The sequence below is a fragment of the Mesoplodon densirostris genome, chromosome 3 (assembly GCF_025265405.1).
Source record: "Mesoplodon densirostris isolate mMesDen1 chromosome 3, mMesDen1 primary haplotype, whole genome shotgun sequence".
NCBI classification, from domain to species: domain Eukaryota; kingdom Metazoa; phylum Chordata; class Mammalia; order Artiodactyla; family Ziphiidae; genus Mesoplodon; species Mesoplodon densirostris.
The window spans coordinates 136,794,786-136,919,536 of record NC_082663.1 but is presented as its reverse complement, the minus strand read 5'-3'; the positions used below and the strand labels follow the sequence as shown (position 1 = coordinate 136,919,536).

At 46.0% G+C, this 124,751-nt stretch overlaps 2 protein-coding genes across 3 annotated transcripts; one reads left to right on the top strand and one right to left on the bottom strand.

The window, feature by feature from the left end:
* Positions 1 to 15,065: 15,065 nt before the first annotated feature.
* Positions 15,066 to 108,891, top strand: ADAM19 (ADAM metallopeptidase domain 19). 2 transcript variants are annotated; one of them, XM_060093722.1, is made up of 23 exons: positions 15,066 to 15,278; positions 18,156 to 18,241; positions 22,939 to 23,009; positions 50,100 to 50,178; positions 55,336 to 55,412; positions 64,163 to 64,355; positions 65,024 to 65,089; positions 69,788 to 69,859; positions 73,278 to 73,444; positions 75,381 to 75,465; positions 76,152 to 76,291; positions 78,373 to 78,550; positions 82,207 to 82,296; positions 84,694 to 84,889; positions 86,190 to 86,298; positions 87,513 to 87,717; positions 88,470 to 88,547; positions 88,661 to 88,769; positions 89,805 to 89,949; positions 91,015 to 91,087; positions 91,376 to 91,600; positions 104,342 to 104,494; positions 105,297 to 108,891. In XM_060093722.1, the coding sequence occupies exons 1-22, from the start codon at positions 15,212 to 15,214 to the stop codon at positions 104,459 to 104,461; spliced, it is 2,631 nt and encodes an 876-aa protein (XP_059949705.1). In that variant the 5' UTR covers positions 15,066 to 15,211; the 3' UTR covers positions 104,462 to 104,494; positions 105,297 to 108,891. The 2 variants fall into 2 exon arrangements, with proteins under 2 accessions (XP_059949705.1, XP_059949704.1); XM_060093721.1 differs by having other exon boundaries at positions 91,003 to 91,087.
* A 545-nt stretch (positions 108,892 to 109,436) lies between these two features.
* On the bottom strand, positions 109,437 to 124,204 carry NIPAL4 (NIPA like domain containing 4). Its single transcript, XM_060093723.1, has 6 exons — positions 123,896 to 124,204; positions 120,533 to 120,772; positions 116,778 to 116,834; positions 115,509 to 115,599; positions 113,111 to 113,271; positions 109,437 to 111,912 (listed from the first exon to the last, which is right to left on the bottom strand). The coding sequence occupies exons 1-6, from the start codon at positions 123,930 to 123,932 to the stop codon at positions 111,284 to 111,286; spliced, it is 1,215 nt and encodes a 404-aa protein (XP_059949706.1). The 5' UTR covers positions 123,933 to 124,204; the 3' UTR covers positions 109,437 to 111,283.
* Between the last annotated feature and the right edge of the window lie 547 nt (positions 124,205 to 124,751).

Genomic DNA, 124,751 nt, shown 5'->3' with positions numbered 1-124,751 from the left:
TATTATATTAAGAATTTCTTTTCACCAAAAGTGAGTGAAAAGGCACTTCATAAAGTGGAAGCAGATATCTGCATACATATATCCGAACAAGGGCTTATAGCCAAGATGTTTAAAGAACTCCTGCAAACCAATAAGAAAAAGACAGACTACTCAGTAGAAAAATGGGGAATAGACGAGTAGACTTTTCAGAAAAGAGGATGTCCAGTGGCCAATAATCATATGAAGAAGTTTCAACCTTGTTAATCATTAGGGAAATGAAAATTGGAACCACAATTCAATACCACTACCAGATGGCTACAGTTTTTCAAAAGGGGAACTATCAAGTGTTATCAAGGATTTGAAGAAGCCCAAACTCTCTTACAAAATTGGTGGGGGTGTCCATTGGTGGAATCATTTTGCTAAACTGTTTAGCAGTATCTGCTAGAGTGGATCATATACTCTGACCCAACATTCTATGGCCCAGCAATGTCTCTCCTAAGCATATACCCCAGATAAATGCAGACATATATTAACCAAAATAATGTTCACAACAGTATTGTTTATAATAGTCTCAGTCTAGGAACTATCCATATGTCTATAAATTGCAGAATAGATAAATAATTTGTGGGACATTCCAGTAATGGAATATTATACAGAATGAGCAATCTATAACTACATGAACAATATAGTAGAATCTGACAAATACAATGTTAAGCAAAAGAAGCCAGGGCACCCCAACGACCCCAACCCCGCCACCCAACTGCAAATCACACACTGTGTGATTCCATTTATATAAAGTATAAACAGAGGCAAAATTAATCTATACTGTTAGAAGTCAGGCTAACATTTACCCTTGGTGGGAAGGGGATTTGTAACTAGAAGGGGGCAAAAGGGGGCTTCTGGAGTTCTGGTCTCATATTCTCTTTCTTGATTTGCATACGAATTATATAGGTGTATCTAGGTTGTGAAAATAGTTGAATTGTATATTTATGATATGTGCACTTAACAGATGTATGTATGTTGTACTTCAACAAAAAGTTGAAAAAATAAGTAATTCTGTAATGAACATCCTTGTAGCTATATCTTTTCAGACATTCCTGGTTTTTTTCCTTTTTTTTTTCTTTTTTTTTTTTTTTGTGGTACACGGGCCTCTCACTGTTGTGGTCTCTGCCGTTGCGGAGCACAGGCTCCGGACGCGCAGGCTCAGCGGCCATGGCTCACGGGCCCAGCCGCCCCCAGGCATGTGGGATCTTCCTGGACCGGGGCACGAACCCGTGTCCCCTGCATCGGCAGGTGGACTCTCAACCACTGCGCCACCAGGGAAGCCCGTTTTTTCTTTTGACTAAATTCCTAGAATTGAATGGTTTGAACATTTTTACGTCTTTCAACGTATCTTGCCAACTTGTCAGGGACTGCTTTTTTTTTTTTTTTTTTTTTGCGGTACTCGGGCCTCTCACTGTTGTGGCCTCTCTAGTTGCGGAGCACCGGCTCCGGATGCACAGGCTCAGCGGCCATGGCTCACGGGCCCAGCCACTCCGCGGCATGTGGGATCCTCCCGGACCGGGGCACGAACCCGTGTCCCCTGCATCGGCAGGCAGACTCTCAACCACTGCGCCACCAGGGAAGCCCAGGGACTGTTTTCATTTCCCTTTGTCTCCCAGTGCCTAGCACCATGTCCCTGCCTACTAGGTGTTTGTTGAATAGATGAACAGATGAACAGATGAAGACCTTCCTTCAGTCCTTGAATGAATCAAGCTCTTTGAAGCCTAAAAGCAGTTCCTGTTTGCTCTGCCCAGAAGTCTTTTCCCTCTGTTCTTCTTATTGCTGACTCTCAGCTTAAAATACACTCAACTGAGAGCCTTTCCCAACCATGCTGTCTAAGTAGTCCTCCTTTCTTATTCTCTTTCTTAGCTCCTTTTATTTACAAATCCCAATGTGTAACTATTATATTTTATTTATTTGTGTAGTTGCTTGCTTATTGCCATTCTCCCACTGGACTCTAAGTACCACGAAGATAGGAATGACATGTGTCTTGTCCACTATTGTAATCCCAGCACCTTGTACAGTGCCTAGGATGGAGAAGGCCTTTATGTTAGTGAGACATTTTCAGCCACAAAGGACAGACTCCTAACTCAGACAAGCTTAAGCAAAACAGAAAATTTTGGCTCAGTAATTGAGAAGTTCCGGGGGTAGGTTCACTTCAGACACGGTTGCATCCACAGGTTCAAATAATATTAGTAACCCCCCCCCACCGCACCCCTCTGTTTTTCTATCTTTTGCCACTATTTGGCTTAATTTTCAGACAGATTCTTTCCTGACGTGGTAGTAAAAGGACCACCCACAGCTCCAAATTTACTTTGCTCACCATCTCGGAAGAAAAGAAAGCAACTTTTTGGTAGGGTTGTCAAGAGTCTTGGGGAGGACGCTCATTGGTCCACCTTAGGATCACATACCCATCAGTGAGCCAAACACAGTGGATCTGGGGATGGAGTTGTACATACCCAGGTCTCGGTTCCTTGACCATCTCTGAGAGTGTTAACATTAAGTGTGGGGTGGCTGCAGGATCAGCCACATGATTTGCAGGTCCTTCTGCAAAATGAAATTGCAGTTTCCTTGGTCCAAAAATTATTAAGAACTTCAAGATAGCAACAGCAAGGTATTAAGCCAAGTATGGGGACCTTTTGAGACAGGGGTCCTGTGCAGACTGCCTGGGTCATACTTCTGTGAAGCCAGCCCTGGGTGTCTGAATTAATCAGAGAGGATTAACCAGCTATGCTCATGCCCCTCCTCAGAAGTGGGCCTTATGTCTCTACCATCTTTTACAGGAATAGCAAAATCAAATGCCTATAAAATAAATGAGTGATGTGGGCTAGGGGTGGTGGTGACCATGGGAGAATGTAGGTTGACTATTGCCCAACCTTCTAACTTTTCAAGAGAAGCCAGGATCAAGACTTCAAAAAAAAAAAAAAAAAAGCAAACTCCTGATTTTTTTTTTGTGGTTACAAAAAGTTTATTATCTTGTACACCCATACAAGTAATATGTACTCATTTATACCAAATTAACAGCATGAACGTATTGGTGGGTGACATGTGATCACAAACAGGCACTGGGCAAAGTGCCTTATATACATTTTCTCGTGTATACTCACTGCACGTATTGATGGATGAGGAAACCAAGGCACAAAGAGATTGAATAACTTACCTAAGTTTGTACAACTTGGAGCTGAGGTTTGAACTCAAGTCTGACACCAGAGCCTACGCTCTGAACTTCTACCCCATTTCGGCTGCCAGCCATTGCATGCCAGCCAATCTGAACTCCTGCAGTTCCCTGATTGGTCCAGAGCATGGCAGTTAGTGGGAACTCAGTAAAGGTTGGTTGCGTAAATTTTGTTTTAATGAGTGATTCACACCACTATGTTTTTATAAGTACTGCTTTCTCTTCCTGAAACATTCTTCACTCACAACTATTTTGTCTACCTGGAAAATATCTACTGATTCTTCAAGATTTATCTTAGTCATTACATAACATCATGAAAAGACTTTATGGAACAGTCCGCTTCCCGCATCTAGTGGACAGTCTTAATCATTTCCTCCACATTTTAAAATATCTTTTTTATGGCACACTTCTTTATGTATCAACAACTTTTTTAATATAAAGAAATTTGTTCTGAAATAGAATAAAGTTTCAGGGGTACAACATAGTGTCACAATTTTAAAGGTTATACTCCATTTATAGTTATTATAAAATATTGGCTATATTCCCTGTGCTGTACAATATAGCCTTGTAGCTTACTTATTTTATACATGGTAGTTTGTACCTCTTAATCCCCTACTCCTATCTTGTCCCTCCCCTGCTTTCCTCTCCCCACTGGTAACCACTAATTTGTTCTCTATATCTGTGAGTCTGTTTCTGTTTTCTTATATTCACTAGTTTGTTTTATTTTTTAGATTCCATATATAAGTGTTAATATACAGTATTTGTCTTTCTCTGTCTGACATATTTTACTGAGCATAATACCCTCAAGTCCATCTATGTTGTTACAAATGGCAAAATTTCAGTCTTTTTCTGGACGAGTAGTATTCCATTGTACATATATATATATCACATCTTCTTTACCCATTCGTCTGTTGATGGACACTTAGGTTGTTTCCATATCTTGACTATTGTAAATAGTGCTGCTATGAACATTGGGGTGCATATATCTTTTAGAATAAATATTTTTGTTTTCTTTGGGTATATACCCAAGAGTGGAATTGCTGGATCATGTGGTAGTTCTATTTTTAGTTTTTTGAGGAACCTCCATACTGTTTTCCACAGTGGCTTCACCAATTTACATTCCCATCAACAGGATACAATGGTTCCCTTTTCTTCACATCCTCACCAACACTTGTTATTTGTGTTCTTTTTCATGATAGCTATTCTGACCAGTGAGAGGTGACAGCTTATTGTGGTTTTGACTTGCATTTCTCTGATGATTAATGATGTTGAGCATCTTTTCATGTGCCTTTTGGCCATCTATATGTCCTCTTTGGGACAATGTCTATTCAGGTCTTCTGCCCATTTTTAAATCAGGTTGTATTTTTGATGTGGTGTTATATAAGCTGTTTATATATTTTGGATATAAGCCCCTTATCAGTCATGTCATTTGCAAATATTTTCTCCCATTCAGTAGGTTGTCCTTTCATCTGTTGATGGTTTCCTTTCCCATGCAAAAGTTTTTAAGTTTAATTAGCTCCCATTTGTTTAGTTTTGCTTTTATTTCTTTTGCCTTAGGAGACAGATCCAAAAAAATATTGCTATGATTTATGTCAAAGAGTGTTCTGCCTATTTTTAATATTCTGATTTTTTTTAATGTTGATAAAAATTATCCAAAAATTGGAAATGAGGGAAGAGGACTACTACAGTTTCTTTCAATGACATTCAAAAGCAGTGGTTCTCAAAATGTGCTCCTGTTAACAGCATCAGCATCACCTGAGAACAAAACATCAGAGCATATATACATATGTGTGTGTGTGTGTGTGTGTGTGTGTGTGTGTGAAATGAATGAAAGCAATGATACAGGGGAGGAATTAGGATTATTTTGTTATTATAATGTATTCACACTACCTGTGAAGTGGTGGAGTGTTATTTGAAAGTAAACTTGGATTAGCTGTAAATGTGTGTTGCGAACTCTAGGGGGACCACTAAGAAAAGTAAAAAAAAAGTGTAACTGATGCTAAGAAAAGAGAGAAAATGGAATCATATATGGTGTTCAAGTAAAACCACAAAAGGCAGAAAAGAGTGGAAGACAAAAACAAAAGTCAAAAAAAACCCCCCAAAAAACAAAAGCAATGAACAAAGGCAACAAATAGAAAACAGTAGCAAATATGATAGATATTAATCCAACTATATCAATAACTACTTTGAATGTCAATGGTCTAAATGTACGAATTTAAAAAAAGAGATCATCAGAGTGGATCAAAAAACAAGACCAATTACATGTGTACAAGAAACCCTATACGTATATACATATATATATATATGTATGTATATATGTGTGTGTGTGTGTGTGTGTATATATATATATATATATATATATATATATATAAATTAAATGGATGGAGGAAAATATACCATTCTAACACTGTCCAAAAGAAATCAGGAGGGGCTTCCCTGGTGGCGCAGTGGTTGAGAGTCCGCCTGCCGATGGAGGGGACACGGGTTCGTGCCCCAGTCTGGGAAGATCCCACATGCCGTGGAGCGGCTGGGCCCGTGGGCCATGGCCGCTGAGCCTGCGCATCCGGAGCCTGTGCTCCGCAACGGGAGAGGCCACAGCAGTGAGAGGCCCGCGTACTGCAAAAAAAAAAAAAAAAAAAGAAAAAGAAAGAAATCAGGATGAGCTATATTAATTTTAGATGGAGAAGACATCAAAGCAAGGAAATTTCTCAGGGATGAAGAAGGGGGGAGGTTGTGCACGTGTGGGGAAGTGTAAGGAATTCTCTCTACCTTCTGTTAAATTTTGTGGAAAACCTAAATCTGCTCTAAAATAAATACAGTTTGTTAAATAAAAAATATATTTCTTTTAGGGTCTAGTGAGAGCCAACAAGTATCAATGCCTCTTTCCTGGCTATGGGGGCACTACCCTGATGGAAGTGCTCCTGAGGATGGCCTGGATTCAGCCCAATTCCAAAGTGACAAGCAGGTGATGAGGAAAAAAAGGCAGTTTGGCCAGGAATCTGAAGCTAGGATGTCCTACAAATTTGGGCATGGTAGATCCCACAGTCACCTCAGGCAACTTCACCTCTTCACTCAGTTTGCTCATCTGTAATAATACCAGAGTAGCATAGTGGATACGGACCACTATGGCTTCAGTGGCTCTGAAGTTCCCCACATTTCAGTTTGAATTCAGGCTTTGTCTCCAACTTAGCAGCTGCATGATCGTGCTTAAGTTACCCTTCCACCACCACTTCCAGACTCAGCTGCATCATCTATAAAGTGGGAATATCAGTAGTACCTACCATAGAGGGTTATCCTGAGGATAAAATGAATAATGCACTGGGCACATTGTAAGCCTTGTGCAGTCAATTACAACTATTATTTATTAGGTTGAACCATATTACACTGACAAAGTTTGACTCTTTACGACCTATAAAATCAATAATTTCATATGGTTTGACCTAGTATATCTTATGGGACTGTTATGAAAACTACATGAGATAATATAGGTGCTGTGCTTAATTAAGCAACATTTGAGGTGCTTAATACACAGTGGTGATGATGATGATGATGATGATTATCCACAATCCTGGAGACATTACCTGGTGTTGGGAAATCAAGAGACCCAAGTCACACATCAAGAAACTTGATCTCTGTCTGTAACTAGCCCTTTAATTTACTTGTCAGTTCTACCTCCTTCACTCTTTCCCCCACCTCCTCCTGCCCTAATTGTTATAGTGGAGATTTTATCTTAGAAATCTTTGTATTGATAGATTCTAGCAAAGGCCAGGCATATAATAAATGCTGTTGGTTGAATGAGTGATTCCAAGAGCTTTATGGGTTTCCCATGGGTTAGGGAGATTTGCTTTTTCTGTGGGGAAAAACTCAAAATTAAAGACTAAAATCTTGAATATAACCAAGAGACTTGGGTAAAAGATCCTCTTTAGACTTTAATTCCTTCTGTCAGAATGGATCCAGTAACACTAACCTGCTACCTCAAGGAGTATTTGAAGAGCAAGGACACTGTTGGGGAGCTACACATCTATTAGAATGGCTAAAATTAAAAGACTGACGGTATTGTGGCCAGGATGCAGAGCAGCTGGAACTCTGATACATTGCTGGTGGGAAAGCAAAATCATACAGCCACTTTGGAAAATACTTTTTGCAGTTTCTTATGAAGTTAAACATATATTTAACCACAAGACCTAGCAAGTCCATTCTGAATTATTTACCCTAGAGAAATGAAAACTTACATTCACATGAAACTTGAATATTTATAGTGACTTCATTCATAACCGTCAAAAACTGGAACCATCTAAATGCCCTTCAGCTGGTGAATGGGTAAACAACTAGGGTATAATCACACAATGGAATGCTACTGAACAATAAAAAGGAAGAAGTATCGGGAGTTCCCTGGTGGTCCAGTGGTTAGGACTCAGCACTTTCACTGCTGTGGACACGGGTGTAATCCCTGGTCAGGGAACTAAGATCTCACAAGCTGCACGGCCAAAAAAAGGGAAAGAAGTATTGATACATGCAGCATCATGGCTGAGTCTTAAATGCATTATGCTGAATGAAAGAAGCCAGACTCCAAAGGCTACATTCTGTATGGTTTCATTTATATGACATTCTAGAAAAGGCAGCACTATAGGGACATAAAACAGATAAGTGATTGCCAGAGGTTAGAAGTGACAGGAGACAGGAGGGTGATCTTGATTGTGGAAGTGGTTATTAGATTATATGCATTTGTCAAAACTAATAGCAATGTGTACTAAAAAAAAAATGGAGAATGTTAATGTATGTAAATTATACTCGAATAAACCGAACTTTAAAAAAAAAGAGCTAGTTGCTGGGAAAATGATTTACAAAGGAAAGCTATCACAGGGCCAACACTATTTTCACAGGAAGGGCCCATGAATACAATTCTCCCATGAGCGACTTGGAAGTCTGTGCTGAGCCAGAATGAAAGAATTATTATTAGTTATTTAATTTATAATTAATTTAATTAAACATTTATTGTGCCTTCTAAATACAGGGGGTGGATGAGAGAAGAAAAAGGTCTAGCTCCTGTTCACGAGGGGCTCACAATGTCGTGAATGTGGGGTAAGAAAAAGACAGTTACAATATAATGTGATCATTATCTTTGATAATAATTAAGGAATCAGTATATAATTAGACTTCACACATTACACAACTAAAAGCACAAGTTAAGCATTATGAATATGGTCCCCACCCCCATACTTATTAGCAGTAGAATGAGAATTATTACAATTAGCATGTGTTAACTGCTTACTAAGTGAGAGGTATTATTCTAAGCATCCATTTAAGCCTCACAAAAACTCTATGATCTAGGAATTATCATTATTAGGATCTTTTATAGATGAGGCAACAAAGTCACAGAAAAGTTTATTTGCCTGTTGTCACACAGCTGGTAAAGGACAGAAAAGGGATTTAAACCTGGCAGGGTGGCCACCTCCTAACCATGATATTATACTGTAGCTAGAAGGAACAGTGACCTCAGTCACCTGGACTCCTGAAATTTGGAACTGGTTGCTCTAACTCTGCCTCAGTTTCCCTAACATCAGAGGAGAGAATCAAGTTTGTGTAGAGAGGTTAAGTATGCAAAACTCTCTGCATAAGACACCAGGATAAACCATTATTCCTTTTGTGTTTCTTTCCTGTGTTTACCATTTGTCCACCCACCCCCATTACTAAAGTAACACATAAGTAGAGAAGTATTGTAGAAAATGGAAGGGGCAAAACAAACAAACAAACAAAAAATGATGAAGAAAAACCAAAAAAACCAAACCAAACAAAAAACCTTCATCCATCCATAGTCTCACCATTCAGAGGTAACTGCCATTAACATTTTGGCACATTTCCTTCTAGTTTTTTTTTTTAGTCTTTTATTTAATAGCTGAGATCATACTTACATTTGTAATTTTGGACACTGATTTTTTTCACTTAACATCAGAGCATAAACTCTTTGCAAACATTATTTTAAATAAATGGCCACATAATAATCCATATATGAATATTCTATAATTTATTAACTGTTCCTTCACAGTTGGACATTTATGTTGTTTCCAATTTTTCACTATTATAAATAACACCACTATGAACATTATAGTCCATAAATCTTTGTGTGCATTGCAGATTATTATTATTTTTTTAAAAAATTTATTTATTTATGGCTGCGTTGGGTCCTCATCGCTGTGCGAGGGCCCTCTCCAGCTGTGGCAAGCGGGGGCCACTCCTTGTCGCAGTGGCCTCTCCTGCAGCAGAGCACAGGCTCTAGGCATGCGGGCTTCAGTAGTTGTGGGTCACGGGCTCCAGAGCACAGGCTTAGTAGTTGTAGCGCACGGGCTTAGTTGCTCCACTGCATGTGGGATCCTCCTGGACCAGGGCGTGAACCCGAGTCCCCTACACTGGCAGGTGGATTCCCAACCACTGCGCCACTAGGGAAGCCCTACAGATTATTTTTTTAGGCTAGTTTCCCAGAAATGTAATTAGTAGGTTAAATGTCATGAATATTTTAAAGATTATGTAGAGACGTAGTATTCTTTATAAATAACAAATACATTCTTTACAAATAAATGGAAAGTCTTTTGGGGGTCAAAAGTTGTGTATATGTTTGTTTCTGTGTATAAGTGTGGAAGGGCATGGATGAGAGACAGAATTGGGAATCATTTTTTGGTCAATGCAGAAACCACTGGACTTTTTCTCTTGTGAGCTACTTCGCAATTTTCAGGGGCACATGCTGATTAAATATTGTTCAGCTGAGTGCCAGCAATTGGGAGCAAATTTCAGATATGGAGCTTGGATGCCTTTTGCAAGTAGATTGTCCATAGAATGAATTAGACTTGATACTTCAATATTTTTTAACTGGCACAGCACTTTCACCACCATTATCTCAACAGCTTCTCACAGCTCCTGAGTGAGATGGATTGGGGTAGCCATTACCATTCCCAGGCCATTGGGTCAGAAACTCAGGCCTAGAAAGGAGAAGTGACTTACCCAAAGTCACAGAGCTGGTTGGAGAGAGCTGGGACTAGAATTCTAGTCTCATGGCTCTAGGGCTAGAGCCCCTGTTCTGGACTAAATTATGTCTCCCCTCCCACCCCAATTCATATGTTGAAGCCCTAATCCCCCATGTGACTGTATTTGAAGATAGGGCCTATAAAGAGGTAATAAAGATTAAATGAGGTTATAACGGTGGGGCCCTGATCTGATAGGATTAGGGTCCTTATAAGAAGAGGAAGACCAGGGTTTTCTCTCTGCATGCTCACACAGAGAAGAGGCCATGTGAGGACACAGCAAAAAGGCAGCTGTTTAGGAGCCAGGAAAAAAGGCCGCACCAGAAAACAACCCTGTCAACACCTAGATCTTGGACTTCCATCCTCCAGAACTGAGGAAATACATTTCTGTTGTGTAAACCACCCAGTCTGTGGTGTTCAGTTATGCAAAGCCCTAGAAGACTAATACAGATTTTGGTGCCAAGAGGTGGCGTCCTGCTGTAACAAATGCCTAAAAATGTAGAAGTGGCTTTGGGACTGGGTAACAGGTAGAAGCTGGATAAGCTTTTTTTAACATCTTTATTGGAATATAATTGCTTTACAATGGTGTGTTAGTTTCTGCTTTATAACAAAGTGAATCAGCTATACATATACATATATCCCCATATCCCCACCCTCTTGCGTCTCTCTCCCACCCTCCCTATCCCACCCCTCTAGGTGGACACAAAGCACCGAGCTGATCTCCTTGTGCTATGCGGCTGCTTCCCACTAGTTATCTATTTTACATTTGATAGTGTATATATGTCCATGCCACTCTCTCACTTCATCCCAGCTTACCCTTCCCCCTCCCCGTGTCCTCAAGTCCATTCTCTATGTCTGCATCTTTATTCCTGTCCTGCCCCTAGGTTCTTCAGAACCTTTTTTTTTTTTTTCCGGTACGCGGGCCTCTCACTGTTGTGGGCTCTCCCGTTGTGGAGCACAGGTTCCGGACTCACAGGCTCAGCGGCCATGGCTCACGGGCCCAGCCGCTCCGCGGCATGTGGGATCTTCCTGGACCGGGGTACGAACCTGTGTCCCCTGCATCGGCAGGCGGACCCTCAACAACTGTGCCACCAGGGAAGCCCAGAACCATTTTTTTTTTTAGATTCCATATATATGTGTTAGCATATGGTATTTGTTTTTCTCTTTCTAACTTACTTCACTCTGTATGACAGACTCTAGGTCCATCCACCTCACTACAAATAACTCAATTTCGTTTCTTTTTATGGCTGAATAATATTCCATTGTATATATGTGCCACATCTTCTTTATCCATTCATCTGTCGATGGACACTTAGGTTGCTTCCATGTCCTGGCTATTGTAAATAGTGAAGCTGGATAAGCTTTGAGGTCCATGCTACCAACAACCTAGATTGCCTTGAAGAGACTATTGGTAGAAATATGATGTTGAAGGCAATTCTGGTGAGGGTTCAGGAAAAAAGAGAAGCACTCTAAAGAAAGCAGCTATCATTTTTGAGAAGACACATATCGTGAAGACAATGTTGGTAGAGCTGTGAATATTAAAGGTGATTCTGGTGAGGTCTCAGATGAAAAGGTAGAACATGTTACTGGAAACTAGAAGAAAGGTGATCCTTGTTATAAATTGACAAAGAACCTGGTTGAATTGTGTCCTAGTGTTTTGTGGAAAGTAGAAATTCCAAGTTTTGAACTTGGATATTTGGATGAGGAGATTCCTGAGCAAAATGCTAAAGGTGTGACCTGGTTTCTCCTTGTTGCTTATAGTAAAATACAAAAGGAGAGAGATACATTGAAGGAATTCTAAGCAAAAATGAACAAGAGCTTGAAGATTTGGAAACTTCTCAGCCCATCTACATTGCAAAAAATGAAAGCACATGTTCTAGAGAGGATGCTGAGGGTGTGGCTGGACAATCACTTGATAACGAGATGACTCAAACGGTTAATCAGCCATCTCTGCAGCTGCCAGAAAAAGAGATGGGATTATGCTAGCAGAGACACTGCCAGTTTGGACCAAGGAGAACAGAGATAAGACAAAATAAAGGAAGGCTTTTGAACTGGGATTCTATAGGACAGGACAATAGAGCTATTTGGCTGTGAATGTGCTTTATCCTTTAAGAAAAGGGAAGAACACCGTGAAGGTGATTCAGAGATCAGCAGGGCTGCCATTCCCACTATATGCATAGAGCATACAGGCCCAGAGGGCAAGGCTATTTCTTTCTTGGTTTCAGAGGGTAGGACCCCCTCTTGGTTTCAGGGAGCCAGGCTTCCCCTGCCCAGTGCCTTGGGAGCAGGACTGCAGCAAGAAGCCACAGGGTGGGGCTGCTGCCCAAAGCAGAGGGGGCAGTGCCACTGCCTAGGGCTGTGGGGATGACAGTACTGCCCCAGGGGGCTGGGAAGGCAGAACATCCAGCCAGAGGATTATTCTAGAGCTTGAAGATCTAATGGAATTTGGACCAGGTTTTGGACTTGCATGGGAAGTCACCCCTTTCTTCTTTCGGATTTCTCCTTTTTGGAATGAGAATGTCCCCCTAAACCTGTATTTTGGAAGCATATAACTTGTCTGCTTTCACAGGTTCACAAATGGAGAGGAATTTTGTCTTAGAATGAATCATACCTTGAATCTCACCCATATCTGATTTAGATGATATTTAGATGAGACTTTGGGCTTGGAATTGATGCTGGCATGGGTTAAGTCTTTGAGGGCTGTTGGGATGGGGTAATTGCACGCATCAACTAAAAACTGGCACTTGCCATCTGCCTCTACAAGAATGAAGTAAGTCACTAGCCACTGCGGTCGCTGACCTTCAACACCCGCTGAAAGGAGTTCAGGGTGGAGATCAGGAATGAGGCACTCCGTGCTCTGGGAAAAACTGGCAGAACGGGCCTTTAGATAGTTAGATATCTTCAGGAGAAGATTTTATGAGCCCAAATTCTTGCACCTTCTCCCGTCTAGAAAAGCACTAAAATCATTAACGGTGACATCTGCTCCTCCTTTGGCAGCAGCAAGCCTCTGCCAAAATGTGTGCTTGATGCGTGTACCCCCTTCACTAAAGTCATCTATAATTCTGACCTTCCCCCTTACTTCTTTGGAGCAGCTCCTCGAAACTACCTGAGATGCTGTTTCCCAGTCTATAGTCCTCATTTTGCCCGAAATAAACTTACCTCACAACTCTCGCATTGTGCATTTTTTTCAGTTGACACATGTGAGAAGGACATGAATTTTGGGGACCACAGGATAGAACGTTATGGACTGAACTGTGCCCCCTCATTCATATGTTGAACCCCTAACCCCCAGTGTGACCATATTTGGAGATCGAGCCTATAAAGAGGTAATAATTAAATGAGATCATACGAGTGGGGCTCTGTCTGATGGAATTAGTGTCCTTAAGAAGAGGAAGACAGCAGAGGTTGCTTTCTTCACACAAGCAGAGAAGAAGCCATGTGAGGCCACAGCAAGAATGCCTTCTACAAGCCAGGAAGAGAGGCCTTGTATGAAACCAACCAAGCAAACACCTTAATCTCAGAACTGTGAAAAAATAACTCTCTGTTGTTTAAGCCATCCAGTCTGTGATTTTTGTTATGACAGCTTGAACAGAATAATACAGCCTCTAAATACATCAATGGCAGGAGCAGTGTCTTTTAGGTATGCCCAGTGGTTTCAACAGACATACCTACTAATCTTCAGGAGTGCCTTTTCCTCCCCCAAACACAGCATCTTGTTTAACTGTACAAACCTGGGTTTGAAGAAGGAGACTCAGTGAAAGGAATAGATGACAAGAGGTCTGAGGCTTTAGAAACAGGCTTTGCCAAAACTTGTTAAGGGATCTTAGGCAAGGCAGTTTTCTCTGATTATCAGTTTCAGCTGTAAGAGGCTCTGGAGTTATTCAGATGTGGACTTGAATCCAGGCTCTGACTTTAGCTGTGTGACCTTGGGCAAATTACTTAGCATCTCAGGTTTGGTTTTCTATCTCTAAACCAGGATACTATTAGTACTTACCCCAGGGGATCATTGGGCTAATGAAAAGAGATGATGTATAGAGAGTCCCCGGCACATATTAAAGGACAATAAAAGGTAGTTCTTTTCCTAGATTAATTAATGAAATAAGTTGACATATGTAAAGTGCTGAAGACAGTGTCTGGCACTTAGGAAGCACTCTATCAGTCTTAGTTATTATTTTCTTCTAGCAAACAGTAAACCCTCAGTAAGGGACAGTCATTATTATTATTTTCAAGTCTCATCTCCCTCCGTTCCCTCCAAAGCCCTAAATCCTAACCATCCCTAATTCCAGTTTTCCCGCAGTACAGCCCATGGACTTTCCCGCCCTAGTCCGTTTGTCTAGGGTTTTCTGCCTGATGCTCCATTTCGCCTCCTCCTGAGCTCAGACGTCTTCTCCTCTGGGAATCATCTCTTCACCACCCCGTTCCTCCCAGTCAGAAGGAAAGGATCCCTGATTTGTGTCCTGCTAAGAAAACAATTCCATATAGCACTTAGTTCTCTGTGCCAGGTTAACTCTTTCAGAACCTGCGTCCAAGCGTGGCGGCCTCTAGAGGACTGTGCTGGGTGAGTAGCCTCTGAGTGTCACCCAAGGCGTCTAGCCCAGTGCGGGACAGAGGAAACGGGCCGCTGTACCCAGAGGGGTCCAGTTTAATTCCTACAAACCCAAGACCCCGACCCTCTTCAGGCCGCGCCCATCGTGAATCCCTTCCCTTCTTCCGGCTCGGACTCGCCCTCCCCTGATCGCCAGCACCTGAGCACCGCCGAACACCGCCCCTCCTCCCCCGCCCCCACCTCGCCCGGCTCCCAGGGGTCGCGCTGGCTCCTCCCCCGGCTCCTCCCGCCCCTCCTCCGCGGAGCTGGGGGCGGAGCGTCCCGGCCAATGGCTGGGAGCAAGGCTGGGAGCTGCTGGGCGACCGTGGGTTCCAGAAGCGCCGCGGCCTGGTTAGGGTGCTGGCATGGCCGCGTGCTGGTGAACGCAGAGTGCGCGAGGGGCCAGCTGCCACCATGTCCCGGGGCGTGGGCTTTGCCCAGCTCTGCCTGCTGGCGCTCGCCCTGCCGGGATGGACCAGAAGTAAGTAGCGGGGCGGGGGACGGGGGGCTTTGGAGGTGGGTGGGTTGGAGGACCTGGGGAGCTGGGAGTCGCCCCCCGGAACTCCCCGGGGCAGCGCCCCCGCCGGCCCCCAGGCCGGGAGCCCCGGCTTTGTTCCCACGTTGTGCGCCTGGGGAGGTGGTGGAGATGCGGGAGACCCGGAGCAGGCAGAAAACAGTCGGTCCCTCCCTGGCTTGCCTCCCTCTCTCTCCTTTTCCTCTGTTTTTCTGCTTTAGGCTTTTCTTTCCGCTGCTTTCCTAGTCTCTCCTCTTTTCTCCAGTCTTTGTGTGTGTGCCTATAAATATATTTTGATAAAACTGGAGCCATACCATAGGTACAGTTTTGTGTCTTGCATATGCCACTTCACATTATGAGCATTTGCCACATCGTTACATTCTCCAAAAACATGGTTTCAATGACTATAAATTCCTTCAAGAAATCGCAGAAGTATAATTTTCAAAAAGTTAAAAACATGACTCTCATACAAATATAGGATGAAATGTTGGCAAAGTGATTTGATTCATTAATGAGGCAGTGAATAGAATGGTAAAGCTAGTTCAAAGCATTAGAGGAACAGGAGTGATACAAGCATTGGAGAAAGAATGTTGAAATCCCGTGCTGGGACAGATACAAAAGTGGTCAATGCTCCATGGGGCCAAACAACCATAATTCTTAGTTATCTTTCTGCTATACTGAAGTCATTTGCATCTCTACCAGACTGAAAGCTACAGTTAACAGATAACTTCACAGAGTATAGCCTTTAATTAATAGGAAACAAAAAAGTCAAACAAAGGTACATTCCTCTAGATAATCCACTAATATGTGGGAAGGCCCGTTAAACAATGCTCCAAATGTGACATTGAAAGGACATCCTGCTTGCTCTTTTTGCCTTATTTCCAAGGTTTGAACAATTTTTCTTAAGATGTACTATGTTCCTCTGTTATTGAGCCTTGCTTTCAATAATTTTTGCAATCATAAAGATCATTTCATTCCTTTGAATGTTCCATTGAATAGCATAATTCCTTTTTGTTGCAGAGAATCTAGATTGATCAGAGCCACTAGATCAGGAACTATGCCTGATTCCCCAGTGAATATCAAGCACCTAGCATAGTATTTGGCATATAGTTAAGCGCTCAGAAAATACGTAATGAGTAAATGAATGAGTTGCTTCTCATTTTTACTAATATGATGAAACTAATGCTACTCTAATGAGGTTATTTTTTTTTTTTTTTTTTTTTTTCGGTATGCGGGCCTCTCACTGCTGTGGCCTCCCCCGTTGCGGAGCACAGGCTCCGGACGCGCAGGCTCCGGACGCGCAGGCTCAGCGGCCATGGCTCACGGGCCCAGCCGCTCCGCGGCATATGGGATCCTCCCAGACCGGGGCACGAACCCGTATCCCCTGCATCGGCAGGTGGACTCTCAACCACTTGCGCCACCAGGGAGGCCCCTGAGGTTATTTTTTAGGATCTATTTTGATTGAGAATACATCATATCAGTAATCTCAAAGGAAAGTTAATCACTCATAATTGGGCCAGTCTAACAGAGCAACTATGGCCATCTTCTGTGTCACTCATTGTATTCTATTGATTGTGGTTGGTTTAGAAAGAATAAATTTTGGAGTCCTCACTTCAACCCCAGGAGTCCTGTGGATTTGGCCTATTCTTACGGAGACTAATTTGCCTAGGTCTTGAGCAATTACCACTTTATTAAGATTGCCTGCGACCAATGTTTGAGGTCTGCCCTGCCTGGAACAAGTCTCCCCAACAGATTTCAGTTCACCTTTCTTGCAAAATAGGAATCCTCCTACCTAGCTCTCAGGGTTGTCTTGAGTACAGAGAACTGGGTGGTGAGAATCATTTGGAAAGTAGGAAGTGATATGAAAAAGCAAACTTGCCCTTAGGAAGCTCAGGTTAAGGCGATGATGCTTTGTGGATTGGGAAGCACTTTCACAGTAACTCTCCCAGTAATGCTGTGAGATGGGCAGGTGGGTATCATTGTCTTCATTTCACAGATGAGAAAACTGAAACTCGATGGGAATAATACCCAGGGGCTTGCCCTCCAGATATACCCAGAATCCAAACACTTCATTCCTCTTTACTGATGTCATTCTAGTCTGAGCCACCAGCCACTCTCACTAGGGCTCCTGCAAGTCTCCAGCCTTGCCTTCCTGCTTCTACTTGCACTCCTGCCTCCCTCCCCCACCTCCACCCTCTCCATCTCCACCCAGCGGCAGAAAGATCTTTTAAAAACCAAATACAGATCATATTGCTCTGTGTCTAAACCCTCCAGTGCCTTCCAAGTCTATTTATAATAAAATCCAGACACTTTCCATGCCCTCTGTGATATCAGACCCATGGCTGTCTTGCTGACCATATCTACCAATTTCCCCTCTCATTTGCTACGTTCTAGCTACCTCTAACTTCTTCTTGTTCCTTAAACAGGCCAAGGCCATTTCTGCTCTTGCTGATCTTTCTTCCTGGGACACCCTTCCCCTAGATCTTTGCATCTTCTTTCTGGTCCCTCAGGTCTCAATTAAATGCCATCCTTGCTGATCATCCTCTCTAAAATAGGTACCTCCTCTTCAGGTTCTCTTTATTTCATGACCCTCTTGTACCACTGGAGAATATTTGTGTTGTCCGCTTCCCATCTCTAGAAGATAAACTTTGTGAAGTATACACAGACCAACCACTATATTATCAGCACCTAGCAGAGTGCCTGACCCATAGTGAGTGCCAGGAGCCTGGAATCCAGCAGGTCTCCTGACAACCCAATATGGGTCTTTCCAGTTGGCAGTGCATGCTTGGCTTAGCTAGGGTGCAGAGGTCTGGGATTCCAATGGTGTGCTTCCTGTGTTGGCAGGAGGAAGTGGGGAAGGCAGCCCCCAACCACAGCATGAACTATTAATACCTCAGTGGAAGACTGCAGAAAGCCCCTTGAGGGAAAAGGTAAGACAAAGAATCTCATTTTCACAGGCAGAAGCTGACAACTCCATTTTGTGAGGCTTCAGGTCACCTACTCAACTTTCCTGGAAGCCCAGTTATCACCACTAGTTCCGTTTCTGGCCCACTCTATCTGCTCTGTGTTCCAGTTTTGGAAATCTCAGATGGGACTTTCCTTCATTGTGTGACAACCTACTAGAAACACTTCTAAATGCAAGTAGTTGAGGAAATGAAAATCCATGTTAATGCTGACATAAGCTAAGTGCAAATATGTGTCACAAAAATCACCGACTCTCAGCTGGGATTGATTAAATTTTGTCATTAGTTATTGCTCTGCAGAATATGTGTTTAACTTTATTTATTTATTTATTTATTTGCCACACTGTGAGGCATGCGGGATCTTAGTTCCCCGACCAGGGATCGAACCCGTGCCCTCTGCATTGGGAGCATGGAGTCTTAACTGCTGGACCACCAGGGATGTCCCTGCTTCACTTTATTGATGAGATAATATACTTGGAGAGAAAAATGATAACCCAAACTGTTTTAAAAATAAGAGGCAGGGTAGGGACCTTGTACTGAGGAATCTGTCTTCAAATCCAATAATCTTAAAATTCAGTAAGCTCCTTGGGCCATGACACCAGCAGAATGCACAGGCTTTATAAAGGGGATTGGGAATAAGACAGAAAACATTATCCTGTCCTTGCAGGAAGGATCTGTGCATCTAGGATAGTCTTTGGTTCTGGTTCTTATAGCTCAAGTGAGACAAGAAAGAACTAGAAAGGAAGATGTGATTGCTGCATGTCATTAACCAGCTACTGGACCTTTCACTTTCTCAACTCAGTTTCCATTTATAAAATAAGGCTTAGAGGGGATAGGAAGGAAGAGGGCTGGAGAGGAGGGGTAGTTAGTAAGAGCCCTTTGGGTTCAAATGGTCAGTGATTTATTGGGCAACATATAAGAGCCAGATTATGGTAGCAGAGAGAGGAGAGAGCTGTGTCAGGAAAGATTTCAGACTTGTGGTCCTTGAGTCTGGAAAGGTAAATGGAGAGTAGAAATGCCCAGAATCCATGAAGTTATGCCTAGAGTAATACAGACGTGTCCCAAAATGCTCCAATTTGGATTTAATAAGGGAATTTACAGCAAAAACATTAGGACAAATGAAAGCAAATAATATTTTATCCTAAAGACAGTAAATGCATGGAGTTCATTTCATCAAAAAGTAGGAGAGACTGAAAATAACTTCAGGAAAAGTCTAGACAAATTAATGGATGGCCATCCTAGAGAAGGTTATTTTTAAAAATTAAGATCTTGGATATTCCAACCTATCCATTATTATCCGAGGAATGGATCTGATACTTTTATAGACGCCTCTCTGTTCCCTCCAGATGTGGGATGCTGGGCATCCTCAGGAAGGGTCTGAGAAACAAAGTGGAGCTCAGATCCTGTCTTTGTTCCCAGCCATTGTCTGCCCAGAATCTGGGTCATTGTATTTTGTAGGAATAGTTAGCACCGTGCCTGGCACCATAAATATTTGTTGAAGAACAAATGAATGAATGTCAGAGAGGGAGAGGTAGGTCTCACTCAGGCATCTTATTCTCATTTTGTAATTACTTCATTCATCAAACGTTAGTTGAACACTATATGCTAAATTTTGTACTATGTCTTAAGGGGGGTACAGATATATAGGACAGATTTCCAATACCCTGTGGAGCTGAAGATCTGTTTAATCTAGCTCAAAAGAGAAAGGCATTTTAACCCTGCCCTGGGGAAGTATAAACAGTGGGTCAGCTCCTGCACTTCCTAGGAGAGGTGATGTTGCCCCTTCCTAGCACAGAGCGGAGTTGCAAGACAAAAACTGAGTGAATCTGGACAGGGAAGCTACATAAACCCTTACAGTGCTATTTCATTGTTCTGCTTGAAATGTCCTCTGGAAACATCATATTTTAAATATCAGTGTCTGAGCATCTTCCAGACAAGAGAAATATTTTTGGATTAGCCACTTAAAAATAAATATTCATACTCATGTTGCAGCTTGTGTCTCTTTGGGGGAGAAGTGACAGTGCTTTGATCTGTGTCAACTTTCATTTTTTTGTGTGGACTCTTGGCCGCCTACCTCTTAGATAAGGGATTGATGCAGCTCTGTTGCTGTGTGCTTTTCCTCAAATGCCCACTTGGGACTGTGTCTCTGATGCTTAATGTGATTGGGCAGGGCCCTTGCTCCAGACCTCCCAGAGTGAAGTGGCAAAGGACCAGCGACCAGAAACAGGTACTGGTAGAGCTGAATCAGAAGTAGGCATCAGAAACAGAGAAGTGAATTTCTTTTTTTTTTTTTTTTTTTCCAGAGAATTGAATTTCTTAGTGAAAGTTATTGGGTAAACATCCCCCTAGCTTCCTCTCCCCATGTTTTTGAAATGTCCCTTGTTAAGAGAAGTGAGTAGGATAAATGAGCAAAAAATAGCAAAGGACAGAATTGTATAAGCATCCTAGACCACAATGTTCAGATCTCATCAGAGCCCTCAGTGGCACAAAAGTTTCAGGGATGCCCAGGACCCTAATGGGAACTGGGGTTTGAAGCTGATAAGAAGAGAAACGTGCTTGGAAGAGGCAGGCCCCCAACCAGAGGTGGCAAAGCAGGTGACCCACTTTCTCATACATGCCAAAACTAAGCTTTGGGGTCAACCTTAAAAGGGGTAGAATCTTGGGCTTCCCTGGTGGGCAGTAGTTAAGAATCCGCCTGCCAGTGCAGCAGACACGGGTTCAAGCCCTGGTCCGAAGATCCCACATGCTGTGGAGCAACTAAGCCTGTGCGCCACAACTACGAAGCCTGCGCTCTAGAGTCTGCGAGCCACAACTACTGAGCCCTCATGCCACAGCTACTGAAGCCCGCGTGCCTAGAGCTCCCCAACAAGAGAAGCCATCGCAATGAGAAGCTCGTGCCCTGCAACGAAGAATAGCCCCCACTCACCGCAACTAGAGAAAGCCCGTGTGCAGCAACGGAGACCCAACGCAGTCCGGAAAAAAAAAAATATATATATATATATATATATATATATATATATATATAAAGCCATTATAAAAACATGGAAAAATGCACACAAGAAAATAGAATTAACTCATGTTCTCACTGCTGAGAAGTAACTATGGTAACCTTTTGGTTTTTTTCCTCTCTACTTTAGTCCCTTTACAAAAGTGTGAATGAATAAAACATACAGTGTTATGTTTTAAACCTTTGTGCTTAATCATTATCATGTGTACTTTCTTGATAATTTAAAAATTATTGAAAGTCATCATTTTTAGTGACTGTGTAATGTTTTGTCATGTGAATGGATTATCAGTTATTTAACCATTCTCCTAGTTTTGGACATTTAGGTTCTATTTCATTAGTCATTATTGTAAGTAATGAGCATCCTTGTGTATAAACCATTGCCTGTGTTTCCATTTGTTCCCTTCAGATAGAATCTTCTATTTCTGAGTTAGAGGGCCTAAACATTTTTAAACTCTTGGTCCATACTGACAGATTATTTTCCGGTGAGCCAGTATTGATTGAAATTCTCACTGATAGGGTGTGAGAGTGCCCATTCTATAGTATACTCCACTGCATTGTGATTTATGGTTTTAAAAAAATCTTTGTCCCTTTGGTTTTTTTAAAGATATCTTAAAAAAATCTTTTTGGGCGAGGGAAAGTTACCAGTGATGCTGAACATGTGTTTTATGCTTATTGGCCGTTTGTATGATACTTTAAATGGTCTATTCTGGGTGTGTAGCTACTTTGGCCCTCAGCAAATTTTCTCCTATGTGTAAAATGTATCTTTCAGACCTTTAAAACCTTAGTAGGAGGTTCTTCTAGTTGTCTCCTCTGAGATGATTGAGGGGTATCCAAACTGAGAGCCAATATAAAATAAAATACGAGACCATGATGAAGAGGCTTTCCCTGGTATTTTAGATAACAGCCAACATGTAACGGGCTTCCTGTATGCCAAGCACTGTAATAAATTCTTTTTTTTTTTATTTTTTTTATCTTTTTGCGGTACGCGGGCCTCTCACTGTCGTGGCCTCTCCCGCTGCGGAGCACAGGCTCCGGACGCGCAGGCCCAGCGGCCATGGCTCACGGGCCCAGCCGCTCCGCGGCATATGGGATCCTCCCAGACCAGGGCACGAACCCGTATCCCCTGCATCGGCAGGCGGACTCTCAACCACTGCGCCACCAGGGAGGCCCTGTAATAAATTCTTTACATTTACCATGTCACTTAGTCTTTACAAGATCCCCATAAATTTGACTATTACTTCTCTATTTCATAAATGAGGAAACTGAGTTGTAGGGAGGTTCGGTAATGTGCCCAAGTCACAACTATAGTGTCGGAGTCAGCGCTTGAAGGCAGATCTAACTCCACTCAAAATTTGTCTTCCAAGATCGTGTTTTTCAGGGTTTGCCTTTACCAGGCCAGCATGCAGGCACTTAAAACCACATTTCGGCTTGGAGTTTTCTCTCCTTTGTCTTTGAGGAGAATGCAGATGGGGGAGGGGAATTGGGTCCTTCTGGGAGTGAAGATATTTCATGTTTGGGCTGGAAATGAGATTGAGCCTTTTTTGTGGATCCACTTCCTGTGGATCCAGGTCAGAGCCCTGAGCTAGATCCTGCGCCCCTTCCTGGGAGCCTCGTCCCCTGCTTTTAGGAACTGACATTCTTTTGTTGTTGCTTTTAGCATCCACTCAAAGCTGAGCTCAGGGTGATGGCTGAGGGGCGAGAACTGATCCTGGACCTGGAGAAGAATGAGTAAGTGGACTTCTTCTTTGTCTAAAATGAAACAACCCACTTGCATGTCAGTGCCGGACGCAGGTGCTGCTGTTTTGGAAGGAAGCAGTTAGCGAAGTGACCCAAGCTCTCAAGCTAGGGTTCCTTTGTGGGGAGCATCTTTTTTTTGTGTGTGTGTGGTACACGGGCCTCTCACTGTTGTGGCCTCTCCCATTGCGGAGCACAGGCTCCGGACGCGCAGGCTCAGCGGCCATGGCTCACGGGCCCAGCCGCTCCGCGGCATGTGGGATCTTCCCAGACCGGGGCACGAACCCATGTCCCCTGCATCGGCAGGTGGACTCTCAACCACTGCGCCACCAGGGAAGCCCTGTGGGGAGCATCCTACAGAGCCAGCATTTCCACAGTCTCTTGACTTGCTGTGAAATTAGTGGACTGTTTAACGTCTTCCTTGAATTTCCTCAGGCTGTATTTCTGGGGCCTCTTAGAATTCACTGCACGTGAGTGTGTGTGTGTGTGTGTGTGTGTGTGTGTGTGTGCGCGCGCGCGTATGTGTGAGACACGAAGGGAGGGATGGGCTGGAGGACTGGAGGACTTTGGCAGCTGTCTTACTAGCTCCAGCACAGCGCACAGCAGGAAGTGAAGGAGATTAGAGGAAAACAGCAGAAAGGAGAGAGGCAAGGTGGAGTGTTATGGGATTCGATGCTCACACCCTGGCTGGTCTGTCTATTCTGGGTCAGCTGCATCTGAGCTCCTGCCAACAAGGGCATGGTCAGCAGTCTCCTGGCTTCATTGGGCTCATTCCTCCATCCTCCTAACCTCACTCCTCTTGGGTGGCTGCCTGGCTCAGAAATATTTCCACATTGATTTGCCATCAAGTGCAGCTGTATCTTGATTCACGTTATCGAGCAGGTGAATAGACATAAGGCACGGCTGTGTCTTTTGCCCATTCTTTGGCAATTCCCAATCTGCTTTGGCCACTGGAGAGCTCTCCTTACTTGGCCGGGGTCCTCTGAGGGCTTCTGATATTTCCCCACCAACAGTCCCACTTACATTCTGCCACACAGACCTTGCAGATAAGGCTGCATGGCTCTCAGAACTGCCTGTCTCCTCTTGGCAGCCTCCGGAGTCCCTTGGAAGCAGATGAGTAATCACACGCATCGCTGCCAAGAAAGCGATGGATGGGGACCTTCCCATATCCAGGAGGATGGGAATGACTGCTAAGCTTGGGTGGAAAGCAAGAATATAAATTATTCCAAATTTGGGCTTTTTGGACACTCGCAGAGGAGGATGAGTGGTGTCGGAAGTGCAGTAAAAGTATGACTTAAGCAGCCTGTGCAGTAATGGGCTTCATCCGAGTCTTTCCTCGGCCTCCAGAATGTGGTGGCCTTCGGGAAGCCAGAAAGATGGGCATCTCAATCGTTTTTGCTACTTTCCTCCTACCTTACTCCTGGAGCAAAACCAGCCCAAGAATATGTTCCTTTTGTCCCATTTCCCTGGAATAGACCCAGCTGGCTGTGTCTGCAGAGGGTGCAGGCCCAGAAATCTGCCTGGGATTTCTCCTTGCATTGTCTTCCTTTGGTCTTGCAGGAGAGACCCCCAGAGGGTCTGTTCTTAGTCTCTCTCAGGGGCCTTCTTCAGTTTCTCATGGCTCTAACCCTCTAGCTCTAGTCTCTTGTTCCCTATTGCCACCTCCGTCTAATCTGTCCTATTCTGCCTCCAGCTGGGGCATTTGACCCCTCAGCTTCCTCTGGGCTGCCTAGGTGATGGGGTTAGTGTCATGGGCAAATCCTTTGGAGTTGGACTGGCCAAGGAGGGATCCCAGGACTCTTCCTTCCTTTGTATTTTGGAGTCTTTGCAAGAGGTCATAGGAAGTTAGAGTGTGAAGATGCCATAGAAAACACTGAGTTCAGCAGTCTTATGCATGGAAGCAGAAACTTCAACTCAGGGAAGGATAGGCACTTGTCTAAGGCCACACAGCAAGTAAATGAGAGAGGTGAAATGAGGATCATTTGTGTTCTTGGATCTGGAGTCACAGAAACGCAGTTTCAACTTACTAGCTGAGTAACCTGGGGCATATTGCTGCGTCTTTTAGAATCTCAGTGTCCCCACTTATAAAATGAGACTGGTAACACCAGCCTCATATGGGTGGTTGTGAGGGCTGAGTACAGTGATGTACACAAAGTGCTTACAGAGAACACAGAAAATAGTCGACTACTATTGTGATTTTTTATGGTCCCACACTGAGGTTCCAGAGGAGAGCCCGGAGATGTGGTTCTGTTGTCTGCTGCCTGGAGCTCTTTTGTTTCCCAGTGATCAGCAGTGGCCTGGATGTGATTCCTGGCGTCCTTGAATTGGCAGCAGGCAGGAGACTTGACAAAAATGGAAGCAGCAGAGCCAAGCAATATGACCTCACCAGGTATCCCTGGGGATGGCTTCCTGCTATTTTCGTCTAAATTGGGCTTTTTGTTTTTGAACATGTGTTAGCAAGCGGAACTCCAATTGCACATGACTTCCTAGTGTGTTTACTTCCCAAAGCCCTCTCATTCATGGTGCGTGCAAGTCTGGATTCAAAACAGCTTGCGGGGGGGGGGGGGTGCTGCTTTTCTGATTTTTCACATTTTATAAAAATTATAAAGTTTTTATAATCCCATGATATTTGAGGGGGAAACTAGGCCCTGTGCTAAGTGATCCTCAGGCTCTGGTTCTCAACTTCCTCAGTTGATTCATTTATCTTTTCCATCTTGGATGCATCTGTAGCATTCCAGGCACCAGTGCAGGTACTGCAGATATAGTTGTGAATAAAACAGTTCTGCCTTCCTGGATCTTATATTTCAGTGGAGGGGAACAATAAATACACAAGTGAATGTGTAGTGTGTCCAGTGACAACTGCTGTGGCAGAAGCAAAAGGAACATAAGGGCTCTGAAGAGCGGAGGTTCAGGAGGGAGGTGCTGTTTGGGAATGGTGGCCAGAGCAGGCCTTGGTGGTGAATTGATATTTGAGTCCAGACCTGAAGGAGGTGAGGAAGTGAGCCACGTGGACAGCGGGGAGATGACAGTTCCAAGGAGCAAGACCAGCCAAGTTCAAAGGTCCTAATAGGTTATGAAGGTTTCCATTCCCTCCCCCTCCCCCCACCTACGTCTCCTCATATATTGGATTCTCAGGCCTCCCAGGAGCTGTGGACAAGGGCTTCTGGGACTCTGAGGGGAGGGAGAGGACATTTCTAATTTCTTTTTCATCATCCTGAGGTGTCTGGCCTTCTCTTGTCTAATCAAAGCCCATGTGCTAATGCATGGCCCAAAATAGCAGTGAGCAGGCCTTTAATGGAATTCACACACGGAGAGATAGCCAAGAATAGTGAAGATGGAGGAACATGGGGGTTAGGCCAGGAGAGAGGGGCACAGCAAATGGGCCTTCAGCTCAGGCAGCAGACATCCCAAGGTGCCTTAGTTCCATAGCACAGCAGCTGGCAGCCTTTTTCTGCTGTGAAGCAAGTCGGGATAAATGGATGACATTCCCATGGGGGACACACACTTTTCTCTATTGAGTGCAGGTGGAATAGAGTGACATCGTAGGGCTAACCTCAATGTGTCTTTCATGTTGGAGGGTCCTGGTTCAGATCCTGACACGCCACTTACCGTACGTCCTCTTCAAGCCTCAGTTTCCCTATCTGGGGTATAATAAGAGTCCCACACCTTAGAGCCGCTGGGAGGATGAAATGATGGTGCCTGTCAAGGGGTCAGCATAGTGCCTGGCTTATACTCCATACCCAGTAAATGGCAGCCACTATTTTTTTCTAGCTTGTGCTTTTCTAAATTGCAAAAGCAGTACATGTTCATTGTAAAACATGTAGCAGTACCAAAATATAAAGAGTGAAAGAATGAAAGTCTCCCAGCCACAAGGAGAGTCCACTGTGAACAGTTGGTGAGCCTACCATGGACCTTTTCTCTGCGTGTGAGAGCGTGCACGTAAATACTCATCGACACAATCACACAGAAGCACACCAGGCTGCTATTTCTGTGCTGAAGGAGGAGCAGAAATGAGATTATACTCTACATATCGCTCCACACTTGTTTTTATAGACTCACCTGTATGTGATGAAGGTAGTACTCTGCTCTGATATGTTCCCTAGTCTTACATTTACTCACACTTACCCATCATTTGCCACTGTTGGTACATAGCTGTTGTTAGGAGAACCTGACTTGTGATTAGGGCTGTGTGGTACAGTGGAGAGAGTACTGAGCTCAGAGACAGACAGTGTGGAATTGGTCAACAAGCCAGTTGGCCCTCCTGGGCCTCAACTTTCTCATCTGTTGAATGAGGGTTTTGTCCCAGGTGGGTTCTAAGAGCCTTTCCTGTGCTACCTATTGAAAGGATACTACATACGTGGAAAGTGGAAAAGAGGTCCCTGCCTCAGGGCATTTACTCTCCAGTTCTGTAGACATTCCTGGAAATAGGGGGCATTGGGATAAAGGCAAATACCCACAAAACCACAGACCTTGAAGTTGAGGATGAACTGCTTCCTCAGGACCCACCGTTTAGGCAACATAAGCATGAGAAGGGAAATTACAGGGAAGAAATTATAGGCTGCTATTTCCACAACCCACAATTTTGAGGTATAAATCCATAATATTTTTTTTGCCACGTAATTTCCCCCAGGCTCTGAGGACTGCCTCATCAATCCAGAAACCATATTGGACGACAGTTTGTTTGCTGAAATCAAATGGAATCTTCCTTAGCTGTAGGCATCTGGGGAGTTGGTCGCCTCCAGGGAGATGTAGGCCCTGGCTCTCTCCCTTCTCCACTTTCTCCCAAGAGGAGGGCACACTGAACTGTTGAACCTGCTTGCAGGATGCTCACTGGCTCAATTACTACATTACAAGGTCACCTTCAAAAGCAAATGAGCAGCTCAGCCAGTGGGCACTGTGCCCAGAGGATCTTTGGCCATCTATACACTTCTCTCTGCTGGTCTCTGAAGCACATTCTGCAATGCTCATCTCTTCAGTAGACTTCCTTCCTTGAGTCCAAATGATGCCAGATTTAGGTTTTGGCTTGGGAAAAGGAGAGATGTCCTTTGGTCTCACCCCATTCATTGTGCTCCAGCTCAGCGAAAGAGAAATCCTGTTTGTATAAGGCTAGCTAATAAGAATGGATATTTGTTTTCTTTTGTGTGCATATCTACCTCCAGACCTCATGGGGAATAGTAATGGTCAAGGCAGAATTTAGGCATTTGGAGATTTACTGATTATTGTACCTACCACTACTTCCGACTTTCATCTCACTTCATATCTCTAACTTCCTATCAGTCCCTCAGAGATATCTTAGGGATGGAGACTGCTTTTGTTGTCTTGGAAATCAAGCAACAAAATTAACAAAATTAATTGTCCTGGAAAATTAACATTCATTGCTAATGGAATGATCTAGCTCCTGGGCTTTTTCCCCTTCATCCCTATTTGAGTTGTATAATACTGGAGGACCCAAGAAGGGGAGAAATAGGCAGAAGAGGAGTTTTTTCAGCAATAGACGGGGTAGGTTAGTTACCACTGCTTGCAGCTGCACCTCTCTTCCAAGGAGGCCCGGTGGAAATGCGTAGCTGATCTGGAGCAAAACTCTGCTTATCACCCAGGCTGTGGAGTTCTCCCCGGCTTCCTCCTGGGTGAGGAATAGACTTTAACATCTTATCTAGGATAAAGGACAGCTCTCTTAGACCCTCTCTTGTCAGGAGCTTCATTTGTTGTTGGCAGAATTCAATTTCCTGGATCAAAGAGAAGCTTAAGAAAGGCTTAGACATATCCCAGCGCTCTTGGTGAGCCATGCTTCACTGAAGTGCATTTAAATGAGTCACAGACATATGGATTACATTTCACTTAAAATACACATGGCTTAAGAAATTAGAGGATATCGTTCTTTAACCAAGTATTTGGCAGACCTAAAGTATTCAGAATGTTTTTTCCAAACTCTGCACACAGCTGGGCTCCCCATTCCCCGCAGCTGATGTTGTATAACCCGAGGAGACCGGTGCCGAGGAAACGGTTGGATGGATGGGTGGGGACATGAGAATTTGAAGAGAGCTCCCTGTGAGTGTCTGAAATTTTCTTCAAACATTTTTTTGAAGTATCAGGAACTGGAATTAACCCTGCTGCGTTGACTCTGAGGCAGCGAATGCCTACGTGGATTTAAATTCTAAGTGCTGGGCTAGGCACCTTGCCCCAGAGAGACCTCATGGTCCTGTTTGAAATGCAGTTTCCAATTGTAGCTTTGTAGATGGAGATTGATTTCGGGTTATAATTCCCATATTGTCCAGAACCCCTGGAGTTGCAGACCAAATGGATTGCCAGCCAATCTGATGTGATTTTGTACAAGCCAAACTCTTAACCGCACCCCTGCATAAGCAGGGTCTCCAGTATTTCTAAATCATTGGAAACATGATATTGCTTTCTTAGGGTAGACTGTGTAAACTCAGTCTCAGTAACTAGAAGTGGTGATCTGAAGGGACGCAGCTGTACAGTAGCCGGAAGAGAGTATGAAGTAGCATCCACAATTGAAATAACCTAGATGTGTTGACTCTTAAGGCTGTGAGCACATAAGCCTGAAATGCCTAATCCATAGGGTAGAACATGCTCGGGCTTTGGTGCCAGAGAGACCCAGATTCAGTTCCAGGCACTGACACTTTCTGGTTAGGTGGCCTTCAGCAAGTCACTTGCCTCCTGAATGTTGTTTATTCATTTGTGTTCACGATAACGCTCACTCCTTAGTGAGCATTTACTGAGAACCAGTCACTGTGCAGAGGCACTTCACATGCCATCTTATTTAATCCGCATGGCAACTCTTTTTAGAAGATATTATTATTATTATTATTCATATTTTATAAATGGGGAGACTCAAGTGTGAGGAATTTGAGTAATTTACTCAGTGTCAGGCAGATCCAGGAGTCACACTCATGTCTGTCTGTTTCTTACTATACTCTATGTCCTGCATAGAAAATAGAAAATAACTTCATTGCAGGATGAGGTAGGCTGAAAAATGTTCCCCACCCTCCCAGAGACCCACATTCTAATTCCTGGAACCTGAGACTATGCTGTCTTATGTGGCAAAAAAGAATCTTTCTAAGTGTGACTATATTAAGGATTTTGAGAAGGGGAGATAATTCTGGATTTTCTGGGTGGGCTGTAAATTCAATCACAAGTATATCCGTAAGAGGAGGGCAGAGGGAGATTTGCTCACAGACAGAAGAGGAGAAGGCAGTGTGACCACAGAGATGGGAGTGATGTAGCCACAAGCCAAGGAATACAGGCAGCCACGGGAAGCTGGGAGAGGCCAGGAATGGAATCTCTCAGACTGAGTGCAGCCTTGCTAACACCTTGACTTCGCTCTCTTGATCTCCAGAACCGTGAAAGAATAGCTTTCTGTTGTTTTGAGCCACCTAGTTTGTGGTAATTTGTTACACATCAGGCACAGGAAAAAAATGAACCGGTTTGTGAGCCTTAGCAATAATGTATTTAAACAATATATTTATTTATTTACTTATTTGGTTGGGCTGGGTCTTAGTTGTGGCAGGTGGGCCCCTTAGTTGTAGCTCACCAGCTCCTTAGTTGAGGCACGGGGGCTTCTTAGTTGTGGCATGTGAACTCTTAGTTGTGGCATGCATGTGGGATCTAGTTTCCTGACCAGGGATCGAACCTAGGCTCCCTGCATTGGGAGCGCGGAGTCTTAACCACTGCACCACCAGGGAAGTCCCAGCGATAATGTATTACTCTGTGCGTAGTATCACTCGTGGCACATAAATAAGCTGGTTTTCAATACATGCTAAGTTTCATTAATGCAGAGTCAAGAACGGATGTTTTCTAAAGTGTCTTGGTGATGCAAAGCATTGCATGTGGCCCCTGTGACTGTCTTCAAGTAAGAGTGGCAAGAGAAAAACATACTGAGACATAGCATGTGTGGTTACCATTTATCAGCATTTCCTAAGTTCCAGCTCATGTTGTCTGATGCACAGTCTGCCTTCAGGCAGCTTCTGGCTGAGGAATGATGGTCAGATAGGAATAATGATATCGTCAACGGTAGTAATAGCTACAACATAGGAGATGCCTATGTAGCAGGCTCTGTTGTGAAATCTCTAATTGAATCATCACAGCAACCCTGTGAGGTGTAGGTACCTGTGTTAGTCCTGTTTGGCAGATGGGGACCCTGAGGCATGGAGCAGTGTGACTTGTTCAGGGACATCTGGGTGGGAAGGGCACTGCAAGCCCGGGGTCTTAGCTGTGGCCTCCTACTGCCTCTTGGATGCCCTGTCCTTACTTGGTATGCTCTTTGATGAACACTGGTGTTACTTCTCTGTTATTCTACCCTCCTTCTTCTCTTTCCTCCTGCCTTCCCTAGGCCTAGGTTAGAATTTGGATTTCAGTGGACTGTAGTGCTGCAATCCAGGCACATAGGAGTCAGGCTGGCTCCTTGCACCTACTGGAGGTGTAAGCTTTGGCAAGTTGCTTACCTATGCAAGTCTCAGTTTCCTCATCCACATGAAGGGGCTAATAATAGTGGCCACCTCATCAGGTGTCATGTGATATTCAATAACACAGTTCTCTTAAAGGACTTACACTGTGCCTGGTGCACCGTGAGAGCCCAATAAATAGTTGCTATTATTTGTATTTTGCAGGATGGGAAAAACATTTAAGAATGAAGTAAGAGGGAATTCCCCTGAGCTGGTTTCCAAATGTAATTAGGAAGATGACCTTAAAACCCATTGCCCCTGGGAGGAAACTCACTTCTGCTCCCCTGCTGTGCCCAGTTTGACCTAACTGTATCTCGAGAATACAGCTGTGCAGGGTTCTCCAGTCGGCCAAACTGTACCTCTTGTCTCTGCCTGCAGAATCAGTGCCCGGGCACTCCCTTGGCAAGGTTCTGAGCTATCTGATAAGGGGGTCGGGATTTGTTCACCAGTTCCGGCTCTATCTCCTTCCAGGGACCTGCAGCCAGGGCTGCCTGTGTAGCCAGGAAGGATGTCCATGGTTTTCTTTTGTCTCAAGCTTATTTCTCCTGGCGGCCCTTCAGCAGGAGCACAGGGTAAAATGAATGGGAGGAAGCTGTCAGCTGCCCTGTTGGCCTTAGATGGACCCTTGTCAGAGCGAAGGGAAGCTGTGTACTTGGAGGAAGTCGGGAGTTGATTCTTGAGTTTGAGGAACCCTTGACCATCAGGCTGTTTACCTTAAGATAACAACGATAGCTAGCATCCAGTGAGTGAACATTTACCCTGAACATACTGTTTCATATGGATTTTTTTTAACCCTGTATAAATTTCCATGTAAGTTTATCCAAATGGGGTTATACTATATCCTAAGTTTTATTACCTATTTTTTTTTTCATTTGGAAATATAACATGGGCAATCATCAATTATTTTTAAAAATTTACAGAAGAACTTTTTGGAGTGTTTGAAACTTTGATAATAAAATTCTAGCAAAAAATTACATAAGTAATAGTTTTAAAATAAATGAGATCATACTTTATGTACCATTCTATAATTTGCTTTTTTATTATTTCTCTTCAATATCTTTCCACATTAGCATATTTATAGACCTATTTCATTCTTCTTAATGATGACATAGGATTCCGCTGAATGGATGAACCAGAATTTAAAAATTTGCCTATTAATAGACAGTTTTCCAATTTCTTGCTATTATAAATAATGCTGCAGTAATAGGTTTATACATAATCTTTGAGTACATTTGCAAGTATTTCTGTAGGATTAATACCTAGCAATAGAGTTGCAAGGTCATATAGCATATATGTCTAAAATGTTTTAAATTTTGACAAATCGTACCTCCCATTCCACAGATTCCTTCCCAAAGGCTGTACCATTTTACGTTCATACAGCACAGTATGGGAGTATATTATGGATACATTTCCATGTAAATTTTTGAGATCATATGGCTATATGATGGTACATTGTATGCATATGCCATAATTAACTTTTAGAACTTCGTATAATGAAAAATTATCAAATGCACATAGAAGTAGAGAGAATGATATAATGAATCCCTTATACCCATCACTCAGATTCAGTAATAATCAAGATGCCATGATCAATTTAATCACCCCATATTGATGGGCATTCAAACTATTTTTTTCTTTTCTTTTTTTTTTTCATTTTTACAAATAGTGCTGGAGTGGACACCTTCATGTTCTTTGAGAGGTACTTCTAGAGAATCACCTCCTAGATATGAATCACTGGGTCACAGGGAATTTACACAGAACAGGTAGATAAAGGCACTTTGCCTCTGGCTTCTCTGTAAATTAAATCCACCACCTGTGTTGAGAGAATGTTTCACACACTCTCACCAATGGGTTGGTTATTGAGCTTGGGCAGAATCTTTAAACCCAACTCTCCCGCTTTTTTTTTTTTTAACAGCTTTCCTGAGATGTAACTTACATACCATACAGTTGATCCATTTTTATAAGTATGCCATTCAATGTTTTTTAGTATATTTACAGAGTTGTGCAACCATCATCATATTCTAATTTTTGAACATTTTCATCACCCCAAAAAGAAGCCATTAGCAATGTTATGGGTTGAATATGTCCCCCCCAAATTCATATGTCAAAGTCCTAACCCCTTGTATTGATACCTCAGAGTGTCCTTATTTGGAGATAGTCATTGAGGATGTAGTTAGTTGGGATGAGGTCATCCTGGAGTAGGATTGCACCTAATCCAATATGACTGATGTCCTTATAAATAGGGGAAATTTGGACACAGACACGCACAGAGGGAGAATGCCATGTGAAGATTAGAGTTATGTGGCCACAAGCCAAGGAAATGCCAGAAGCTAGGAGAGAGGCCTGGAACAGATCCTTCCCTAGTACCTTCAGAGGGAGCATGGCCCTGCCAACACCTTAACCTTAGGCTTAACTTTTAGAACTGTGAGACAATAAATTCCTGTTTTTTAAACCTCTCAGTTTGTGGCACTTTGTTAAGGCAGCCTTAGCAAACTAATATGACTGGTTACCCCCAACGCTCCCCCAACGCCATCAGCTCTAGGCAACCATTAATCTGCTATCTGCCACTATAGATTTGCTTATTCTGGGTATTTCATATAAATGGGATTATACAATATTGGTTTTTTGTGACTGGTTTCTTTCACTGTGTAATGTTTTTGAGTTTTATCCAAGTTGTATAGCATGCATCTGTACCTCATTACTTTTTATTGCTTTATAGTATTCCATTGTATAGATGTACCACATTGTGTTTATCCATTCATCAGCTGATGGATCTCCTGCCTTATAAACCAGAGCTAACTTGACTCCACTCTACAAGTTTGATTTCAGCAGATTTTTTAAAAAATTGAAGTATAGTTGATGTACAGTGTTGTATTAATTACTGCTGTACAGCAAAGTGATTCAGTTATACATATATGCATTCTTTTTTTAATATTCCTTCCCATTATGGTTTATTATAGGATATTGAATATAGTTCTCTGTGCTATACAGTAGGACCTTGTTGTTTATCCATTCTATATATAAAAGCTTACATCTGCTAACCCCAACCTCCCACTCCATCCCTCCCCCAACCCCCCTCCCCTTGGCAGCCACCAGTCTGTTCTCTTTGTCTGTGATTCTGTTTCTGTTTCATAGATAGGTTCATTTGTGTCATATTTTAGATTCCACATATAAGTGGTATGATATGGTATTTGTCTTTCTCTTTCTGACTTACTTCACTTAGTATGATAATCTCTAGTTGCACCCATGTTGCTGCAAATGCATTATTTTGTTCTTTTTTATGGCTGAGTAGTATTCCATTGTGTGTGTGTGTGTGTGTGTGTGTGTGTGTGTGTGTGTGTATGCCACATCTTTTTTTATGTTATAAACATTTACTAACATACATAGTTCTTTTTAAATTTTTTTTTAATTAAAAATTTTTTTTACAGTAGGCCCTTGTTGGCTATCTATTTTAAAAATAGCAGTGTATACCACATCTTCTTTATCCATTCATCTATCAGTGGACATTTAGGTTGTTTCCATGTCTTGGCTATTGTGAATAGCGCTACTATGAACATAGGGATGCATGTATCTTTCTGAATTATGGTTTTGTCTGGATGTATGCCCAGGAATGGGATTGCTGGATCATAGGATAATTCTATTTTTAGTTTTCTGAAGAACCTCCATACTGTTTTCCACAGTGGCTGCACCAACTTATATTCCTACCAACAGTGTAGGAGGATTCCCTTTTTTCCACATTCTCTCCAGCATTTGTTATTTGTAGACTTTTCAATGATGGCCATTCTGACTGGTGTGAGGTGATACTTCCTTGTAGTTTTGATTTGCATTTCTCTAATAATTAGTGATGTTGAGCATCTTTTCATGTGCCTGTTGGCCATCTGTATGTCTTCTTAGGAGAAATGTCTGTTTAGGTCTTCTGCGCATTTTTGGATAGGGTTGTTTGTTTTTTTTGTTGTTGCGTTGTATGAGCTGTTTGTATATTTTGGAAATTAAGCCCTTGTCAGTTGCATCATTTGCAAATATTTTCTCCCATTTTGAAGGTTGTCTTTTCATTTTGTTTATGGTTTCCTTTGCTGTGCAAAAGCTTGTAAGTTTGATTAGGTCCCATTTGTTTATTTTTGCTTTTAATTTCTATTGCCTTGGGAGACTGACCTTAAGAAAACATTGGTACAATTTATGTCAGAGAATGTTTTGCCTATGTTCTCTTGTAGGAGTTTATAGTGTCAGGTCTTATGTTTAAGTCTTTAAGCCATTTTGAGTTTATTTTTGTGTATGGTGAGAGGGTGTATTATAACTTCACTGGTTTACATGTGGCTGTCCAAGTTTCCCAACACCACTTGCTGAAGAGACCGTCTTTTTCCCATTGTATATTCTTGCCTCCTTTGTCGAAGATTAATTAACCGTAGGTGTGTGGGTTTATTTCTGGGCTGTCTATTCTGTTCCATTGATCCATATGTCTGTTTTGTGCCAACACCATGCTATTTTGATTACTGTAGCTTTGTAGTATTGATTTCAGCAAATATTGATTGAGCACCTGTGTGTAAAGTCCTATGCTTGGTGCTGTAGGGAGCAGATGCAGACCATAGCCTTGCCCTCTGGCCGTTTACTCTCTATGGGAGAGAAAATGCTCAAACAGCATAATCCAAGGTTGGTTACAAATTTACTTAATACCGTTAAAAGTAAAGTGCTGAGGGGGCGGTAAGGAAGGGGGAATTTCTCACTGGGGGTTAGAGAAAACTTCCCTCAGGAGGGTACCTTGGAGCTCTGTCTTGTGGGAGCAAGGAGGGGAGGCTTCGGATGAGGGAGGGAGGAGAGATGAGTGGAAGAATGAGAAAGGAATTCAGACTGAGAAATTAATATATAAATATTTGGTCTGGATCTAGGGGAACCAAAACTGGAGTGCTAATAAGCTCTTAGGAATTCAGTATTCCAGCTAGCCAAATCATTATAATTCAGAAGAGTGGTATGTGGCAGTGGGAAAGCGGTTTCTCTCCCTTCCACAGCTGGGCTACCTGAGGATTTGAGTGGCTTAGAGTTCAAATTTTTTTGTTTTCTTATTTTTGACTTTGAGTTGGGCTTTCTCTTGCCTCTGGTAAAACCATATTGTCAGAGAGGTAGTTGGGGTATTTTTAGGAAAGAGGCTTGAGGTGCAATTTAAAGCTGAGCTGTGTTTTCTGCACCTCGGATGAGAAGAAGTTCTTCCCCAACCCCTCGCCATCGAAGGGAAATTTGGGCTGAGCCCAGTGGGTGGAGGTGTACCTGGCGGATGGAGCCATGGACTGCAAGGGGCTGAGCCCAAGGCAAAGGTGGCTTCTTCATAACTTGGGGAGTTGGGGGAGTCTCCTGACCAGACCTCTGTTTTCATCTTCAAGGATGTGCCTAGGCTCTTCATCCAGACTCCCTGGAAGCTGGATTTCTACTCTCCAACCTTTGTGCTTAGGACATGGAGCATGATTATCCCCAGGGAAGAGTCTATAGGAGGAGGCCAGTTCTGAGGCCTCTGGACTGGTTCTGTCCTGAGAATGAAGACAAGTTTACATTTTGCCCAGGAGATATTCTGATTTTAAGAATGTAACCTTTACTCTTTCTCTATTTAGAACTCAGTGACATACACAGACCTTTGGTTGATACCTTGGATGCTAAATGAATAGGCTTTTGGGCACCCTGGAGCAAGTTGCAGGTCTTGCTCAAACTCAACTGGGAGTAGGTATTGGGTCACAGAATCCATGGTTTTTCTGACGAGTCTCCAGTGTATTGAGTCTCCAGGGCTTGAGCTCTGGGTTACTCATTGGGAATTCTTACTTTTTTTTTTTTTTTTTTTTTTTACTTTTTTTTGCAGTACGCGGGCCTCTCACTGTTGTGGCCTCTCCCGTTGCAGAGCACAGGCTCCGGACGCGCAGGCTCAGCGGCCGTGGCTCACGGGCCCAGCCGCTCCGCGGCATGTGGGATCCTCCCGGACCGGGGCACGAACCCGTGTCCCCTGCCTCGGCAAGCAGACTGTCAACCACTGTGCCACCAGGGAAGCCCACTCATTGGGAATTCTTAACTTCCTTTCTCTCTTACCTTCTCTTCCTTCATTTAACAAATATTGTGCGTGCCAGCTTGGTGGCTGGCATTGGGCTAGGTCCTGGGTATTCCTGGAAGAGTAACGGCAAGCAAACACAGTTTGACATCATGGGGCTTAGAGCTTAGTGGAGGAGAGAGATAATCCAACCATTACTGAGCAGTGTGGGACAGGCTATGTTGGGGGAAGTAGAGGGTACCGTGGGAGCACGGGGAAGGGCAACCTACCCTGGATTGAGGGCCTGCGAAGGCTTCTAGGAGGAAGCGAAGTAAAAGGAAGTAGGGTGGTGGTAGAGTTGTGGCTTATACAAGGGGGATGGGTTCCACGCAGGGCAAGTAGCAGGAATAAAGGCTCTAAGGCCTTTGTTGATGATGAAAAGTTGTTCTTTGTGGTTAGAGCAGAGAGCAAGAGGGAGGAAGGAAACGGTGAGAGAAGAGGTTGTCCAGGTAGGCAGGGGCGAGTCCTTGAAGGGCCTTATAGGCTCCTTCAAAGGATTGGGTGTGTATCTTGAGGGCAATGGGGGGCCGATGAAGAAATTTTAAAAGGCAGGTAGTGACAGCATCCAAAGTGCATGTGAGAAAAATTACTTAGACTACAGTGTGTAGGATGGATTGGAAAGGGCAAGACTGGTGATAGTAATAAGACCCATTCTAAAGCTTTATTTTAATCTGAGGGGGAAATTATGGTGATCTCATATAGGGAAGTGGTTACAGATATGGAGACACTTATCTGTCCCCCCTTCAAGAAGGGGACAGATTCCAGAGATACTTATAGGGTGGAATCATGGAGACTCGGAGATGGGTTGGATATGAGCTGAGGAAGGGGGTGGATTCAAAGGCCAATCTGAGGTTCCTGGCTTGAGTAAGTAGCAGGACAGTGGTACAAGTCCCCGTGTTTGTCCTTAGTTTGTGGTGGGACCTCAGATAAGCCACTTCTCAGATCTTTAGTTTTCTCAGTAGTTGAAGGTAATAATCTCCAGTCATCAACTCTGGTGGTGGGGAATCAAAATCTATGTGAAAAGTAGCATCCTATACTCTTTCCGTGGCCCTAAAAGTCCTGGCAGAAGCGGTCTGTCCTTACCCTGGTTATCTCTGTAATTTTCACCCTTACATAGACTTCCCCCCTTATCTACAATTCTGAGCACTTGACTGATCTTCCAGGAACTGGTGAGGCCTCGCTGGGGGTCTTCCTTCGGGTTCTCAAACCAGCTTTTGTTGAAAACAATGATATCATTGAGTGGGTGGAGCTGGGCCAGGCTTTCCTGAGCCAGTTTAAGGAGAAATGGGTCTTTATGACTTCTGTACTTATGGCTCCCTTCCAGTCCCCTCCATGGCTCCCATGTGCCCCACTGCCCCCTTTTCCTCCTTCTTTCACCCCCGAGGTTACGGGTTTGCAGGAAACTGGCGGCCCCCACGTTTTCTCCTCTTGCATCAGTCTCCCTTGAGAGAGGTCCAGATGGGCCAAAGGGGCTATAATGACTGCATTATATCAGGCTTGGTTTCTTTTTCCGAGGCCGCCCCCCCCGCCCCCCTTCCCAGGAAAGGAAGGACAAGTCATGGAAAGGGATTCCTTTGGAGGAAGACTGGAGTGCTAGAGAAAGAGGAGATCTAAGTGTTGGGAAAGATGTCAGACCCCTTGTATTCTAGAAGCTCTTTATCTCTTATCGATGCTGGCTTTGGGGCTTGGGTAAGAATGCGAAGGTTAAACTGGCCTTTCAGTTATGTGGTGATAGGAATATGGCTGTGGAAAAGGAGATCAGCAGTGTTGAGGATACTGAGTTCCTGATCCCTAGGCGGCCCTTTCTCTCTGTGCTCAACATACACGTGCGCGCGCACATGCACACACTCACGCACACATGCACGCACGCACGCACCCCTCCTCCGAAGCTGTGTAGGCAGCTTGTTAGGGGAAATTGGAAGTTGATTGCAGCTGTGGTTTGCAGCAGTTCTAGGAAGGAAGGAAGATAGGTTGTAATATAGAGACTTGGTTTCTAGGGACTGAATAGTAATATCTACCTTCTGTGTGGCCTGTTAGTGTTTGCAAAGTACTTTCACAGATGACTTTGGAAAGGGGGAAATAATTTTCTGTCTTCCTTTCTAAGTTCTCGGCTGGGTACCCTGTAACAAAAGACAGATTAACAAGAGAGAAACAAACAGAAGTTTATTAACATGTATACATGGGAGATACCCAGAGAAAAATGAGTGACACAGAATTGAGGCTTCTGTAGCATCTTCAACAAAGAACAATAAGTTTGTAGAGAAATGGTAGGAAAAAGGAAAGAGGTTTTAGGTTTCTAAAGGCCATAAACAGTGGGAAGGTATATATTTGGGAAATAATAGATAAAGGCTAGTTTTTAAAGTTTGTTGTGTGGATTCCTCTGGTGCCGTCTCCAGGCTGACGGGGTCTAAAGTTGTCTCTGGTGATTAACTTTTGTCCTTCCTGGTAGAGAGAGGAGGAGGGACACCTTTGAGAATTGATGACCCGCTTTTAGGCAAATAGGAGGAGGGCAAGGAGCTTTTCTTGTATCTGCTTCTTCTCAGTTGCCTTCAGCTCAAAATGATCCTTATGCTAAAGTGGCATGTCTGGGGTGGCATAAGCTGCCACCCTTCAGCCTCCTCTAATCTTCATGAGCGAGGTGCCCCGTGGAGGGCAGGAAAGCTGTGCTTGCCTCCTTTACATCGCCCAGCACAGCGCCTGGCACATGATTGGCCTCAATAAATACTTGTGGAATGGGTGTTCCGAAGAGGCACTGCAGCTTGGCCAAGAATCCAGAGCAAATACGTGATGAATTCAAGCCAGGAGGAACTTGGTCTTCCTGAGGCTGTGTGCCCTGCAGTTTGTACCATATTATGCTGCTTAATAAGCATTCATTGATGAGTTTGCACGAGCATCCTTCCTCTCTGCCTTTTGGGAGTGTCTGGATGGCCCAACTCTTGGGTTATCTACTGCTGATGCTGACGTTTAGGTAGCTTTAGTTCATTTAGACTGACGAGTTTAGAAGCAAAATATAATTCTGTGATGTTGGTAAGTTGCTTTTGCTCTTTTTCAAATTTTTCATCCATGAGAATGGAATGGGGATAAGCACTGAACAGAGAGGGTGACATATAAAGATTTTTTGTTGCAGTAGACTCTGCCATTTATTCACCAATCCCCCTCCCCTCCAATAAAACTTTATGGGGAAGCGTATGAGGCAACACACAGAGTTAGGGAAAAGCTGAAGAGCTAGGGCTTGAAAAGGACAGGGTCTAGGAATTCATAGAGAGTCTCTTTGAAACCAAGCAGGACCCTGTGGGGCTCCCGGGCACGGAGGCCTTTTTGTTCCCCATTTCTTGTAGGCAAGGCTCCAGCCCTCATGACCTTCCCTGAGTTCCAAAAGGCAGATTCCAACAGCTGCTAATCAAGGGAGGAGCAGCCAAGAAACCACCTGAGGCAAGATTAAAGGGACCCGAGAAGCTCATCAAGATTAGGAGACCTGAGACTGGGATTAAGGGAGTGCAGGCCCCTGTGTACACCCTAATCTTGTCAGCGACCCCACCCTTGAACCACTGTTATAAAACTCCTCATCAAATCCAGGTTGGGGACTTCTCTGGTGGCGCAGTGGTCAACAATCAGCCTGCCGATGCAGAGGACATGGGTTCAAGCCCTGCTCTGGGAAGATCCCACATGCCGCGGAGCAACTAAGCCTGTGTGCCACAACTACTGAGCCTGCGCTCTAGCGCCCGCGAGCCACAACTACTGAGCCTGTGCTCTAGCGCCCGCGAGCCACAACTACTGAGCCCACGTGCCTAGAGCCCATGCTCCGCAACAAGAGAAGCCACCGCAATGAGAAGCCTGCGCACCACATGGAAGAGTAGCCCCCCACTAGCTGCAACTAGAGAAAGCCCGTGCGAAGCAACGAAGACCCAAAGCAACAACAACAAAAAAAAAAAAAAAAAAAAAAATCCATCCGGATTGGGATACGTGGTTTTCAAGTGTAGGAGCCCGCTGTGGTCCCCTTGGCCTGGCACAGCAATAACACTATTCTTTCTACTTCACCCGAAACTCTGTCTCTGAGGTTCGATTCAGCATCGGTGTGCAGAGGATGAGATTTCAACATCATCTTCAGGTGCCACCAATGGTTGTGTCTCAGCTCCAGCCATTTTTACCGGTGTCACTCATCTAGAAATTCAGTGAAATGAGACCTGATTGTCCTGACTTGTTATGACTGACTCCAGGTGGCCCCAGTCAGCATGCAGCAAGAGGGGAACATTTCTCTAAATGTAAATTTGGCACTGTTTTCCCAAGAAAGTAGCAGGGCTGCTGGGCAGTATAGGACAACATATGTCCACTATGTTCTAGGAGGACTTTTCCAAGTTCTAACCTTCTTGACTTGTGCATTCACTGTGATTTGTGCTTTAGGATGCTAAGAAACATTGGTCAAGGTTTATCAGAGTTACTGGGATATTTAATCAGAGCCTAAAAGGGACCAAGAACCCACATTTAGGGCAGGTTGGTTTGTGGTCTTTGCTTTTTTTTTGTTTGCTTTTATTCATGGGATAGCCCACCTACTCCCCTTTTTCTAAGCATATTTTCATAAGTCCTGTGATCTTAGAGATTTCTTTTCTTCACTTTTCCTGTGTCTTATCCCCAAAGTTTATCTGTACAACTGAACCATTGCCTCTTCCCTTCACGTTAATCTGATAACTGTGGTGATTTACCAGAAACTTGTTGCTATCGAAACTGGTTTGGTTGCTTGTGGTAACTGGTTTCCACTTCTTTATTTTTCTCAGAAGTAGTAAACATAGTACCCCATTTCCCTGAACTGTTCTTATCCAATTCCAATAAGTGCCGGTAATGGGTACTTTACAGGATCCTGCAAAAGAAACCCATAAACTCTTCTTGGGTGAGCCATTTTGAGGGCCTCTCGGGTCCCTGACAGTTAAGCATCCTGATCCCAAGAGGTCAGCCCTATTTGCACAGAGAGGTTACTCCATCTTCGTGGAGGCAGCCAAGAGCGAGGCCTGAAGAGGATTAAATAAAGACCCTGCTGGCCAAAGGAGTAAACAGAGCTCATCCAAACATCCTTTGGTCGACAACACAAAAGCAAAACACAGGACCAGGACCTGGTCGGAAGGGTGCCAGGTCTTGTGGGGACTGGGAGAAGATGTCATGGGATGCGTTTGGTGAAAAGAGTGTTGATTTAATGCATTGTTTGGACACTTCCTTAATAGAAGGTTAAAGACAACATGCTTCGGCTTTATGCCAGGCTTGTGGGTGGCACCATCTTTCTTTGTGGCATTGCTTCTGGAGCTGGGCCTCTAGGAGCGATGATGCGTGCTCAAGTGAGTCCTTGGAGTAGGAGGAGATCTACTCTTTACATCAGGAGCAACCTTTAAAGTTCCCCCTTCCTTAAACTTTCTGTTCCCTCAAAAAGGAATGCCTCTGCCTGTGGGCCCCTTATTTGGCTTTAGGGCCATGCATGCCTTTGGCATGTTGGTTTGTTTCCATTCCTTTGGAGTCAGAGGTGGAGTGAGCACTGCTTTGGAAATCTTGGTTCTGAGACAGCTTGAGCTGTCTCTTCTCCCCTTTTCTTTCTTGCTCTTTGAAAACAAAAGACAACAAAACACTACTTACTGAATTTGTTATTTTGTCCCAAATATGGGCAAGCACTAGCCATTACATTAGAATATCATTCTCTGCTTTTCAAAAGCTCTTCCCAATGTCTGCATGTCCTGGGCATCACCATTTCCAGTTGATGGAAAGGGACACTGAGGCTGAGTAGCTTGTGATGTGTATAGTATCACCTTGCTAGTTAAAAAATATGAATATTAAAATTTCTGAATATACCCAAAAGGAGAGAGACTAGTATTATGAACTCTCAGAAGCCCATTATCTTGGTTAACAATTACCAAGTTTTACCACATGTGCACATAGATAGTCCCGGAGAAAATGTTAACAATGATATTTGTAGAAAGAAATACTTTATACTTTGCAAAGATTTCTTTCACATTTGTTTATTTTATTTAGCAAATATTCATAGTCAGACACTCTCCTAACATTGTATAGTAACCCTATGAAGTAGATTCTATTATTTCCCCCATTTTATAGATGAGAAAACTGAGGCACAGAGAGGCTAACCGATTTGCCCAAGTTCACAGAACTCATAAACGTCATAGCTAGTATTTGAATGTATTTTCTCATTTGATCCTCTCAGTGGGGCTGTGAGATCATAATTATCACCCTGTTCATTTTCAGTCTAGGAAAAAGACAGAATTTATGTGGCTCAACTGAAAACAGTTCTCATACAAATACAGATAGTGAGCTTTTGTCAAAGTTTTGTTTAATTAATGGAGGAACCAACAAAATGATAAAACTGGTTTAAAAATTGGATAGATAAGGGAAACGTATTTTTTCAATAGTGAAGAAGGAATGCTGAGATAACATTGCTAAATTACATACAAAACTGGTTAATATTCTATGGGCAATAAAATCATAACCTTGAGAGTTATCTTTTCTGCTAGATTGAAATCATTTGTATCTCTATTCTATCTTATTAGGTTTTTACAAGTTAACATCTAATTTTACAGGGTTTTACAAGAGCTGCCCTAATTAATTGTAAATAGTCTTTCAAAGCTACATTTCCCCCTATGGAGTCCAAAGAACCTCAGACCTCCCAGAGCCTGTGATTTGACAGTGCTTTTGTATGACATTGAAAGGCATTATGGTGATCTTTTGTCTCATTTCCAGGGTTTGAAATGACAGTCATCTAGAGAGTAGTGCAGCTGGTGCTCAAACCAAACCTTTCTGAGCCCGGGACTTTCCCTCTAGGCTGTGCTGATATTATCTTTAGATTTTGAGAGAGTGCTTAGGAGGCTAGAAATAAGAAAAAGAATTAAAAATGTTAAAATTGATACAATGGAGAATTCCTAGAGACTGAAAAAGTATCACCTGGAAAAACTATTAAAAATATAGATTTCTGAGTCCTTCTCTAGAGAATGTAATTCTCAGTGGGGCTGGGATGGGGCCTGGGATTTTATATTTTTTAACAGCATTTCCGGGTGTTGTATTACTGGGCTGAGTCTCGTTATGGCGGCATTGTAAGTATAAGTGATAAATGAAAGAGCCTTATGTTATCACCCGCATGGATGGACAGGGTGAGGGTGAGGCTCCTCCAGAGAAGATAAGAGGGACCAGCAAGGCTGTACCTCCCAAGCATCACCAGTGTATAAATGCCCCCAATACTCCTGAAAGAGCTAGATATGGAGCAAGACCTGGGAGAAGGAGGTGTCAGTAAAAATAGCCACTGGGATGAGCAGAGTGCTGTTTGTTTATGCTGAGCATATCTGGGTAGGGTTGTTTTTCAAGGTAGTTTGGAAATTATCACTTTGTCTTCACTGATTTGCTTATCTGAAGCAGCAGGATGGGGGGATTGGACTCGGGAAGACGTTTTGCAAATTTTAGTCCCGCTGCTTCTTTCTCCCTAGAGAGGGTTTTAGAGAAGCTTAGAGAAGCATTTGAAATTAGTCTGACAGTACATAGTCCTTAAAGGGACGGTTCTGGGTTCGAAGGCTGAGAACCTTAGGAAAGGTGGGTCAGGGCTGTTGGAGCTGCAGTATGTTTTGGGGGGTCTGGATGCATGTACAGTTACCAGGCCACCATGGGCAATTCTGTTGTCCCTCCCTGGAGAGTCACCTTATGTTTTATGTCCAATATTTGGGGGACAGCTTATTTTCCCAGTTGGGATTCAGAAGATACAAAGATTCAGAAGATTGCTCGAGGACTTTGGGGTCTGGGCAACCTGAGTTTCACCCAAAGTGAGCACTGCAGTGCTGGCTGCTATTAGCATTGGGATGATGTGTGATCTCTGCTTGCCTGTGGGCTTGTGAGCCTTGAGGGCACGGGTGGGAGGCACTTCTTCAGAAATTGCATTTCCATCAAAGCCAGAAAAAGGAGGGGGCAGGGTGGGAAATCTTGGACAGTCCTTCTCTCTTCCTGGATGCACATCACTCGCCACTCGTTTCCTGAAAATCCTAGCACACTCCAGTGGTGAGAGACAGCTTCCTGCAGATCTGCTGAGCCAGCCCCTTGTCAGAGAGGAGATGAGAACAAGATGTGGTTGGAGAAGGGGTGGCTGGGCTGAGCTGGGCTGCTCAGTGGCCCTGCAGCCCTGTCTCTGAGGGGATAGTGTCTTTGGTGCCGAGAGCAGCGCCAAGGCACCACCAGGGACTGGAGGCATAGATGGGCCTAGCTTGGGGTGACGGGGAGCGTGTGAAAGCAGTGTCTTATGAATCGGTACAATTGCACAGATAGTGGTGATGGAACATAACCCTTCCTTTTGCTTTTAGAAGGAAGGATGACCCTCCTGGTCAACATCCGCAACCGCATTTGGGGAAAGGGTTGTTATTAAAAAAACAAACAAAAAAAACCCCCAAAACGACCCCTGACGTCCTTACATGTCTATCCTCTTTATCTTGCCCTGTGCTTTGCTTACCCCTACGGCTCTTCTCTGCATGTATTCACATCTAAGACCCAGGAGCCTCCTTTTTGTAGCATCATATGTTCTCAAGGCTGCTGTTATCACTGTCAAATTGTGCTTTGGACTACTGCTGGTAGTGCTTTAGTTTTATGCTTCTACCTTCTAATAGAGACAGAGAAGAGAACTGCTTAAAAAGTATGCTCTGGGGCTTCCCTGGTGGCGCAGTTGTTGAGAGTCCGCCTGCCATGTCCGCAGGGGACACGGGTTCGTGCCCCGGTCCGGGAAGATCCCACATGTCGCGGAGCGGCTGGGCCCGTGAGCCATGGCCGCTGAGCCTGCGTGTCCGGAGCCTGTGCTCCGCAACGGGAGAGGCCACAACAGTGAGAGGCCCGCGTACCACAGAAAAAAAAAAAAAAAAGTATGGTCTGGTCCAACAGACTTGGCTTTGAAACCCGGCTCTGACACTGTGCCGTGACAGCTTGGACAAGTTACAGTTCCGAGGTTGCAGTGTCCTCATAGGCATGTTGTGAGGTGAAATGCTTTCTCACTTAAAGGCATGTGAACTATTTTGATTGCAACTTTTCAGGGTTTCTTAAGCTCAGAATGATCCAGGGTGTGGTGGAGGTAGAAGGGGGATGGAGGCTTGGGTAGTGAGACACGTGGATATTTTTGAAGTTTGCCTGCTTTAAAAGTATGTTGAGAACTTGTGGTCTAGGGTGGTGGTTCTGCCCGAGAATCACTCAGAGAGTTATTACAACAACAGATGGTTGGGCTCCAACCACAGAGTTTCTGTGTGCAAGGACGTTTGCAGTGGGGCCTGGCAATCTGCATATATATATATATATATATATATATATTTTTTTTTTTACAATTTCCATTTTTAACTAGTTCCTAGGTAATGCTAATGCTGCTGGTCCTGAAAAGGGCAGTTAGGTGGAAGAGGGAGCAGACTGTTTCTTGTGGATTCAGCAGACAAGAATGAGGCCAGTGGGTGCCGGTTACAGAGAGGGGTAGCTTTTGGTTCAGTGTAAGAACTTTCTCTAACTATTATATGTGGTCAGAAATGGGGTGGGTGGTCTCAGGAGCTCCCTGTCACTGGAGATGTCCAGTGCCGAATGGCCATCTGGCAGATTCCTACACAAGGTAGAAGATCCGTTTGTTCGTTCATCTATTCATTCATCCACTTTTTCAAAGAATAAACCTGCCTGGTATTAGGAGCCGGGGAGAAGCACTGAACAAGGCAGCCGTGCTCCCTGCTCTTAGGGAGTCCACAGTCTAGTGAGTTTGGCTTAATGATTCCTGAGGTCCCTCTCAGCACTGAGGCTCTGAGAGTCCTATGATGACAGTGGCAGAACCTCAGAATAAGAAGGTGCAGAAAGATGCTTACCCTGCTGAGGATGTGGGGCCAAGAACCGACAAGAATGTGGACTCCTCTGAGGTTCAATCTGGATTGCTCTCTTTGGAGCATCTTGGTGTCACTGGATGAATATTTTCCCCCCTAAGACTCAGAAGAGGCTGAGGGTGTATTTTCCAGGAGTGCATTACTGTGGGAAAACTCACGTCTCCCTACCGTCATCCAGGATGGACTATTAAATTCTGAACTCCTGACTCGCCATCCATTATGCAGTCTGTGAAAGCAGACCAAGGAAATGGGCTGCAGGAATGAGCTCATTGTTTTTTCACCTCTCTCAAGTGATATACTGGGGAGTTAATGGCTGGGGGGAATTGAAAGGAAATAGGTAAATTCCATCAGTTTTTCTGGGTTCTTCCCATCATAATCCCTGTTGAAAGCAATAATGATAATCACTAACCTTTACTGAGCCCCACTCTGAGCCAGGACTGGTTTTAAGCTCTTTTCATGCATTAGGTTATTTTACTCAGATGACAACCCTGTCAAGTAGAAGGGATTTTGCAGAAGAGGAAACAAAGGTTTGGAGAGGTAGAACAACTCGCTCATGGCCATAGAGACAGTAAATGTCAGAACTGGCACTGAAACTTAGTCTCTCAGACTCCAGACCATGTTCTAAGCTCCTAGTATGCTCAACGACTCACTCATTCATTCATTCAGAAATTAACACATTCTTTCACTGAGTACGTGTTAAACACCAGTATGTACTGGTGAGCAAAACAGCTTGGCCTCTGTCCTCCTGGGGTTTACAGTTTATCTCGCCCAGACAAATGGGTGACTCTTCCCTTCGATCCTTGACTGGTTAGATGCTAAGGAGAAAGAGAAAGGGAGACAGAATCTGGCAAGTTAGCTACTGACCCAAACTTTCCATGTGAATTGGAGTTTCTCTACACAAGCTGGGTTTTCTGTTTTGCTTTGTTTTTACATCTCCCTGTTGGGTTTCTTTTCTTCTTGTCCAAGACAGCACGTTGAAGGGCTTGACATAGTGCAAGGGACAACCCTTGTGGCATTTGCCTTCTGACTGCACTCTGTGGGTGGAGGGGAATCTGAGAGTCTGGAGTCCCGGAACTTAGAGCTGGAAGTGACTCCGAGAGACTCTGGAGATCCTCTTCAATGGCCCTCTCTTGTGGGAAATATCACCTCTTACAAAACCAGGGTGGTCCCTGCAGGTCCCTTTGGCTTTCTATGCTGGCCTCAGCTTGTATCTTCTCATTTAAAAAGCAGTTTCAAATTAGATTTTCCGTTTTCAGAATAAATACATGATAATTATTCTTTAAGATCAACCAGTTTTTCAGAAATATTATACAACTTACATTGTGAACATGTTCTGTAATTCCCTGAGATAACCACCATTAATGATGGGTATGCCCTCCTCCACCTGTTGTCGATGCATGCACTAGTGTGTACTGCTGTTACTTTTTCATTAAAAGGGATTTAAAAAGTACATATTCCTGAAATTTATTGTCTTTATATAACTCCATTTTAGACATCTTTCTACATTAGTAGATATAGATCCACTTAATTCTTTTTTTGTTAGACTCCAATTTTTAATGGTGCCTTCCATTACAAACTTTGCCCTCTGACCTCGACTTTCTTTAGATTCATTCTGCTTTTAATGTGGCTGAGCTAGTTGAAGCATCCATTTGGCTCTTTTGTCTTTTAACTTTCAGGGAAATTCTAAAAGCCTTATTTGAGGTCACCTTGCCTTTGGTGAAGGATTCTTTTTTTTTCTTTCCCTTTTTTTTTTTTTCTTTTTTGCGGTACGCGGGCCTCTCACTGCTGTGGCCTCTCCTGTTGCGGAGCACAGGCTCTGGACGCGCAGGTCCAGCGGCCATGGCTCACGGGCCCAGCCGCTCCGTGGCATGTGGGATCTTCCCGGACCGGGGCACGAACCCGCGTCCCCTGCATCGGCAGGCGGACTCTGAACCACTGCGCCACCAGGGAAGCCCTGGTGAGGGATTCTTAACCTCAGCTGCAAGAGGTCTGTGGCAAGAGAGAAACCAATATCCAATTTTAGGAAAGAAAAAACAATATTGGAAGGGTAACACATAAAACTACCAGGTCTCAGCAGATCTGAACCACTAGGTCTCAGAAAAGATGGGCAAAGGAAACTCCTGGAACCCATGCAGCAGGAACACAGGAGCAGATGAATAGCTCCCATTTGTTAAGTTCTTGCAGCATTGCTCTATTGGCTTGGCTCGCGCCGAGGGCCACCCTTGGCCAAGGCCAGGTAGGATATCTTGATTGACAGTCTTACCAAAACATGCACCGGGGAAGAGGGATCCCCTTAAAGAAAAATTGGTGTGCTGATACCAAAAGTTGGTGGATACGCTGGAGAAATAATCAGTCAAGGTACACAATAGGGTCCATAGACCCTGGGAATTTTTGGGAATGTGTTTGCACATGTATTTTCCCAGGACCCAGAACAAGTTAAGATCTAAGATGACAGCTTTTGTGGTCAACTCTATCTGGTTGTGGCTGACTTAAGCAATGATCCCAATGAACACAAAGTTCATAACAAACTTCACTGTTTTTCTTTTTATTCCTTGAGCTGTTCCATGGGACTGCCTAGTTCCTTCTGTGTAGAGACTCTTGGGGTGGCTCTACCAAGTTTAGTTAGAATCACTGGCTGCTGTTCCCAGGACGGTGAAGTCCATCATCTAAGGAGACAAATGCCTGTTTTTATTCTTTTCAGGCACCTTTTTGCTCCAGCCTACACAGAAACCCATTATACTCCAAGTGGCAACCCTCGAACCACCACCCTGAAATCCGAGGTAAGTTCAGGTCAATATCTATCAAGCAGCTGCCCTATCCCAGACCCACCCCTAGGAAGTGAGGAGATGCTCAGTGGAGACAGTCCCTCCCCTGAAGGAATTGTTTCCCTGACTGAGACCCAGGGAGTGAGCAGGAGACACGAAATATGAATTTGTTGTTTCGTAAGCATACCCTCCCCCTTTGCTGGCTAAAATGGTGAAACAAACAATATTTTAAGCAAGTTGCATCTGATTAAAGTTTATATAAATCATTGTGAAGCATACATTTTCTTTGCTTTATGTTAATTACCCACATACTAACAAAAGTTTAAGTAAGAGAAATGATATACTGGTAATCCTGTCATCTCACCCAATCAGGTGTTAGTTTTTTTTTCATATGGACATGTAAGATTTTGTAGTCTACCTTTTTAATGTGGTTTTAGGATGCAAAGATTTTCTTATTTTGCTGCTATCTTCATATTGGGTACTTTTCCCCTCAAAGTTGAGTCTGGCTGTTTGCACAGAGATTCGTCATTTAAAAAATGGTGTTTCGGTTTTAGTCTTTTAGTTTGCTCCACCACACCATTTGGTCACTGGTGGACATTTAAGGTCATGAATCATACACATTTCATGGTTTGGTAGCTTTTCCTACAGGGGACCTTTTAGAATTTGTAGGATTAGAGTGGTGGTTCTCAACTAGGAGTGATTTTGGTTTAAATCATTTCTTTTTTTTTTTTTTTTTTTGCGGTACACGGGCCTCTCACTGTTGTGGCCTCTTCCGTTGTGGAGCACAGGCTCCAGACGTGCAGGCTCAGTGGCCATGGCTCATGGGGCCAGCCGCTCCGCGGCATGTGGGATCTTCCCGGACTGGGGCATGAACCCATGTCCCTTGTATTGGCAGGCAGACTCTCAACCACTGCACCACCAGGGAAGCCCCTAAATCATTTCTTTTCCTTAAATTTTGTTAAATATGTTGGTAATGAACATAAAGCAAAGGAAATATGCTTCATGATGATTTATACCAGTTTTAATCAGGTGCAATTACCCTAAAATATTCTATTTGTCTCTTTGACTGTTTTAGCCAACAAAGGAGGGGACCCTTGGCAATTTGTGGGCACAGTTTGGGTTATCATGACTGGGAGGTGGATGCTACTGGCATCTGGTGGGTAGGGATGCTGCTAATTACCCTACAATGCACAGGCCAGTCCTCCACAGCAGAGAATTATCTGGCCTCAAATGTCAATAGTGCCCAAGTTGAGACATTCTGGACTTGAGTGAGCCTTCTGAGACTCTGTGCCAAAGAGCAGGGGTGAAGGAGAAGGGAAGGAGCAGTCTTTTGCCTTTGGGGCCGGATGTCACGGGCTTTTGTGTGTTCGTATCTGGGGGGTGTGGTGTGTAGGCAGCATGATGGGCTCCTCCCACAGCTTCCCATGACCCTGAGATTCCCACGTGATCCAGTCCCTACAGTAGCCCTGCCGGAGTGCAAAAGCCTGGAAGACAATGACAGCCACTAACAGTCGTTAGCAGCACAGATGAGTTTATCAGATCACCCTTGAATGAGGAGAGGGACACAGGACAGTTAGGTTTCCATGGGTCTAAGAGGTCTGTAGTAACTCGGTAGCTGAGGGGCTATGTTGGATTGTTGGGTGTGGAGATGAGTGCTGCCTTCTTCACCAAGACCTTCCTGGGCGGGGTGGGGGGAAGGAGTGTCTGGTGCCCACGGGAGGCAAGTAGGCTCTGTCTTCTCATCTCTGGGAAGGCTGGCCAGCTGTGGTTCCACACCTTCTTCAAGGCCCCTTGGTTGACACGTCTTCCTCCCTTGAGACTTATGTTCTCTGTCTCCAGCGAGGTGGGGAAGGGACAGACATGCCTCAAAAGCCCCTCGCCGTTATGACCTCACAAAGCACCCTCCTCTGGGTTTGGCTTCTGCACTTCTGTGCTGAAGAATGGGTCTCAGTGCTCCGAGTTTGCCATGAGCTCATGCTTCCTGCTACGAAAGCCCCCTCAGGGTGGCCCCCTCAGGCTGAGAGGCTGGGAAGGAATGCGATGACTTCATGGCTGTTGTGTACTTGTTCTTTGTGCTCTCAGGGTTAGGCAGAGATGTTGTGAGGGCCTTTGAGAAACAGAGGACAGTGAGAGAACTTCCCCTCCCTCCCAGAGAGCCCCTCCCTCCCGAAGGTCTTCCTGAAGGTTGACTGAAGCACAGAAGCACATCTCTGCCTGAAGCATGGGATGCCTCTTTGTTTTCTTACATCCCCTGCTCCTAGGCTCTGGCAAAGCCCCCACCCAGCCCCAGGGGGCTTCCAGGCAGCTTTCTTACTTGGGAGCTGAAGACTCAAAGAGAAATGGGAATGGAATAAACCACTTAGCTTCGCTTGACCCAAAGGTTGCGGATCACACTCTCCTACCAAACTTGGCCAGGGGTAGTGGGAGTTGTGGGAACCTTATCCAACCCATTGCTGGGCCTGTGGGCTCCAGCCTTGATCTAGGTCAGATCACTGGGGGAATGGTCTGTGAGTGTGTTCCAGTAGCACGAGTTGCAGAGTTTGGGGTCTGAAGCCAGGGTTTTAGTCTTGGCTTTAACTAGCTGTGTGACCTGAAAAACCCTTTTGACCACACTAGTGTTGAGTTTCCTCATCTGAAAATTGGATATGCTAAGATCTGACTCTCAGGGCTGTGGAAGGGTAAGATGAATCACTGATTTTTATGGGAATTTATAAACATCTCTTCCAACGCCACATCTTACAGATGAGGAAATGGAGGGGAGAAGAGAAAAAGGAACATGCCGAAGTCGAGATGACCAGTGAGAGGCAGGGCTTAGACCAGTACCTCCATCTCCGCTGGTGCTGAACAGAGCTTTGACAAATTACGTTCCATGCACTTTGCTGGGTCTGCTTTTGCTAAGAGAGACAGAGCCTGGAGTCTGAAGTCAGGCTGCTGGGGTTTGAATCTCCACTTTGCCGTGTGGCCCTGTGAATGACCTAAAACCTCTCCAGCTTTTAGTTCCCCCTTTTAAAAAATGAGACTAAGAGTATCTACCTCATAAGGCTATGATCAGAATTAAAGGGAAAAGAATCATGTAAATTGTTTATCCAGGAGCAAGAGCTGGGTAGATGTTAGCTCTTACTGTTAATAACAGTGAGTGGCCGGCATTATTATCACATGCGGTGATGTGTGTGACAGCCCTTTGTAAGGTGTGTTGCACTATACTCATGCCTAGAGCTGAGCAGAGGGTGGAACCAGAGAATGTAGACGAATGGGTTAGCTGCCTCCTGGGTCACATGCCTGCCTGCTGGGGACCAAGGAACAACTACAATCAAGTGTGGTCCTGGTGATGGATCACTCGGACTGTTGTTACGTAGGTGAATGCCAGAGATTCCTGATTGGCCCTGCTCAGGCCCAGGACATTGGTGGGGAAAGATTAAGCTTCTGTGTCTGCAACTACACAGTTTACCTCCTTCTTAAGACCTTCTTAAGAACCTGGCTCTGCCCTGGAGATTTTACCTTCTTTCTCTTCAGACCAGCTTATCTCTTTTGACCTTTTGGGAAGAAGCTTGTAGGAATGTGTCCCTTGTTATCACCCATTGGTGTGCTGGGAACAGTCCTGGTTTGTGTCTGTCTGTCTGGTTTAGCACTTTATCACTCTCAACAGGGTCCTGGTTTGCCTCATAAATGCTCTGGCTACCCTACTTATCAAACATTCTGCTGGCACCTCGAACTTTATTTCAAGCCATTCTTCATGATTTGTAATTATCTTTGTATGGCTTTTAAACTAATATTGGCTCTCACAAGACCATAAGTCCTACGAAGGCTGGAGCTGTGTCTGTTGCTCACTGTTGTGTCTCGGGGCCTAGTCCTGGGCCTAGCACATAGTGGTTTGTAGCCATGAGGAATCCAGCCAGGTTGGGAAGACCAGATGGCCGTGAGATGCCCTGGCTAGAGAGCAGCAGCAGATCTGCAAGCGTCCAGGGACACGGGTGCCAAATCAAGTCTGCTCCAAGCGCGTAGGGATTCAAGGGGGGCAGGGAAGATGGGGGATAGATCAGTTTCCTAGAGCCACTGTAACTAAGTGCCATCAACTTGGAGGTTTAAAACAACAGAAATGTGTTCTCTCATAGTTCTGAAGGCTAGAAGTCCAAAATCAAGGTTATGCTCACTCTGTCATCTCTAGGGAAGGATCCTTCCTTGCCTCTTCCAGCTTCTAGTGGCTCCTGGCCATGCTTGGTGCTTCTTGGCTTCTAGTTTTGTCTAATCTCTGCCTCCATCTACACATGGCCTTTTTCTTTGTGTGTGTGTGTGTGTCTCTCTGTGTCCTCTCTTCTTTTTATAAGAATACTAGTTCAGTATGGCCTCATCTTAATTTAATTACATCTGTAAAGACCCTATTCCAAATAAGATCACATTCTGAGGTTCTGGGTAGACATGAATTTTGCGGGGGCACACTGTTCAGTCCTTATGGGGGGTCAAGGATGTGAGTCTAGTGGGGAGGCAGGCTTTTGAGAAGACGGTGTTTCCTGTGGCCAGCATCATGTCACAGAAAGAGATCTGAGGGACTTCCCTGGTGGCGCAGGGGTTAAGAATCCGCCTGCCAATGCAGGGGACACGGGTTCGAGCCCTGCTCCGGGAAGATCCCACATGCCGCAGAGCAACTAAACCCGTGCGCCACAACTACTGAGCCCGCGCTCTAGAGCCTGCGAGCCACAACTACTGAGCTCACGTGCCTAGAGCCTGTGCTCCGCAATAAGAGAAACCACCACAATGAGAAGCCCGTGCACCGCAACGAAGAGTAGCCCCCGCTCGCCGCAACTAGAGAAAGCCCGCGCGCGGCAGTGAAGACCCAATGCAGCCAAAAATTAATAAATAAACGGTTTCTCTGGAAAAAATTAAAAAAAAAGAGAGATCTGAAATCCTGGGTTCTCCAGCTAGCAGTGAGACCTGCGGCAAATCTCTTTGCTCCTCTGAGCCTTAGCTTCTTCATCTTTTCAGTGAGGATGTTGGCATCCACCCTGTCCCATCGCCCAGGAACATTGCGAGGGTCAACTAAAATGGTGGCTTAGAAAGCTCTTTGCAGATTGTAGGCTTAGGGTAGGTATATAATCATCCCTGACGTTACGAGACACTAACATTGCCATGCTTATCAGTATCCTGTGGTCTGACCACCCGCTTTCTCCATGCTAGGATCACTGCTTTTACCATGGGACAGTGAGGAAGGCAGAACAGTCCAGTGTCACACTCAGCACCTGCCGGGGAATGAGGTAAGAGGCCCTGACAGTGCTGGGGGTGGGGGGGGGGCACCTGAGACTCTCCCCAGGAATGGAATTTTTTAAGCTAAGCGGGGCTGGCCTTGGGCAGGGACTTTGAGAAGCTGTCTATTGAGAATGTATGCAAGCCAGCTCTGAGAAGGGCTGAGCTTGGGAGGGACAAGGGAAATAATCCTTTGATGATGATGATGGTAAAAATAATAATGTTAATAATAGATAACCCACAGATTCACTGGGGATTGAGCGTACTCTTTCCTGAGGAGCTTGAGGTTTTATTATTATTTAGGTATGGTGAAGCCAACAGAGCAGGACACAACTGCCATGGAAAAGACACTTTATTGTACTCAAGATCCCAGGAGGAGGGGCATGCCATGCTGGGCCTGGGGCACAGGGCGGCACAGGGGTCAGTCAGGAGGCAGAGGGGGGAGAGGGAATGTGGGCAGGAGTCTTTATTGTGGTTTCTGTGGAAAGGAACAGGAAAGGCAGGGTAAGCAGGCTTAGGATTGGCTAGTTTGAATCATTTTTGTGGGATCTGGGGCATGGGGCTGTCCCTAGTTGTCTGGTACCTGGCCCTGGGGTGAACAGGCCCGGGGGGGTGGGCGGCCCAGAGAGTAAGAAGCCCATTGGAAAGGCATATTGTGCTCACTGGTGAGTTACCATCTGTAGGAATTGGCTAACCCTGGGGGCGGGAGCAAGGTCCCAGTGTCAAAGCACCAGGATATAGGAAATAAAAGACATGGTTCATACACTTGAAGTTGATGAATTTGAGCATTTATTCCCACTTCTCCTTTGCTCTTCTCTGGTAAAAGTGCTTATAGGCGGCAAAAAAGGGAAATAGGCAGCTAGTGAAAAGAGCAGGAAGAGAAGGGAGAAGCAAGGATAATCTTCAAGACAGAAAATGAACTGAAAAGTTCCAACGAGGGGGCATGTTGGAAAGAGAGTGACTCCATTCTCTGAGCCAGACGACCTGGCTTTGAGCAAGTAGCAGTTGACCAGAGGGGTGACCTTGGGCCTTGATGGTCTCTTTTGTAAGATGTGGATAAGGGAAATATATATCTGTCGTGTTGTGAGGATTGCATGTGCTAATAGATATCTAACGTTTAGAACTGGCCAGTATATACAAGCACTCAGTCACCTCCCAGACCCGTGCTTCCCGGGCGGGGCCCGCAGAGGGGCGCCATCAGCATCACCTGGGAGCTTGTTCAAAATGTAGTATCTGAGGTCCCACCCAGACCTACTGGATTGTAACCTGTATTTTTACCAAGATCCCCAGGTGATATGTGTGCACGTTATAGTTTATACCTGAGAATATGTGTTCCTTGAGAATATGAATTCTATCTCAATATCTGTTTCTCTCCTCCAGCCTACCCTGGTGCTTTGCATATAGTAGGATCTATACATGTATGTTGGAGTAATAAAAATCATTTATTTAGACTCTTCCCACCCTCCCCTCCTTTTGGAAAAGAGATGATGATCTGAAAAACCTGTGTTCTAATTGCCTATACTAATTGCCTGGGTTTTAATTACCTGTACTATGTGGTACCTATACCCAGTGTGTTGATAACCTAGCTCTATGAAAACAAAAGAAAAAAAAGCACTGATATGTAGCATCTGCCAGTATGCTGGTAAAAATATTCCCACCATGACCAATTCGAAGCTATCAACATGATGTTACTGAAGGCAGCATTGGGCAGATACGCACACGTTGGCCCTCATGAGCCAGTAGGAGGTGTTTCCACTGTGTACCCTTCCTCTCTCTTGATTGATTGAGCCAATGATTGTTTCTTTCATTCAGCAAATTAACACTGGGTGTCTGTTCTATGCCCATGCCCTACACGGGTGGAGGGAAGACAGGCATATAAAAGTAATTTCCTGAGCCCTCAGTTTCTCATCTGTAAAGTGGGCACGGATGATAGGCATGGTAGAGAATGTTAAGTGCTGTGTTAACGCTATAGCATGCAGACGGGATTATTATCATCTTATAGCAATGAAACCATGCTAAGACTCACCCAGGCTCATATGCCAATGTGAGGCCCATCATGCTGCAGATCCCACGTGTTTGTTTATAAATCGAGCCATGTCTCATCTGTAAGGCTTCATGGTGAGTCGGCTGGAGGGAATTAGGCAGGAAACAAGCTTTGGCTGGGAGGCCATAACAGAGACCCCAAATCCCCTGCTCAAGTGACCTATTTGAACCTAGCCAGCTGGCCTTCCAGTGGTGTTTACAGGCCCAGCCATCTGCAGTCTGCAAGTGAACAACATCTGTCCCAAGAAGGAGGAAAGGGAACATGCAGGTGTGACTTGCTTCTCTCTGCCTATGCCTCTGTCCTCTTGGTCTGGGGCAGTGGGAATTTGGCTTGGCCTCTCGTACATCAGTCCCACAGCTGTGCTGATAGGGGGAAACTGGGTGAGCCGTCCATGTGTTTCTATTTTGCACGCTTCCCTTTTATGGGGTCCACCCACCTTATTTTCCCAGCCTTCTCACTACACACCTTAAGAAACCAAGGGTGTCTGTGGGCCCGACTGATTTAAGAGCTGGAGACGCATGGCAGATGGCTCCATTCAGACTCTGGAGTAGGAGCAGCTGTAGCAGCAGCAGGCTTCAAACCCTCGTAACACTCAAGTCGCCCCCCACTAAGGCTCATAAAGTGATGCTGCAATGGAAAATCTCCATAGCAATTGTGCTTCTCTCCTGGAAACATGCTCTTTGTGACTGGAGAAAATAGGTAGGATTTATACCAAGTGGGATCTTCAGGCTGATGATACAAATACAGAGGAATCCAGCTGAGTTTCTAGATTGTTGCTGGGCATCCTCTTCTCTCCAAAGCAGTTCTTTAGGCTAATTTAATTGAAGAGGTAATCCGGGATCATAGTAAAAATACATTCAAATAATACAAGAGCGTACAATGAAAGAGTACGCTTCCTGTTTCCCGAATCCCCCCTCCCCAGTGGCAGCCGCTGTTACCCGTTTCTTGTGTATCCTTTTAGAAATATTCCTTCCAAAAAGGAACATGGATATGTAATATAATGCTCTGTAATCTTGTTTAGGCCACTGACTCCTTTGAGAATAGAGTGGCAGCTCTGGATATTTATAAACTACACCAATGAAAAGATGTGGCACACCATTTCCTAGGGATGGTTAGTGTCCATACTCCCCAAGCCTGTCTCTTATGAAGGACTCATCTAAATGTCCTCTACAATGTCTTGCATGCACAAATGCTTTGCAAATTAACATAAAGTATAAATTTTAGGAGCAATGATTATTTGTGAAGAAATCTAGACATTACTGGGTTGAGGTGTCCTTGACTGAACCTGTGGGATTTGGCAGACACTGGGCATGCGTGTACGTGTGTGTGCGCCTGCACACATGTGTGTCCAACTCACTGTCTATCAGCAGGAGAGGTATTGATTGCAGTAAAAACATTTTTTTGACCTGATTGTTCACTTTATTTGTAAAGAAAATGCTATTGAAGATTATCATTACGTAACTAATGAGTGTGCTAAACATCCAAATAATACTGGAGCATAAAACTAAAAGAAGTGAAAATTCTTTATCCTGTCCTGCCATTTCAATCAATCTCATTCCCCATCTGTAATCTGTTGGGGAGTATACATAATTGAAATACATAATTATGTGTATATGTGATTTTTTAATCCAAGGGAGATTGGTTATAGGGTTATACATACCATTCTATAATTGGTTTTTTTCTTTTTTCAATTTAACATTATGTCGTAGGCACACATAGATCTAGCTCATTCTTTTAATGGCTCTATAGTATCTTAAGTACTAATGTCTGGCAAGTTTAATTACATAGAAAGTCTTTCAAAGACATACCGTAGATCACCTGTAGTCATCTATTTGATGCATCACTCTTATAGCAGATCTGTCCTCAAAACCCTGGGGCCCATACTCACTGTGGTTATACCTTACCCCAGGTCCCTGGACTCAGACTCTGTGGGAGAGAGAGGATATGAAATTAAGAGTGAGCACAGGAGGATGTGTGTGAACGTTATGTGATGGCTTAGAAGGAGCTCACAATTTAGAGTCAAGCGACCTGAGTTTCTCTGGCTCCATACCTCCCGGCTGTATGATCTCTGAGCTTTCCTCCCCCTGTTTCATTTCATTTCCTCCTTGTCTTTGCCTTGGCCAGCTCAGCTCTCTAGATGGTGCCCACGGAGCAGGGGGCTGCTGAGTCCTGGGTGGGGGGCTGAGAGTGGTGTCATGGCTCCGCCCGTGAGTAAGGAGCCTGGATGTCAGGAGACCTGGGATCTGCCCCCAGCTCTAACAGTAGCTCACTAGGTGACCTTGGGCAAGTTCCTACTTCTCTGGGCTTTGCTTCCTCTTATCTAAGAAAGCAGGGTAGACAAGACCATGGAAAGGACTCTCCAGTGTCGAAATTTCTGTGCTGCAGAGAGAGTGGGCAGAGTTTCCAGGAGGTGGGGCGCCCGGGACAGAAGGAGCCAGTCCATGCCTATCTGCTCTTTTGCCAAGGAGAGGCGTGGCCCTTTCCGGTTTGAATACCTGGCCTTCCTTCTGCAGGACAGATAAGAAATGCTACCTCTGTGTCAAGCATAGAGTAAGCCCTCACAGGGCAGCATCATGTTGTGTCAGGTATAGATTCTGGAGCCAGGCAGTTCCTGGTATAAAACCTGACAGGTTGCTTCAGTTCCCTAGCATCAGTTTTCTCACCTGTAAAATGGGAGCAACAATAGTGACATCATTGATGGATTTACATGAGGTGATGAGTGCAACTTCCTTGAGATCAGGGACTTTTTTTTGTTTTCCTATCATGCTGCATCCCCGGTGCCTAGAACTGTTCCTGGCACACAGTAGGTGCTCAATACATATGTGCTGAATGGCTACTGAATAAGATGCCTTGTACCCTGCCTTGTGTATCATACATGCTCAATGACTATTAGCTATCCTTTTTAAATATTACCCTAATTGTTAGTAAACATTGCCTCTTACTTCAGTCAACTATCATAGCAGCCCTGTGAGAGGGACAGCTTTGTTGAGTAACTTAGCCCAAAGCTAGCAGACAGCAGAGCCAGAATTTGAATCCAGGTGTGTCCCACTCCCGAGCCCATGCTGTCCACTTGTGGCTTGCCACCCCATCCCAGAGGGACCACATCACCCGTGTGACCACGTCACCTCTGTGCTGCCTTTGAAGCTCCCTGTAACTCCTTCTCACTTGCATGCAGATTTGGGGGGAAGGAAAGAAGTGTGACAGAGTGATTACCTCTTAGGGCAGCTCTGGATATAGGTGTGTACGGTGTGTCCCCTTGGCTTCAGCTCTAAATGGACAAATTCCTAAGAAGCAGTTCTTGCCTAGTTCCTGGAAGGATGCATTTGAGCGAGTCCTGTAGTCATTCAGGGGTTAAACCTGCTGCCTGCCTGGCCTGCCCTGCCAGGGTTCCTCTGTACAATTTCATTTGTACCAAGCTCTCAACAATGAATAGCGTGTGAGGTCCTGGCCACCCAACCTCATGGGTCCCCCTCCGGCGCCCCCCCCCCCCCCCACCGCCGCTAAGCTCTGCCAGTGCTTACATTTAGCAAATTAGATCAACTGAGACACTTAGAAGGAGAAATGACGGGTGAGTGTTCAGGGGAGGGCAGCTAGCAGGGCTTGGGATTGGTGACAGGGAAGGGCCCTGGGAAGTAGATTCTCACAAATCCCCCCACTCTCAAAGCTGGTGGGCTTCGCTGTGACATGCTAGGGCTTGTGCCAGCCTCTCCTCCATCCCCAGGCAGTCGGGAAGGTGACAACGACACAGGCACATTACCAGCAGCCACAGCAGGGGCAGGGGAGGGTAGCGGCCGCAGAGTCCTGTTGCTGGAAGGACCTTCAATGTCCTTCTGAGCTTGTGTTTCTCCAGTTATAATCTGCCCACTCCCTGGAACAGAATTGCTTAGAGCTCTGTGAAAAGACAGGCCCCTGCCAGAGGCTGGGCTCCAGGTCAAGGTTCCTGAGTGTGGCTGTGCAGGGGATTACTATGGGACTTGTTCACTTGCTCAGGCCTACAGAATCTGCATCTCCTAGGTGGGGCCTGGACATCTCCATTTTTACTACACCCTGTAGAATATTCTAATGGATAGATCTGGGAGATTTGATCCTAAGATCTCTGACCCCTAGGTTTGGAACTCACTGATAGAGGCAGATAGCATAGAGGTTAAGGGCATGGGGTCCAGAGCCTGCCGGACCTTAAATCTTTGGCCCCAGCATACCCATGAGAGCTTGTTATTTAATCTCTCTGGAGCTCAGTTTCCTTATCTATAAAATGGGACCCATGATGGTGCTTTACAGCACTGATGTAAGAATGAAATAAGAATGAAGATTATAAGCACAGTGCCTGACATATAGTTAACTCTCAAAAAACGGTGTCTAAAAATGAGAAATAGACTGACTGCCTCTCCCAGTTGGTGTCTCACTTCAGACAGCCCAGTTGGGTAATGGCCAATCACGCCTCAGAGGAGAGTTGCTGATTCTTGTCACTTATAGCTACTCTACAGGGCTCTGGTGACAGAGGCAGTGTGAGGTCATGGTTAAGGTCTTGGGACCTAGATGCTTAGGTTTTTACTGCCTGTGTGACTTTGGTCAGTTGATTAACCTCGCTGAGCCTTAGTTTTCTCGTTTGTAAAATGAGGATAATATTTGTAAGGGTCATAGAAGTTGGTGTGAATAATAAAATACTCGGCACAGTGCCTGGTCCATAGCAAAGACTCAGTAGTTTATAACCACCATGATTGTTGTTCACTGTGCACCAAACTTCTGTGTTGTCTCTGTCCTATTCGGCCTAGAGGTTTATTCCAGTGATGCCTGGTCAGCTACACTGGAACTTTCCATCCACTGGGTGTTATCTCCACAGCCACGACCCACTGCACACAAAGCCATCTGCTGGTTTGTGGTGAAGCCTTCTGCTTCCAGTGTTTGTAGCCATTGGGGGAAACTGAGGTGACGGGGAGGGGCCTTGGTCAGCCAAGATGAGAAGATAGCTTGAGAACAGGATGCCCACAGCAGCTCTGCCCTCTGCCCTTTCCCGTCTGGACTCGGGAGCGGATGTGACCCTTGCTGTTTGCTCCACTCTCACCCCCAGCTGCACAGGCAGCCCATTGGGTGTCCTGCCGGGGGGCTGGTCTGGGATTGCTGCGTCAGCCTGGGTGAGGTAGCCGGGAAGTCGTCAGGCTCCCTGGCACCGGAATGAGGTCAACCAGGGATGGATTCCAGGAAGGACTGTTGCTGATCAGGGCCTGGCGCTGTCTCTCCTGAGAGCGTCGCAGGCTCTTCCCAAAGGGCAAAACCTGGGCGGGGACCCGGAGGTGTTAGGGGCAGGGATGGAAGCCGAGACAGCCGAAGAGAGGTCCTCCTGCCAGTTTGGAGTGGCAAAGACTGACTTGGCTACACTTTACCTTTTGAAATTTCTGGATGGATAGAGCCTGAGGTTTTGGAGCACATGAAATGCTGTGGACTCCCTGGGGTACATTGCTGGGATCTTCCTTCCCCAGGGCCCTGATAACATTCCCTTGCTCTAGTTTTCATCTCACAGTGTCAAGGGTGGCAAATACCTGCTACGGGGGCCTCTTATTGGTGATAGTGATTGATAGTAAGCTGTGCACTCTTTCTCACCGAGTCCAGATAAAGTGCCCAGAAGACTCATTGCTGTAACACCCCGGGCAGCAGCATCCAACATGAGTGTTCAGGGCGATGGAAGCTTTTTGCCTTCTCTGTTAACATACTGTAGTGATTTATTCCCATGTTCAGACTCTAAGCTCCGTGAGGGCAGGCATCTTGTCTGTCCTGTTCACTAGTCCATCCTCAGCAACTAGCACGATGCCTGGCACATAGCAGCAGCTCAGGAAGTATTTGTGGAATGAATGTCTGTCCTCCAATGGAATGTGAATTACACAAGGACAGGGATTATGTCTAGATTACATCTAATACAGAGTAAGGGTTCAATGAATGGAAAAATATAATGAATGAACGCACATCTTTATTCTGAGTTCAAGGCTAGTATCTGTAACCCAGAGAAAAGAGTAGTCACACATGCTTGGTTGTGGGTGTCACCTCACCTCAGAGCTGCCTTGCTGATGCAGGGAAATTGGGGCTGGTAGGCATGCCATCAGTGATGTCTCTAGCTTTGGTTTCCAAGAGCAAGGACACTTGTCTTTCCATTTAATCATCCCAAGAGTCCTGTGAAGTTAGAAAATTATCATTTGCATTTACACTTGGGGAAACTGAGGCTTGGAGTGATTGAAGAGGTTTGTTGAAGAGCATTTGGCAATTTAATGTTGGAGCTAAGATTAGAACTTGGGTCTCCTCATCCTCAGGCCAGCATTCTTTCTCCAGTCACCAGACCGTCTTTTTCTCAGTCTATAGAGTTTTGACCTGTGATCTGTTGTATGCTGTGTTTGGGTTTGGGAGGTTTTTTGGAATCCTAGTCATGCCATCCTTTATGATTATGAGCTGTCCCTGGTCCAGCCCTTTTAGAACCTTCAAGCTTCTCTGTGATATGCTTTTGTACCCTGAAACCGTGCACCACATCTCACATACATGTGCATTTCTCTGGAGAGGAGGTCTGAGTTTGCGTCAGATTCTCACCAAGGAGTGCACGACCCCATAATAAGATTAAGAAGCAATGATCAAAACCAACTGTGAAATTTTGTATATGGGGAAACTGAGGCCTGAGCAAGGGACTTTTCCAGGACCATAATCTTTGACCAGAGACTCTATTTCTCCCGTCAACAGAGGACTGATTATGGTGAGCAGTAACCTCAGCTACATCATCGAGCCCCTCCCTGACAGCGAGGGCCACCACCTTATTTACAGATCCGAACATCTCAAGCTTCCCCCCGGGAACTGTGGGTTCGAGCACTCCAAGCCCACTGCCAGGGACTGGGTCCTTCAGTTTACAAACCAGATCAAGAAGCGACCTCGCAGGGTGAGTTTTTCTTAGCGCAGGAGTTAGCCTGGGGATAGGCTTGTCCCTTCTGAGGACCCTTACCTTGGATCCAGGAGTATTTCTAAATTAAAGGGAGATGGCTAAGAAGGAGGAAATAGCTTTTTCCTCTAAGTCATTGTTGAATGTGAGAAACCCTTGTTTTCGACAGAATAACTGCTTTGGGGGAAAACATTACTACCTTTAAAGTAAGGTGCTGATTTCAGAAACTTTAAAATGTGAGAAAAAAATATACGCCTCCCTTTTTGGAATAGCCACTTAACCATGTGCACAAAATGCTTGTATTTATTTATACCGAAAATAGAGGTATATGGTTTAAATGTCTTTTGGGAACTTGATTGTCAGCATGTTCCCTCACGGTATGTCAGCCTCTGTTCTGTCTGCACTAGGCAGCCAGCTCATTATTTCTGGAGACTAAAGGACTGGACCCACTGTCCCAGAGCAGCCTCCCGCGATAACCAAGATGGCGGGCGGAAGGTGTAGTGAGGGTGATGATGAAGCGACCATAGCTGGGGTTGTCTCCAGATCCCAGGTACAAATTTAGTAAGGAGGGCCGCTGCTTATTAACTGTACCATTTCTGAGCAGTTTTTTGAAATGAGGTCAAGTCCACCATGTCTATAGCTCTGATCTGCTTATGTCTCTTTCTTAGATGAAAAGGGAAGATTTACACTCCATGAAGTATGTGGAGCTTTACCTTGTGGCTGATTATGCAGAGGTAAGGGGGAGGCAGTGGGTTTTAGCAGAAAAATCGCTCTCTTGATAGCTTCCATTCCAGCCTTCAAACTGCTTTGGGGAAATACTAAAGCATTCCTCTTTTTCCGGTTTGTCATGTGATTTTGACCTTAAATCTGACCAAAGGCTCTTTTTGCTATTTTAAACACAGTTGGGAAAAAAACAAGGAGAAGTCTCTTCCAGCTCAGTACATTAATCAGAACACCAGGACAAAGAATGTTATTTAGGTTAACATTTCTTAGACTGGGTCTGAAGACCCTTAGGTTTTGGTGCTTATTCTTTGGGAGAATAGAGATAGACCTGCCCCTCACATCACAGGGTTTACAGTGGCAGCAGAAAAACTCTGTAGTTCCAAGTGTGATGACTGCTAGGGTGGTTCATTGTAGAGGATTAGAGTGCAGATAATGAATTGGGGAAAGCTTCCCAAGGCAGTGGTGTTGAAGCTGACTCCTAAAGAATGGATTTAGGCCCTATGACCCATATTTGCCTAAATTAGCCGTATTTTACCTCATTCTCACTTTATGTAGTGGCTCAACCACAGAACTGACATATCTTTTGGGCATGGAAGGTCAGATGAGCTGAGCACTCCCCACGTTCTAACAGTGCACCTCGCCTGGGGCTCCCTTTCAGACAGAACTCATCACAGTTCCCATCTGTCACATACCATCCAAATGGGTTAGTTAGCAGCTCCCCCAGAGGAGCAATCCCACAGCACAGATCCTGGAGGGCAGTGCAGGGAAGGGGGAAGAATACTAGACTTCGCGCTGGAAGAGCTGCCTTCCAGTGTTAGTGGCAGGACGAGGGGGCCCTTGAGTGTCTGCAAGGACACGGAATCGTTAACTGGGCAGAGACACGGAGGTGAAGGGCTCTCCCAGGCCGAGGAAACATTTTTTTAAAAAATATATGTATATATATTTCAATTTTATTTATTTATTTATTTATTTATGGCTGCGTTGGGTCTTCGTTGCTGCACACGGGCTTTCTCTAGTTGCCGCGAGTGGCGGCTACTCTTCGTTGTGGTGTGCGGGCTTCTCACTGCAGTGGCTTCTCTTGTTGCAGAACACAGGCTCTAGAGTGCAGGTTTCAGTAGTTGTGCCGCATGGGCTCAGTAGTTGTGGCACATGGGCTCAGTAGTTGTGGCTCGTGGGCTCTAGAGTGCAGGCTTCAGTAGTTGTGGCACACAGGCTCAGTAGTTGTGGTTAGTGGGCTCTAGAGCACAGGCTCGGTCATTGTGGCACACGGGCTTAGTTGCTCCGCAGCATGTGGGATTTTCCCGGACCAGGGCTCGAACCCGTGTCCCCTGCATTGGCAGGCGGATTCTTAACCACTGCGCCACCAGGGAAGCCCAGAGGGAACATCTTGTTCTGCTTTGAGAGGAGTTTTGCTTTTTAATTGATGTCGGTATTGGTTTTTCCAGCAGCCTTTCTTTCTTTCATTTTTTTCTCTTTTGTTTTCCTTTCCAAAGACTGGTGTGGGTGTAGGATGGGGGAGTGGTGTGGGGAGCAAAATCCTAAGTGATTTAAAAGCCGCAGCTGCACAGTCATGGGAGATGCTAATGGCGCTGGCCCCTGCCTAACAGAACTGCCATAGTGGGAGGGTTGCTGGAAGAGAGCTGAGCTTCCCCGGCTCCTGGACATCTTTAAGCTTTGCATTTGAGATCGTCTAATACAGAGGTCTCGAACCTTTCTTTTTTTTTTTTTTTTTTTTTGCTGCAGAATCCTTTGTTCAGATGAAAGCTCCTGGGACCCCAATAGTTAAGCATATAGAAACACAGCTGCTCTAATGGAAAGGTGGGGTGATGCTCCCCCTCGGCCTTGCACTCTCACCAGAGGACTCCTGGTGTGGGGATTTAAAACCCACTGGGTGTGAGTCTGAAAGCTGGAGAAGCGGGGGTGGGGTGGGGATCGGGCATCTTCAGTCTCCTGACCTCCAGGGTCACAGCAAACCCCCAAGAGGAAAAGTGTGTGCCCGAGGTGCCTCCAGAACTGTGCTGTGCCTAGAGCCATCTTCCTGTTCTAGAGGGAGGGTCTCCAGCAGCGCCCCATAGGTGTTGCCCACAGGCCGTGATTCATGCAGCTCAGTGGATGGTGGATAGGGAATGAGCTCACAACTCAGGTCCTGGGCAGGGGTGGGTGGGGAAGTAATAGGCCAGGCTGGGCTCACAGGCTCATAAATCCCTGCCCCCCTCACCACCTCTTCCCCCACTCCCTCTCCAAGTGGCCTCTCATCCTCCGTGGGCAGAAATGTATTCCTGACAATTAATTAATCTGAGAGGACGGGCAGACAGGGAAGAGGAGGGCCGCCTTATCTGTGATTTATAACCTGGTGCTGAGACAGGCCAGGCTTCGCCTCTGGGCTCTGGACTTAGCACAGGGAGCAGAGACATGGATGGGGTTGCTGACTGGAGAGAGAGGGTTTTTAGCAGTAAAAATGACCCTGCAGCTCCCTGGGCCTAGGTGGGAGCACCTGGAGTGGTTCTCAGTTTATTCATTCCTCAAGTGAAATGGGAGATCCAGGTGGGGGAAGAGCAAGATGGGATTTGGAGGAGGAGACAGGGTAGCTGTGAGAACAGGTATGCCAAGGACTTTTCAAGATACAGACAGAATGTGGGGCAGTTGGGAAAGACCAGGTGATGCACCGTGTTTTAAGGCCCGTGTCAGCCCAGAAAGTGTAAGTGGGAGATACTCTTTTCTTTACATCAGAGGTCTGTAAACTATAGCCCGTGGTCAAATCCAGCCCACTCCGGGTTTTTATAAATAAAGTTTTACTGGAACGTATCCATGCCTGCCGCTGCATGTGTTGTCCATGGCTGCTTTTGAGCTACAATGGCAGAGTTGAGTAGTTGTGGTAGAGACTTTATGGCTGCAAAGCCTAAAATATTTACAGTCCGGCCATTTGCAGAAAGTTTGCTGACTCTTGCCGGAGGCTCTTCAGGATAGCATGATACATTCCTTAAAACTATGGTGGTATTATCCGGCAGCTGTTTGAAGATAGGATTAATATATTTGAAAGACAATGAAATCTGACTCTGATGTTCTAATAAATACTCCCTAAATGCTGCAGCACTTTCTGTGCCGTGAGCCGAGTTTAGAAATGGGATGACTCAGTAAAGAGAAACTTCAGGATTAACACCTTGGAAAGGTCTAAGTCCCAGGATCTTACATTGGATTTAACTCCATAGAAAGCAATGGTGAAAGTGAGACGATTGCAGTTCTGATGAGTCACGGTTCCCAGGAGGCCCAGGAAGGTCCAGAAGCAGTGGGAGGATAGGAAACGGTGCGTTTCTCCCCCTATCGTGGCTGAGACACACCCCCATCTGGACAAATATCCCAGAGTGTTTTATTTGGCTGTTCTTTTCATTTCTTTCTTGTATATTCTTGTGGGATGCAGTGGAGGAAGGACGTGAAGGTTTGGACTGAAGTAACATATATCGTGTGTACACAAGGTAAATCAGATAGGTACCCAGGTTCTGTGTAACAATGGCAGCATATAGGACATACCCATCATTTTCAAATTTAGGTTGCAGTTGTAACCAATTTTATCTTCATGCTGTGAAGCTTTCCTTCATCATTGCAGCTGAAAGTGATCTACCCTTTTTTTTTTTTGCGGTACGTGGGCCTCTCACTGTTGTGGCCTCTCTGGTTGAGGAGCACAGGCTCCGGACGCGCAGGCTCAGCGGCCATGGCTCACGGGCCCAGCCGCTCCGCGGCACGCGGGATCTTCCCGGACTGGGGCACGAACCCGTGTCCCCTGCATCGGCAGGCGGACTCTCAACCACTGCGCCACCAGGGAAGCCCGTGATCTACCCTTTTGAAGCAGGCGTGATAAAGTGAGGCTACCTACCGAAATGTGCCCCTCCTGCTACCCACGGCAGATATTTCTGATGGAGCACAGCGCTTTTTCCTGCCGAGCCCCTTGCAGTCTTAGAATTCTCCTCGCTGTGGAAGGCACTGCTAGTTGATCTGAGCAGCGTGCCAGGTGAAGCCTATTCGCCAAGCTTTTATGATCCTCATTGCCAGCACTCATTCTGTGTCATTCACACGGCCTCCTGTTGCAGTTATTTCTGTGCAGGTTTTCTCAGCCCGTTTCTATTTCATACTCCTTAAATATAGCATCTGCCATCGTTGTTATTTCTGGTCCTCTCTGTGTTTTAACTGAAGCTCCTTCAAGGCTAGGACCAGGACCACACACTTTGTATCCTACCCAGCACCAAGTGCAGTGCCTTGCACACTGCAGGTGTTCAGCAACAATTTGACCATGTTGACTGATCATGTGCACGGAGGCCTTGTGAGATCCCTGTGATGGTGGCTCCATGCTGGGGTGATGACCGAGGCAAGGATTGGATTGGTCCCTCTTCTAAGCCCCAGTGGAAGTTTGCAGGAGGCCTTGTAATTAGGAGGACAGGAGAACGAGGTTGACTTCACAGGCTGGAGGAAGACAGTTCAGTTCACTGCACAACTGTTACATGCCTACTGTGTGCCCAGAACTGATCTAGCAGTGGGAGGTACTAAGATGGATGTGACCCAGCTTCTGCCCTCCCAAGCTGACACTATGTGCCAGGGAGATAGTCGTCCTAGAAGACGGAAGAAAATGAAAAGGAATTCAAAGACCAGTAATGGGGCGCATGAGGGGTCCTGGGAAGGGTTCTGGGGTCTCACCTAGTTCTGCTTGCCCCATTTAGTTTCAGAAGAATCGACGAGACCAGGACGCCACCAAACACAAGCTCATGGAGATCGCCAATTACGTTGATAAGGTGAGACCAGGTGTGTCCTTGTGGGAAAGGTGCCAGCACCTTAGAGGAGCTGCAGGATAGGAGATCACACCTGACTTGCCTCTTGCTCGACTGGCTGCCCCACCAGCTTCTGGGAGGCAGTAGCGATGCAGCCGAAGCTCAGTGGTCACGACAAGACCGTCAACTGCATGGACCTAGCCAAGTAACTTGTCTTGTTTGGGTTGCTGTCTTGTTTTGCTTTTTAATTTACAAAATGAGGGGTTGATTTAAATCAGTAGCTTTGGATTGTTTTTGTTTTTCTGATGGAATCCTTTTTCCAATGTCTAATATAAAAGTCCAATGAAAACAGACTCCTCTAAGCTGAAGCAGGGGTGAGGACCCAGAGTGCTGTCCTCTGACCCCCTTCCCCTCATCCCTGCCTTAAAAGTTGAGGAGTGGGTTGTTTGGGGTCAATCTGTATAATCTCCATCTGTAAAACAGTTCTAAAATCATTTGGTTTTGTCTCTTAGAAAAGCCATGCAGTTGGTTAACTTTCCTAGGTCAGGCTCTTTTAAACAAGCTCTTAGGAAATACCCAGATTCTTGAATTTTACTAGAATAGGCTGGTCTGGGACTTGGAAATACTTTGTTTATATGAAAGAGTGCAAAATGCAGAAGAGGTAACCTAGAATGACAGTGGCCTCTTGATAGGCGAGTGGTAAATAGTTTTAAAAAGTAGATTTTAATGTTTGGGATCGCAGGTCTCTTGAGGATCTGATCACATTTATTGTACAATTTCAGGGCACTCACAAAACTTCTGAACCTTAACTCTGGGCTTGCTAGGGATTCCTGGATCCCAGGTCTCAAGGGGGAATATATATATATATATATATATATATATATATATATATATATATATATATATATATATATATATATATATATATATATATATTTTAATATTAGAGGATAAGGAAGAGAACAAATATTTTTAGGGATTGACAAGCAAATTTGGTAGTGTTCTGAAGTCATTGGATGGGCAGGTCTATGCCCTGTGTTTTTGCCGTAGATGACTCTGGAAACGCTGGTCAGTGTTTGATGCCTGGTGAAAGTCAAACACTGGCATTTCCTGGAAGGAAGGACTCCAGGGACACAGTCCAGTCCTCTCTCTAGCCTTCAATTCACTCAACAATAACATCTAAATGATCCCACAACCCAAACACTCAGCATCTGGGAAAACAAGAAAAGCTTGTTTCCCTGGGGGTAGACCCTGTTATCCTGCATGTGGCATCTATTGTTCTGGAGATGCTGCAGGTGGGAGACTTGGCTGGGTCTCCCCTATGTAGATTCTGCAGCTGGTCTGGGTGATAGAACCAGGGGTGCTGGTGAAAAGTGGAAGGAGAAGAGAGGCGTTAGCAAACCGCATCCTGGCTGGAAGGCCCCCAGCCTTGCCAGCTGGTGTGCTCTGTGAAGCAGTCTCGGTTCTCTCATCTGCAGCTGAGGTTAGTCACTCCTGGCTGGGGTTAGGGAAGGCAAACTCACTTCTCTGAGGCTTGCTGACCCGCCTACTTGAACTGAACTATTATGGAACTAAAACTGGAATGCACTGCACTAATCGGCTGAATCATGAACCCAATCAAAAATGTTTTTCCTTAACTGTGAAAAAAGCCAAGTTTAAGTCCTCAAAAAGCTCCCTAGTGAAGCAAGTTCAAATTGAAATCCAAACCCTTTATTTTCTGTAATGATTGACCTGGCACAAAACAGGAAAATCAAAATTTCCATTGAAATCAACGGATACTCTGCTGAATCTGGAGCCCGTTTACATCACAGTTTCTTGGGGGCAGGTTGATTCTCTGGATGTGTAAATATGGTAGCACTTCAGCAGTGTAGTGTCGTCATGAGTAGACTCTGATGTCTAATAATCCGGGCCTTAATCCTGGCTCTGCCAGCTTCCTGCTGAGACTTTGGCAAGTTACTGAACTTCTCTAGGCCTCAGTGCTTAATACATAGAAAGCACTTGATAAGCATTTGTGCTATGATTGTTATATTTACCTGGGGCGGTACCTGCCACTTTCGGATTAAGGTGGCATCTCCTGCTCACGTGACCCAGGTTTACCTGCAGTTTTTTTCTTTAAGTTGCTGTCTCAGTATTCTCTAGGGTAGAGGCCAGTCGAAGAATTCCTTGTACCTACGCCTTCCAGTACTTGGCTTTAAGGAAAACCCTCTTCCTGCTATGTGTGTGTGAGATGAAAGATACCGTGTCATGAAAGTTAGATGTAGCTCTAGCCTTAAGGAGCCCAAGGATCAAGGCTCGTTTATAGAATTTCAGGATCTCTGGGTTGGACAAAATCCTGAAGATTATCTGGGACCTTTGCGGCCTAAAGCTTGCAACCTGTTGATGGCATCCTTCACAAAACCCAAAAACCCCCAGTGATGGGGAAAGAAAATTTGAAAGTAAGCACATCTGTCTACATGTATTTCATTTATACCCATCTACTTCCAAAATGAGTCGGAGACGTCTTCCAATAAATCCATTAATATATCCACACAATGGAATACTAGTCAGCAATAAAAAGGAATGGCAGCCTGATACAGGCTACAAGACGGATGGATCTCAGAAACATGTTAAATGAAAGAAATAACAAAAGACCACATATTGTATAATTTCGTTTATAGAATATGTCTGGAAAAGGCAAATCTGTGGAGACAGAAAGTGGATTAGTGATTGCCCAGGTCTGCGGGTGAAAATGGGCAATGATGGTAAATGGACATAAGGGATCTTGTTGGTGTGATGAAAATAGTCTAAAATTGTATTATGGTGATCACTTTACAACTTGGTAAGTTTACTAAAACATATTGAGCTGTACACCTAAAATGGGTGGGTTCTGTGATATGTAAATTATACCTCAATAAAGTTGTTTTGAAAATCCATATACAAGAGAACTTTTTAGACCTGTATAAAAATGATAAGGGCCATAAAGGAATTGCAAGGGATAATTGTACCAGACACCTGGGCCCAAGGTCCTTATTACAGATGACAGCGTGGCTTAGCTCGCTTTGAAAGCTTTTTTCCTGTTTGAAGTGAAATGTCTTCCTGTCTTTTTTACCTATAGACTGAGCCCCACTTTAGGCTCATGTGCAAAAATGCTGATCCTTTCTCCACATGAGAACCCCGTGCATGTCTGAAAACAGCTCTGTGTCCTATCTCAGTCTTGGTTTCTCTAAGCTAAGTCACCCCAGCTCTGCCACCAGGGGCAGAGCCTCTCTTAGGATGTCGTGCCTGTCTCAGGATGTCCCCCTTCTGAGAAGGTGAAGAGCAACACCTGTTCCCTCCTCCCCTTGGAGGCGTGTATAGCAGAGAAATCTGGAATCTGTGCTCCGAGCGCTTGGGCTAGGAAGGGGCTCATCATCTCACATGGTGTTAACAGATGATGCTGTGACTCTTCTGTGTGTGTTTTCAGTTTTACCGATCCTTGAATATCCGGATTGCCCTCGTGGGCTTGGAAGTGTGGACTCACGGGAATATGTGTGAAGTTTCGGAGAACCCGTACTCTACCCTCTGGTCATTTCTTAGCTGGAGGCGCAAGCTGCTCGCCCGGAAGAGCCATGACAATGCACAGTTAATCACGTAAATAGCTTTTTCCATATGTGTTGCCTTGGCCTTGGCTGCAAAGCCCCTGCCTGCAGTGCGTGTGCTGTTCGTCCTTTTCTCCCCAGTGCTGAAGGTTGGCTGGACTAAGCCATCCTGACTCTCCAGTCCAGGTAACGAAGTGTTCCTCAGGCATGTGCTCCATACCCAGTATATCCAGGAAAATATTAAAAAGCCTGAGTCATAGCAATCCCAAGAAGTGTTTACAACCCAAATAAGAAAATTAGCCTTAGACATATTTAGTTGAGTCTCTGAAACAATTGGGTGTGTATTTGGGAAGTGAGTGACTGTGGTCATGGCTGCTTTGAAACAGACTTTCTAAGGGGCTCACCTTGATCTTCCTGGTGCTTTGTTCTAGAATGGGTGTTAATCACCCAAAGCAGGCACAGGAGAGGGGTCTCGGCTTGTCCTTCTTGTCATTCCCAGGGGCTCAGGGCCGACTACGAGATAGTCAAGTGGCAGATAGTGCAGGAATAGTGTGTTTGGGAGGAGGGAGACAGACATGGGGGGAGAGGGCGGTTGTGTTGGAGTTTGTTCAGTCCCCAGAGAGAAAAGAGCAGAAACTGATGGGAGTCATGGTGGCCCGTGACAGTCCCCCATGGTGATTATCTAGTATTTATTAGTGTTGACTTCCAAAGGTATTCTCAGGAAGTTACAACAGAAGGCACATACATAATAAAACCATTTTTTTTTCCTGTTTCCTAAATATCTCTGAAACAACAATCATTTAAACCTTTGTTTACTCTTTAAAAGAGACCGGGGAAATAGCTGTACCAATAACCCGAGTGCTTACTTCATGATGGCACATTTACCTAGGAAGAGTCTTTGGTTACCAAAACTTTGGCCTGATCTTTGAAAGCCTGGAGTTCTGCTTTGGGCAAGACCTTGAATCCAATTTCCAGTAGGACTTCTTTGGAGCCATGTGTGAGTTTATCAGATAACCAGTAGGGCGTCATAGAGCTTTGCATGTATTTTTTTGCAGAGTGTTTCTCTGAAGATAAATGTGCCTTGAATTCAACAAACATGTATTAAGCACCCACTATGTGTCTGATTCTATGCTAAGTTCTAATGACCCCAAAATAAATGAGATAGCCTTGACTCTCTAAGATATCATGCTCTAAGTAAGAAGACAAACACAGAGATATAAAAGCATGAGGTAATGAACTTCCATGTAGATGCTTTAAATAAATATCATGTTTGTGGCATGCACGAAAACACTGGTATTTTATTCACTCCTTTGCCCCTGCCCTGGATGCATACAGCTGAGAAAAGCGTGTATTAAACTGGGGGAATGTAGCTGGCTGTTGGCAGATTAGGAGCACAGTTGCAAAACAAAGGCAAAAACAGCTCATCCTTGCACCCAGCTGCACTTTGTGAGGCTCCTGATGGGACACATCTGTTTCCTTGGCCCCAGAGTGATGCAGGAATGAAGCATCAGCTCCCGCAGCTGCTGCCTTGACCGCCCCCCCCCCCATACACATACCACAGAGCCAGGGATATGGCAGGGCACCCTGGCAGCTGGCGGAAGTGGGCATGATTCACTTCAGCATCAGAACCTGTGCCACCCTTCCCTCATCCCCACCCTCTGACCTTTTCCTCTGCAGCAGGAATGGGATGCAGCTTTGCAAGCCCTGCCCATTTCCTTCCAGGGAATGGGGCTACGGGCATATTGTGGGAAGAAGTGACCTTTTGCTCTCTCTTCTGTTTCTCTGGAGCAGTGAGAGAGTAGGTGAGAGGAAGTGAGAGGTGTGGTGACCTGGAAGTTGTCCAGCTGGCCTAGAGTAGTGGGCTCTTGGGAATGATCTGGGAATGTCAGCAGGGCCAGGGAATGCCGTGATGGCCACCCACTCCTGGGCACATGGAAACAGCCCTCTCGGTCCCCACTCCAGTCACCCTCTCTCCTTCCCTCCTGCAGGGGCATGTCTTTCCACGGCACCACCATTGGCCTGGCCCCCCTCATGGCCATGTGCTCTGTGTACCAGTCTGGAGGGGTCAACATGGTGAGTCTCAGCCAATATTATTGATGCTGCAGAAGGCGGAGAATTGCCCCACAAGACAGGAGGTCATCTTCTAAAAAATAATTTTATATTAATTGCTGCAGGAAAAGAGAAGATTGGACATAAAGAAGGGCGGTTGTTTAAAATGAAGGCATTAAGTTCTACGAGGTGGAGGTACTCAGGGATGAATTTTCATTTATTGTAATGTATCCCCAGTTTTCAAGCTCAGGAGAACCTTGAAGCAATTACATTAATCATACATCACTAGATGTCTTATATGTTCCAGACCAGGGGCTCAGAGATTGTAAGATACAGAGATAAAATGGTTTTTTTTAAATCTGAAGTCTTGTGTTGTTCTGTATATCTTTATGGAACAAGAGCCTGTCTCAGAGTCACAGGAAATTACTGCCCTCTTTTGCAGTTCTCTCTGACTTTGTGAGAGTGTTTGGACTACTCATGTCTGACCTGTGAAGTAGACAGCAAGGAGGCTGCTGTCCATTTCTTTGTCCACCCCTCTATCCACCTGTATTTATTGACAGATGCAGCAGGGTAGTTAAGAGCACAGGCTTTAGCCACCGAGCCCGTACGCACAGCAATTGTATAATCAGTGGAGGGCTGTGAGGCTTGGCTAAAGAAGAGGCAGGCTGTAGCGGGGAGATGTCCTTGACCTGAACTGTCTCCCTGAGCAGGACCACTCTGAGAATGCCATTGGCGTGGCTGCCACCATGGCCCACGAGATGGGCCACAACTTCGGCATGAGCCATGATTCTGCGGATTGCTGCTCCGCCAGCGCGGCTGATGGTGGGTGCATCATGGCAGCCGCCACCGGGTGAGTCAAGCGGGAAGGTGAGGACGGGGAGGACGGCAGAGCACGAGAGGCCAGTGCGGCCCCTGCGTTGCTCCCGGCCCAGGGAGCCTCTGTTATACTAACGGGGGCATTGAAGAAAAAGGGGGTTTTGACCACAAAAGCCTTGGAAGAAGACCAAGAAAACAATCGTGTGGAAGGAGCACAGGTTTCTAGCAGGAAGTTTGGTGTGGTGTAACCTTAGATATACTTAATTTCTGTCTTGGGGTTCTTTAGCTATAAAATTGGCATAACCACGTGTGTCTTTTCCACTTCATGAATTTTTGCTGAGAACCCATTTATAACAGCCACAGTCCTCAGTCCCGCCATGTGAACGAAGTGTGATCAGTGCTGTTATGCCTCAGGCCAGATTGAACGTGCTGAGGTAGCCTCCAGAACAAGGAAAGGGAAGGAGAGCACACACACCCACACCCCCCCCGCCACCAGTGACTCCTCAGGGAATTTACAGGCTGCGTTTACCACAAGGAATAAGGATAAGGCAGCTCCATCTCCCTGTAGCTGTGAGGGGTCTTTAAACCAGAGCCTTTGAAAGAGAATTCTGGAGTTGCTTAAAAGTCAGTGCCTGGACTCAGCAGAGAACACTGGGTTCTTCCGGGACCCTAGTCACTCTTCAGAAGGCACCACGGTGGGAGCTTGTGTTCCTCCCACCCCAAACCATTAGGGTCTGCTTATGCTTCTTAGGGAATGGTGTGTCTCCAAGAAGAGATGCAGGGGCTTCCCTGGGGGCGCAGTGGTTAAGAATCCATCTGCCAGTGCAGGGGACACGGGTTTGAGCCCTGCTCTGGGGAGATCCCACATGCCACGCAGCAACTAAGCCCTTGCGCCACAACTACTGAGCCTGCGTTCTAGAGCCCGAGAGCCACAACTACTGAGTCCGTGTGCCACAACTACGGAAGTCCGTGCGCCTAGAGCCCGTGCTCTGCAACAAGAGAAGCCACCACAGTGAGAAGCCTGCGTACTGCTACGAAGAGTAGCCCCCGCTTGCCGCAACTAGAGAAAGCCTGCGTGCAGCAGTGAAGATCCAATGCAGCCTAAATAAATAAATAGATAGATAGATAGATAGGAGATGCAGCTTTCTTGGAGCTCCAGTGTCCATTGTTTTCTCCTCACTTCTCAGAGAAAGTGACACACAAAGGATGATGTTGACATGCAGGGGACAACTCCATGGGTCATGCTCAAACCCCTGTGAGCTCACCATTAAGTCCACCTCTTTCTCAATCTAAAAAGCATATTTGTAGACAAATGGTTGAGAGAGTTATATTAATTACTACTCCAATTTGTTTTTAAGCTGTTCACAAATTTTAGTAGTTTAACAATTATTAGTAACAAGTTCTTTGTGACATTCCTGACAACTGAAGAAAACCCTCCAGTGTTTACCCTTTAGTTGGTTTAGAGAATTGGGATCAGGATAACTTTTCCCTTATAGACCCAAATTGTGGTACTGACCTGCGCCAGAGAGTGTATGACTTTTGTCTCTTTTTCCCAATAGTGGGATCCAGGACCTTTCATATTCTTGTGATAATGACCATGTGTTTGTGAGTTAGCTGGTTGAGTTTGGAGTGCTGCCTGCATCCTTAGAACAGAGATCAGATCACTGGCCCAACAAAGAAATTAAACCCTTGAACTTGGCCTTTTTTGGCCTGGTCTTCTGTTCTAAGAAAATCTCCATCTAATATCAGCTTCAGGAAGAGTTTGGGTTGGCTGGAATTTTATTCAGCTCTAAGGCTCAAGAGACCTATTGTAACACACTAGTTATCCTTTATTTATTGCAACTCCTTCATGAAAACGGCTGAAATTGTTGCTTCAAATTCTCAAGTAAAGCCTCCATGGAGCGTGAGAAAGAAAAGCATTATGGGGTGGTTAATATTTCTTAATTCTTAGAATGTTAATGTACAGGTGATGTTCTAGGGGGGCAGAATATATGTGCATGGGACTATAGGGGTCTGAGTCCAGCTGGAATCAGCCTCATGGGCAGCAGGATTGATGCTGTTCTGGCTGCTTGATGCTCAGACTCCCAGCTAATTCCAACCCTGTTCTTCTCCCAGGCACCCCTTTCCCAGAGTGTTCAATAGATGCAACAGGAAGGAGCTGGACAGGTATCTGCAGTCAGGCGGAGGGATGTGTCTCTCCAACATGCCGGACACCAGGACGCTGTATGGAGGCCAGAGATGTGGAAATGGGTACCTGGAAGATGGGGAAGAATGTGACTGTGGAGAGGAGGAGGTAAGCTGTTGTGCTGGTGCTAGTGAGAGGGGAAGACTTTGCATTGGCTTCAAATCTCAAGGTTAAAGAGAATGCAAGCGAAAATTTAGTCATAGGCATTTCCTGCACACACGTGGCTATCAAAGACCCCATCACAAATAAGATGTGGGGAGTAAGCCTTGAATGGACCACGTCTGTAGACTCTCCCGGTTTGAAGTTGACATTGTTTATGTCCAGATTGTGAGCATCGGGTCTGCCCAGAAACCACAGTTTTTGCCAGTGAAGCCACAGGTGGCCTCCTTGGCCCTCCAGCTGTACTGAATTTATTCTGAAGGCCATGCAGCCAGATATATGAACTTGAACCTGGGCATTATGAGGATGCTTAAAATAACAAGCTCATGCTGTTTGGCCTGGAGAAGAGATGACTGAAAGGAAGGGGATGTAGGAAGTACTGGCAAGTCTGAAAGGGGCTTCTAGGAGGAAGAAGCAGCAGAACTCTTGGTGTACAAGCTCTTTGCTTCCTTATAATCTTCAGAATGAGAGTGGTGGGCGTACAGCATAGCTCTCTCACTTTTAACAGATGCTCGCTCTTCTGCAGAAAGCAGAACTGAATAGTTTCATATCTGTTTTTTGAAGGATGAAAATATGTACGTTAACATGCAAAATAATTTGTGGGAGAATGTGTGAGTATTCTATGTATTCAGAATAAACTATGTGGGTGAGATTGAGGGTCTGTATATGTGGGAAAAGACTATTTGATTTTATAATCTTCTCTATGGTTTGACTTTTTTTTTTTTTTTTTTTTTTTTTGCTGTATGTGGGCCTCTCACTGTTGTGGCCTCTCCCGTTGTGGAGCACAGGCTCCGGACGCACAGGCCCAGCGGCCATGGCCCACGGGCCCAGCCGCTCCGCGGCGTGTGGGATCTTCCCAGACCGGGGCACAAACCTGTGTCCCCCACATCGGCAGACGGACTCTCAACCACTGCGCCACCAGGGAAGCCCCTGACTTTTTTTTAGTGCCAGCACGTAACTTTCATAATAAAACAAGAACTAGTTAAAGGCTCACCATCCGCTCCACCATGAGTTCAGAGAAATCAGCCCAGACCCTTCAGAGAGTTGTATTATCACGGAGGGCCTGGTGGGGTTGAAGAGCAGCCTGTGAGTGGGCTTGGCCAGTTGGCTTACATTCAGAGGAGCTTCTCATTCAACAAATATTTACTGAGTATGTGGTACTATGTCATGTGCCAGGGATAGGAAAATAGATAGGCAGAAAAAATAGACATGGTCCCTGTCCTTATGGAGTGTATAGTCCAGTGGGGGAAACACACATTGACCAAATAATTGCAAAAATATATAAATACAACTGTGGTAAGTGCTAGGAGGGCCAATGGCATGATGCTAGGAGTATGTGTAATGTGAGGGGAACTGCCCTACTCAGGTGGGAGTGTGACCTCTGACCCCATAGCCGAAGGCTGAGGTAGGCGTTAGCGAGGAGCACAGGGAGGCCAAGGCACATTTCAGCTAGAGGAGGAACCGCGCCTTAGGGTGAGAAGAAACATGGTGTGCTAGAAGGGAAGGAACACAGGTCTCCCTGCAGCCCAGGGTGGTAGGAGATTCATGGAAAGAAAGTGCCCTTATTCCTTCTCTGAGGGGGAGACAGGTGGGTGAGTATCTGTAGTCAGGTGGTGGCATGTGTCTCTCCAACAAGCCAGACCTGGACAGTGATGGTTATGATATGGTTAATAAGCACAGAGTGGGCCCCAGGCAGACATGGCTTGAATTTGGCTGCAACACTTGCCAGGTATGTGCCTTAATCAGCCACTGGACTTGTCTGAGTTGCGGTTTCCCCTTGTGTGAAGTGGGCATAATTGTGCCTCCTAATCCTGCTGTGAGGGACCCATGGATGGGCCTGTCTCTATAGTAGGAGTGTGACAGGGACATTGGGAGTCACTGGGCATCTCATCATCTTTTTTTTTTTTTTTAGTTTTATTGGGGTAGAGTTGATTTACGATGCTGTGTTAGTTTCAGGTGTACAGCAAAGTGAATCAGTTATATGTTTACATATATCCAGTCTTTTTTAGATTCCTTTCCCATATAGGCTGTTACAGAGTATTGAGTAGAGTTCCCTGTGCTATACAGTAGGTTCTTGTTAGTTATCTATTTTATATATAGAGTAGTGTGTATATGTCAATCCCAATCTCCCTATTTATCCTACCCCTTACCCGCTGGTAACCATAAGTTTGTTTTCTACATCTGTAACTCTATTTCTGTTTTGTAGATAATCAGCATCTTTTTTAAAAAACTAATTAATTAATTATTTTTTGGGCTGCGTTCGGTCTTCGTTACTGCGCGCGGGCTTTCTCTAGTTGCGGCGAGTGGGCTCAGTCGTTGAGGTGCGTGGGCTTCTCATTGCAGTGTCTTCTCTTGTTGCAGAGCACAGGCTCTAGGCACGTGGGCATCAGTAGTTGCAGGATGCAGGCTCAGTAGTTGCAGCACGCAGGCCCTAGCATGTGCGGGCTTCAGTAGCTGCAGCGCATGGGCTCAGTAGTTGTGGCACGTGGGCTCTAGGGTGCGTGGGCTTCAGTAGTTGTGGTGTGTGGGCTCAGTAGTTGTGGCTCACGGGCTCTAGAGCGCAGGCTCAGTAGTTGTGGTGCATGGGCTTAGTTGCTCCACGGCATGTGAGGTCTTCCCAGACCAGGGCTTGAACCCATGTCCCCTGAATTGGCAGGCAGATTCTTAACCACTGCGCCACCAGGGGAGTCCCGTCATCTTTTTCCATCTCATGCTGTGTGTCAGCAAATCAGGACCCGTAGGGCAGGAAGGAAGAGAGGAGAGCATGGAACCCGTAGAGAAGGGTCCAGGCCAGCGAGGGTTGAGGAGGAGCAGCAGATGGCAAGAGAAGTCTGGGGAAGCAGGCCCGGGGGCTGACATAAATTGTTCAGGAGTTGTTCCAGCATGCCCTGACTCCTGATGGCCTCTTTTTGTCAGATAGTGAGGTTTAGGGACATGGGGGGCAGGAGGGGCAGCAGTAGAAGACATGGTCTCTGGATGCTGTGTTGGGGATGAGAAAAACAAATCACAGAATTTCCATATAATGGAATACTATGCTAAGAACCATGTTTTAGAAGAATCCATGATTACAAGGAGAAAAGGGCATATTATGTTAAGTTAAAAGCAGTATGGGGCTTCCCTGGTGGCGCAGCGGTTGAGAGTCCGCCTGCCAATGCAGGGGACACGGGTTCGTGCCCCGGTCCGGGAGGATCCCACATGCCACGGAGCGGCTGGGCCCGTGAGCCATGGCCGCTGAGCCTGCACGCTCCGCAACGGGAGGGGCCGCGACAGTGAGAGGCCCGTGTACTGCAAAAAAAAAAAAAAAGCAGTATGGATACTATGATTTTGTAAAATGAGTATATGTCTATGTACGTGTATAGGAAAGTGCTTAGAAAAATACAAAATGTAGTTGTGTCAAGTTGTGTGTTACTGATGATTATGCATATGTATGTTTTCTACGATGTATACGTCTTACCTTATGATAAAGCTGTAAAGTGATGTTTTGGTGGAGACTTCCCAGGGGCCTGTGGGGCAGGGTAGGGGGTAAAGGCCGTCACCCTGCCTAGTCCCCTGTCTCCCTGCCCTGCTGCCCCAGCTGCTCACGCCCCCTCCCACTGCCTCCCCAGGAATGTGATAACCCCTGCTGCAATGCCTCTAATTGCACCTTGAGAGAGGGGGCAGAGTGTGCCCATGGCTCCTGCTGTCACCGGTGTAAGGTAAGTGGCCCTTTCCTCCCTGCCCAGGGTTCTGACCTAACAGTCCAAGACTCTGCTGGGGGGTAATGGCCAGGATTCAGCCTCTATCCTGGGGAAGTGGTGGCATCAAAGTTCCAGAAACATGGAGCTAGAAAGGGCCCTTGAACAAAGTTTACTTTTTTCTATTATTGGGCCTCACTGAGTTCAGATCATCCCAGAGGGCTGTGTGTGCCTCCTGGAAGATGGGAGATTAAAAAAAGATAAGTGTCCAGAAAGAGTAGGCTTGATTTTATTTGGAGCTCATAATAATCTTCATCACAGTTTTGACTAACATTAATGAATTGCTTATTAGGTGCCAGGCATGGTACAGAGAATTTTATATATGTCATCTCATTCAATCCTTACAAAAGCCCCATGAGATGTGTATTAATAGCCTCAACTTAAGATGAGGAAACTGGGGCTCAGAAGGGATAAGTGGCTTCTCTAGGATCACACAGCCAGGAGGAGGCTGAACCAGGTTGACCTGACTCTGGAGCCCACTCTCTTAATATTGATGTGAAAGATCACATCATTTTTTACCACTAATATTACTATAGGTCTACAGTCTCTTATCTATAATTCTGAAATTTAGGAAGTTCTGAAAACTCAAAAAAATTTTTTTAACTTATTGGTGGCAAAATTTGACCTGAATTGACATGAGTCTAATTATAGTCTTAAAAAAAAATCACACTTAAAGTGAATATTATATTTCATTGCAGAAATATTAATGTGTGTGATTATAAAGTATAATCCTAGGCCTTGCTGGTGGGTTATGTAACATACATATGTAATGTGTGTATATCTATATACACATATGTATGTATATCTGTGTAGTGTCTGCTTTCTAAAATCTGTAAAGTCTGAAGCCCATCTGGTCCCAGGGTTTTGGATAGGATTGTGGACTGTGCTTCCACCTACCACTTGCTGAGGGCTCATTATGTTCCACATACTGTTCAAGTACTTTATTAGAACATTCCTTCTAGCATGACCTTCTAGCAATAACCACAAGAGGGTTATTACCCTCACGGGCGCATAAACATAGGTCTTACTGCTGGTTAAGGAGCTGGGATTTGAACCCAGGCAGGCTGGCTCCAGGGTGGGTCCTCTTCCCTTCCATCTTGCTCTCAGGTGGAGAGATGCATCCTGAGGCCACCCTTGAACTGAGACTGTCAGAAGGCTGCTCAGCTGGCCCATTCTTGCCTTCTGTCTTGGGAGGGCCTTGTGGGTGGCGTGGAGTCACCCGGGAGTGTGGAGGGGCGCTGCTCTCAGACGTAGCTCTCCTTGCCTGGCTCAGGGGAACTCCCACGCCATCTGGTTTGACTTTAGGATGCACCTGGCGTCCCCCAGGGAGGCTGTGCTAGCTGGGTCAGGTCCTCGAGTCTCAGGCTAACGCCTGAGAGTGAGTGTGGAGAGCGCCCATCTCCCAGTCCCAGGATATCAGCTTGGATCTTGAAAAGGAGTTCCTGGAGAGAAGTGTGTGGGAAAAGATGAGGCTTGGAGTCTGAGACCTTCAATTCAAGCCCTGTGTGTGATTTGGGGCAGCCTATTACCCATCTAAGCCTAGGTTCTTTATCTGTAAGATGGGAAGAGTACTAATAACTCTGACCACCCTGGGAGGCTGGAAGACTCAAGTGGAAACTCAGTGTTTACCAGTTGCCCAAGGTGTGCTATTGATCAGGTTATTTCACCTGCAGAATGAGGCCAATAGCAGTATACCTAGCTCATGGATATTGTGAGGATCTCATGCCTTGAGTATGTGTAACATACTTAGCCTGGCGCTTGGCTTAGTAATGGGGATGTATTATTGCCAGAGTGCTTTGTAAATTCGAAGCTGTATTAATGAAAAAAAAAAGACTTATGAATGCTACTCTGTGTGTGTGTGTATCTCTACATATATATTAGTGGGCTTGGCTCTTCTGCCACTTGCTAACCATGAGACTTTGGAGACATTATTTAACCTCTTTTGCCTCAGGTTCCGTAATCTGTAAAATAGGGATAATTATATTACATGGGACTGTCATGAAAACTAAATGAAGTAATATTTGTACTGCACTTAAGCAGGAGCTCCATAAAGTGGCTGTTATTACTAAAGCACTTAGTAAACTGTAAATTGTTGCATAAATATTATTTTTTACCTACTTCTTAAGACTGCTATGTAGAGTTTGCATTTGTGAAAACACCTCGAAACCCTAAGTCACCATTCATATTAGATGAATGATGGTGATTTGAGCTAATGAGGTCATCATGTAAGAAGCACTCCGAAATAATGGTAATGGGAAATTCTGTTCCACGAGAGTGATGCTCATGAGCCCTTGCTGGGAGGGTTGAGGGCAGGTGGCAGATTGACCTTTTTTTTCCCGCTCTCGTTCCTCGGCTCAGCTGCTGGCCCCTGGCACACTGTGCCGTGAGCAGGCGCGGCAGTGTGACCTCCCGGAGTTCTGCACGGGCAAGTCCCCCCATTGCCCCACCAACTTCTACCAGATGGACGGCACCCCCTGCGAGGGTGGCCAGGCCTACTGCTACAACGGCATGTGCCTTACCTACCAGGAGCAGTGCCAGCAGCTGTGGGGTCCTGGTAAGGCTCTCCTGGGGGGAATGGCCCTCCTCCCACCCCACTGCTTCCTAGCCAGCCTCCCCCTTCAGGCACTCTGAGTAGCTTAGAATCCTTGGCTTTAAAACAGCGTCTCCAGATATTACCTTTTTTCAATCCCCTTGCCTCAGGGTAGACTTCCAGGGAGAGGCAGAAGGCAGTGTTCTGCCTAGTTCCTTGATGCTTTAAATTCTCAGAGTGGGTGAGTGGGTAAGAATAATCCAACAGAAATGGCAGAGGATGGAGACAGAAAAGGAAATGCAAATGGCCTTAAGCTATAAGCAAATTATAACAACTACGGGATGGGATTTTTTTCATGTATCATATTGGCAAAGACTGAAGAATTAATATAATAAGGTAATAATAATAATACTATAACTGTAACAACAAGAACAATAATAATATAGTTGTGGAGGGTGTGGGAAAACAGGTAGGTACAAACCCAATGGAAGGCTGTTTGGAGATACCAGAATTTTAAGTGCACCTGTCATTGGGCTCATCCAAACTACTCCTTGGGGATGTATCCTACATTTGTACTTGCACATTTATGTGAAGAGAGATTTACAATGATATTCATTGCAGCATTGTTAGTGATACCAATAACAACCTATAAATCCTTCAGTAGGGACCAATTAAAGTAATTCTGGTACCTCCATACGTTGGGACACTATACAGCTGAATAAAAGGAGGCAGCTCTGTATGTACTGAATAAAAAAAAAAAACTCTCGCCATAAATTAAGTGAAAAATGCAAGATGCAGACCAGTGAATACCCTATGCTGCCACTCTTTATTAGATAGATTATCTCTAGAAGATACACAAGAATTGTATCTAGACGGTAGAGATAAAATTATCTTTAGAAGATACATTGTTAATTAAGATTGCTTCACCAGGTTGTAGGAAAGTAGGAACTGGAATGACTAGGTAGAAAAAACTGAAAGACATGCTTTATTCTTTAAAATGTTGTGCAGGTATTACCTTTAGTAAAAAACCTGAAATGGGACAGGGCTTCTTCAGTAGAGAGAAGGCTTAGCACACAAACCTCCCACGGATATAAAAACCTCAATAAGGTATAAAGAACTGATGTAAAACCTTTTTCTATGAGTAGGTCTTGAGGAGGTGGGGGTCGAATAACTGAAAGGGGTAAAGAAAGAAAAGGCTGAATATTCCCTCCCCTAAAACTTTCTTAACCTTCTGATTTTGCCAAGGGCTAGCTCTGCCCTTTGGGGGCTTCTGACTTCTACTAACGTTGGCTAGTGTACTGATAAATGTCTCTTGCCCACCCAGGAGCCCGGCCTGCTCCTGATCTCTGCTTCGAGAAGGTGAATGTGGCAGGGGACACCTTTGGAAACTGTGGGAAGGACATGCATGGGAAGCACAAGAAGTGCAACATGAGGTGATGATCATAGGGCAGACCCCATGAGATGAGGCTGGCAAAGCAATTCCTGCTCTCTCCTCACTCCCGCCCTCTCAGCAGCTTGGCTGGCCCCAAACTGGGTCTTTAAATAAATCTGTTCCAGGCCCTTTTGGCAATGTGCCATTCAGCCCTAAGGAAGTCAGAGGGAGGGCGCGGATGGCAATGCTTCCTAGAAAGCTGGTCCGACCTCCTTCTGGGACCTTCTTATAGTAGGGCGGGGCATCAGCCCTCTTGGGTCATTTCCACAGGGTACAAATTATACCCTCATCTGAATAGCCTGTTATGCACCCATTCATTCATTCATTTCAAACATCTATCCATCCACCCACCCACCCATCCACTATCTATTGTGGGTCTACCATGTGCCAGATACTGTGCTGAGTACATGGAACGTAACAATACAGTGTAATAATGGAAATGTTAGTGGGTTGAGGTGGTCTCCCAAAGGAAGTTATGCCTAAGCTGAGATTTGGAGAAATTATCCAGTTGAAAAGGATGGGGAATGGCGCTGGTACCTGGGAAGAGTGTACCAGGCAGAGAGATGAGTAGAGAAAAATTCTTGGTAGGAAGAACTGATAACAATTTGATATAGTTAAAGTATAATGTTGGGGTGCAGTGGGGAGGGGGCTGCTGAGAAATGAGCCTAGCTAGTTAAGCAGGGACCAGATCATGAGAAGCCTCGAATGCATGGCTAGGGGAGTTTGGACTTTGGCTTGAGAGCAGTTTGGAAATTAGACTCCTATAGGGCTAGACTGGAGGCAGGGAGGCAGTTTCCTGGTGTCCAGGTGAGAAAGGATGGTGGTGTGAATTAGAGTAGGTATATAGGAGGGAGGGAGTATGGGAAGTCGGGGATGACACCAGGCTTCTGGCTGCAGCACTCGAGTGCATGGGGATGCAAGGAGCATAAGGGGGCAGGTTGCTCAGGTCAGGCAGTTGTCCTTGCAGTAAAGAGGACTTTCCAAGGCCAGCTCCCTGGCCCCGATTTGCTTGGGGATAAGGATCTAGCATCCTATCCTAGGTCTCAGTCCACATGGGGTCTTTCCTGCTGAGTCCCTACAGCACACTCATTGCCCTTTTGCCTCTCCCCCATCCAAGCCTGCTGTCCTGGTCAAGAAAGATTGAAGCTCTTTGGTGCCCCAGCTTTTCCCCTGCCTCTGATTCCATCTCCTTCCCTCCTTCTCTCTCGGGCCCAGAGATGCCAAGTGTGGGAAGATCCAGTGTCAGAGTTCTGAGGCCCGGCCCCTGGAGTCCAATGCAGTGCCCATCGACACCACCATCATCATGAACGGCAGGCAGATCCGATGTCGGGGCACCCACGTCTACCGGGGTCCCGAGGAGGAGGGTGACATGCTGGACCCAGGCCTGGTGATGACCGGGACCAAATGTGGCCATAACCACGTGAGTCCCTTTCTCCAGCCTCACTCAGTCGCTGGGTTGCAGTGACTAAAGTGTGAATCTGGAGCGAGGGTGCCTGGGCTCAAGTCCCAGCTTCCCTAACCTCTCTGGCCCTGTGGCTTGCTTCCTTTATTAAGCATGTTAGTAAGAGCAAGACCCACCTCATAGAATGTTATAAGGATTAAACGAGATAATCCCTGTGAACCATTTAGAAGGCTGGCTATTTAGAAGGCTGGCTATTATCTCTTTTGTCCTCATCATTAATTATCTTATGAGTTGAGAAATGGACTAGACTAGGAGTCAGGGAAGCCTGGGGAAAGTAATGGCCGCGTCTCAGAGTTAACTATGAGAATGATGTTATAAAAAACATTTGAAGCACTTGGTATACTACCCGGCACAAAGTAGACAGCTGTCACCATGGTCATTATTTTTAAGTATAATATTTCAATTAGTGCATATTAATATACAAGTAAGTAATTGACATACCACCAACATATAGTAATATAGAGTGGAATAACACATATTTATTAAAAATATAATATTTGGTTTTTTCTCCCTAATCACACAAGTGATAGCGGAATTTAGTTAACTACCATCCTGTCCTTGGCTTTTTAGGTGGTTTTTAATTTTTCACAGTAATAACCTGAAGTAGGCTGCCTTTTTGAGTCCCATAAGTTCTGAGTGCAAAACCCCAGTCTCCTAATTGCCAACCAGTGTCCCTTCCGTTGTACTGAGTGGCTTCTTCCTCATTACAGATTTGCTTCGAGGGGCAGTGCAGGAACACCTCGTTCTTCGAAACAGAAGGCTGTGGGAAGAAGTGCCATGGCCACGGGGTACGCGTGCCTGGGGTTCCGGGGCTCCTCTGCCATGGTGTCTGAGGGGGCAGGCCCTATGGGAGGCCAGAGCTCTCCAGGGTGCTGACGCCTCTGCCCTGCCCTTGCTCCAGGTTTGCAACAACAATCAGAACTGCCATTGCTTCCGGGGCTGGGCCCCGCCCTTCTGCAACACACCGGGCCAAGGGGGCAGCATCGACAGCGGGCCCATGCCCCCCGAGAGTGAGTGCCCGGCCTGTGTGGGCCTCTGCCCACCTTTGTGAGGAGGGGTGGGTGCCGTGGGGGTGGGTGGCATGATGCAGAGAGATAATGAGTCCGCATCACTATCCTGATTCTGTAGATGAGAGAACAAGAGGGACCGAGTGGGAGGAGCGGCCCAGGCTAGCAGCCTGGTGTGGGGCTCAGCCTCAGTTGCTCTTCCTCTCTCCCTTCTATGGAGGGGCATGGTTCTGCTTAGGGAGAGATTAAGACAGACCACAGGTTACTGAATAATCACATCCTTTCTGGGGGGCGGTGGTGGCGACTACCCCTTCTTGGCTACTTAAAAATAATCATGAACCTAGGGCACATTATAGTGGTTCAGATCTCCTTGGATGAACAAAGCTTCGAATGAGGAACCAGAAACTCAGAAAATGTTAGTTTTTTTAGTGGAAATCTAAGGGATTCTAGCTCTTTGGTTTCCAAGCTTTTAAAAAGTAATAGAGAACTTTTTTTTTTTTTCAAGGAAGAAACCTCAACATATAAAACATAAAAGTAGTGTGTCACTGGTCTGTATATATTTTGTGCATTTAGATTTATAATTTGTGAGAACATTGAGGCAGTTCGGTGAAACCAAATGTGAAATTGTGGATTATGTGTGAAAGTTCTAATCTTAGATCAATCTATGACTCTCAGTGTTTTGTGTTGGTTGCTTTGTGTCCAGGAACATCCTGATTCAGGCTGAAAACTAGTGGTAAATAATAATAGAGCTGAAACTCCTTGCCTTAAAAGGCATTCTCTTCCATTAGGCAGAAGTGGCCGGAGAAGCTTTATTATGAGATCTGTGCCAAGCAAGTTGACCTGGTTGTTGAAGCTAATAATAGTGGCTTCCCAGTGGGACATAATGTGTGTTTTTTATTATAGTTTTTAAGTTAAAGTAAGTAATGCAATGTAAATGAAGATCAAATATCTGAAGAGTGTCAGGAATACATTATTTGAAATCCACAGCTAAAGCTCAGACCACTTCTAAGTCTTTCACTTGGGTTCTATTTCTGGAAGGTGCTGGTCCTGCAGTAGCCGGTGTGTTTTCGGCCATCTTTGTGCTGGCGGTCCTCATGCTGATGTATCGCTGCTGTAAACAGAACAACAAACTGGGCTACCTCAAGCCCCTAGCCCTCCCTTCCAAGTTGAGGCAACAGTTCAGGTATGACGGGGTGCCGTGAAGGATTTGGGGTCCACTTGGAGATCACAGAGCTTTCCGTAAGCAGTACCTGGTGAAAAGGGTGGTGGTGGTGGGTCTAATTCGGGGAAGGCAAATGCCAGGTACACGCCACTCTCTCCACTGCTGCCATGCTCCTTGACCGTGGCAGACATTACTAGCTGATTTTTATTAATAAGTAAGCTCGGCTGAGCCTGGTCATCACTTCAGAATCCTTCTCAGCGGAATGCCCCAACCAATTCAAGTTGGAATAGAAATGAAATCTCTTTGCTAGCATGTATCTAATTGATTTGCTCCCCATTTTTTATTTTCCTTTGCGGTACGCGGGCCTCTGCTGTGGCCTCTCCCGTTGTGGAGCACAGGCTCCGGACACGCAGGCTCAGCGGCCATGGCTCACGGGCCCAGACGCTCCGTGGCATGTGGGACCCTCCCGGACCAGGGCACGAACCCGTGTCCCCTGCATTGGCAGGCGGACTCTCAACCACTGTGCCACCAGGGAAGCCCCTGCTCTGCATTTTAAAGGGCAGGAAACTAAGGCAACAGAGAAAAACTGACTAGCTCAAGTCAATCACAGGGGTGGCTGGACATCAGCTCAAGACAGAGTAATTTTTTTTCCTAAGCGATTCATTCCTTTGGATATTGAAGGTGTATAGTCTCTGAGTCCTCTATTAAATGACACTTTTTCCGGAGGGGATTTTAAATCCCAGGTCCTCCTGGAATGATGCCTGAGGGAGATTGGTTGATGGCTGGTGACATCCTCGTCTTCTTGGGGGAGAAAGGTCTTAAAAGGGTGAAGCAAAGGTGCTGAGGAACACTCTGCTTTGTATGAGGCCAATTGTCTTTCCTTGGGAGTTTTCCATTGGCCGCTGTCTCCATGCCTAGGGAGCTGGGGTTCAGGAGGACCCATCCCACTTCCACCAGAGCAGACTTGGGAAGACTGAGCTGCTGTCGGCCATGCCTCGGTCAGAGGGGTGTCAGGCACTGGTCCTCAATGAACAGCACCCCCTTTACTCTTCCTCTCGCCTTCCTTATTACTAGTTGTCCCTTCAGGGTGTCTCAGAACAGTGGAACTGGCCACGCCAACCCAACGTTCAAGTTGCAGACACCCCAGGGCAAGCGAAAGGTAAGGGCTTTGCACCATGAACTTTGCTACTTTAACTTTGTCCCTCAGGACTCTGCTAGATTTTCCTAAGCGCCTCTGTGGGCCCACGGGATTGGTGATAAAAGACACTTTCTTGGCTTGAGAGATGGTCAGCTGGTTCTGCCATCCCCTAATGACTTTCAACGTTGCATCTGACCTCTGGGATCCTAGGCCTCTGTGCATGCCAGTGAGACACACAAGACCACCCCTGAGTTTTTAAGTGCATTAAGGGTTCCTGTGTCTCAGGTGTTCCTCGTCTTATGCATACAGGTGACCAACACCCCTGAAACCCTACGGAAGCCCTCCCAGCCTCCTCCCAGGCCCCCTGCGGACTATCTGCATGGTGGGTCCCCACCTGCGCCATTGCCAGCGCACCTCAGCAGGACTGCTAGGAACTCCCCAGGGGCCGGACCCCCAGTAGAGAGGAAAGAATCATCCAGGAGGCCTCCCCCAAGCCGGCCAGTGCCCCCCGCACCAAAGTGCATCCTCTCCCAGGTAAGTGGTTTCTCAGCAACCCTGGGCCGGGAGCATCACTCTTCAGGCCATCAGCCATGAGGAATGACAGAGGCTGGGAAGAGGGAGCTTGCTGACTCATGGGCTGGCTGCCTTTTCTGCATTCTGGTAGATACAGGGCACACAGAGTGTGAAGGTGATGAGCATGAGGAAATACACTACCGAGGACTTCCTCCCTGGTTGGCCTCTTCTGTGAGAAGCCACTACCCGCCTTCCACCCCAAATGTTAATGTTCAGCTAATGTTTCAGTTCCCCATGGTCTTTTTTCTCTCCTCTAGGCCTTTGCAAATGCTTTTTCCTCTGCCACATATACTTCCTTTTGCATGGCCAGCTCTTGTTCATCCTTAGATCTCCTCTTAGATGACACTTCCTCTGAGAAGCTTTCTCTGACCCCCAAGCCTGAGTTTGGGGCCTCTGTAATTCTCTCATCATAGTACTTATTCCACCAAATTGTGCCTCTCGGTATCTTGCACTAGTCGGGAAGTCTTACTGAGGGACGTACAGTGATGCCTCGCTTGTCTGGGAGGCTGGTCAAGGGGCCGGGCCTCTGGGAGGGGTGAGTAGGGGCTGGGCTATCCCCCCACCACTGGTGTTCTTTGGAAGCAGAGCTGCCTGCCCAGCAGTCTGTTCACTCGGTGTGTCTGTGCTCTGATGGCTCCAGCTCTACCTTCTGGCAGAAGTTCCTGTAGCACAGACACAGATGTTTCCAGGGCGGTGGCCAAGTGTGGTGCCTTCTAGAGCCACCTGTGTGTTTTGGGTGTGGACCCCCTCAGGTGGGGTAGGGGACTTGCCCATTTTCCTCCTGGGACTGCCGTTCTTGGGCATGGTCCAGAGGGCTCCATGGGGCCCAGGCTGTCTCTGCCCCTAAGGACTGTGGTTGGCTCCAGGTCTTGGGGTGGGGGGGTCCCTGGGGCATGGCTGTGTCAAGGTTTAGCAGAGCCGAGAGCATCAGTTTTGGTTCTCTGATGATGCGAAGCTGCTACTCTCCCATTTTTCTCATCTGGGGCAGCGGGGGGATAGAAAATTCCATGCAGAAAGGGAAAGGAAAGACTGACAGGGAGAGAAGAGGGAAGGAGAAAGGGAAAAGAGCAAGAGGAGAGACGAGGAGACGGAGGGTGCGTTAGCCTCCTTGGGTGGCCAAAACGGCACAGACTGGGTGGCGTAAACAACAGAAAGTTATCTTCTGACAGTTCTGGAGGCTGGAAGTCCAGTAGGCTTGGTTTCTTCTGAGGCCTCTCTCCTTGGCTTGCAGATGACTGCATTCTGCCGTGTCCTCATATGCTCCTTCCTTTGTGTACGTGCACCCTGATGTCTCTCTGTGTGTCTACATTTCCTCTTATAAGGACGCCAGTCAGACCGGATCAGGGCCCACTCTAACGGCCTCATTTCAACATAGTCCCCTCTTTAAAGGCCCTGTCTCCAAATACAGTCACATTCTGAGGTACTGGGGGTTAGAGTGGAAACGTATGAATTTTGGGGGGGGGCACAGTTCAGCCCATAACAGAAGGAAAGAGGAGAGAAAGGGAGGAAGAGGGGAGAAAGCAGCCACGTGCAGACAGAGGCGTGGGAAGAACAGAGGTGGAGGAGGAGGGACGCAGCACTCCATTGAAACCACTGGTCCTAAAACACCCGCACTGGAGGCTTGGTCAGTGGAGATGGTGTCAGCCTCACCCCAAGGTGCTGAGCAGTAGGTTGGGGGAGGGGTCTCCAGGGGCAGTGGACTCCAGCTGGGGGAACGGGAAGCCTGGAGGCTCCCTGTCCTGCCCTGACTCCCACTCTCCCTGGTGGCTGCTGGCAGGAATCCAGAGCCCAAGAGGGCCACCTGGCCGGTGGGAAGTATCCCAAAACACAGATGCCAAGCATGGCTTCCGCTGGGCCCCGGGCCCAGATGGGGGTTTCTCAAGGGTGGGGAGTGGGAGGCAGCTTCTCTGAGCAGGCGGCAGGGATTAAATCGGGGCGCCGCCCCCTTCCTCAGAACCATTCCAAGAAGAGAGTTTCTGCTGCCCTCATTTTCGGTGTTGGGTAGCTGTGTCTCACGGGGTTGAAGGGGCTACCCCAAGGTGGCGGTTTGTAAGTGGAGTAGCCAGGACTTGCACCCAGGGCTGACTCCAAACCCTTCACCACCCTGTGGGTCAGGTCCTGGCTTAGGCCCTGGAGTCCAGAGCTGAGATACCACCTGCCCTGGGGGAATTCACGCTCTCCAGATCTCAGCTCCACCACCTCCTAGCTTGGTGACATGGACCACTCTGGAGAGGTGGAGGGTGAAGCTTCGTAACCTCTTCTATTCTCTCTACAAATGTGTATGAACTTCTACTCTGTACTAGGCAGTGGTTAGCAAAGCAGATGCCATCTCTGCCTCACAGAGCTCACAGCTTGCTGGGAAAGAGACTGGTATACGTGTAGTGACCGTAGTAGTAAGTGCTATGAAGGAGAGGTTCAGCATTCTTACAAAGAGAGTTATGGGGGACTTAGCCTGGGAAATCTGGGAAGGCTTCCCTGAGGAGGTGACATTTGAGCTGAGACCTGCGGGGTGAGCAGGCTGTGAGGGGTGGGAGAGGTTCTTGGACCAGGGACCTGATGGTAGGGAAGTTTTGTGATGGAGAGAGCCCGCAGATGGAAGGAACTTCAAGGCCCCTTTGCCTGGGGCCCATGGAGATATGATGAAAGGCTGGACAGCCAGGGGAAGCCAGACTGTGCCATAGGCATAGACTAGGAATTTGGTCTGCATTTGATGGGAACAGGGCAGTGGTGGAGCATGGGTGACATCTACAGGGAAATTTCCCTACAGGTTTGCCATCTACAGGGATCTCACTTTGGGCTACATTTAGGCAAGAGGGAGGCACAGTGCCTGGGAGGGTGCCCAGAGATGCTTCTGAGACTATTAATCTTCCATTGTTTGACCTGGGTGAGGATTACATAGGTGTGTTCACTCTGATGACTCATCTGGTTGTATGACTCATTTCTTTTTTTTTTTTTTTTTGAAAGTATCTACCATTCTTTATTTCAATTTATCTCACAGTTGTTTTCTTCCTAAGTACAGACTGAGGGCTGTGATGGGGAATGATTTTTTTTTTTTATTTTACAAATTTAATCAGTTATACATATACATATGTTCCCATATCCCCTCCCTTTTGCGTCTCCCTCCCACCCTCCCTATCCCACCCCTCCAGGCGGTCACAAGGAACCGAGCTGATCTCCCTGTGCTATGCGGCTGCTTCCCACTAGCTATCTACCTTACGTTTGGTAGTGTATATATGTCCATGCCGCTCTTTCACTTTGTCACAGCTTACCCTTCCCCCTCCCCATATCCTCAAGTCCATGCTCTAGTAGGTCTGTGTCTTTATTCCTGTCTTACCCCTATGTTCTTCATGACATTTTTTTTTCTTAAATTCCATATATATGTGTCAGCATACAGTATTTGTCTTTCTCTTTCTGACTTACTTCACTCTGTATGACAGACTCTAGGTCCATCCACCTCATTACAAATAGCTCAATTTCATTTCTTTTTATGGCTGAGTAATATTCCATTGTATATATGTGCCACATCTTCTTTACCCATTCATCCGATGATGGACACTTAGGTTGTTTCCATCTCCGGGCTATTGTAAATAGGGCTGCTATGAACATTTTGGTACATGTCTCTTTTTGAATTATGGTTTTCTCAGGGTATATGCCCAGTAGTGGGATTGCTGGGTCATATGGTAGTTCTATTGGTAGTTTTTTAAGGAACCTCCATACCGTTCTCCATAGCGGCTGTACCAATTCACATTCCCACCAGCAGTGCAAGAGTGTTCCCTTTTTTCCACAACCTCTCCAGCATTTATTGTTTCTAGATTTTTTGATGATGGCCATTCTGACTGGTGTGAGATGGTATCTCATTGTAGTTTTGATTTGCATTTCTCTAATGAGTAAAGATGTTGAGCATCCTTTCATGTGTTTGTTGGCAGTCTGTATATCTTCTGTGGAGAAATGTCTATTTAGGTCTTCTGCCCATTTTTGGATTGGGTTGTTTGTTTTTTTGCTATTGAGCTGCATGAGCTGCTTATAAATTTTGGAGATTAATCCTTTGTCAGTTGCTTCATTTGCAAATATTTTCTCCCATTCTGAGGGTTGTCTTTTCATCTTGTTTATGGTTTCCTTTGCTGTGCAAAAGCTTTGAAGTTTCATTAGGTCCCATGTGTTTATTTTTGTCTTTATTTCCATTTCTCTAAGAGGTGGGTCAAAAAAGATCTTGCTGTGATTTATGTCATAGAGTGTTCTGCCTATGTTTTCCTCTAGGAGTTTGATAGTGTCTGGCCTTACATTTAGGTCTTTAATCCATTTTGAGCTAATTTTTGTGTATGGTGTTAGGGAGTGATCTAATCTCATACTTTTACATATCCCTGTCCAGTTTTCCCAGCACCACTTATTGAAGAGACTGTCCTTTCTCCACTGTACATTCCTGCCTCCTTTATCAAAGATAAGGTGACCATATGTCCGTGGGTTTATCTCTGGGCTTTCTATCCTGTTCCATTGATCTATATTTCTGTTTTTGTGCCAGTACCATACTGTCTTGATTACTGTAGCTTTGTAGTACAGTCTGAAGTCAGGGAGCCTGATTCCTCCAGCTCCATTTTTCGTTCTCAAGATTGCTTTGGGTATTCGGGGTCTTTTGTGTTTCCATACAAATTGTGAAATTTTTTGTTCTAGTTCTGTGAAAAATGCCATTGGTAGTTTGATAGGGATTGCATTGAATCTGTAGATTGCTTTCGGTAGTAGAGTCATTTTCACAATGTTGATTCTTCCAATCCAAGAACATGGTACATCTCTCCATCTATTTGTATCATCTTTAATTTCTTTCATCAGTGTCTTATAATTTTCTGCATACAAGTCTTTTGTCTCCTTAGGTAGGTTTATTCCTAGATATTTTATTCTTTTGGTTGCAATGGTAAATGGGAGTGTTTCCTTGATTTCACTTTCAGATTTTTCATCATTAGTATATAGGAATGCCAGAGATTTCTGTGCATTAATTTTGTATCCTGCTACCTTACCAAATTCATTGATTAGCTCTAGTAGTTTTCTGGTAGCATCTTTAGGATTCTCTATGTATAGTATCATGTCATCTGCAAACAGTGACAGCTTTACTTCTTCTTTTCCGATTTGGATTCCTTTTATTTCCTTTTCTTCTCTGATTGCTGTGGCTAAAACTTCCAAAACTATGTTGAATAAGAGTGGTGAGAGTGGGCAACCTTGTCTTGTTCCTGATCTTAGTGGAAATGGTTTCAGTTTTTCACCACTGAGGACGATGCTGGCTGTGGGTTTGTCATATATGGCCTTTATTATGTTGAGGAAAGTTCCCTCTATGCCTACTTTCTGCAGGGTTTTTATCATAAATGGGTGTTGAATTTTGTCAAAAGCTTTCTCTGCATCTATTGAGATGATCATATGGTTTTTCTCCTTCAGTTTGTTAATATGGTGTATCACGTTGATTGATTTGCGTATATTGAAGAATCCTTGCATTCCTGGAATAAACCCCACTTGATCATGGTGTATGATCCTTTTAATGTGCTGTTGGATTCTGTTTGCTAGTATTTTGTTGAGGATTTTTGCATCTATGTTCATCAGTGATATTGGCCTGTAGTTTTCTTTCTTTGTGACATCCTTGTCTGGTTTTGGTATCAAGGTGATGGTGGCCTCATAGAATGAGTTTGGGAGTGTTCCTCCCTCTGCTATATTTTGGAAGAGTTTCAGAAGGATAGGTGTTAGCTCTTCTCTAAATGCTTGATAGAATTCCCCTGTGAAGCCATCTGGTCCTGGGCTTTTGTTTGTCGGAAGATTTTTTATCACAGTTTCAATTTCAGTGCTTGTGATTGGTCTGTTCATATTTTCTATTTCTTCCTGATTCAGTCTTGGCAGGTTGTGCATTTCTAAGAATTTGTCCATTTCTTCCAGGTTGTCCATTTTATTGGCATAGAGTTGCTTATAGTAATCTCTCATGATCTTTTGTATTTCTGCAGTGTCAGTTGTTACTTCTCCTTTTTCATTTCTAATTCTATTGATTTGAGTCTTCTCCCTTTTTTTCTTGATGAGTCTGGCTAATGGTTTATCAATTTTGTTTATCTTCTCAAAGAACCAGCTTTTAGTTTTATTGATGTTTGCTATCATTTCCTTCATTTCTTTTTCATTTATTTCTGATCTGATTTTTATGATTTCTTTCCTTCTGCTAACTTTGGGATGTTTTTGTTCTTCTTTCTCTAATTGCTTTAGGTGCAAGGTTAGGTTGTTTATTCGAGATGTTTCCTGTTTCTTAAGGTGGGATTGTATTGCCATAAACTTCCCTCTTAGAACTGCTTTTGCTGCATCCCATAGGTTTTGGGTCGTCGTGTCTGCATTGTCATTTGTTTCTAGGTATTTTTTAATTTCCTCTTTGATTTCTTCAGTGATCACTTCGTTATTAAGTAGTGTATTGTTTAGCCTCCATGTGTTTGTATGTTTTACAGCTCTTTTCCTGTAATTGATATCTAGTCTCATAGCATTGTGGTCGGAAAAGATACTTGATACAATTTCAATTTTCTTAAATTTACCAAGGCTTGATTTGTGACCCAAGATATGATCTATCCTGGAGAATGTTCCATGAGCACTTGAGAAAAATGTGTATTCTGTTGTTTTTGGATGGAATGTCCTATAAATATCAATTAAGTCCATCTTGTTTAATGTATCATTTAAAGCTTGTGTTTCCTTATTTATTTTCATTTTGGATGACCTGTCCATTGGTGAAAGTGGGGTGTTAAAGTCCCCTACTATGATTGTGTTACTGTCGATTTCTCCTTTTATGGCTGTTAATATTTCCCTTATGTATTGGGGTGCTCCTATGTTTGGTGCATAAATATTTACAATTGTTATATCTTCTTCTTGGATCAATCCCTTGATCATTATGTGGTGTCCTTCTTTGTCTCTTCTAGTAGTCTTTATTTTAAAGTCTATTTTGTCTGATATGAGAATTGCTACTCCAGCTTTCTTTTGGTTTCCATTTGCATGGAATATCTTTTTCCATCCCCTTACTTTCAGTCTGTATGTGTCTCTAGGTCTGAAGTGGGTCTCTTGTAGACAGCATATATATGGGTCTTGTTTTTGTATCCATTCAGCCAGTCTGTGTCTTTTGGTGGGAGCACTCATTTCTTTTTATGTATATTATACTTTAATTAAAAAATTAGTTTAAAGAATGAAAGGCTCACTCTAGCGGCATTGTGATCCGAGGGATGAGCCTGAGTGCAGGGATTACAAGTTTAAACAGCATCCAGAGGAGAGGTGATGGTAGCTTGGAGTAGTGGGTGGTGACAGCAGTGATGGGGTGAAGCCGATAAGGGCTGTGTGGAAGAGAAAATAGGGGAACAGTTGCTGATAAGGGTTGGGAGGGGATGACAACCACCCCCCCAAAAAAAAGAAACACACACACACACAGCTGCCCAGTGTCTGGTTTGTGCAGCTTGACTGATGGAGGTGCCACCCCCTGAGGACAGGAGCAGTGGGCCAGAGCGGTTCAAGGACAGTTTCTGCCTCTGGAAAATAGTGCTGGGTGAGGCCCCTGGTAGAGCCAAGCTGGGTCAAAGCAGACGTGGCCAGTGGCATGACCCTGCTCTGGGAGGCCCAGTGTTGCCATGCTGATGAGGCTCCTGCCCAGATCACCCGCCCTGCGTGTGCACTTGCACACACACAAATTGTTCGTTTGGCACAGAAAGCAGCCAAGGGAGCACAGCATTTCCCCACGGCATCCTGACATCTGCCCCCAGCTGTTGCTTCCCCGAGAAGGTCTCTGTCCTGGCCTCCAGCAGCCACTGATTTGACAGCTGTCTGGGCTGGAAGCACGTGGGATTGCATTGTCCTTCCGGGAAGGGATGGCGCTGGACAACGTGGCACTTTGGTCATGAGAATCTGCTGCTCTTTTTCATTTCTGCTCTCACTTTTCTGCTGGCTGAGAAGCTGCTTTCAGAAGCTCTCTGATTTACTCCCACTCTCTCCCCATGCTTGCCTCTGAGCCATTTCTATGCTTGCAAGTGACCTTCTCAGGAAGGGGGGCGATCCAGGACAGTAGGCACTGGAACTCTCACCTGTGGAATCAGCTTCTCTCTTGCACCCCACCACCTTGGGGATCTGTGGGTGGTGGCATGAGATCCATTCTTTGCCCCTTAAAATTTTTTTTTGATCACAGAATAAATATAGTTATTTAAATTTTTTTACAGGTGCAGAGTTTTATTATTTTTTCAGTTAATACGTGTTGAGTGCTTACTGTATAGTAGGCACTGTTCTAAAGCTTGAGCTGTATCACTGAATCAAACAGAAAAGGACCCCTGCCCCTGTTTCTGGTAAAGTGGGGGATGGAGAGGCAGAAAATAAAAAATAAGTAAGTTGTATAGTATGGTGAAATGGGATAAGTGATATATACCAAAAAAGAAAAAGTAGATTAGGATAAAGGGGTCTGGGAATGCTGACTGGGGGAGTGTTGCAATTTTTAAAAATTGAAGTATAGCTGGTTTACAGTGTTGTGTTAGATTCTGGTGTGTAGGAAAGTGATTCAGATATATATATATTCTTTTTCACATTCTTTCCGTTATAGGTTATTACAAGATACTGAATGTAGTTCTCTGTGCTATAGAGTAGGTCCTTGTTGTTTATCTCTTTTATATATAGTAGTGTGTATCTCTTAATTCCAAGCTCCTAATTTATCCCTCCTGCCTCTTTTCCCCTTTGGTAACCATAAGTTTGTTTTCTAAGTCTGTGAGTCTGTTTCTGTTTTGTAAATAAGTTCATTTGTGTAACTTTTTAGATTCCACACATATAAGTGCTATCATGTGATAGTTGTCTTTCTCTGTCTGACTTACTTCACTTAGTGTGATAATCTCTAGGTCCATCCATGTTGCTGCAAATGGCACATTCGCTTGTATATATATACCACATTCTCTTTATCCATTCATCTATCGATGGACACTTAGGTTGCTTCCATGTCTTGGCTATTGTAAATAGTGCGACTATGAACATTGGGGTGCGTGTATCTTTTTGAATTAAGACATGACACCATAAAACTCTGGATATATGCTCAGGAGTGGGATTGCTGGATCATATGGTAGCTCTATTTTTAGCTTTTTCAGGAACCTCCATACTGTTTTCCATAGTGGCTGCACCAATTTACATTCTCACCCACAGTATAGGAGGGTTCCCTTTTCTACACACCCTCTCCAGCATTTATTGTTTGCAGACTTTTTGAGGATGGCCATTCTGACCGGTGTGAGATGATACCTCATTGTAGTTTTGATTTGCATTTCTCTAATAATTAGCGATGTTGAGCATCTTTTCATGTGCTTTTTGGCCGTCTGTATGTCTTCTTTGCAGAAATGTCTATTTAGGTCTTCTGCCCATTTTTTTGATTGGGTTGTTTGTTTTTTGATATTGAGCTGTTTGTTTGTATATTTGGGGAATTAAGCCCTTGTCAGTCACATTATTTGCAGATATTTTCTCCCATTTCATAGGTGTCTTTTCGTTTTGTTTATGGTTTCGTTTGCTGTGCAAAAACTTGTAAGTTTGATTAGGTCCCATTTGTTTATTTGTATTTTTATTTCTTTTGCCTTAGGAGACTAACCTAAGAAAACATTGCTACGATTTATGTCAAAGAATGTTTTGCTTATGTTCTCTTTTAGGAGTTTTATGGTGTCATGTCTTATATTTAAGACTTTAAGCCATTTCAAGTTTATTTTTGTGTATGGTGTGAGAGAGTGTTCTAACTATTGATTTACATGCGGCTGTCCAGCTTTCCCAACACCACTTGCTGAAGAGACTGTCTTTTCTCCATTGTATATTTTTGCCTCCTTTGTCGAGATTAATTGACCATAGGTGTATGGGTTTATTTCTGGGCTCCCTATTCTGTTCCATTGATCCATATGTCTGCTTTTGTGCCAATAACACAGTTTGATAACTGTAGCTTTGTAGTATTGTCTGAAGTCTGGGAGGGTTATGCCTCCAGCTTTGTTCTTTTTCCTCAGGATCGTTTTGGCAACTCTGGGTCTTTTGTGGTTCCATATAAATTTTATGATTATTTGCCCTAGTTCTGTGAAAAATGTCATGGGTAATTTGATAGGGATTGCATTAAATCTGTAGATTGCTCTGGTTAGTATGGCCATTTTAACAATATTAATTCTTCCAATCCAAGAGCATCTTTCCATTTCTTTGAGTTATCTTCAATTTCCTTTGCCAATGTTTTTTATAATTCTCAGCATATCAGTCTTTCACTTCCTTGGTCAGATTTATTCCTAAGTATTTTTATTTTGGATACAATTTTAAAAGGGATTGTATTTTTACTTTCTCTTTCTGATAATTTTATTATTAGTGTAAAGAAATGCAACAGATTTCTGTATGTTAATCTTGTATCCTGCTACCTTGCTGAATTCATTTATCAGTTTCAGTAGTTTTTTTTTTTTTTTTTTTGGCTGTGATGCACAGAATGTGGGATCTTAGTTACCTGACCAGGGATCAAACCCACACCCCTTGCATTGGAAGCATGGAGTCTTAACCACTGGACTGCCAGGGAAGTCCCAGTTGTAGTAGTTTTTGTGTGAGTCTTTAGGGTTTTCTATATATAGTATGTCATCTGTGTATAATGACAATTTTACCTCTTCCTTTCCAATTTGGATACCTTTTATTTCTTTTTCTTGTCTGATTGCTTTGTCTAGGACTTCCAATACTATGTTGAATAGAAGTGATGAGGATGGGCATCCTTGTCTTGTTCCACATTTTAGCGGGAAGGCTTTCAGCTTTTCATTGTTGAGTATTATGTTGGCTGTGGGTTTGTCATAAATATCCTTTATTATGCTGAGATATGTTCCATCTATACCCACTTTGGTGAGAGTTTTTATTATGAGTTGATGTTGAATTTTATCAAATGCTTTTTCTGCATCTGTTGAGATGATCATGTGAGTTTTGTCTTTTGTTGATGTGGTGTTTCACATTGATTGAGTTGCATATGTTGAACCATTCTTGTGACCCTAGGATGAATCCAACTTGGTTGTGGTATATGGTCTTTTTTATGCGTTGTTGGATTCAGTCTGCTAACATTTTGTTGAGAATTTTTGCATCTATATTCATCAAAGATATTGGTCTGTAGTTTTCTTTTTTGTTAGTGTCTTTGTCTGGTTTTAGTATCAGGGTGATGGTGGCTTCATAGCATGACTTAGGGAGTGTTCCCTCCACTTCAATCTTTTGGAAGTGTTTGAGAAGGATTGGTGTAAGCTCTTCTTTGTATGTTTGGTAGAATTCCACAGTGAAGCCATCCTGGAAGCCACTCCCTTTTGTTTGCAGGGAGTTGTGTTTTTTTTTTTTTTTTTTTTTTTTAAACGGATTCCATTTCACTTCTAGTGATCATTCTGTTCAAATTATCTGTTTCTTCTTGATTCAGTTTTGGTGTGCTGTGTGTTTCTAGAAACTTGTCCATTTCTTCTAGGTTGTCCAATTCGTTGGCATGTAATGGTTCATAGTATTCTCTTATGATTTTTTGTATTTCTGCAGTGTTAGTAGTTATTTCTCCTCTTTCATTTCTTATTTTATTTGGGTCCTCTCCCTTCTTCTTTGTGAGCCCGACCAGAGGTTTGTCGATTTTATTTATCCTTTCAGAAAACCAGCTCTTGGTTTTATTGATTTTTTTCTATTTTTTTAAATCTCTATTTTATTTATTTCCTCTCTGATCTTCCTTCTGCTGACTTTAGGTTTTGTTTGTTCTGCTTTTTCTACTTCTTTTAGGTGGTAGTTTAGGTTGTTTATTTGAGATTTTTCTTGTTTTTTGAGGAAGGCCTGTATCGCTATGAACTCTCTTAGGCTGCTTTTGCTGCATCCCATTGATTGTGTATGGTTGTGTTTGGGGGTGTTATAATTTTAAATAAAGTCATCAGGGAAGGCCTTATTGAGAAGGGGGCAAAACATGAAGGTAATGTAAAAGCACAAAGGAAAGATTGTGCCACCCATAGACAATCAATATGGAAAATATGATTTCTTCTTTTTACAATTTTTATTTTTATTTGCACAAGTAATACACATATATGCTTTTGTTAAAAAAACTGAATGTTCACTTGGACGACCCCTCTCCCTATGCACAGCCCACTCTGAACCTCTGACCTCTGTTATCAATTTGGTCTTCATCCTTCCTGACTTTCCTTTGTACCTTTGCATTTACATTGGTGGCGGGTAGTGGGATGACTTATTTTCTCTAAACTATCCTGTATAGCTTATACTGCAGCTTGCCATGACTCTTGACCATCTTTCCACCTCAGCACGTATCAACCTACTTCATTCTTTTGAAATGCTGCGTCATATATCACTGTATAATTTTAGTAATTTGTCTGTTGATGGAAATTTTAGTTATTTATAGTTTCTTTTAGCTGTCACAAACAGTGCTGCAAGGAACATCCTTGCAGTTTCATTTTTGTGCACCTGTGCAAATAGTTCTCAGAGGGAATGGAATTATGTATTAGGTCAGAGAACGATCATTTCTAATCTTAATAGATACTGCTAATTTGCTTTCCAAAAAGGCTTTTTCCTGAGCATGTAAACATGTATGCACACAATTTCTTTTTAAATGGGACCATTCTTTTTAAATAGTATATCCCTTTTCTCATCTGCTTTTGACCTGTAAAATATTGAGAACATTTTCTTTTGAACAGGCCCCTCTGGCCTTTTGAGTGAGGCTTGTGGCTTTCTCCCCAGGATTTCTCCAGGCCTCGGCCGCCCCAGAAGGCACTCCCGGCTAACCCGGTGCCAGGCCGCAAGAGTCTCCCCAGGCCAGGTGGCGTCTCCATTCTGTGGCCCCCTGCCTCTAGACCTTAGCAGACCCGGCCCCTGGCAGCGCCTGCCCCAAAGGTGAGTCTTCAGAAACACTCGAGGTAGAAGCTGGGGCAGAGGGATCCAGGGGGCAAAAATAGAGTTGAGGAAACAGACCAGTTCATGCTTCCTGACGTAGGGCTGAACTTCCAGAACAAGAGCAAAGGACAAAAGCTTAGCATTTCTTGGTGCCTGCATGACTGTCCCTTAAATTGGTGATAGGGGTTTTTTGGTTTCATGTGAAAGGTGATGTTTAGGAGGCTGAGCTATGGTAGCTTCAAACCCGGGTCTGCAGCTGATGAGCTGAGCTGAGCGGCCCTGAGCAAATCACTCTCTTGAGTCTCCGTTTCCTTATCTAGAAAGAGGTTTTAGGAAGCAGCAATAGCCAACCCCATCGGGTTACTGTGAAGGTCAAAGGCAGTTAATTTACATTAACTGCTGGCCTATGGTAGGCTGTGCACAAACGGCCCCTCTTAATACATCCTCCCTGGGGCTGATGTATTCTTAGTCCTGGGAGTTGGGGCAGAGGGGAGCAGGTGAGGAAGCTGGCTCACTGCCCTGTGTTCCTACGAGGCCCTGGGAACTCTGCAGACTGAGCTGCAGCTTTGCTGGGAGGGAGGAGGGGGATGGCTTGTCAGCTGGGGGTTGGGGGCTGCCACCATGCCTCTCACTGCAGAGTTGATGGTCTGGACGAGCAGACATGTGGACAGACTTCTACGGAAACCCTTCTTCTCAGGTGACAGTCTGCCACTTCTGCCCATCTGTCACAAGCCAGAGGACAGCTCCCCACTGATCCCACAGAGCTGATGTCTCTCTCCCTCTGTCTCTTTTTTCCCCACAGTTTCCTGAATACAGGTCACAGAGGGCTGTGGGGATGGCTAGCTCGAAAATCTAGACCCGTCTGAAGGGGCTTCTCCCTTTCTGTGAGGACTCTGAACACCACAGAGGAGCCACGGCCACGGAATCTGGAGGAAGCATATGCCTGGCTACCTGTGAGCTCCCCCTCCCCCACTCCCCTCCTCCTGGAACCACTGCATCTCTGAAAAATCTCCTCCTTGACTCAGTGCCTCCTCGGCTTCCTCAGAGGCCCAGAGTGCCTACCGTCAACGGCATCCAAGTGTTGTTTTGTGCAATATTCAGCCCCAGGTAGGGAGGGCAGAGCGGAAGAGGTTGAACGGCTGCTCGTCCCCCATCCGCCCTTCAGCTGGCCCCTCGCCCCAGAGGTGCCAGTCGAGCTGGTGCAGGCTGTCTGAGCTGGAGAGCCCAGCTGGGAAAAGTCTGTTTAGCCCTTGAGGCCAGGACTCAGCTTGGAGAAGCCATCCATCCAATGGAGTCCTATGGAGGAGGGTACGCATGAGAGCTTTCCTTTGCTTCCATCTTCCTCAGAGGTCCCAGGCTGGACAGAGGCTGGGCACTTACTGTCCCTTTTAGCTTTAGATTTACTGACCCCTGGCTGGGTCACTCCAGCCAGGCCTTGGTTGAGGTCACAGCTCCTGGCTCTGTGGCCATATGTGAAAACGTCAAGTTCTCTCCTCACGCTGCCCCCCTCCCCCCACTAAAGCCCCTGCATCCCCTTACTCCCAAGGGTCACTCTGACTCAGACAGGTACTATTTGTAGGCAGTGTAGACAGCAGGGGGAGCACAGCCCGGGCCCCCTCTGAGCCGTCAAGCCAAAGGTTTCGACTCCGCTCACCGTTCTTCTTGCTTGCTCCTTGTTTTCTCTTCTGCATTTTCCAAGTGCCTCACGCTTTTGATTTCTCCTTCCCCGCTGGGACCCGCCTAATGTGTGGTGCTGTGGAGCATGAATCCCCAGCAGTCCCGACTTCCTGGGACTTGGTGCTGTGACCTGTAAGTCAGGGTCCTGCCTGCGGGTTGGCCACGGGATCTCCTATGCTGGTTCTCCGGAGTGTTGACCCGGGTAGACTCGGGCCATGGCTTTGGGGTCGTAGCTTTACTTTCCATGGTGTGTGGTGACCGCAGCAGAGTGTGGGTCTTCCTTTTACTCCCTGACCTGAATCTGAGTAAGGTCCTCAGGGACAGTGGTGGGTGCAGGGAAGAGAGCGGACATCCTGGGAGCCCCAGCCTGTCCCCAGACCTGGTCACTGGCTTGAGGCAGGACCATTGTCTTCTGAGCAGAGAGCAGACCTGTCTCTAGAGATCCCTAGAGAAGCAGCAGCCAGCAGCCTTGACGGAACAGAGTCTGCGCCAGGACCAGCCAGACATTTTCTCATCCTCTTCCTTGTGTTCTTTCCTCTGGTCCTGTCCTCCCTGCAGCAGGGAATGGGGGCTGTGTGGTGCTCTGCTAGCTGGGAGGATTTTCAGAGAGCCACCGGAGATGTTCTCTGGGACGGTCTCCCACCCCAGAAAGGTGCTGGGCAGCTTGGGGCCTCCCCGCCTCCTGCAGTGAACAGACGTTTGCTCTTGAAAACCTCAGTGCATGGAAGAGGCTTGAGTTTTCACTCCCAACCACTACCCCGGGGCCCACTTATCGTTCTCTGTATACAATAGGTGCTCACTAGATATTCTTGGGTGTGTAGACAAGTGGGAGATTCAGGCTGTGCACCTGCGGGGGACACTTGGGATAGATTTAGAAAGAGCTCAGGAAAATGAAGTTCTCTTTCCTCAGGTAGTCAGGTAGTTGTGTTATTGGTGATGTTCACAACCCTGTCTTGCCGACAAGGGCCCTCGTTGCTCCCTGCAGCCGATGTCCACCACCCTTGCTGCCTGATGAGGTCAGGGGATGGCTTTCCATTTAAGCGTGCTACTTGAGACGCCCCAGGCCTCAAGGCTGGGCCCCAGAAAATTAACGGTGAAAACACCTCCCCACCGAAATCACCCTTAAACTCAACCCCCTGCCTCACTGACATTCCTGTGGCATGTCCAGCTTTTCTCCCCAATGTCAGGAGGTTGAAGGCTCTGAAGTGAAAATGCCCCAGCCACTGTGGCTGCATGAGCCTTTTGAACCTGAAATCCACCCTCCCTGGAACCATACCGGAAAGAGACGTGGGTTGTTGCTTTCTTGTTTGTTTCCGTTTTTGTTTTCCATTATTTTAATACCACCTCCATCCCATAAACATTGTACTGTGAACTGGAAAATGGTTGAATTTTCTAAATTTGATAAGACTTTCGGCAGCCGGTTCTATTTACCGTTTGACTCCTGGCTGTGTTCTGGCAGGCCGGCGGGGAGGCTGCCCAGGAGCAAGCCTGGCTGTCATAGCCCATTTTTCCCCTCCTGTGTCCATGTGCTGCTTTGAGGTGATGAAAACCAGTAGGGACTTAGGGAAAGAGGCACTTTATTCGCAAGGATTACTGCAAGACTGGGGAAGGGAGTGTTGCGATAGAGGCAGTTGCATTAAGAGAATGCTCAGGTGAGCTGAGCGGCTACAAGATCTATGAGCATCCCACAGCTCAGAAGGAAGGGGCCTTTTATAGGAAGGAATGAGCAAGGCTGGAAAGAACCACATTCAGGGACCATCTTTGTGGTCAGCCTTTGGGGGAGGGGCTGTATGCTGGCTCTGGCTAAGGGTGAGTCCATCCATGCTCAGGGTCTGGTGGGAGGAGGGGAGCAGAGCGACTTAACCAGCCTTCTGTTCAGATGGAGACTGTGTAAAAATCTTTTTAGAAGCGAACTTAGCCTCCTGCCAGTTTTTCAACCCTAGGTGTGTCTTCCTTAAGAGCCTAGGGAGGCATCTCTGAAATGTAAACCTCAGGGGACCTCACCCTCTCTCCCTGTCTCAGTGGGAGTTTTAGCCCAGGCAGCGGGCTCCAGTGGTAACCGCCTGCTTGCCGTGGGTTCTTTTTAGCCTTACTGACTTCTCCCTATAAAAGAAAAGCTCCTTTCTGCCCCAGCTTAGAGGCTCGCAGATCTTAGTGTCTCACTGTAGACCTTACAGTACTGTCGTAGCCCCATCCCCCTGTGGCCATGGCCTCTCGCCATCTCTTGCAATAATCCTTTTGGACGAAGCCTCCCCTTAACTGTGTCAGAATTTGTTCTTATTTGGCCGAGGTTATGGAAGACTGGCGCGTTTTAAATTGGGGACCAGTTCTGAAGTCAGTGATGGCGTTAAATGTGTATGTAACAGCTCTGCTGGACACCCAAGAAAGTCAAGAGTATGCCAGCTGGAAAGGTGCTCCACCCATCCTTAGGGAACCGTGCAAACGAGAGGTTCTGCAGAATCCAAGCCAAGTGCCCCCGAAGTCACCCTTCCATGCATCCTCTCTTACCATCCACTGTGTGTATGTACGTGTGTGTCTGGGATCCAGGGCAATGTGAATTTTCTTTTTATTTGGGAGATTGTTCACAGAAAACAGATCCTCTTTTCTCTCGTCCACCTATTAATTGTTTACAATATTTGTATATCTATGCAAAATACTTGAATGGGCTGTGGTGCCTTTTATCCTTGTTTGTATTTAATTAAATTGTCATTTGAAATGTTGTCTGGTTTGGCAACTCTTGTTTGTTTCTTTGTTTTAATGTTGCACTGGCCAGCCTGGATAGGATCCATCACCGAGGACTCCTCAGAAGAGTTCCTACAGAGACCGTCTGTCCAGCCTGTGAGGCCACCACGGAAGACCTTGAGCCGTAGAAAAGCCCTGGGTTTTCCCATGTCCAGTCGAGGGAGCTGTTTGTCTTTGCACCTGGACACAGGCCAGTCTAGTTTTAATAGGTCTGGGGGTCACTCAAGGCATGAATGATCTAGATCGACCTTGAGGATTTGTGAGAGCTTAAAAGTATTCACGTGAAGCTCTTAGCACTGTGGTTGGCTTCTCATAAGGGCTCAGGCATAAACAAGCAATGGGTGTCTTCCACTGACGCTATTCCCCAAACAGCCTTTCCCTCTCTAGTGAAGGCGTGGCTGTAGAAGGCACTGGAGGGACTTCCTTGGCAGCCAGAACTCTCCAGAGATTGGGGACTGGCCCCCCCGGCACTAGAGGAACCAGTTTAATTGTTCCGTGTCCAAGGAAAGCCAAGATGTAAGTATCAAGTAAACACACTCAGAGGTCTTTATTCCTGACCCTGCAGACCACGCTCTCAGGGCCTTCAGATTACAGTCATTCTCAAGATCCAACATGTTGCACTGATTTTAGTTACACAGAGAAATCCACATTCATTAAAAACTGTGGCTTTGAGGCTGGCGGTGCAGGAAGCCAGTCTGTTCCTTGGAGCTCCAAGGCCAGCAACAGTTTGGCCTGGGCTTGGCTATGCTTAGGGCACAGGACGTAAACACAGGCACGGGTGTGGAGTTACACAGGGGAGGCTCTGCACCAGCTTGGGGGCTGAGGGCCAGGTCTTCCTTCTTTACAGATATACTGGCTCCCTTACCTCCCTGTCAATGGTCCTCATATCAACTCTCACATTCTTGATGCTGGAGAGAAGACAGGAAGGGAGGGGATATTAATTATATCTCTCTCCAGCTGCTCGTTTTGTTTTTTTTTGCGGTACGCGGGCCTCTCACTGTTGTGGCCTCTCCCGTTGCGGAGCACAGGCTCCGGACGCGCAGGCTCAGCGGCCGTGGCTCACGGGCCCAGCCGCTCCGCGGCATGTGGGATCTTCCTGGACCGGGGCACGAACCCATGTCCCCTGCATCGGCAGGCGGACTCCCAACCACTGCGCCACCAGGGAAGCCCAACACAACTTTTTAATAAGCCTCTAAGGCTTCAGCCCAGAAGTTACCCAGAGGGGACTTCCCTGGCAGTCCAGTGGTTCAGACTCTGCACTTCCACTTCAGGGGGTGCGGGTTCAATCCCGCACAGTGTGTCCAAAAAACAAAAACAAAAAAACAAGTTACCCAGAGCCTTTTCCACCTGGGTTCTTGGTTCGCCACCAGAGTAAACACAAAAGTTAGCCCCTGGTTTCCAGGGAGCCTGTGTCTGCTTTCCTGACTGCCCCTCACTCTTCTCCCCATCTCCCCAAATCATACTTTGGTTTTACTCCTTGAGGAAAAGGAAAGTGCATTCTGCTCGACAGCCAGGCTACTTTTAAGAGCAGTGCAATCGCTGTTCTCTTTGGAGAGTGGGCAAAATGAAACGCTGGGCTTGGCCAGCAGAGCTTGGCTGGGAAGCACCTTTTGTTGTGTTGTTTTGAGTTCTTAGATACCTGCCTGAATGTCTCCATGACTGACTCCTTAGGATGTATCTAGAGAGGGAAGGGTGGGGAAGGGGTGGGGGGGGATGGAAACAGATGCTGACCTCCAGGCTGGCTGCTCCGGGAATGAGGCTGGTGGAAATGTTCCCTGAGACGTCAGGTGGCTTTCACAGTAAGCAGGTCAGCTGAGGTCTTGCCTCTGTCTCCGAAGATGAGGTGGCAAATGCAAAAAGACCTTTTACAATAATTGTGTGTCTCTTGGTTCTGGATGGGAGGCATGGTGAGTTGCTCTCTGGGCCTCGGAGGGCCAGCTGCACTTCAGTCTTGGGCTCAGGAACGGTGAATCAGTCTCAGGAGAAGAACCAGTGCGAAGGATTTCCTGATGACCAACATTTCAGGGAAGTTCTTGGCTTGTGCTACATTCAACGGATCAAATGCTATCTTCTTCCCAACAACACAGAGATGGCATCGAGGAAACAAGTAGGACGGGAGGTCCAGGGGACCTGCTGGCACCAAGGTGAAGTAGGGTATTTGGTCACTGAGGCTGTGTTTCCAGGAGGTTCTGCCGCCACTGCTCACTGGGTAGGGATTTTTCTCCCGGAAACAGCGGTGAGGTATAAATGAACGTCTCAAGAAAAGAGAGCCCACTGGTAAGAGTTGTGTTGAAAATAACCCGGTGGCTCTGAAATTGAGCAGTCAGGCTGTACCACAGGGCTCACCCTCTCACTCATGTATTCCAAGCTTTACGAATGGATGATAAACACTTTGGGCTTCTTTCCTGGTGATGGGGCGCTGGAGAGTTCTATATTGTCCACAAGAACATTCTTGTCTTCGAGTTTAACGATGCTGGGCTCTGGGGCGGGAGCGGGGGTTGGGTTTTTGTGCATGTGGGGCAGGCTGGTCTGGCTCATGTCCAGGTCTTTGAAAGCGTGAAGCATGAACACACCCAGGATGATGGTGACAAAGCCAGAGAGGGTGCCCACAATGTCCACGGCCGACATGCTGTGCCACTCCTTGAAGAGGATAATGGAGGAGGTCACCACCATCGAGGTGAAGAACACGTAGTAGATGGGGAACACCAGGGAGGTATTATAGATGTCCAGCGCCTTGTTGAGGAAATTGACCTGAGTGCTGAGCAAAAGTGCCAGCACGAGGGACAGGATGTAGGGGAGAGGGTGTCGCACGACTGGCAGCCCCTGGAAGAAGTTTTTAATGGTGATGCCCAGACCCTTGACGGCGGACACAGAGAAGGCCCCGATCACAGAGCAGATGACAATGTAGATGAGGATATTCCTTTGTCCATAACGTGGGGCGATGACGAAGATGAGGATGAGGCAGGACACCAGCAGAAGCACAGCAAACACGATGTACCCTTTGTGGGGGATGGAGACAGGGAACCTGACCTGGGAGGATGCCAGTAGGCTCTAGAGCCCCCACCCATGGCAATGGGATGTCTCATTAAGAACCTAGGCTTGGGACTTCCCTGGCGGTCCAGTGGTTAGGACTCCATGCTTCCAACGCAGTGGGTGCTGGTTTGATCCCTGGTCAGGGAACTAAGATCCCACATGCCACCTGGTGTGGCCAAAAAACTTAAAAAAAAAAAAAAGAGAACGTGGGCTCTGGAGTCAAACATGGGTCCCAGTTCCAACAACACAACTTTTTTTTTTTTTTTTTTTTGGTATGCGGGCCTCTCACCGTTGTGGCCTCTCCCGCTGCGGAGCACAGGCTCCGGACGCGCAGGCTCAGCGGCCATGGCTCACGGGCCCAGCCGCTCCGCGGCATGTGGGATCTTCCCGGACCGGGGCACGAACCCGTGTCCCCTGCATCGGCAGGCGGATTCCCAACCACTGCGCCACCAGGGAAGCCCAACACAACTTTTTAATAACTTGTACAAGTTATTAATTAAACCCCCAAGACCTCAGTTTCCTCTTTGTAAAATAGGATTAATATTAGGACCTTCCTCATAGGAGTTTTCTTGTAGGATTAAATTAATACACGCAATTGACGGAATGCCACCCCTCCCATTTACGTGTTGAGTGCTAATCCCTAATGCGATGGTATTCGGAGGTGACGTATTTGGGAGGCGATTCAGGCATGAGGGTAGAGCCCTCAGGAAGGGAATACTGCCCTTATAAAAGGGATTCCAGAGAGCTCCTTTGCCCTGTACACCAGATGAGGACACAGCGAGAAGCTGGCCATCTATGAACAAAATCTATCGGGCCTTGATCCAGGACTTGATCGTGACCCCCGGAACTGTGAAACATAAATGTCTGTTGTTTATAAGCCACCCAGTCTTTGATATTCTGTTAAAACAACCTGAACTAAGACAATGCAAACAAAGCATTTAGAACAGTACCTGGCACATAACAAATACATAATAATAGCATCCATACCTATCAGACTGGGAACCTGTAAGCTAGCCTCAGTACCAGCCCATCAGCTTTCCTCCCTGAGCTTGCTTCCTCCTCCTCCACATGGCAGCACCTGATATGGCCAGACCCCAGTCAGACCTTTAACATGGTTCATGCCCAGCCCAGTGCTTTTCTGCTCACTGGGAGCCTGGAGCCTACCTGTATCTTTCATCTTGGCAGCCATCTCCATGATGGTGGTGATCTTCTCTTCCTCGGGGGCATGTATCACCATCACTGTGCTGCCGGCCACACAGATCACACAGCCCAGCTTCCCCAGCAGGTTCAGACTCTCTCCCAGGAAATATGAGGAAAGGATGGCACTGCAATGTGAAAGTGGAGAAAGGGATTACAGCAGCCAGCCCAGTCCCAGCGTCCTGGAGAAAAGTGAGGGCTGAGCAAGGGCTCACTACTCTCACACGTGGAAGCTTTTCTAGACCCCTAGGAAATGTGTGAAATAGAAACTTATTTAGGGGAGGGTTACAGTGTGGGCTGGAAGAATTGACAACATACATGTGAATTTCTTTCATTTTAGAGACTGACAATATCCCCAAAGAGAAGAGTTGGAAGAGCCCTTCAAAGCACTCTTGTCTAACTTCCTACCCAATGAGCACATCTTCTCTTAACATTGCAAACAGAAGCCTTTCAGCCTTGGCTTGCATACCTCTGATGGCAAGCAGCTCCCCACTTCACAAGGCAAATGAATCCACTGTAGGTTCATTCTGTTATTAACCCAAAATATGGTAGTTTCTACTCATCCCATATCTATTCCTTGAGCCATACAAAACAAATCCATTCCTTCTTCCATTTGTATATGCCAATATAAACAACCACAGTGACACTTGGGCACACTTTACATACTAGATATTGTGCTAAGAACTTCCCAGTTATTATCTCACTAACATCTTGCAACTCTGAGAAGTAAAATATACTTACGTCCATTTTATAGATGAGAAAACTGAGTCCCATAGAAGCTTAAATGATGGCAAGATCATACAACTGGTAAGAGACGAGCCAGGATTTGAACTCAAGTTCTGTCTAATTATAAAGCCTATGGTTTTTCCTCTACACCTCACTGAGAAGAATTCTCCTGACTTCCTTGAGTCTTTTCTGGACAAAACACCTCCAGTTCCTTGCTGTTCCTTGGTGATGTGACTTTCATTCCCGTCACAACCTCCAAATGAGCAGCAAAGGTGAAGGAAGAAGGGTGGTGAGACAAGACAGGTATACTCGCTGGGGCATGCTTCTGTTTCTTTAAACAGGTGGCATTAGTTTAGGGCAAAAATCTTGGCTGACCTAAGGTAACCCAATGAGCCTCATGAGTCCTGCTTAAAGGTATCAGGAAAGAGGGAATTGATGTCTAACCTCCTTTGAATGCCTCCCATCTCTCCTCTAAAACTCCCCAAAACATTTTACCCACAATGGCTGTTTGCCAACCAGCGCCCGGTAGCATTAGCAAAGGCAGAGGTGACACAGTGGAGGATCCCCTGCCGCTCCAACTTCTGGGATGGGAATCTGTAAACTAATCAGATACGCAATACTGGTATCACAGCTACATCAGCCAACCGTGCCATGTGAGTCACGGCTCTATCTGGTTTTTGACTGCATAAATGCTGCAAAATTGTCATCAAGCTGGTAAAACAAAACAGGAAATTACAGGTACTGGGTGTGGTGGGCTAGGGACTTACCGGGGCTCCAAGGTTAGGGTGACAATCAGAGCGAGCTTCAAATGGGGCTCAGGATCCCCACAGAGGAACTGTGTTTGTAGCTTGGGAGGAACGGGGCAATGGGAAGCACACACATTTAATGTCAGCTATCTTTAATCCCATCAAACATTTCCCAGGCAATGGGGCCTAGTGGTTAAGCACCCAGACTCTGAAATTAGACTGCCTGGGAGGGAATCCTGGCCCAGCCTCCTGGGACCTGGGTGACCTCGGCCAAGATGCTTAACCCCTCTTGGCCTCAGGTCTCCCCTCCTTTCTAATTAGTAGGGATGCTGTGAGGATTAAATGAGGGAATACATTTAGAACATTTAGCACAGAGTAAACCCTCAATATATGTTAGCTGTGGTTATTCTTCAGTGCCAGTTCTGTACTATGCACTTTCTGTGCATCATCTCATTTAGTCCTTAAATCAATGCCTTCAGGCAGGTATTACGAACATCCCCACTTAGCAGATGGGTAATTGAGGCGCAGAGTAGTTAAGTGACCTGCCATGTAACTACAAAGTGGCAGAGAGAAGGTTAGAACACGGGGAGGGTTAATCTAGGGCTTGTACTTTCAACTTGTGTGCTTCTCCTATTGGGGCACCAAAACACTGACATGAGACATTCAGCCTGGTGGCAGGGGAAGCCCTTCCACCTGATTTGGGCTTGGCCTGCCCCTTCCCTGCCCAGGCAGCAAACAATCCAAGGGTGCGGAGCTCTGAACAGCACACTGCCTCTTTCTGGAAGCTGGGACTGACCCAGGTCCTTGACTGCAAGTAGCAATTGACCCCATGTGCAGTTCCGGACATCAACAAACTGAAAATAGGAAGAGACAGCAAGAGAGGTGACCACAACCTTATGAGGATACTCAGCGCTCCCAGCGGTGTGACGACTGTCGCAGGAGCAAATGCATAGGCCCCAAAGTTGGCAACTTCTCCGGCAGCCACTAGGAAATTAAGGGGGAAGAGAGGTCACAGTGGCTCTGATGCCCCATCTCCAGCCCAAATGAATCTGGGTGGAGACGGCTTCATTCAGTGTTCAACCATTCACAGAATCCCAGACCAGCATTCCTTAAAATCCCGACCCTTATGCTGTCTCCCTGCAGAATCTGATCTGAAGGTCAGGCCCAGATGATCCTGACCAAATCCTCCCATGTTAAAGATAGGGAGGTGGCCTAGAGTCCAGGGTCACATGGTGCCTTCTGGTTCTTGAGGTCCCTTGGCTTCTAGCCTAGGCACGGTTAAGTGTATCTCAGGGACTGCCAATGATTGGTCTGTATCTTCAAGGTAAGCTCTAGAAAGTGTTAATTATCAAATGAAGACACAGCTACGGTTATTGATTCTCCAGGTACCAAACGGTCCACGGAGCCGTCTTTCCCAGAGGAGTTATGGATAGTCTAGGTTGACAGGCAGGTGGTTAGAAAGTCAGACATTCCCAAAGGGCCTCCTTCTCCCCATTTGAGTTTCCAGTTTGCAGACTCCTGCAAGTGCCTCTTCTGTCCCCCTGCTCGTAGGGAATGACCTGGGTCTGCCCTTTGAAAGCAGATGATGAATGTGATAACTCTGGCTAAGACAGGGATCAAAACCAGACTTAGGGGATTACAAATCGAAAGCTGGCTAATTTTCCATCCCAAAGAATTAGGGTTTGAAAGCCAGAGAGGGTGGGTGGAAAGGAATGTGTGAATGTGAAAATGTGGGCAAACCTTAGGTGGCAGACCAGCCATGTTCTAAGTGAGCCAACAATTGCCTGTGGAATGGGGCAGCTGACTTAGAGGAGTCCCAGGCTGTGCCCTGCAGGAGTCCAGAAGCCTCCAGCGGGCAGTCAGAGCTCCCTGAATTTCAAGGGAAGTTGAGAAATTACACCTTTATCACTACCAGCTCTGTAACAAAGCTCTCTGGGGACAGATGCTTTATGGATGAAAGACTGACTTTGCATGGAGAAAGTGACCTGAGATGCAGGTAAAATGTTCTACCTGCAAAGACTCTTTAGATTCTCCCCCTAGAAATCTGGGCCTTGGATTCATATTTTGCACAATAGAGACAGAAATGCCCCATCCACCCCTCCTTTCATCTCTGCCTCTGTCACCAATGGGGCACTGTCTTTAGTAGCAAAGAACCCACTTACTGGTGAGAAATCCAGCCCACCACATCGCATCCTTCAGGTAGCCGTAGCCTCCATCCACTGTAGAAAGGAATGGGCATGAAGTTAGAGGTTGGCCATACTTTCTCAGGACCTTTCCTTCTCTACCTTCACTCGCCAGTCTCTTTAAGGGTTCAGTATATGTCAGCTGTGGTGAGTCCTCCAGGCTTGCTTCTGGCCCCTGCCCTGGGTGAGTTCATCCCTTCCAAAGTTTTAAATTCCATCTAGATATCCTATTTCATATATGCACCCTGATCCTTTCTCCTTAGTCCTGATGTATATCCAGTTGCTTACTTGACAACTCTTGGGTCTCACACAGGCATCTCAAACTCTGTCCTAAATGGAACTCTTGATTTTTAAATGCTCCCTACCCACCAAATGAAGCTCAGTAAGCGGCACCTCTGTGTACCTAGTTGCTTAAGCCAGAAACCAGGGAATCACATCTGACCCTCCCACTACTCCACCTTCTGCATCCATTCCATCCTGCTGATTCTGTCTCCAAAATGCATTTCACATGTGTCCACTCCACTGCCACCACCCAACTCCCAGGCACTATCACCTCTGGTCTGGGTTGAGGCAACCGCCTCCTAGGACTCCTCTGGTTCTTCTCTTGTCCCTTTATAATCCATTCCTTTCATAGTAGCCAGGAGTCTTTGCCTCTCACTGTTGTGGCCTCTCCTGTTGCGGAGCACAGGCTCCGGATGCGCAGGCCCAGCGGCCATGGCTCACGGGCCCAGCCGCTCCGTGGCATGTGGGATCTTCCCGGACCGGAGCATGAACCCGCGTCCCCTGCATCGGCAGGTGGACTCTCAACCACTGCGCAACCAGGGAAGCCCAGCCAGGAGTCTTTTAAGAATTATGTCACTCCTCAGCTTCTAGCTGGCCAGTGGCTTTGAAATGCTCTTAGGATAAAGACCAGAACCCCTAACAAGCCTGTTCATAGTGTTGACCCTGCTCACTTCTCCAAAGGCATCTCCTGCCACACTTCCTACTACAGTCTAGCCACTCAGGCTGTCTTTGAGTTCTTCAAAAATGATGAGCTCTTTTTGGCCTTAAGGCCTTTGCATGTGCTTTTCCGTGTTTGGAATAGTCTTCTTAACAATATTTGCCTATATCTACACTTACTCTACAGGTCTCTGCTTGAATGTTGCTTCCACTAAAATGCCCTCCCTGGTCCCCTTATCTTTATTGTTTCCTCTTGGGATTCTCTCTCGTCACAGTCAGTTCTTCTCCTTAATGACACTTGTCATTTATAATTTGAATTGATCTATTTATTTTCTGAAATTTCCCCCACTAAAATGGAAGCTCCATGTAGCCAAGAATTGTCTTTGTTCACATGATGGACTCAGAGCCTGGCACATGGTCAATACTCAGTATTAGCGATGAGGATGAGGATGATGATGCTTAGGGTGGGTTTTAGACGGTTTCGTGAAAATCCCAAACTTGTATGTTGCTTTTTGTGAATGCCCATTTTTCTAAGATGGTCTTTAATGTTCATCAGGTTCCGCAAGCAGTCAGAATCTCCCATAAAAGTTAAGTGCTCTGAGAGCATTTTACTGAGTTGAAATCTCAGAAGATACTGAAAGAGCAGACTGGAGGAAAAACTGATTCCGGGGAAGCTGCCTTTCCAAATGGTCAATGATACTTACTCTGCTCTCTCCTGAGTGGGAGCAGCTATTTTTCTGGCACTCTGGGAGGTCTCTGGCCTTTCAAACCCTTGTCCAGAAGAGGAGCTAGAGCAGCAATGACCACTGATCCTGACTTCATGCCCACACCTCACAGCTCTCCATTTTAGAGCACACCTGGCTCTAGTCCTGGGTATCCAACTGTCTGTCAGGCTCTCCCACTTAGATCACAGTAAAACTAATACTAGTGCTTACTCCACGCTAAGCATCTTTCTAAACATACTACACATCTTCACAACAAGATATAGCTGGAACTATTCCTACCCCCGTTTTTTCAGATGAGGAAACTGAGGCAGAAAAACTATTTTTCTTGCCCAGGATCATATCACCTGGAATTGAGGAGCTAGGATTGGAACACAAATAGTCTGCTTCCAAAGCTCAGTGTCCCATAGAACATTAAACTGAACACGTCCAAACCTGAACACATCATCTTCCTATAAACCTGCTCCTCCTGCTTTCTTTGTCTCAGAAAATAGCACCATCATCTCCCCAGTTGCTCAAAGCAGAGCGCTCTGAGTCACCTGGACTCATTTTTTCATCCTCCCCTTGGGGCCAGGCAACACCAAACCCAAACCCAGTAAGTCCTACCTTCAAAATCTATCTCTGGACTTCACCACTTGTTTCCATTCCCACTGCAATTTCCTGGCCCAAGTTCTGTTGTTTTGCTCCCCAGATTGGTCTCCCACCCTCCAGTCTTGTCTCCTAATCCACTCTGCACCCAGCAACCAGAGATCTTTTCAAATCGTAAATCGAACTATGTCACTCCCCTGCCTAAAACCTTTGTCACTTACAATTACACTCAAACTCTGGAGCCCAGTTTACAAGACATTTCATGAGCTGGCCCTCACCCCATCTCTTACCCCTCCATGCTCTAGCCATCCTGAGACAGTTTCAGCTTCTAATATCACTCATGCTCTCTCACCCCTGGGCCTTTGCACACGCTGTTCTTTCTGCCTGGAATACTACTTCTTTCTCTTTCCCCCTCACCTTGTTATCTCCACATCATGTAGATCTCAGCTTCTAAATCAACTCCTACAGAAAACCTCCCCTACCCGCCAAGCCTGGCTTTACATGCCCCTCCAAAATATTGCTATAACATTCTGCATTTTCCCCATGATAGCATTTAACATGCTACAGAACAACTGTTTATCGACTTGCCTGTCTCTCCCACTCAACTCAATGCCCCACAAGGGCACTGTGTCCCCAGGTCAAGCATGGCAGCTGGCACACAGCTGGTACACAATGAATGATGATTAAATGAACAAATTTTTAAACATAGGATTCCTTTTCTCAACAATTGTTTCATGGATACATGTCTTATTTTTCTTTTTTTTTTTTTCTTTTTTTTTTGTTTTGTTTTGTTTTGTTTTGTTTTGTTTTGTTTTGTTTTTTTGCCGTACGCGGGCCTCTCACTGTTGTGGCCTCTCCCGTTGCGGAGCACAGGCTCCGGACGCGCAGGCTCAGCGGCCATGGCTCACGGGCCCAGCCGCTCCGCGGCATATGGGATCCTCCCAGACCGGGGCACGAACCCGTATCCCCTGCATCGGCAGGCGGACTCTCAACCACTGCGCCACCAGGGAGGCCCCTATTTTTCAAACAAGCAAATCCCTGTGGACAGAGACTCAGTACGTCTTTTGTAGCCTATAAAGGAGCTCAGATTGATAGTACGCGAGGACACACCAGTGTCTGACATTGTTCTGGGCGAAGGTATTATATTCCCATTTTGTAGGGGAATTGTGACTTGCCTATGATGACACAGCTGGTAAGAAACAAAACCAGGACTAGACCTGGGGTTTCTGATTCTTGGCCCCGAGACTCTTCCCCGTCTTCGCCCCAATTAACTGATCATGTAGTTCTCAGGAACTACTGGATTATAAAGGAAGGTCTCCTGTTGTTGGTGGATCGGCCTCCCAACGGGACTGACAATGAGCCTTCTGTGCCCATCTAGGACAGGTTCTCAAACCGCTACAGTGGACCCCGTGAAGGGAGGTTCACAGGGCTGGCCGAGGGCTCACCACCCAGCACCCCATCCACCCCCGCCCCCCAGGAACCTACCAGCCCGCGTAGCACCAGAGGCCACCAGTCGCTGGAGGCCCTTCTTCTTGAGGATGACGCTGCTGCCGATGAGGAAGCTGGACAGGATGGCCAGCCCCAGGCCGACGTAGAAGCTGTAGTTCTGCCTGAACCTCTCCTGCCAGCTGTTGGGGATGACAGTGATGGGCGCCCTGGGGCTGAGGTCACTGATGACCTGGCACAGGACTTGTTGGGAGGAGCAGTACAGGCTGATCAGGGAACCTAGGGAAGACCACGGTGAGAGTCACGCTGGGGACATCTGCATGCAGGCTAGGGACTTTATCTTCGTGAACTCATCAAGTGCTTCCAACCACGTGTCAGATAAGTGCTGTCTTTGATTCCCCTTTCATAGATGTGGAAATGGAGGCCATGAGAGGTCGGGAACCTTGCCTAAGAACACAGGCTGTGTGACTCTAGAACTTCAGCACCTCACCACTAAGCCAGACTGATGCCCCCCACACACCACGCAGGGTCCCCACAGCGCTCAGGCCTCATCGAATCCAACCTCCTGGCCTCCACAGGAATCCCCTCCCAGCCTCTGGGCACATGGGCCTCCAACAGCTCAGGATTATACAGGGATTCTCCCCTCCCAGAGGCCTCTTCGCTTACGTATCCCTAACTGCAGCCACAGTGCAGAGTCCTGACAGGTAACAGGAGGGAGTGAGGCTGGAGTCCACAGCCCCTCCTAGGCCTGATGATGAAATACGAGCATCCTTGTTTGTCAGAACCGACCATCCCCAGGCCTTACTTCGAAGACCTCTGGTGCTTGTGGTCAGGGCTGAGGCCTCCTTCAGGCCTCAGAGGGCTCAGTGTCCCTGCCACCCCATGCAGGATCTGTCTTTAGCTCTCCTTCCAAGTCCTAGAGTCCATGAGAGTCAATCAGTTCTCATGCCCTTGAGCCAGCACACCCTTGCTGGCTCTTCTGGCACAAATACCGAGGACAACAGGACAAACTTGGGCATGAGGGGCAGACCCTCAGTCAGAAGAACTAAGCTGCCCAAGTTCAAGGAAACTGCACAAAGCACAGGCAATAATCCTCTGGTACTCCCAGGGCCCACCACCCTGGGGCTTCTCAGGAGCATCCCTGTCATGGAAACGGCAGAGTGGTCATGCCCAGGGTTTTAGCTGAAGAAACTGGGGCCCTCATAAGCTTGGTAACCTGCCTAAGGCTACACTGGTGGTAAGTGGTGAAGCCAGAATTGCTTCCCTAGCCCATATAATGCCGAAGTTCATGCTCTCAGTCACCAGCACCCCCCCCCCACAGCAGGTGGCAAGGGGGATGGGGTGTCGTTCAGCTTCTTGAAGGTTACCTTAAAACATGAGCTCCCTGCTAACATTTAAAAATCAGGAGATTTCCCATGAAAGTCCAGCTTCAGGGCTGCCATGCTTACTCTGCTGGGCACATGGTCCCATAGGCAACAGTAAGCTGTGGCTCAGCAGTGGTTTTGCCCCTAGACAGGACATGCTCTTTGCGATTCCCGAGTCCACACGCGGCTCCCTTCAGTCATTTTTGTTATGTGCTCGGCCCCTATAAGCATCTGAGTTTGTGACCTTTGGTAGTAGAAGGTCTTTTTCAAACTGTGGGTCACAAAGACCCAGGCTCGTGTGCCAAGGATGTAGGCCCGGGCCAGGCACTTCCCCTTGAACCAAGCTAGATCTCTAGGCCTGCACTAAAAGGGCCCAAGGTCCAAAAGGTCAGGCAGCTTTAGCTTTGGCATATCTAGAGCACAGAGTGGCATTCTGGCGTAACAAAGTAAGGGCACTGTTGCCCTTTCTTCCATGGCACAGAAGCACAGAACAGCAGAGCTGGAAAAGCCCTTAGACGGCATCCTGTCTAACCCTCTTTCTTTTCAGCTGGGGAAACTGAGGCCCTGAGATGGGGAAGGATTTGCTTGAGTCTCATAAAAGCCTGGTGGCAGAGCTGGGTCTGGAACCCACCAGGGGACGCCCATGTGTCTTCTGCAGTGGGAGACCTCTCTTTCCAACACCTGTGTCACCATCCAGAGAAGATGAGACAAGAAACCATCTGGGTCCCTAATCAAACTTGTTCTGACTGCTCACTCCTGTTCCTCAGTTAGGGCAAGAGTCAAATCCTGGGAGTCCCCTGAGTTCAGGAAAAGAGCCAGAACCTGGGAGGATGTGGGCCAAGGAGGCTGACTCCCAAGAGGGAGGCCAAGCCCATTTCCACCCCCTTCCCCCGCCCTCCTGAAGGTTCATCTCCAGCAGGTGGAGCCAAAGGGTGGGCTTGGCTCTTTGGGGGAGGCCTGAGGCATCCAAGGGGCACAGTGCCCTCCATCAAGTCAAGTCCTCCCACAGGGGTAAAAAGAAAAGGAGAGAGGGCTGATGGCCAAAGGAAATCCAGTTCTGAGGAGGGTGCTCATCTTGACAAATGGGTGTTGGGCCAGATGATTCCTGCTTCTCTTCCAGAATATGCTAAGACTGGGGAACATGTTTTTCCCCAGGGGAAGACGAGGCTGAAAATGGACTGCATCATTGTTCAGAAAACCAAGGCCAGCCAACACCCAAAAGGCCCGCTTTGAAAGCTTCACTGGAGAAAAGAAGTTAGAAAAACAGGGATATCCCACAAGCTGCATACCAAGACCAGGTAGGAAAATGGAGAAATACCAAGAAAGGAGATGAGCACAGTACAGGTTTTAGAATCCAAGAGCCCTGGTTCCATATTCCATTTCCCCACTGTATTACCTTGAGCAAGTTAATCAGACTTTTCAGAGCCTCATTTTCCCTACTTCCAGAATGGTGACAGTAAGGTAATAATATCTACCTGCCTTCTAGAGTTGTGTTAAGGATTAACTGACATAATGCAGGTAAAGAGCCTAGTCTACTACCCAGGTTCATAATAAGAACTTGAGCGTAAAGCCCAGAATATTTCCTTATCCTTTCCTGGATTGTTCTTTCCCTCCTTTTCCTAAAAGGTGGATGTGGGTTTGGGGGTGGTGAGTCTCTGCGCCCTCTACCCTGTCTTTGGTGAGCCCCAGGGGGACAGACCTGGGCAGGTACGAAAATCTGAAGCAACTATACATAAAAGACACCGCCCCGCCCCCACCTCTTGGTAGACCCGCTCCAATCGATAAATCCCGCCTCTTCCCTCCCACGCACGTCCCCCTTTCTCCCATTCCCCCCTCAGCTACCCAGCTCCAAAGAGGGGGAAAGTCAGCCAGAACCCTGCTCCTTCCCAAGACGGGCCTGAGAACTGGGTGGGGGACGACGCATGAGGACCCCCTCCCCCGTTTCGGTCCCCCTGGCAGGAGAGGACGCAGAGGAAAGGAGCAGCAGGGAGGGAAGGCGGAGCGCAGAGCGCACTGGGTCCCCGCTGGCCTCACGCACCGTTCTCGCAGCTGGCGTTGCTGGCCGGCAGCTCCATGGGGCGGACGGTGCCCCGGCTCCCCGGCTCCCCGGCTCCCCGGCTCCGGAGCAGGTGGCTGAGGTTTGTCCCACGCGTGGCCGGTGTGCGAGGAGCAGCCGGGGTCGGACCCGGGGGTGGGGAGAATGACGCGCCCCAGAGGGGGAGGGTCCCCGGGGAGGAGCCGCCCGGCCTCTTGGGCAACTCCGTGGGCCTGGGGCCCTGTACTCGAGTTGCCCGCGGAGGGGCGCATGCCCTCCGGGGGCGCGGAGGCTGCCTGGCTCCCGGAGAGGGCGTCACCACCTCGCCCAGGCAGGAGGCGAGGGGGCGGGTCCCCGGGCACCGCCTCTCCTCGAGACGCCGGACCAGCACCTAGACAGTTGATGGGCTCCAGGGTGGCTGGAGAGGGGGCAATTTTCTGGCTGAGGTAGAAGTGGGAACGTGGGGACTAAAAGGGGGGACTGCTGCCAGTTGGGGCTCTCTCGGGCCATGGGGATCCAGGACACTGGGTTTTTTCCTTCCTGCCTGCCTTCCTGGCTTCCTACCTCCCTGCCTTATTTATTCATTTAACGTAGGTCTGATCTGCACTGGGGCACTAATATGCAACATGCACATAGTAGGTGCTCAATAAAGGGCGATACATATATGTGGAATGAATGGGCGATACAAGCTTGATAAATTGAATGAAAGAAGGAAATGAAGTAATTGGAGACCAAAATGAATCAAACATATTCCCTGTCCCCCAAGAACCTTATATATTATTAATAGGGGAAACAAAATGGGATCAACTATCCAGAGACTGGTGTTTTCCAAATCACCATCAAAAAGAAAAATGGTGGT

Excerpts from the sequence above, each read along its gene's own strand:
- ADAM19 (XM_060093721.1), top strand. The coding sequence starts at position 15,212 with ATGTCCCGGGGCGTGGGCTTTGCCCAGCTCTGCCTGCTGGCGCTCGCC. Across the intron at positions 23,010-50,099 it reads CTGGACCTGGAGAAGAATGA|GCACCTTTTTGCTCCAGCCT; the intron begins GTAAGTGGACTT and ends TATTCTTTTCAG. Across the intron at positions 88,770-89,804 it reads CGGGCCCATGCCCCCCGAGA|GTGCTGGTCCTGCAGTAGCC; the intron begins GTGAGTGCCCGG and ends TATTTCTGGAAG.
- NIPAL4 (XM_060093723.1), bottom strand. The coding sequence starts at position 123,932 with ATGGAGCTGCCGGCCAGCAACGCCAGCTGCGAGAACG. Across the intron at positions 120,773-123,895 it reads CAACGCCAGCTGCGAGAACG|GTTCCCTGATCAGCCTGTAC; the intron begins GTGCGTGAGGCC and ends GGTCTTCCCTAG. Across the intron at positions 113,272-115,508 it reads GCGCTGAGTATCCTCATAAG|TGCCATCCTTTCCTCATATT; the intron begins GTTGTGGTCACC and ends TTCACATTGCAG.